Genomic DNA, 116,483 nt, shown 5'->3' with positions numbered 1-116,483 from the left:
TGCCTCCATTTCTCCTTCCAAAGTGCATAACCTCACACTTTTCCACATTGTATTCAATCTATCACTTATTTGCCCACTGTCCTAGCCTGTCCAAGTCCTTCTGAAGCCCACCTGCTTCCTCAATACTACCTATCACTCTACAGATCGTTGTATCATCTGCAAACTTAGCAACCGTGCCTTCAGTTACTTCCTCCAGATCATTAATGTATATTGTGAAAAGTTGTGGTCCCAGCACCAACCCCTGAGGTACACCACTAGTCACCGGCTGCCATCCTGAAAAAGACCCCTTTATCCACACTCTCTGCCTTCTGCCAGTCAGCTAATCCTCTATCCATGCCAGGATCTTACCCTGAACACCATGGGCTCTTATTTAACAGTCTCCTATGCGGCACTTTGTCAAAGGCCTTCTGGAAATCTAAATAAATCACGTTCACTGGTTCTCCTTTGTCTAACTTCCTTATTACTAGAATATACCTCCGTGTTAATAAAATATACTTAGATAAGCCAGGGTGGTGGAGGGTGGTTGGTGTGGAGCATGAATGCTGTCATTGGCCCACGGGTGTTTAAGATGCCCACGGGTGTTTAAGATGAAGTAGAAAGGTCAAAACCTATAGTTGCCAAACTCAGCATTGAGTCCAGAGGGCCACAACATGCCCAACTGGAAGACGAGATGCTGCTCCTTCAGCTTGCACCAGGCTTCACTGGAGCATTGCAGCAGGCCAAGGATGGACATGAGAGCAAGGTACTGACTTAAAATGGCATGCATCAGGAAGATTGCGGACTGCATGAAGGTGTTCCGCAAAGCAGTCACCCAGTTGACGTTTAGTCTCACCAATGTAGGGACCACCAGGTTGGGAGCAGTGAATACAATAATCCAAATTGAAGGAAGGGCAAGTTAAACACTGCTTAACCTGTAAGGAACGTTTGGGGCCTTGAATGGTGAGGAGGTACAGCGGCAGGCGTCCACCTTCTTACAAGAGAAGGTGCCGTGGGAAGGGCATGAGGAGTTGGGCGTGAAGGAGAAGTGGAGCAGGGGGTCACGGGGAGCAGTCCCTGCGGAATGCTGGCGGAGGTGGAGGATGTGTTTCATGGTAGCATTATGCTGGAGCTGGCAGAGGATGATCATTTGAATGCGGAGGCTGGTGGGGTGATCGATCAGTTGAGTTAAATGGCCTATTTTGGTACTGTTTCAAGTAAGAAGCGCCGGATTCAAGTAAAATTTAAAATGGATGGGCAGCATTGAAGTGTTAAAACATTCTTCAAACTGCGCATTGCTTATTTCAACTTAAATATTTTAGAGTATTATTCTGACACTTTAGTGTCATGACTATAATTTGTCTTTCAGTCTCCTGCATTAGCTAAAACCTTCCAAGCCAATCAACTGATTTTTTTCTGATAGTTTACAGGTTAAGACATTTTTGTTAGGAACACACCCACAACACTTACAGGAAATGCAAAGAATAGACCCATGCTCTTTTTTTTTAAAAAACTGGCTTTTATTTTGCTATTAGTATTGCTGGTAACTATTTACTGATACAGCCAAAAAAAACAACACACCTAGTAAACTGCAAAGAGGTACATTCAGAACCTCAGATATATCTCCAATGTTAAAAACAAATCATAAAGGCAGGCAGTACATATACTAACATATGATAAATAGAAGGCATTGAATGCATGGTGCCACTGACCATGCCAACATGAGCTGATGCTCAGTTTTACTTCTCACAAACTGAACAGCAACTCCTGTTTAAATCAGCAAGTTGTCTGAGAACCAATAGAAACTTCCCACTTTTTCCCAACTCTTAGCCCTCCCCTGATTAAAATCTCCATGCTGTACATAAGTATGCTAGAGCCTGATTTGGTTTACATCAGTTATCCATTTCAGAAAGTTACCAAGCTTTTATACAAAGGGAATTCAACTTTTATTTTTTTCAATACACTTTTAAAAATTTCAGTTGAGGCTACAGTATTAGCGTTATGAAATCCAATTATACAAAAGTTGAATTAAGCTACATCTATAAACAATTGTGGCAAATTGACATCTTGGTTTATTTCTATGTTGAGCAATACAGGCTGACAAGAGTGCTATTTCCTACCAGTAAGGCTGCTGCACCTGTTGATCATGTAAAGTAGATAGGTCAAAAGAAAACTTATAGTAATGGCTAACCGAAGTTTAGGTGCATACATGCATTGTAAAATTGACCATAGCTATACATCAGCACACCAATGAGCTAGGAAAGAAAAACCTTGATTGGCTTTTAAATATTGATAGCAAACGGAGTTGTCAGGAACGATATTACAGATAAATGAAAGGCTAGTATAATCAAGACACTATCGTGCTAAGTTTAACAAACATCAATTCAAGATTTTTTTTAAAAATCAAGTGATTGTAAATGTGTGGTAGGGTGCACTTGGCTTGCATTCTTGCTTTATAGAACACTGCAAAAAGCCTTATGCCTAGGGCGTTTAGCTTGCAAGGCAGCCCGTGTGGCCATTTCAAAGACTTCTCTCACTCCTTCTTTAGTTTTTGCTGAGCATTCCATGTACCCATATGCACAAATCTTCGTAACCATTTCTTTGCCTTCTTCGGGTTTCACAGGCTCCTGTACAAGAGAAAGAGCACATGCAAGCGCAGAGAAAGAGAGGGGCGCGCGACAGCGAGAGGGGGGCGCGCGACAGCGAGAGGGGGGCGCGCGACAGCGAGAGGGGGGCGCGCGACAGCGAGAGGGGGGGCGCGCGACAGCGAGAGGGGGGCGCGCGACAGCGAGAGGGGGGGCGCGCGACAGCGAGAGGGGGGCGCGCGACAGCGAGAGGGGGGCGCGCGACAGCGAGAGGGGGGCGCGCGACAGCGAGAGGGGGGGCGCGCGACAGCGAGAGGGGGGCGCGCGACAGCGAGAGGGGGGCGCGCGACAGCGAGAGGGGGGCGCGCGACAGCGAGAGGGGGGCGCGCGACAGCGAGAGGGGGGGCGCGCGACAGCGAGAGGGGGGCGCGCGACAGCGAGAGGGGGGGCGCGCGACAGCGAGAGGGGGGCGCGCGACAGCGAGAGGGGGGCGCGCGACAGCGAGAGGGGGGCGCGCGACAGCGAGAGGGGGGCGCGCGACAGCGAGAGGGGGGCGCGCGACAGCGAGAGGGGGGCGCGCGACAGCGAGAGGGGGGCGCGCGACAGCGAGAGAGGGGCGCGCGACAGCGAGAGAGGGGCGCGCGACAGCGAGAGAGGGGCGCGCGACAGCGAGAGAGGGGCGCGCGACAGCGAGAGAGGGGGCGCGCGACAGCGAGAGAGGGGCGCGCGACAGCGAGAGAGGGGGCGCGCGACAGCGAGAGAGGGGCGCGCGACAGCGAGAGAGGGGCGCGCGACAGCGAGAGAGGGGCGCGCGACAGCGAGAGAGGGGCGCGCGACAGCGAGAGAGGGGCGCGCGACAGCGAGAGAGGGGCGCGCGACAGCGAGAGAGGGGCGCGCGACAGCGAGAGAGGGGGCGCGCGACAGCGAGAGAGGGGCGCGCGACAGCGAGAGAGGGGCGCGCGACAGCGAGAGAGGGGCGCGCGACAGCGAGAGAGGGGCGCGCGACAGCGAGAGAGGGGGCGCGCGACAGCGAGAGAGGGGCGCGCGACAGCGAGAGAGGGGCGCGCGACAGCGAGAGAGGGGGCGCGCGACAGCGAGAGAGGGGCGCGCGACAGCGAGAGAGGGGCGCGCGACAGCGAGAGAGGGGCGCGCGACAGCGAGAGAGGGGCGCGCGACAGCGAGAGAGGGGCGCGCGACAGCGAGAGAGGGGCGCGCGACAGCGAGAGAGGGGCGCGCGACAGCGAGAGAGGGGCGCGCGACAGCGAGAGAGGGGGCGCGCGACAGCGAGAGAGGGGCGCGCGACAGCGAGAGAGGGGCGCGCGACAGCGAGAGAGGGGCGCGCGACAGCGAGAGAGGGGCGCGCGACAGCGAGAGAAGGGCGCGCGACAGCGAGAGAAGGGCGCGCGACAGCGAGAGAGGGGCGCGCGACAGCGAGAGAGGGGCGCGCGACAGCGAGAGAGGGGCGCGCGACAGCGAGAGAGGGGCGCGCGACAGCGAGAGAGGGGCGCGCGACAGCGAGAGAGGGGCGCGCGACAGCGAGAGAGGTGCGCGCGACAGCGAGAGAGGAGCGCGCGACAGCGAGAGAGGAGCGCGCGACAGCGAGAGAGGTGCACGCGACAGCGAGAGAGGTGCGCGCGACAGCGAGAGAGGAGCGCGCGACAGCGAGAGGGGAGCGCGCGACAGCGCGAGGGGAGCGCGCGACAGCGAGAGAGGAGCGACAGAGAAAATGAGAGAGAGAAAAAAAAGATTACTTCAAATATATTATACAGAAATGTCGAATTCATATCCTAATTGGCTAGCCTACAACGGAAAATTGATATTAGTTCTAGACATATCTATACATTCACAAATTACCATAGATATGGGTCACTAAATTTAGTTATTAGTAGGGTAGATTCTTATTATTTAAGACCATTTGACATAGGAGCAGAATTAGGCCACTCGGCCCATCGAGTCTGCTCTGCAATCATGGCTGATATTTTTATCATCCCCATTCTCCAGCCCTTTCCCCATAACCCCTGATCCCCTTATTAATCACGAATCTATCTATCTCTGTCTTAAAGACACTCAGTGATTTGGCCTCCACAGCCTTTTGCAACAAAGAGTTCCACAGATTCACCAGCCCCTGGAGAAATTCCTCCTCATCTCAGTTTTAGGGTCTGAGATTGTGCCCTCTCGTTCTATTTTTCTTACTGGTGGAAACATTCTCTCCACGTCCACTCTATCCAGGCCTCAAAGTATCCTGTGAGTTTCAATAAGATCCCCCCTCATCCTTCTAAACTCCAATGAGTACAGACCCAGAGTCCTCAACTGTTCCTCATACGGCAAGCTCTTCATTCCAGGGATCATTCTTGTGAACCTCCTCTGGCCCCTTTCCAAGGCCAGCACATCCTTCCTTAGATACGGGGCCCAAAACTGCTCACAATACTCCAAATGGGGTCTGACCAGAGCCGTATACAGCCTCAGAAGTACATCCCAGCTCTTGTACTCTAGCCCTCTCAACATTGTCTACCTCATACGCTGCAGGAAAGGATGTCCCGAAGCGTGGTACATTGGCGAGACCATGCAGACGCTGCGACAACGAATGAACGGACATCGCGCAACAATCACCAGGCAGGAATGTTCCCTTCCAGTCGGGGAACATTTCAGCAGTCAAGGGCATCCAGCCTCTGATCTCCGGGTAAGCGTTCTCCAATGCGGCCTTCAGGACGCGCGACAACGCAGAATCGCCGAGCAGAAACTTATAGCCAAGTTCCGTACACGAGTGCGGCCTCAACCGGGACCTGGGATTCATGTTGCATTACATTCATCCCCCACCATCTGGCCTGCAAAATCCTACCAACTGTCCTGGCTTGACACAATTCACACCTCTTTAACCTGGGGTTACCCCATCTCTGGATCTGTAAAGATTTAATCACCTGCTAATGGTCGCATTCCCAAGCATTGTTTGGCATCTTTGAATCTGGCTATATATATGTTTCTGGAACATACCTCTTCATTCACCTGAGGAAGGAGCAGCGCTCCGAAAGCTAGTGACATCGAAACAAACCTGTTGGACTTTAACCTGGTGTTGTAAGACTTCGTACTGTGCTCACCCCAGTCCAACGCCGGCATCTCCACATCATGGCCTCTCAACATTGCATTTGCCTTCCTTTTTTAAAAGAAATTTACTGCACCAAATTCATTTTTTCCAATTTTAAGGGGCAATTTAGTATGGTCAATCCACCTAACCTGCACATTTTTGGGTTGTGGGGGCGAAACCCACACAAACACGGGGAGAATGTGCAAATTCCACACGGTCAGTGACCCAGAGCCGGGATCGAACCTGGGACCTCGGCACCATGAGGCAGCAATGCTAACCACTGTGCCACCGTGCTGCCCTTGCATTTGCCTTCCTAACTGCTGACTGAACCTGCACGTTAAAAAACACTTATTCAAGTGTTCACTAGAGTTTAGTACGCTGAAAATTGTGGCGACATTCGGTCCCGCTATCACTCCAGTTCCCAGAACAATAACTGAACTAGAGTCAAACTGTTAGGTGCATCAAGATCAACTTTCCTGTAGAAAGTCCCCCGCTCTGAAAAGTAATCTTGCAAACACAACGGTGAAAATATACACTCTGGATTAACAACCTCAAAAGTGCTTTTGTTTTGTTTCAGCATCTCCCAAAATATGTATTGTGACAAACCAAATTTACAAAAAATTGCAAAAGAAAATGGGAGATCTGGATCAAAGCAGAGTGTGGGATATCAGAAGAAACTTCTGACTGAAGTAGGAAAATAAAGTTGATGCTTTGTGTGGGCATCCTTTATCAACACTAATATGACTCTCAGTCTGAAGTACTAACTCATTGTGCTAAACTTTATTGATCATGGTTAAGTTCCATCACCAGAGCGGAAAGTGGATGCCAACCACACATTGGGCAGCCATGGAACCCTAGAGCATCATATGCCTCTGCCGCCAGGGCTGCCATCCAATTAAAGATGATGGCCCACTCTCAAGAACAACCAGGCCAATCAAAAGGCCAGCAACGCAGCAGCACCACAAACAGCCAAGGCTGCATCAGTGGTGCGAAGACGCCCTCAAAGACAGGTCAGCTGGGTCAGGGGCCTGGTGGTGGGTGACTGGGGTGGGGAAAAAGCTGTGATGCACTGGCTGTGCCAATGCTACGAGTTCCAATCAAGGGTTTTCTTGCCCCCACAGAACCTGACTCCCCACGTAGCAGCAAAGCCTCCTGATGCAGGCAAAATAACTGTGGAGGAAAGCAGTGGCCTTTAATTGGCCACATGAGTTTCAACACTGACAATATGGCACGTTGACAACAAGACACAGGCTCCCATCTGTCGTCATTTGCCAGTTCTCCTGCCTTCTAACCCATCGCTAATGGGCTGGGAAGATTCAATCTATTGTTTTTAAAAGAAGATATTGACAAGCCTCGGCTCTTTAGTCCTATATTTCTCCACTAACCTGCTTCATCTTTGCCAGTTCCCTCCTTGTGTGCTCATCATTCCTCAGGTCTTTTTTGTTCCCAACAAGGATAATGGGCACGCTAGGGCAAAAATGTTTCACTTCAGGAGTCCACTTCTCTGGGATATTTTCTAATTTGGAGGGAAAGGTAATAAACAGGTACATTTTACTTCATCTCATGGAATGCCAGAGCACAGAAGGAAGCCATTTGGTTCATCAAGTCTATACCAGCTGTTTTGAAGAGCCAACCAGTTAGTTTCACTTTCACACTCTTTCCATTTAGCCTTGCAATGTTTTAGCCTTCAAGCATTCATCAAATTCCCTTCTAAAGGCTAATATTGAATCCGTATCTACACCCCTATCATCAGGCTGTGTGTTCCAAAATCTTTTTTTTTTTTTTAATTTAGAGTGCCCAATTCATTTTTTCCAAATAGGGAGCAATTTAGCGTGGCCAATCCACCTAGCCTGCACATCTTTGGGTTGTGGGGGCGAAAGCCACGCAAACACGGGGAGAATGTGCAAACTCCACACGGACAGTGACCCAGAGCCGGGATCGAACCGCGGCGCCGTGAGGCAGCAGGGCTAACCCTCTGCGGCACCGTGCTCCAAATCCTTTTTAAAAAAAAATATTTTAATTAAAGTTTTCACATTTTATGCATTGTACACTTATTCAAGATTGTGAGAACAAAAAGAAAAGTACAGCACAGGAACAGGCCCTTCGGCCCTCCAAGCCTGTGCCGACCATGCTGCCCGTCGAAACTAAAATCTTCTACACTTTCTGGGTCCGTATCCCTCTATTACCATCCTATTCATGTATTTGTCAAGATGGCCCTTAAATGTCACTATCGTATGCCCCTTAAATGTCACTATAGATGCGACGGTTACAATTTACAACTTATTTTTTGGTGTCGGCCCCACCCCCCCCCTTCGCTGTTTCAGGGCCCTTTCCTTCACCGTGAATAGTTGTCCAGTTATTATGTGTGGGCAGTGCCCTCCTTCTCCTTCCTCACCATCACTTGGCCTCCCCTGTCTTCTTCGTCCCTCATCCCTTCCTGTTATCAGCCTGTTTTTGAGGGTTCTCCTTCGTGTGGCCTTGTGTTGGGCCCTCTGGTCTTTGTGTTGTCCGTTTTCTGGCCTCTCCCTTGTTTCCTTTCTTTGGTTCCCCCCTGCCTGGTTTCCTCCCCGCCCATTTCTGTCTGCGCCCTGTGGTCCCATTGAGTCCCATGTGTCCCCTCTCCCGCTTTATTGGTTGTTGGCTTCGAACAGGCCTCACAACAAGTTAACAAATGGCCTCCATGCTTTGTGGAAGCCATCCTCGGACCGTCTGAGGGTGAACTTGATCTTCTCCAGCTAGAGAAATTCCGCCAGGTCTGCCAGCCAGTCTGCAGCTGTGGGTGGTGCTGATCGCCAGCCGAGCAGGATTCTCTGGCGGGCGATTGAGGAAGCAAAACCAAGGGCGTCAGCCCTCTTCCCCATATGTAGTTCTGTCTGGTCCGATACCCTAAAGACTGCCACTCTAGGGCATGGCTCCACCCTCACAACCTTAGACATTGCTTCGAAGATGGTTGTCCAGAACCCAACAAGTCTGAGTCAGGCCCAGAACATGTGAGCATGTTGGCCGGGACTCCCTGGCACTGTTCACATTTATCCTCCGTGAAGAACCTGCTTATTCGGGTTCTTTTGAGGTGCGCTCTGTGCACCACTTTCAGCTACATGAGGGCTTAGCCTTGCGCGGGAGGAGGTGGAGTTAGCCTTGTTCAGTGATTCGCTCAGAGTCTCCACCCTATTTCCGTCCCTAGCTCTTCCTCGCATTTTCCCTTGTTTTGTCCAGTGAGGAGCGTGTCCTTTCTAAGAGTCGTCCTTACAGGTCTCTGCAGCACCCCTTCCCTAGACGCGCATCTCAAATCCTAACCACTCATGTCGCTTCCTTGGTCAATCAACTGAAATCTGTGCCCTCTGGTTTGGAGCTAGTTTCACTGATTATCTCTATCTTAACCCTTCCTGATTTTAGTTACGGCTATCAAATCTCCTCTTAGCCTTCTCTGCTCTAAACCTCATAACCCCAGTCCTCCAGTTCATCCATTTTACTATAATCCCTCATCCCTGGAACCATTCAAGTAAATCTTTTCTGGACCTGCTTCAAAGTCTTCACTCCTTATCTTTAACTGCAGTACCCAGAATTAGATACATTACTCCAGCTGGGGATAAACTAGTGTTTTGCATAGGTTTAGCTTAACTTCCTGTCTTTTGTACTCTATGCCTCCATTCATAAAGCCCAGGATTACATTTGATTTATTAGCTGTTTATTAAGCTGTCCTGCCATCTCCAAATATATTTCCATGCACCATCCCATGTCTCTGACTTTGTGTATACTCAGAGAACTCCCCCCCTTCAAAATATCAGTAAACTCAGTTTAGACAATGTTATGGTAGTTTCCAATTCACAGACAAATTGACACACAAGAGCCTTCAATGTCAGGAAGATCCCTTGCAATGTTTCCAGAAGACGAGTGAAAAGTCATGCCAAGACTAGCTGCTCTGTTAAGTTTTTTAAAATTCAGTCATGGAGCGTGGGCATCGCAGGCTGTGGCAGCATTTATTGCCCATCCCTAATTACCCCTGAGGGGGCAGTTAAGAGTCAACTACATTGTTCTGGGGTCACATGTAGGCTAGACCAGGTAAGGATGGCTGATTTCCTTCCCTAAAGGATATTAGTGAATCAGATGGGTTTTTAAGTCAGCAATGGTCATCATTAGACTTTTAATTCCAGATTTTTATTGAATTCAGATTTCACCATCTGCAGTGATGGGATTAGAACCCAGTGTCCCAAGCATTACCCTGGGTTTCTGGTTTCTAGTCCAGTGACAATATCACTAGGCCACCGCCTTCATGATATGTAAACAGCTGAGAATAGCTATGCAGCAGTAGGATTAAAGATATGACACACTAATGGTGGTGTGACTGTAGAATAACATTTTAGCTGCACACGATCTTACAGATATTACTTTGCAAGATAATCAACAATGAAGTCTGCAAATATGTTTCTTTTAAAAAGTTGTCAGTGGTAAATTGGGCACTTTTCAATTGGAAAACCCTTATATGATTAAAATTCTGGCTATCCATCTTCTCAAAAATGTGGTACACAATTCACTCATTTAACAGGCTTTAACTTCTTTAAATATTCTCTTGTATTAACGTTAAAATGATTATTCTTCATTTGAAAGGAAATAATTCCAATTAAGCACACCTGAATTACATCTCAAAAACTACCAATAAAAACACACCAAAATATGCAACCGGTGGATAGGAAAGAGATTAAATGCTCTGATTAAACCCCATATAACAAAAGGTACACCCTTACCTAAACTGTCAGGGCTATCAATAGAAAAACACATTAGAATAACGTCTGTATCTGGATAGGAGAGAGGCCTAAGTCGATCATAGTCTTCCTGTCCTGCTGTGTCCCAAAGTGCCAGTTCAACCTGCAGAAGAAAATTAACAATCAATTTTCACAATCTGAAATGGTCAAATTCTGCCCATGCAATGTGGTAATGTATAACGGACAGAAGGTCAGCCTGGTTAAATGTCTTTTGCCCTTCAAAATAAAACTCCCCTATATTTGTGCAACCCTTTTGAAAGGGTCTGCTTGCTGAACACAGTTTTCTACAGAAGGCAAAGTGTGAATATTGTTAGGAACTCAAAAGTGCGTGAATGTTAATCAGCTACTAATTTAGTTTAGGCTGTTGAAAAATTAAGCTCAGGAAGGAGGATATCTGAAGAATAAAGCACATTTTCCTTCTGCATTGTGTCAGGATCAAGATTTCTCAAGTCAGATAGAATATGGAAAAGATAGTTTTACTTTATTTAGCGTGCCTCAACCCACCAACTTCACATTTCCATGGATAGTTCCAATGCCAAAACTGGAGGCCATAAATATAAGATGGTAACCAATACATCAAATCGGGATACAGGAGGTATAGCTTTACCAAGAGAATAGTTAGAATGTGGAACTTGCTACTAAAAAGAGAGCTGATGCAAACGGCATAGATGGATTTAAGCAGAAGGTAAGCACGAGGGACAGAGGAATAAAAGGATATGATGATAGGGTTGGATGAAGAGAGATGGGAGGAGATTTGAGTGAAGCATAAACAGATCAGTTGGGCCAGAGGTCCAGTTTCTGCGCTGAAAGTTGTTTGCAAGTCCAAGTAACATTTGGATCTTGACACCAATTCCAAAATGTCAAAAAACATTCTGTTACCCAACTCAAGCACGCAATAGGGCAAATATGTTGTGGCTACTAGTTTTTTTAAAAACTGGTGCAAAGAGAGGTTTGGTCTGCAGTATTTATTCAGCGTAGGAGCACAGGAAGATCATATGGCTTGCAGGAGTAGCTTAGATGAAAAACAACAGCCATCAATGCTCCACTCATCAGCACCTTCCTTTCCCACCCAAATCAATTTTGAGAATGAACCTATATCAATACATAGTTTATCTTTTTCTCATTTACCTAGGTTTTGGCCTTGTAGTGAATGTCAGGTAACAGAATGTGGTCATTAAAATATTGTAAATGATGCTACATCTATAATGCACCAAACAATAGTACCTCCCATCATTTACTACCAACCTGTTTTCCATCCACTTCAATATCTGCTACATAATTTTCAAAAACCGTTGGAACATACACCTCGGGAAACTGATCTTTACTGAAGACGATTAGTAGACATGTCTTCCCACAGGCACCATCACCAACTATAACCAGTTTTTTGCGAATGGCAGCCATCACTGGAAAAATACAAAATTACAATTACAAGGCCACTCAAAGGAATGTGTGTTCTCTTTTTCTGATGCGTACCATTCCAAATGCCAGGAGATTTTTCTTGGTTTTAAAAAACTGCAGCTATCAAGATCTCATTTGTTCAAATTTATTTTAAAATTTGGAAAAGTACAAAATGCAGTTGGATCTTAGTACTAGTGGGGCCTCTGGCTAGAAACATCAAGGTCTGATGTTGCTGACCAAATGACTGGAAATAACAAATTTATTATAGAACATGAACTAGGACCTTCTAGTGGCCCAGTCAGCTTATTTCTGCTCCCAGTAATGCAATTCTCTGGTTGAATACAGAATCTCTGAAAAGTATAAATAACTTTTACATGAAGCAATATTTTGGAATATAACATAAATCAGACAGTTGCCAATACATTGAAACACAAATTAGAAGTACCATTGTTCAGGCACACATTTCTTACCAATAATAAAAGTCCCGGTTTACAGGTTGAGACAATTCTCAGCAAGCACAATGGGTGCATCAGTAAGTTAACAGATGTAATGTCTTTGAAAAATGTGGGTGGCACAATAGCTCAGTGCGTCAAGAGCTCCTGCATACTGTGGTGAGCATTCAGGTTTCTGCAGATTCTCAATCGGTGAGGTTGCCCATTACGACAGTATAATTGTCTGACAATTAGTATTTGAAGGCCAGGAAGTGAGATCCTACAAGCTGACAGAAACCCAAAGGAAGTCTCCAGCTACTCCTCCCAACTAGGTAGTAAATGGAAGTATCGACAGTCAGTCCAACATTATGAAATATTCAGGCTTTTTTTTAAATGGCGGTGTGTGTGGGTGGGTGGGTGTGGGGGGGGGAGAAGAGACAGAGATATAAAACACATATGGAAACTATAGAAAGGTTACGGTGCAGAAAGAGGCCCATCGTGTATGTGCCCGCCAAAAAAAGTGAAGCAACTAGCTACTCATTTTAATCCTATTGTCCAGCACCTGGTCCATAGTCTTTAAGGTTACAGCAGATGCAGATCCAGGTACCTTCTAAATAAGTGAAGTGTTGCAGCCTCAAGCACCAACTTCGGCAATGAATTCCAGACTCCACCACCTTCTGGGTGAAAAGGTTTGCCCTCATGGATTTCTGAGCATCTGGAAAGACACTGCTTGATTAGGGATAGTCAGCACGGATTTGTGAGGGGTAGGTCTTGCCTTACAAGTCTTATTGAATTCTTTGAGGAGGTGACCAAGCATGTGGATGAAGGTAAAGCATGTGGATGAAGGTAAAGCAGTGGATGTAGTGTACATGGATTTTAGTAAGGCATTTGATAAGGTTCCCCATGGTAGGCTTCTGCAGAAAGTAAGGAGGCATGGGATAGTGGGAAATTTGGCCAGTTGGATAACGAACTGGCTAACCAATAGAAGTCAGAGAGTGGTGGTGGATGGCAAATATTCAGCCTGGATCCCAGTTACCAGTGGCGTACCGCAGGGATCAGTTCTGGGTCCTCTGCTGTTTGTGATTTTCATTAATGACTTGGATAAGGGAGTTGAAGGGTGGGTCAGTAAATTTGCAGATGATACGAAGATTGGTGGAGTTGTGGATAGTAAGGAGGGTTGTTGTCGGCTGCAAAGAGACATAGATAGGATGCAGAGCTGGGCTGAGAAGTGGCAGATGGAGTTTAACCCTGAAAAGTGTGAGGTTGTCCATTTTGGAAGGACAAATATGAATGCGGAATACAGGGTTAACGGTAGAGTTCTTGGCAATGTGGAGGAGCAGAGAGATCTTGGGGTCTATGTTCATACATCTTTGAAAGTTGCCACTCAAGTGGATAGAGCTGTGAAGAAGGCCTATGGTGTGCTCGCGTTCATTAACAGAGCAATTGAATTTAAGAGCCGTGAGGTGATGATGCAGCTGTACAAAACTTTGGTATGGCCACATTTGGAGTACTGTGTACAGTTCTGGTCGCCTCATTTTAGGAAGGATGTGGAAGCTTTGGAAAAGGTGCAAAGAAGATTTACCAGGATGTTGCCTGGAATGGAGAATAGGTCTTACGAGGAAAGGTTGAGGGTGCTAGGCCTTTTCTCATTAGAACGGAGAAGGATGAGGGGCGACTTGATAGAGGTTTATAAGATGATCAGGGGAATAGATAGAGTAGACAGTCAGAGACTTTTTCCCCGGGTGGAACAAACCATTACAAGGGGACATAAATTTAAGGTGAAAGATATAGGAGGGATATCAGAGGTAGGTTCTTCACCCAGAGAGTAGTGGGGGCATGGAATGCACTGCCTGTGGAAGTGGTTGAGTCAGAAACATTAGGGACCTTCAAGCAGCTATTGGATAGGTCCATGGATTACGGTAAAATGATATAGTGTAGATTTATTTGTTCTTAAGGGCAGCACGGTAGCATTGTGGATAGCACAATTGCTTCACAGCTCCAGGATCCCAGGTTCGATTCCGGCTTGGGTCACTGTCTGTGCGGAGTCTGCACACCCTCCGTGTCTGCGTGGGTTTCCTCCGGGTGCTCCGGTTTCCTCCCACAGTCCAAAGATGTGCAGGTTAGGTGGATTGGCCATGATAAATTGCCCTTAGTGTCCAAAATTTCCCTTGGTGTTGGGTGGAGGTGTTGGGTTTGGGTGGGGTCTCTTTCCGGGGGCCGGTGCGGGCTCGGGGGGGCCGGGTGGCCTCCTTCTGCACTGTGGATTCAATGATAATCTATGATTAATCTAGGACAAAGGTTCGGCACAACATCGTGGGCCGAAGGGCCTGTTCTGTGCTGTATTTTCTATGTTCATGTCCTCTCTAATCCTTCTACTAATCACCTTAAATCCATAGCATAGTGGTACCACAATTCCCAGATCTCAATCAATCCTTACATTCCAGAAATTTTAAACTGTGCAAATGGTCATTATATTATTATTGCGATGCTTTTTTTTTTGTAAGTCTAGTGAATTGCATTCGTGCATGTTGATTTAATAATCAGTCTGAAGACTTCTGGTTGCGGCAATGCGGAGCTAAGCCGCACAATTCGGCAGCTCCCGCTAGAACGGACTTTTGGGCTCTCCGGAGGAGCCCCAACGGAAATCTTATGACCAATTCCCATGTGGGAAGGTGAGAGCAAGGTCCCCCTTCCATCGTGTATGGAAGGGACCAGAAGTAGAGCGGCGGAAAAAGAGGCTTTGGAGCAGCGGCCAAAACGAGGCGGAAAAAACAAGATGGCGGAGGGCGGAGATCGAGCAGCATGGGGGCCGGAGCAGCAGGAGTTTCTCAGGCGCTGCGTGGAGGAGCTTAAAAAGGAGGTGCTGGCGCCAATGCTGATGGCGATCGAGGGGCTGAAGGAGACCCAGAAGGCCCAGGAGGTAGAGCTCCGAGAGGTGAGGGACAAAACCAAAAAGAACGAGGACGAGATCTTGGGCCTGGCGGTGAAGATGGAGGCGCACGAGGCGCTGCACAAGAGGTGGGCCGAGAGATTAGAGGTCCTGGAGAACAGGTCGAGGACGAAGAATCTCCGGATTCTGGGTCTCCCTGAAGGGGTGGAGGGCGCCGATGCCGGGGCGTATGTGAGCAGGATGTTCCATTCGCTGATGCGTGCGGAGGCCTCTCCGAGCCCCCTGGAGCTAGAAGGGGCTCACCGGGTCCTGGCGAGGAGACCCAAGGCCAGTGAGCCGCCAAGGGCGATAGTGGCAAGGTTCCATCGTTTTGCGGACAGAGAGAGGGCCCTGAGATGGGCCAAGAAAGAGCGGAGCAGTAGATGGGAGAATGCGGTGATCCGAGTCTACCAGGACTGGAGCGCGGAGGTGGCAAAGAGGAGAGCTGGCTTCAACCGGGCCAAGGCGGTGCTGCATAAAAAGAGGGTGAGATTCGGAATGCTGCAGACAGCGCGACTGTGGGTCACGTATCACGATCGACACCACTATTTTGAAACGCCAGAAGAGGCTTGGACCTTTATCCAAATGGAAAAATTGGACTCGAACGGAGGGTCTGTGGTTGTTGGGGAGATATTGACTGTATACAGGGTTGTAAATATGGGTAAAGAATGTTTCACGGGTGGGACGATCGATGGGGATAGGGGAAGAGTTTTGATGGGGAGACTGAGGAATGTGGGCGCCGGTGCTGGAGGGAGGTTAGATCATAGAATTTACAGTGCAGAAGGAGGCCATTCGGCCCATCGAGTCTGCACTGGCTCTTGGAAAGAGCACCCTATCCAAGGTCAACACCTCCACCCTAGCCCCATAACCCAGTAACCCCACCCAACACTAAGGGCAATTTTGGACACTAAGGGCAATTTATCATGGCCAATCCACCTAACCTGCACATCTTTGGACTGTGGGAGGAAACCGGAGCACCCGGAGGAAACCCACGCACACACGGGGAGGATGTGCAGACTCCGCACAGACAGTGACCCAACCTGGGACCCTGGAGCTGTGAAGCAATTGTACTATCCACAATGCTACCGTGCTGCCCTTAAACAGGTGAGGTGAGACCCGGGGATGGGGGAAATTTGGTTAAGGCCGCAACAGGAGCTGCGCCAAAGGGGGCGGGGCTGGCTCAGGAAAGCGCGGGATTTTTCCCGCGTTAGGGAGGGGGGGGGGAGAAGATGGAGGAGCAAGGATTTCCACCCGGGGGGTGGGTCAACGGGAAGGCAGGGGAAGCCGGGGTCAGCAGGAGTCAGCTGACTTACGGAAGTATTATGGGGGGAGCAAACGAGCTAGATTTGGATCTAGCGGGGGGGGGGGGGGGGGGGAAATAGGGTTGCTGCTGCATTGGCTGAGGGCGAACTGAAAATGGAAGAAATGGTCGGGGCGGGGGTTCCCCGTCTGGGGGACTGGAGGGTGCGGGATGCGCAGGCACGGGACTGGCCTAAAATAGGAGATGGCTAGTCGGCGGGGGGGGGGGGTAGCCCCGCAATCCGGCTGATCACGTGGAATGCGAGGGGCCTAAATGGGCCGGTTAAGAGGGCCCGAGTGTTCGCGCACTTAAAGGGACTGAAGGCAGACGTGGTCATGCTTCAGGAGACACATCTGAAGGTGGCAGATCAGGTCAGGTTAAGAAAGGGATGGGTAGGGCGGGTGCTCCATTCGGGGCTGGATGCGAAGAATAGAGGGGTGGCAATACTGGTGGGGAAGCGGGTGTCGTTTGAGGTCAAGAACATAGTAGCGGACAATGGAGGTCGATACGTGATGGTGAGCAGTAGGTTGCAGGGGACGTGGGTGGTATTGGTAAATGTATACGTCCCGAACTGGGACGATGCTGGATTCATGAAGCGTATGTTGGGGCGTATTCCGGACCTGGAGGTAGGAAGCTTGATAATGGGTGGGGATTTCAACACAGTGTTGGACCCAGCACTGGATCGCTCCAGATCCAGGACCGGAAAGAGGCCGGCTGCGGCCAAGGTGCTTAGGGGGTTTATGGACCAGACGGGGGGAGTAGATCCGTGGAGATTTGCCTGGCCTTTGGCCAGAGAATATTCTTTTTTCTCCCATGTACACAAGGCCTACTCCCGGATAGATTTTTTTGTTCTGGGCAGGGCATTGATCCCGAAAGTGGAGGGAACGGAGTATTCGGCCATTGCCATTTCAGACCACGCCCCGCACTGGGTGGCACTAGAGTTGGGGGAGGAGAGGGACCAACGCCCGCTGTGGCGGTTGGATGTGGGACTGCTGGCAGACGAGGAAGTGTGCGGGAGTGTATTGAAAGGTATTTGGAGGCCAACGACAACGGGGAAGTGCAGGTGGGAGTAGTATGGGAGGCGCTGAAGGCGGTGGTCAGGGGAGAGTTAATCTCCATCAGGGCTCATAGGGAGAAGAGAGAGGGCAGGGAAAGGGAGAGGTTAGTGGGGGAGATTTTAACAGTGGACAGGAGATATGCAGAGGCCCCTGATGAGGGACTACTCAGGGAGAGGTGAAGTCTCCAGACGGAGTTCGACCTGTTGACCACAGGGACGGCAGAGGCACAGTGGAGGAAGGCACAGGGGGCGACGTACGAGTATGGGGAGAAGGCGAGCGGATGCTGGCACATCAGCTCCGTAAGAGGATGGCAGCAAGGGAGATAGGTGGAGTCAAGGATGGAAGGGGAACTACGGTGCGGAGTGCGGTGAAAGTAAATGAGGCATTCAAGGCCTTCTAGGAGGAGCTGTACAGATCCCAGCCCCCAGTGGGAAAAGAGGGGATGCGACGATTCTTGGACCAACTGAGGTTCCCGAGGTTTCGAGGAGCAGGAGGTGGCTGGTTTGGGGGCGCCAATTGGGGTGGAGGAGCTGGTTAAAGGACTGGGGAGCATGCAGGCAGGGAAGGCCCCGGGACCGGATGGGTTCTCGGTGGAGTTCTATAGGAAATATGTAGACCTGTTAGCCCTGTTGCTGGTGAGGGCTTTCAATGAGGCAAAGGAGGGGGGGACCCTGCCCCCGACAATGTCGGAGGCGATGATCTCTTTGATCCTGAAGCGAGATAAGGACCCACTGGAATGTGGGTCGTACAGGCCGATCTCGCTCCTCAACATAGATGCTAAGTTGCTGGTAAAAGTGCTGGCTACGAGGATCGAGGACTGTGTCCCGGGGGTGATTCCCAAGGACCAGACGGGATTTGTAAAGAGCAGGCAGCTGAACACCAATGTGCGGAGGCTCCTAAATGTGATTATGATGCCATCGGTGAAGGTAGAGGCGGAGATAGTGGCAGCTATGGACACGGAGAAGGCCTTTGACCGAGTAGAGTGGGAGTGTCTCTGGGAAGTATTGCGGAGGTTTGGGTTCGGGGGAGGGTTTATTAGCTGGGTTAAGCTCCTGTATGGAGCCCCGGTGGCGAGTGTGGTTACGAATCGGCGGAGGTCGGAGTACTTCTGGCTGTATAGAGGGACGCAGGCAGGGGTGCCCTTGTCCCCCCCTGTTGTTTGCATTAGCAATTGAACCTTTGGCCATGGCATTAAGGGAGTCCAGGAAATGGAGGGGGGTGGTCCGAGGGGGAGAGGAGCATCGAGTGTCGCTATACGCAGATGACCTGTTGCTGTATGTGGCGGATCCAGTGGAGGGGATGGCGGAGGTCATGCAGATTCTAAGGGAGTTTGGGGACTTTTCGGGCTATAAGCTTAATGTAGGGAAAAGTGAGCTCTTTGTGGTGCATCCAGAGGACCAGGGAAGAGGGATAGACGACCTACCGTTGAGGAGGGCGGAAAGGAGCTTTCGATACCTGGGGATCCAGGTAGCTAGGAGCTGGGGGGCCCTGCACAAACTTAATTTGACGCGGCTGGTGGAGCAGATGGAGGAGGACTTCAAGTGATGGGACATGTTGCCACTCTCGCTAGCGGGCAGAGTACAGTCGATTAAAATGGTGGTCCTCCCGAGGTTTCTTTTTGTATTCCAGTGCCTTCCAATTGTGATCACCACGGCCTTTTTTAAGAGGGTAGGCAGGAGCATTATGGGTTTTGTGTGGGCAAGCAAGACCCCGAGGGTAAGGAGGGGGTTCCTGGAGCGTAGTAGAGATAGAGGAGGGCTGGCGTTGCCGAATCTGGGTGGCTACTACTGGGCAGCCAAGGTGGCGATGATCCGTAAGTGGGTGATGGAAGGAGAGGGGGCGGCATGGAAGAGGCTGGAGATGGCGTCCTGTACAGGAACGAGCCTGGGGGCGCTAGTAACGGCACCGCTGCCGCTCTCGCCGACAAGGTCCACCACGGGTCCGGTGGTGGCGGCAACGCTAAAGATCTGGGGGAAGTGGAGACGACACAGGGGTGCGATGGGAGCCTCAGTGTGGTCCCCGATCAGAGATAACCATCGGTTTGTGCCAGGAAGGATGGACGGGGGGTTTCAGAGCTGGCATCGGGCAGGGATTAGAAGAATGGGGGACCTGTTCATTGATGGGACGTTTGCGAGCCTAGGGGCACTGGAGGAGAAGTTTGGGTTACCCCCGGGAAACGCGTTCATGTACATGCAAGTGAAGGCGTTTGAGACGCGGCAGGTGAGGGAATTTCCGCTGCTCCCGGCACAAGGGATTCAAGACAGGGTGATTTCGGGCAAAAGGGTCGGAGAGGGCAAGGTGTCGGTGATATACCAGGAGATGAAAGAAGAGGGGGAGGCTTTGGTAGAAGAGCTGAAGGGAAAATGGGAGGAGGAGCTGGGGGAGGAGATTGAAGAGGGTCTGTGGGCTGATGTCCTGAGTAGGGTTAATTCTTCTTTCTCGTGTGCTAGGCTTAGCCTGATACAGTTTAAGGTTATTCACAGAGCGCATATGACGGGGGCGAGGCGGAGTAGGTTCTTTGGGGTGGAGGACAGATGAGAGAGATGCTCAGGAAGCCCGGCGAACCATGCCCATATGTTCTGGTCGTGCCCAGCACTGGATGGGTTCTGGAGGGGTGTTGCGAGAACTATATCTAAGGTGGTGAAAGTCCAGGTCAAGCCGAGTTGGGGGCTAGCACTGTTTGGAGTGGCGGACGAGCCGGGAGTGCAGGAGGCGAAAGTGGCCGGCATTCTGGCCTTTGCGTCCCTAGTAGCCCGGCGAAGGATCTTGTTAAGGTGGAAAGATGCGAAGCCCCCCAGTGTGGAAGCCTGAATAAATGACATGGCAGGGTTTATCAAGTTGGAGAGGATAAAGTTTGCCTTGAGAGGGTCTGTGCAGGGGTTCTCCAGGCGGTGGCAACCGTTCCTAGACTATCTTGCGGAGCGTTAGATGCAGTTCGGTCAGCAGCAGCAACCCGGGGGGGGGGGGGGGGGGGTTTCTTGGGGGCACTTGAGCAAGAAAATACATAAATGTTCAGGAAAGTTGATATGTGCGGGAGGAATCCAATGTACAAAGTTCTATATTATGTTGATTTGATATGTTTATGTCTTGCTATGCGACTTTTCTTTTCTTTTTGTTCCGGGGGGGGGGGGGGGGGGGGGGGGGGGGGGGGGGGGGGGTTTGTATGGTTGAAAATTTTGTTGAAAAATTCTTAATAAACAAATTTTTTTAAAAAAAATAATCAGTCTGAAAGTCTTACCTTGAAACACAATCTTTGGATTAAAAAGAAACTTCCAAGTTCTCAACAAGAACGGTGTGATTAGAAATGTTCATAGAATCGCTAGCAGAAGGACGGCATTCGGCCCATCGAGTCTGCATCGACCCTCTGAAAGAGCACCCTTCCGAGACCCACTCTCCCACACTATCCCTGTAACCCCACCTAACATGCACAACTCCGGGCACTCTGGGGCAATTTAGCATGCCCAATCCACCTAACCTGCACATCTTTGGACTATGGGAGGAAACCAGGACACCCGGAGGAAACCCACGCTGACACGTGGAGAAGGTGAAAAGTCTACACAGTAACCCACGGCCAGAATTGAACCTGGGTCGCTGGCGCTGTGAGGCAGCAGTGCTAACCACTGTGCCACCATGCCACCAAACCCAGATTTTAAGCCAACCCCCGATTTTAAAAATGCTTTCTCAGCACTTAATAAAAGTTAATTGATACACAAATATTTTGTATCTTACGAACAAATTTCTGATTCAAAACCTTTGCCACAATGAATTCAGATATCCAAGTATCATGCAAATATATCCTTTGCTCACTCAACGGTATTTGTAATGCAAGCCAAGTGTGGCACAAGGTTAGAAAAAAAATGTAGTAAACAAAAGTTAAATGAATGCACACACAAGGCAACATTTTCAGCTGTCGTTACTTAGAAATAGAAGCAGGAACTGCAAACAAAATGCAGACATATTATGTATAAAACGTATTGTTGAAATTCTATTAAAAATGGGACAGAGGTTATTTAATATACAGGTAATTATTTTTGTCGTAAACTTGGAACACTTCCCTCCTATTTTGCAAGATTCTGTGATTTGATTTTGGGTAACTCCAGAAATACATAGACAATACCTTCCAAAACTGATATTTTTCATTTTACCACCTTCATAACTGAGCACAAATCATCTATCCCAAGGATAACAGGGATTTCTGGCTGAGCATTCAGAAGACAAGAGAGATAGTATAGCAAACAAAGTCCTTTCTGCACCACAGATTTCCATACAAATAAGTTTACTGGAAACCTGCCAAAAATCATCTCCATCTAATCGCTGCAAACCATTCCTACCAAAAGTGTTCAAACACATTTAATCAGTTTGCAGTACTTCGGTGCTCAAACCCCCTCAACAAATCAACATCATTTTGAAGGTGAAATGCTCAAAATTGATTTCAGAACTTGATTTTTTTTTTTTTTTTTAATGCATTTCCATTTCTCTGTATAAACTAACAGTGGTTTGCACTGCAAAACGTTTGAAAACCTGCGGAATGCTGCCTATTATTTTAGCATTATCATTGGGATCTACTGTTTTTATTGGTCTGCTCAAACACAATATTTCCCCCCCCCATATGCAGCAAGAGGACCCTGTGTGCTTGCTGCCTGACCATCCTTGCAGAGGGCCCTCCTTACTGCAGGCAATCAGAGTGGGGAAACTGGTTGGTAGTTCCATTAAGAAATCTATTCAAGCCAGCAAGGGTGCTGCGAAAAAATATTTTTGTTGGCTCAAAAACAAGTTCTAACATTAAAAGACAAGAAACTGAAAAAAACCTTTAAATGGCTGAAATATACTTACTATTTATATTCTTTCACCGACCTCCAGGATACTTGTCACTGCCAAGCAACCCTGAATACCTGTTCGAATGGGTGGATTGCATGTCAGAACCAGAAGGAAATGGCATGCGGAACCAATACAGTCATAAATATTAAAAGAAAGTAGCCTCCTCCAGGCACTTCTGCTGCTTGTGGCACCACCCACTAGAGAGGTGTCTGTGCATAGGACTGAATGTAATTCATAATTTTATAATTCTCTCTAAATGACAGTTTGAACACTGCAAAATCAGCCTAATGTGTGAAATGCTTTTGAGGTGTTCTAATAACATGTCTAACTAGCTGCATAAATGCAAGGATTATTATTCATTTCCAGTTTTTAGCTCTCACTAGGCCTATACAGGTCAGAATGGATGCAGATCAATCTGGAGTTGCACTGATCCCACCTGTCCTATTAAAATAAAAACAACTCAACCTCTGGCACTCGACTCCCCAATGAAGGGTCGAAAGAATTGTCACTTAGGTCCCTGATTGCAACTCGTCACTCTCTCTTTTCTCAAGATTTTTGGTCTCCCAGGGAATCGAGGGATATGGGGAGCAGGCAGGAAAGTGGAGTCAATCAGCCATGATCATATTGGATGTGGCAGCAGGCTCGATGGGCCATATGGTTCACTCCTACGCCAATTTCTTCTTTAGTGTTGCTAATCGTGGCTGGCTCATGCCATGACCATAGAATTTAAATGCAGAATGAGGCTATTCGGCCCATCAAGTCTGCACGGGCCCTTGGAAAGATCACCCTACTCAAGCCCATACCTCCACCCTAACCCCGTAACTCCACCCAACCATTGTGGACACCAAGGGTAATTTATCATGGCCAATCCACCTAACCTGCACATCTTTGGCCTGTGGTAGGAAACCGGAGCACCCGAACGAATCTTACGCAGACACAGGGGGAACGTGCAGACTCCACACAGACAGTGACCAAGCCGGGAATCGAACCTAGGACCCTGGAGCTGTGAAGCAACAGTGCTAACCACTGTGCTACGCGCCGCCCATATCACTGTAGGGCAAAGTGAGGAGGCAGGCCCCAAAATCGTCCTCAGCCAATAAGGAAATTGAAACCCCCATTGGCTTAGCACTACACCACACTCTAGCCATCTAGTCAACTGAACTAACCAACCCCTAATCTCTATACCAAGTGGAAAGTCAAGCAATGAGGATAAAGAAAATGTAGGCTGTTAAGATCTATTGGTGGAATAAACTGACCACATGCAGTGCAAATAGGATGCTGGTTTCCAATCTTTAGGCTACGTTGGCAGACTTCTTGATAAAGGAAATCTCATCAGACTTCAGAAACATACACACAGACATCTCTTCACTTACTGAACAAAGGTGGATGAATTACAGGTGCTACCAGATAACATATCAACATGCAAATCTACAGGTTATGAAAACAAGCTAAAATCTCAGTGCATTTATTGTGAAGAAATTAATTTACATTTTGATCCAACCACTTAGGTATGCAATGGCCTTCATGGCTTCTCGTGTGTCATACATAGACTATGACGAAGGGAAGGCAGTAGTACAGTAATTGTTTGACCTGCCCAAGAACATTGTTTGCTGTGGACACCAGCAATCTTAAAACAGTTGCTACATTCCATGAAGGTATGTCAGAACAAACGCTGGCTGACAAGTCAATTTAAAAGGCCATGATGGTAGAGATTTGTAGAAATAAAGTGCATACTCGGAAAGAAAGCAGATTTTTCTTCACGAAGTATCAAAATTACAGATGGAAGGAATAATGAAAATGCTCCAGGCTTCTCTAGTGGAATTGGATTAGGCTCTAAATAACGTAACAACCATTTTGAAAGTCACCACACAGTGAGCAGCATTGCTCTCATCGAAGCATAGCAAGTTTCTTACAGATGAGTGAAAATAAAGTTGACATAGTCCCAGATGACCATAGGCTGCTTTCCTCGTTGAGGGAGAGAGCTGACTGGTGGTGATTTAACCGGAGGATCACCACACCTCAGGAGAGGGGCAAGGCTGAGAAGACAGGACCTTCATGAATAAGTAGAAAGTTATAAAGAGACACAAACAAGGTGGAACACACTGTGATAAGTGGCATTCAGTGAGGAAATCCACTTTGGATCCCAGAAATTTAGATCAGAATAATTTGTATTGTATTACGTGTATTCTTACTAGGGGAAAGCTAAACCACACACCCTGTTCTGCTAAGTTTGATACCTTACCTGTAGCAATGGAATAGCCAAGTCAAATAGACTGGTCTCCAATCCGACCATGGTTAATGGGGCATTTGAAGCGTTCTATCGGAACTTGTACGAGTCGGAACCCCCGGAGGATGAGTTCTCAGTGTCAGGGTTTGCGCAGGTCAAGGACACACAGCCTGAGAGAGAGATACAGACCGAGTGAGAATTTGGTAATTTGGTGCAGTGAGGTAACCAGGAAAGTTTTAGTGTGAGTCATCCTAAAGTCTGTATAAAAGACAGACAGAAAGCGCACATTAGTAAGCATTGCGCAGGTCAAGGAGACACAGCCTGAGTGAGAGAGATACAGACCGAGTGAGAATTTGGTAATTTGGTGCAGTGAGGTAATTCGGTGAAGAGTGGGAGAAGGTGCTTTTTCCCTACTGTTTTGTTCTCTCTCTTTCTTCGGGCCTAATTTTGGGAGCCGTTCGGAGGAGGAGGAGCAGTCTCTGTGAGTATAAAAACCTAACGGAAACTTCCTGTTTTCCAGTTTTTCCCCAAAAGTGACATCAGAGGGAAGCTGTGATCTGAGTGGTTGATAGCAAATCTGCCCCAAATTTAAAAAAAAACACAGCTAAACTCAAACTTAAATTAAACTAATTAATTAATTAGTGATGGCTGGTCAGGTGATGTGCTTGAGCTGCTTGATGTGGGAGCTGGCAGATCCCATTGCGAGCGGCAGCGACCACATCTGCAGTAAGTGTTGGCTGCTCGAAGAGCTCCGGCTCAGAGTTGATGGGAGGGGGAGACTTACCTGGACACTGTGTTTCAGGAGGCAGTCACACCTGTCAGAATAAGTAGTTTAAATCCTGCCAGTGGCCAGGGACAGCAGGGTGTGACTGCAAGTCAGGCAGGTAAAGGGAACCAGCAGTCAGGAACTCAGGAGCCTCAGCCCTTGACTCTGTCCAACAGGTATGAGGCACTTGCTCCCTGTGTGGATGGCGAACAGGGCTGCAGGAAGGATGAGTCAGCTGACCAAGGCACCATGGTTCAGCAGGCCATTCAAGGGGAGGGAGTAAATAGGCAAGTTGTAGTTGTAGGGGATTCTATTATCAGGGGGATAGATAGTATCCTTTGTGAGCAGGATAAAGAGTCCCGCATGGTATGTTGCCTGCCCGGTGCTAGGGTGCGGGACATCTCTGACCGGCTTGAAAGGATACTGGAGAGGGAGGGGGAGGATCCAGTTGTTGTCGTCCATGTCGGTACCAACAACATAGGCAAGTCTAGGAAAGAGGACCTGTTTAGAGATTATAAAGAGCTAGGATTCAAATTAAAAAACAGGTCCTCAAGGGTCATAATCTCCTGATTACTGCCCGAGCCACGTGCAAATTGGCATAGGGAGGCAAGAATAAGGGAAGTTAACACGTGGCTGAAAGAGTGGTGTGGGAAAGAGGGGTTCCTTTTCATGGGACACTGGCATCAGTTTTGGGACAGGGGGGACCTATACCGTTGGGATGGTCTCCACCTGAACCGAGCTGGGGCCAGTGTTCTGGCGAAAAGAATAAATAAGGTGGTCAATAAGACTTTAAACTAAAGATTGGGGTGGGGGGGAAAGGGAAAGTCAGGGAACCAAGAGGTGAAGTAATCAGTGGGAAGTGTAGCTGCTTAGGAATACAAAAAAACACAAAAAGACAAAACTCAGGAGAGGTTACGATAGTCCCCATCCCACAAAATATGACAGTGTATGGAAAGGCTCAGTAAACCAAGGTCCACCACACTAAGAAAACAAAAAGGGACGGTCAATAGAGAATTAAAGGTGCTATATTTAAATGCGCACAGTGTACGGAACAAGGTAGATGAGCTTGTTGCCCAGATTGTGACTGGCAGGTATGATGTGGTAGGCATCACAGAGACATAGTTGCAGGGGGTTCAGGACTGGCATTTAAACATCCAGGGATTCACAACCTATCGAAAAGACAGGGAGGTGGGCAGAGGGGGCGGGGTTGCCTTGTTAATTAGGAATGAAATTAGATCAATAGCACTAAATGACATAGGGTCAGATGATGTGGAGTCTGTGTGGGTAGAGTTGAGGAACCACAAAGGCAAAAAAACCATAATGGGAGTTATGTACAGGCCTCCTAACAGTGGTCAGGACCGGGGGCACAAAATGCACCACGAAATAGAAAGTGCATGTCAGAAAGGCAAGGTCACAGTGATCATGGGGGACTTCAATATGCAGGTGGACTGGGTAAATAATGCTGCCAGTGGACCCAAGGAAAGGGAATTCATTGAATGTTTACAGGAGGGCTTTTTGGAACAGCTTGTGATGGAGCCCACGAGGGAACAGGCCATTCTGGACTTAGTGTTATGTAATGAGCCAGACTTGATTAAAGATCTTAAAGTAAGGGAGCACTTAGGAGGCAGTGATCATAATATGGTAGAATTCAATCTCCTATTTGAAAGAAAGAAGGTAGAATCAGATGTAAAGGTGTTACAGTTAAATAAAGGTAACTACAGGGGCATGAGGGAGGAACTGACGAAAATCGACTGGGAGCAGAGCCTAGTGGGAAAGACAGTAGAACAGCAATGGCAGGAGTTTCTGGGAGTAATTGAGGACACAGTGCAGAGGTTCATCCCAAAGAAAAGAAAGGTTATCAGAGGGGGGATTAGGCAGCCATGGCTGACAAAGGAAGTTAGGGAATGCATCAAAGCAAAAGAGAAAGCCTATAATGTGGCAAAGAGTAGTGTGAAGTCAGAAGATTGGGAAGGCTACAAAAACAAACAGAGGATAACAAAGAGAGAAATAAGGAAAGAGAGGATCAAATATGAAGGTAAGCTAGCCAGTAACATTAGGAATGATAGTAAAAGTTTCTTTAAATACATTAAAAACAAACGGGAGGCAAAAGTTGACATTGGGCCGCTCCAAAATGACGCTGGTAATTTTGTGATGGGAGACAAGGAAATAGCTGAGGAACTAAATAAGTACTTTGAGTCAGTCTTCACAGTAGAAGACATGAGTAATATCCCACCAATTCCGGAGAGTCGGGGGCAGAGTTGAATATGGTAGCCATCACAAAGGAGAAAGTGCTAGAGAAACTAAGAGGTCTAAAAATTGATAAATCTCCGGGCCCAGATGGACTACATCCTAGAGTTCTAAAGGAGATAGCTGAAGAAATAGTGGAGGCGTTAGTTATGATCTTTCAAAAGTCACTGGAGTCCGGGAAAGTCCCAGAGGATTGGAAAATCGCTGTTGTAACCCCCCTGTTCAAGAAGGGAACAAGGAAAAAGATGGAAAATTATAGGCCAATTAGCCTAACCTCGGTTGTTGGCAAGATTCTAGAATCCATTGTTAAGGATGAGATTTCTAAATTCTTGGAAGTGCAGGGTCAGATTAGGACAAGTCAGCATGGATTTAGTAAGGGGAGGTCGTGCCTGACAAACCTGTTAGAGTTCTTTGAAGAGATAACAAATAGGTTAGACCAAGGAGAGCCAATGGATGTTATCTATCTTGACTTCCAAAAGGCCTTTGATAAGGTGCCTCACGGGAGACTGCTGAGTAAAATAAGGGCCCATGGTATTCGAGGCAAGGTACTAACATGGATTAACGATTGGCTGTCAGGCAGAAGGCAGAGAGTTGGGATAAAAGGTTCTTTTTCGGAATGGCAACCGGTGACGAGTGGTGTCCCGCAGGGTTCAGTGTTGGGGCCACAGCTGTTCTCTTTATATATTAACGATCTAGATGACGGGACTGGGGGCATTCTGGCTAAGTTTGCCGATGATACAAAGATAGGTGGAGGGGCAGGTAGTATGGAGGAGGTGGGGAGGCTGCAGAAAGATTTAGACAGTTTAGGAGAGTGGTCCAAGAAATGGCTGATGAAATTCAACGTGGGCAAGTGCGAGGTCTTGCACTTTGGAAAAAAGAATAGAGGCATGGACTATTTTCTAAACGGTGACAAAATTCATAATGCTGAAGTGCAAAGGGACTTGGGAGTCCTAGTCCAGGATTCTCTAAAGATAAACTTGCAGGTTGAGTCCGTAATTAAGAAAGCAAATGCAATGTTGTCATTCATCTCAAGAGGCTTGGAATATAAAAGCAGGGATGTACTTCTGAAGCTTTATAAAGCATTAGTTAGGCCCCATTTAGAATACTGTGAGCAATTTTGGGCCCCACACCTCAGGAAGGACATACTGGCACTGCAGCGGGTCCAGCGGAGATTCACACGGATGATCCCAGGAATGGTAGACCTAACATACGATGAACGTCTGAGGATCCTGGGATTATATTCATTGGAGTTTAGGAGGTTGAGGGGAGATCTAATAGAAACTTACAAGATAATGAATGGCATAGATAGGGTGGATGTAGGGAAGTTGTTTCCATTAGCAGGGGAGACTAGGACCGGGGGCACAGCCTTAGAATAAAAGGGAGTCATTTTAGAACAGAGATGAGGAGAAATTTCTTCAGCCAGAGAGTGGTGGGTCTGTGGAATTCATTGCCACAGAGGGCGGTGGAGGCCGGGACGTTGAGTGTCTTTAAGACAGAAGTTGATAAATTCTTGATTTCTCGAGGAATTAAGGGCTATGGAGAGAGAGCGGGTAAATGGAGTTGAAATCAGCCATGATTGAATGGCGGAGTGGACTCGATGGGCCGAATGGCCTTACTTCCGCTCCTATGTCTTATGGTTTTATCGGGTTTGTAGACGGTTTGGCCTTCCCGATAGCAAGCAAGAGGACAGGGAGGAATTGGTAGCTCCTCTGGAGATTAAGGAGGGTTTGATGCAGTTGGGGAAGGCGCCAGGACTGGACAGGTTCCCAACTGACTTTTACAATAAGTTTGCCAGATTGCTGACCACAGTGCTGCTGGAGGACTCTCTAACTTGAGGGACGTTGCCAGCCTCTTTGGTACAGGCGACTATCTCCTTGATATTGAAGAAGGATAAAGACCCAGTGGAATGTGGGCCGTACCGTTCGATCTCTTTGTTGAATACAGATGCAAAGTTGCTAGCGAAGGTATTGGGAAGGCGCATGGAGTCCCACCTCCCAGGGATCATTTTGGAGGAGCAGACAGGATTTATCAAGGGAGACAATGATCAGCCAATGTCCAGAGTTTGCTCAAGGTGGTACTGTTCCCCTCTCCATCCCCTGAAATGGAGGTGATTATTTCTCTGGATGCAGAGAAGGCATTCGATAGGATGGAATGGAATTATTTATTTGAGGTCTTGGGTAGGTTTGGCTTTAGACCTAGGTTTATATTCTGGATCTGGCTTTTTGCATAGAGCCTCTACTGCAGGAGTCCAAACAAATGATTTAAACTCAAAATACCTCCGACTGGAAAGAGGCACGAGACAGGGATGTCCATTGTCTCCTCTTGGTTTGCCCTGGCTATTAATCCTCTGGCTATCTCATTGAGGTCATCCACAGGGAATAAATGGGGGGGGGGGGGGGGGGGGGGGGAAAGAAGGAGGAAGGAAGCATAGAGTGTCCTTACATGTGGACGACCTGTTACTGTATATGACGGACCCTCTCTCCAGAGGAGATAATGGATGTGATATAATAGAAAAGTGTCATTTGTGGCGGGTTTTGCTGTGAGTTTCCCGCTGGCTGTGTCGGCGAGTTCCCCACTACTATCTAACTACACAGTCACTCTTTTGGGCCCAGGGGATGTTTTCACCGGTTTAGCCCACACTTAGGATTATTTTCATCACTGGAGAGCCACACTCACGGGCCAGACAAGTTCCTCAGAGATTGAGCCACCATTTTGAAAGGGTGCCCCTATCTCCAAGTGAGCTTGCAGGTCTCTCTCCCCCTCCCCCCGCAACTCACCCATGGTCAATGTCACCCCACATATATGGGCATCACCCCACAGCACCGCCTCTTCGCCCCCCCCCCCCACTCCCAAGTGATGACACCCCACTATGGGGTCACTGAGTGTGTCCCCTTCTTTGGCCTTCTCACGCTTCTTTCTTTCGCCCCCCCCCCCCCCTTCTAGGACCCCCACCCTTCACACCCCCAACCTTCCAGAGGCATCTTCATACCCGTCCTGCACCCCCACCACTCTCCTTTCATGGGCGTGGGCCCCTTCAGACCCTGAATCGTGGCATTTCCACCCTGGCACTGATGCACTGGTACCATGGCAGTGCTTCTGCCGACTTTGCAGTGCCACATGGGCAGTGCCTCGAAAATATGGGGACAATTTAGATGGCACTTCAAACTGGGGCTATGTCGATGTTGGCCCCAAACTGTGGAAACCATTGTTTTTGTGGCTGAAGTTTTGGATTCATCCTTTGGGCTAGGAAAGAGGATGGTTGGAGAGGTTTGGTGATTGGTTTGTTGATGGTATGTTCCTGAACTTTGAGGAGTGGCTGGGGAAGTGCAAGTTCTCAGGAGCTAGCCAGTTTTGATATTACCAAGTAAGAAACTTGGCGCACAAGGAGATTGTTTCTTTCAGCAGCAAGTGTAGAGGAGGGAGGGATGCTGGAGATCAGCTGATATCGACGGATCAGGTCCTGTTGGACAAAATGAAAAGTGGGAGGAGGAGTTGGGCCAGTAACGTGAGGATGGGGAGTGGAGCAAGACCCTGTATAGAGTAAATTCTACCTCTTTGTGCACTCGGCTCAGCCTGATATATACAATTCAAGGTGGTGCATAGGGCGCATTTGACTAGGGCTGAATAAGTAGGTTTTTTGCAGACATAGAGGATAGGTGCTAGCGGTGCTCTGGGGGCCCTACCCATCAACACACTTGTTGTGATCCTGCCCTGGGCTCATGAACCTTTGTTCAGCATCATGTTGGGAATTCTTGGTGTTGGCTTGAAGACATGCCCTTTGGTGGCTTTTTTGGGATCTCAACTTGACAGAGTTACAGACAGGGGCGAAGGCAGATGGCCTTTGCTTCCTTGATAGCCTGTAGGCGAATCTCGTTTCGCTGGTGGTCCCCATTCCCACCCACTGCAGCAGGCTTGGCTCAGAGACCTGATGGAATTTTTACAGTTAGAAAAAAATTATCTAATGAGGGGTTCAGTTGATAGGTTCCACAACAGATGTCAGCAATAGCCATTTATTTATTTTCAAAGAGTTCATTACCATCAGATACTTTGGGGGGGGGGGGGAAAGAGAGAAAGAGATTGGGGATTGTTGTCATTTCTTTTGGGTTTGGGGGGGTATGAAAAGTTGGAATACTGTTAACTATTGTGCATAAATGATTGAAATGGTGGTATTCTGAAAATGTAACAATTTTTTATTAAATGGAAATGGCGTGGAAGGGGGTTTGTACATTGTATGAATCTGGTTCAATATTTTGTATGTTGGTAAGATTAAAACTATATATTTTTTTTAAAAAGGCAAACGCGCAGACTGTACAGTTAAATGGCAAATGAGTTAACAAGATATGAGAGGTAATTCAACTGGACAGCAAAAAATGGAAACCTCACTTACATCTTAGCAAATGAGAAACTAAAAGAGCACAGGGATCTAGGGATACTGGTAAACACAGAAATGAGAATGTCGAAGTTTCCGCTATAGGAGGTGGTCAAGATAAATAGGTTGCGTGTTTTAAAAAGAAAACTACAAAAGTACAAGGGGATAGAAAGATATGACAAAAGATTGAGATGGGGCGAATGGAATGAGACGCATGAGGAACATAAAACACTTTTTTAAAAATTCATTTATAGAATGTTGGTGTTGTTGGTTGGGCCAGCATTTATTGCCCATCCCTAACTATTCTTCATTTTGGAGGGCATTGGAGAGTCAACCATATTGCTGTTGGTCTGTCACATGTAGGCCAGACCAGGTAAAGATGACAGATTTCCTTCCATAAAAGGACATTAGTGAACCAGATGGGTTTTACGATAACATATTCATCGTTAAGATTTTTAATTGCAGTTTATTTTATTGAATCAGATTTCACCATCTGCCATGGTGGACTTGAACTCGGGTCCCCAGGTCTTCCCTGGGTCTCTGGACTATTTTTTTGTGCAAAATTCTTTGGGCTAAATCGTCCAGTTCCGTGCTGTATGTTCTATGAAACTTCATTCAATACTGACTACAGTTCATATACAATAGAACGTGCAGGATGCAGAGGTAAAATAATCTACACGTCAGAAAATGAATTAAAAATTTGAATTGATGGAAAGATGATGGGGGGGGAAGGGGGGGCAGTAGTGCGAAATGACAGCCAATGTTTTCCACCACGCAACTTTTTTATTTTCCATTGACCTGGAAAATCTTGCCACCATTTTCCATTTCAAAGCAAGTAAAAACAACTATGAAACAAAGTCTCCAGAGTTTAAACTTCAGTGGGATGTAGATTGGGTACAACTGATAACTGATTCACTGAGCAGGTTTCCCATTGCTGGCATAGGCCACTTTCACCAGGGTCTTTATAGGTATTAACCTTTATTGCCAATATATATTCTGCTTGAAGATCATAAACTATTCCTCTAACTTGATTTAAGCATGCACAGTAATGTTTAGACAATAATCCGTGTTCAAGACAGGGTACTGTACAAATTTCATCCCAGTATTTACCATATGCCGTAACTGGTAGAGTGCATCAGCAATAAGTGACAGCAGGATACCCAGAACATCCAGGCTTGCTGGTTCACATCATCTCCAATACAGCTTTTAGGTTTGCGTCCTACTCCGGAGACTCTAGACTGCAATAGTGAGGGAGCACTGCACAATATGTTAAACCAAGGCCCTATTTATTCTCTCAGGGGGACGCAGAAGGTTGAGTGATACAATCAGTCTGTGCCCATTAACAGCAAGACCTGGGCAACATTTAGGCTTGGGCTGATAAATGGCAAGTAACAGTCACGCCACGCAAGTGGTGGGCAATAAAAATTCAACCATCTCCCCATGACATTCAATGGCATTACTATGACATTCAACCGCATCTACTATCTCTGAACCCCCCCCCCCCAACTGAACTGGACTAGCCACATAAATACTGCGGCTAAAACAGGTCAGAGGCTGGGAATTCTGTGAAGCGTAACTCACCTCATGACTCCCTGAAGTCTGTCCACCATCTACAAGGCAAATCAGGACTGTGCTAGAATACTCTCCAATTGCCATGTCGAGTGCAGCTTCAACAATGCAGATTATCTGGTTGTAGAATCTAATTGTCTATAAATTGCCTGTCGTGTTTCCTTGCAGTGACGGTAGTTTAAAAGTACTTTGTTAGCTGTGAAGATGTTGTGAAGTCATGAAAGGTGATATACAAATAAGTTGTTTCCTTCTGCTGCCATTTTGACTGGGACATGTTGGCTCTAGCTAGTTTGTGGAAGTTGACAACTTGTGGGTTTTTTTTAAATATGAGAAATGAGAGTCGGCAATGACACAAAGGCATCGCCAATCCTGTATTAACAATCAGGGGCCATGCATTCACACTGTCTGATTATCCCAGTCAAGAAAGGCCTCCTGCATCATTTCCTAAACAAGTTCAGTAGCTTTAGTTTGGGGTTTAGCAGGTCGTGAGAGATGGATGTTTTCGCAGCTGGCTGCAAAAGTGCAGCTAAAGTAGGAAAAAGCTGAAAATCAGCACCTGGCTAAAAATAATTACAACACCAAACCAGAGAGTAGAATTGGCCATCCAAATATGCAGGGTTGATATGGAGTTATTAATTCACATTAGCTGCTGATTTAGGTGCAACACATTGAGATATTCCTATGTCAACTATCACATGAAGAACATTTCTTCTATACGGAATTTTCAACAAAAAAAAACCTTTGCTTAAACAACAAAACTACACTAATATTGACCTAACATGATATATTAAGACATAACTTGCCTAGTTCTGATGTTGACTTTGCCAAGCGAAAATTCTACTTTATGGCTAAACTAGAATAGAAAGTCACTGACCACAACAGAACTGCTAGCACCATTTTGTTTTAACAAATTCTAATTTTACAAATTCCTATGTTACTTCTGGCTATAGTTCCCTCGAGGCTGAGGAGCAAGCACAAGTCCTGTTAATGCAAATTAACGGGTGCCCCAGAATGCTAAATCTCTTATGCTCAAAAGCCACACCATCTGGAACTGCTGAGAACCAAATTTCAGCAACAAATTTAAATGTTGAATGAACATTTAGTCATTTCAAGTATGAGCTGGAAAGCAACATTGGATCTGGCAAATGGCAGGACATACAAGTGAGGAAACTCATGGATCAACTCATCATAGCTAACTTCTATACCTAGCAACTAACTTCACTGTCGCATTTTTAGAAAGAACGGCTTGCATTTAATGACCTCACAACATTTCAAACCATAATATAGGAAGCATAGGAGCCAATTTGCACAAAGTAGAAACCAACAAACAGGAATCTGATAATATCCAGATAATTCATTTTAAGTGATGTTGGTCGAAGGATCTATTATTTCTGGCCAGGACACTACGGTGGTGGCAAAGGTGGGGAGCATTCCCCTGTCTTTCATCAAAATAATTCCACAAATCTTTTATGTTCATCTGAGAAGGCAGATATAGACTCAGTTTAAGGGTGGCACCTCCAACAGTGCAGCACTCCCTTAGTAGTGCACTGGAATGTCAGCAGAACTGGCAGCAGGTTTCTGGTCAGTGGAGGTTGAGAAAAACATCCGCATAAACAGAAAATGCTGCACAATCTCAGCAGGTCTGACAGCATCTGTGGATGCACTGTAAATTCTATGTAAAAAGATAATGGGATGTAACTTGCACACAAATTAATCGGCTCAACAGGAACTCTGGCACAGCTCTGAAAGAAGATTGCCATTACTTGACCTCAGTGTGCATTCGGAGAGAAAACAAACTGAAAGTTTAAATGTGTGTATTTATTGTATTGTAAAGTTACCTTCTAAATAAATATATTTTCCAACCACAGATTAAAAATAGAAACGCTTACTTTGTAACAGCAATTATTACTAGTCTATTTTAGCACAAATTAACTCAACAAATTATTGAAGTGTATCACATTTCAGAGGTTAGACTCTGATAAATATTTTAAGAATCTTTACAGTAAACAAACTGAAATCCTTGCCATAATTCAAACGGAACATTCTTTGGCTTCAAAAGATAAATACCAGTCAAGCTGCATTAATTCACAGGATGTTCCAACTTCTTGTTGTCTGACCCCAGTTTCTAGAAAAAATGAAAGCTTACAAGCAAACCCAATTCTCAGATTCCAATATCCAAGTTCCAGTTCCTATCCCAGATCAAGCCCAAGGGAATCAAACAGACTCCAGCCTACTTTAATCTCCCCACTCATGCGTGAGTTCTTCTCCCAAAAAATAGGAAATCTGCCATGTAAAAAAAATATATGAATTGCTACTTTAATTCAGCATCCAAAAGAAATGCATGTTTTTCAATATTTGCAACAAATACTCAAAGCATTGCCTGAAAACAAAATTGTTCCATAGAATCCCTACAGTTCAGAAGGAGGCCATTCGACCCATGGAGTCTGCACTAGCCCTCTGAAAGAGCAACCTACCTAGGCCCAATCCCCCACCCTATCCTCATAACCCCACCTAACATGCACCATCTTTGAACACTAAGGAGCAATTTTAGCATGACTAATTCACCTATCCTGCGCATCTTTGGATTGTGGGAGGAAACCGGAGCACCCAGAGGAAATCCCTGCAGACACGGGAAGAACGCGCAAACTCCACAGTCACCCAAGGCCAGAATTGAACCTGGCTCCCTGGCGTTGTGAGGCATCAGAGGCATCGGGCAGCACGGTAGCACAGTGGTTAGCATAGTTGCTTTGCAGCTCCAGGGTCCCAGGTTTGTTTCCCGGCTTGGGTCACGGTCTGTGCGGAGTCTGCACGTTCTCCTCGTGTCTGCATGGGTTCCCTCTGGGTGCTCGGGTTTCCTCCCACAGTCCAAAGATGTGCGGGTTAGGTGGATTGGCCATGTTAAATTGCCCTTAGTGTCCAAGAAGATTGGGTGGGGTTACTGGGTTACGGGGATAGGGTGCGGGTAGAATGCTCTTTCCAAGAGCCGATGCAGACTTGATGGGCCGAATGGCTTCCTTCTGCACTGTAAATTCTATGATTCTATGAACTACCATGCCGCAAGTTATTCCAATTTCAGTTATGTGGCATAAAAGTTCTTACATTGGATTTATCCATATTTTTGGCGAAGTTGAATATGCTGCATTCAGTGAATCCAATGTGCAAACTTAAAGTCAAGCTATTAATATTTTGCCTAAAAAGTAATTTCTAATGTGTAATAAAAATAATCACTAATCCTACTGAAAGATTACAAATGGAGCAACATACCTACAAGCCTCTGCATTTCTCATTCCATTCCTTGCTTTAAGGGTGTAGTGATCTTTACATGGGTATGTACATAATGGGTTAATGGGAAATTGAAAGATCACTAGGGGGCAGCAGTGACGGCTAGAAAAGCCAGACGCAAGGGGCTTTCTGCCTCTCGGTGATTAGACTGTGACGAGAGCAGGAGCATAGATCGAGCTCAGGGCTACTAGTGTGATCAGACTTAGCTACTGTATATAAACATTGTAACCTTTCTACTGGTATTGATCTTAAAGTTAGAACTCACGCAGTTGTTCAATTCTGTTCCTCAATAAACCTTTCAATACCTCTGGACGACTTTGAGCCTTCTTCATCAAGGTGCAGAAAGCCTGTGCCGCAACTGGATTGAGTAACGCATGTTACATACAGTAGTGCTACCAAACACACTACAGTAAGGTAACAAAAGATGGTACCAGGCTGGCTTTAAACGAACAATACTAGCTAGATTAGATTAGAGAAAAGGAAGAAAAAGAACAGAAATTAAAGTACCGACTGCTCAACTGTGGAAGACTTTGCAGCATTTGGGTCCTAGACAACGAACCGATGCGATGGAACACGTGCAAGCTCCACGGCAGCTGAAAACTACCGGTAACTTCAATAGTAACTGGAAAATGTTTAAACAACAGTTCCAGATATACATGGCAACTACTGACTTAAACACAGCTTCCGACGAGAGAACGATTGCGCTGCTACTCGCAAGGGCAGGCCAGCAAGCTATAGACATTTATAACTCTTTCACTTACGTTGAAAATGAAGACAAAACTAAATTTCAAGTGATACTCACAAAATTTGAAGAACACTGTAAAATACAGTCCCAATGAAATCCTGGAAAGATTTAACCTACGCAACAGGTTCCAAAAAACAGCGAGACAATCTCTAATTTTGGCACAGATCTCAGATTAATAGCACAAGGCTGTAACTATACTGATTTAATAGATTCCATCATCAGAGATCAATTCATCTATGGACTCTCCGATGAACACTAAGGGAATCACTAATGCAACAAATGATCCAACTCTAAAAACCACCATAGCAAAGTGCACAGCGCAAGAACAAAAGAAAAAGCAGTATCTGGAGTTTCTTCAGAAAAAAAACGGGGAAAATTCCTCCACGAGGTGGAAGAAGTTAAAATGATGTCCTCTCCTCACAGGCATCTTCTTCCGGTCGCCGGATCCAATTCAAGTATGTACGTGCATGCGCACAATCAAGAGAGACGTGACCCGGCGAGATCCCATTCGGCGCATGTGCACTACGCAAAATACTGCACTCAGCCAGGGGAGCGATTCGCACATGCGCAAACGCTTCCTACGCATGACGTGCTACCGCTGTGGCAACGCCCACTTAAAAGGGAAATGTCCTGCACAAGGGAAAAGATGTTTAAAGTGCTCCAAACTGAATCATTTCGCCTCCCAGTGTTAAGTCAACAGCAAAATATCACTCTCCAACACAGAAACATGCAAACTTCAAGGTTCGCACAGTGGATACAATGGAATATCAAACACCTGAAGAAAATGTTTCCGACCACGAAGATTTCCACTCCTGGGAGAACACATACTTCGTCGGAATAATAAATTTGGCAGAGGAACTTCAAGCGCCGACCACAAATCCTCAATACGTTAATGCCATTGACTCCAAAAGTGAATGGAACACCACGGTGCAAGTGAACAACTTCCCAATTACGTTCAAGCTCGACATGGGAGCTTCCGCAAACTTGATGACAAGCAAAGATCTCGCATCCATCCCAGGGACACACGAGATGATACCTGCTGCATGCAAGTTAAAAGGCTACAATGGCAACCAGATCACCTCAAGAGGTTCATGCCACCTACAAGTAGTCAATAAGAGGGTCACAAAGGACTACGCTTCGAGACCATGGACGACAAAAAGACATCGCTGTTCGGTGCTCAAGCCTGCAAGGATTTGCGGCTGGTCCAGAGAATATTCATTCACACGAATGACTCATCACTATGACATCCAGCTGTCTTTCGTGGCATGGGTACGTTACCTTAAAAATACAAAATCCTGCTCAAGGAAGATGCAAAACCTGTCATTCATCCACCTAGGAGGGTACCAGCTCCCTTGTGGGGCAGGCTAAAATCAGAGCTCCTACGCCTACAATCTCAAAAGCATAAAATCAAAGGTCACACAGCCGACTGACTGGGTCAGCTCGCTGGTGTGTGACAAGAAGCCATCAGGTGACCTCAGAATCGGTTTAGATCCCAAAGATCTGAACAGAAACATTCGCAGGGAACACTACCCCATCCCCAAGTGAGAGGAGATAACATGTGAAATGGCAAACACTCGCATATTCACCAAACTTTATGCTTCCCAAGGCTTCTGGCAGATGCAACTCGACGATTCCAGCAGACTGTTGTGTACATTCAACACGCCGTTTGGACGATACTGCTATAATCGAATGCCTTTCGGGATCATCTCCGCATCCAAAATCTTTCACAGAGTCATGGAGCAGATGACGGAGGGCATTGAAGGTTTCAGAGTATATGTCGATGACATCATCATATGGTCAACGGCAGAAGAAGACTACATTAGGTGGATTGGCCATGCTAAAAATTGTCCTTGGTGTTCAAAAAGGTTGGGTGGGGTTACGGGGATAGGGTGGAGGTGTGGGCTTGGGTAGGGTGCTCTTTCGAAGGGCTGGTGCAGACTCGATGGGCTGAATGGCCTCCTTCTGCACTGTTGATTCTATGATTCTACATTGCTCGATCAAGACAAGTCTTCAAAAGAATTCACCAATTTAGGTTGAAACTCAACCAATCCAAGTGCACCTTCACACGCTCATCTCTGACCTTCCTGGGTGACACTATATCAGAGCAAGGGTTGGGGCCGGATAATGAAAAGATCGCGGCAATCCAGAACATGCAGCAGCCAAGAGACAAGAAAGCTGTGCTCAGGTTTCTTGGATTCATCAACTTCCTAGGCAAGTTTATACCGAACTTATCAACAAGGACTTCAGCATTACGAAACGTGATGAGGAAGGACACAGAGTTTGACTGGACTCCACGCCACCAAGAAGAGTGGGTGGATCTAAAGCACCAATTGATGGCAGCTCCAACTCTGACATTCTTCGACCCAACAAAACCCACAAAGATCTCCACCGACGCCAGTCAACATGGAATTGGTGCGGTACTCCTCCAACAGGATGACCAATCGGACTGGGTCCCAGTTGCATACGCGTCTAGAGCGATGACCGCCACAGAGTGCTGGTATGCACAGATAGAAAAAGGAGTGCCTGGGGCTTATCACAGGTATAACAAAATTTCACCACTATGTGTATGGCCTTCCCACGTTCCTAGTTGAGACTGATCATAGGCCGCTGGTCAACATAATTGAAAAAAATCTCAATGATATGACGCCGCGCCTACAACGCATGATGATGAAGCTGAGGAGGTATGACTTCACACTGGTCTACACTCCTGGGCAGGACTTCACCATAGCTGACACACTGTCCCGAGCCATTGACACTGACAGCTCACCTCCTGCGTCCATTGACGATGTAGAGGCTCAAGCACAGTTGTGCAGACTCTCCCGGCATCTGACAAGAAGCTGCAGCAAATTTGTCTGGTGACACGAGAAGATGCGACCTTGCTCCAGGTCATGCACAACCTTCAGCATGGCTGGCCAAAAGGACGGTGCCGGCAGTTCCAAAACATCAAAACTGAACTGTCAGTAGTGGACGGATTAATATTGAGAAATGACAGAATCGTCATTCCACTAACGCTCAGATCAGACATGCTCCCCTGGATTCACGAGGGACGTCTCGGAATCGAAAAATGCAAAAGAAGAGCAAGGCAATCCGTGTACTGGCCTGGGATAAATGAGGACATTACAAACATGATACTCACATGTGACACGTGTCAAAAACATCAACCGGCACAATGCAAGGAGCCACTCCAGCAGCATGAGATGGCTACGTCACTGTGGAACAAAGTTGGCATAGATTGTTTCACTCCATGTGTCGGAACTATGTTCTTATCATTGACTATTATTCCAACTTTCCGGAAGTAATGAAACTCCCAGATCTCACGTCCGCATCAGTTATCAAAGCCTGCAAGGAAACATTCTTAAAGGCATGGTATTCCACAAACAGTCATGTCCGATAATGGTCCTTGCTTTGCGAGCTGGGTGTGGACGGAATTCTCCAAGCAATAGAACTTTAAACACGTGACATCAAGTCCACACTTTCCGCAATCCAACGGCAAAGTAGAGAAAGGTGTACACATTATCAAACAACTCATAAGCAAGGCCACTGACTCGAATTCCGACATACACTTGGCTCTATTATCATACAGATCATCACCGTTGAGCTCAGGGCTATCACCAGCTCAAATGCTCTTCAATCGAGATGTGAGAACAACGCTACCAGCGTTACACTTCAGCAATCTGGATCACTCACAAGTGCTGGACAAGATACGACACCAACGTCACAAACAAAAGCAGCACTATGACTGGCATGCAAAATCGCTGCAACCATTAGCGGTCAATGACGTGGTTCGACTGCGACACCCAGGTGGAGGATGGTCCAACACGGCAACAGTGCTACGACAAGCAGCGCCACGATCATACATTGTAAAGTCCGACGAAGGTGTGCTGTTCAGACCCAATCGACGAGACCTGCTAAAGGTTCCACTTCCTGAACCTGTCTTTCCGACGTTAAATCTACAGGACCCGCTCACTCGACAACACTTGACACCATCAGCCGGTGAACAGACAGACATTAAAACCTGTGTCTCCATTCCCACTTAGGAGATCAATTCGAATCAGACGCACACCAAACCGTCTGAACCTGTGAACATTGGACTGGTGCAATCATTGATTTCTGTAATGTATTTGCACATGATACCAATTATGTTTGTTCCATTCTAGTAACAACACTGAAACTATGTAAAAAAAAAAAGAAAGGGGGGGGCGGGTGTAGTGATCTTTACATGGGTATGTATATAAGGGGTTAATGGGAAATTGAAAGATCACTAGGGGGCAGCACTGGCGGCTAGAAAAGCCAGGCGCAAGGGGCTCTCTGCCTCGCTTGGTGATTAGACTGTGACGAGAGCAGGAGCATAGATCTAGCTGTGGTCAGACGTAGCTACTGTATATAAACGTTATAACCTTTCTTCTGGTATTGATCTTAAAGTAAGAACTCACGCAGTTGTTAAATTCTGTTACTCAATAAACCTTTCAATAACTCTGGACGACTTTGAGCTTTCTTCATCAAGGTGCAGAAAGCCTCTGCCGCAACTGGATTGAGTAACACGTTACATACAGTAGTGCTACCAAACACACTACAGTAAGGTGTGTTTCATGAATACATTTAAAGCATTATACAGTATGAAGGTAACTGAGAAACTGTGCTGGTAGACAGGTTTATACACAAAATTAAAGATATGTAATAATTCAATAAAATTCCTCTTTACGATGTTTAAAGATTTAAATTTGCATTATACTCATTTGTCGCTGGATCTCTCTGCTAAATTTCATTTTGCCCACATACAGATCAGATGCGCAGAGACAGATTTCCACTCTTCACATCTGTTGAAGCGGCTTTAGCTCGAGAAAGGTTTGATATTTGTTCTTTTATATTCTCTTCTGTATGTTTTAAAATTTCATCTGGTGCCATGGGACGTTCAAGTTCCACAAAAACACATTAAAAGAAAGGATTGCAGCAGCTTAAAATTGCAATTGATTCCTCCGAAAAACTCAAGGACAAAGAGCTTTAAAATCCTAGTCTAAATTATCATGTAGAGTCCCCTACCCCATATGGTTAGCAGGATGATTGAGTTGACACTTTTTTCTTGTAGGAGGAGCAATGTGAAGAGAATGGCTTGCATTTATATAGCACCTTTCACAATCTCAGGATGTCGCAAAGCTCTTTACAGTCAATTAGATACTTTTGCAGAGTAATCACTGGTCTAATTGTTTGGGAGTGAGGTGTAGCGGGAAGCATTTCTATTCCACTTTATTATGCCTTGTTGCAAACGTGTTTACAAAATGGAGATGGATGTGACGGGCCCAATAATCAAGGCAGCAGTCAAATTGCGCACAGCAAGTTCCCACAAAATGACAATTGATGACCAGTTATCCTGTTTTAGGTGTTGGTTGAGGAATAGACCAAGGGGAGAGAAATAAAGCAGCAAAACAAGATTTGTGGAACTGATGCTAACTAAATTCACTAATATCGAGTGTCTCTCTCCCTTCAACCCACTATTGGCAATGATGTCTTCAGCCACCTTGACCCACATTCTGGAATTCTGTCCTGAATCATATGGCCTGTTCAACTTACCCATCTTCCTTTACTTTCCTCTATAAAGTTTCAAGTTCTTCTAACAAGCTTTTGGTCACACATCCCAAGATCTCCTTTTGGCTTGGCATCCATTTGCTTCCTGGCATCTAGTGAAACATCTTGGGGTATTTTCATCCATTCAAAGCCCTATTTAAATTTGTTGTTTTGAAATTCTATTTCAAACAACCATAGAAAGAAAATGCTTGCATTTACATAGTGCTTTTGAGCCAAATAAGTATTTTTGGAAGTGTATGTTGTAATGGAGGAAGTGTGGCAGCTGGTTTGCACACAGCAAATTCCTATTTCCGGCAATCAGTTAATGACCAGATAATTTGTTTTTGTAATAATAATAATAATCTTTGTCACAAGTAGGCTGACATTAACACTGCAATGAAGTTACTGTGAAAAGCCCCTAGTCGCCACACCATGACTCCTGTTCAGGGACACTGGAGGAGAATTCAGAATGCCCAATTCACCTAACAGCACATCTTTCGGGGCTTGTGGGAGGAAACCAGAGCATCCAGAAGCCACGCAGACACGGGGAGAACGTGCAGACTCCGCACAGACAGTGACCCAAGCCGGGAATCGATCCTGGGACCCTGGCCCCATGAAACAACGGTGCTAACCACTGTGCTACCATGTTTTTGTTTTGTAAATCGTGCAAATTTACAACAAAGCATTCCGATAGCATTCCCATGACAAGCAATACAGTATAGTCATAAAATAAAATAAAACCGAACAGGGTGTTGTAATTTTTATATCAATCGTCACAGACTATAATTAGAATTGGACATGAACCCAAAAGTACAACCATCGTTACACATGTTGGCTTTTATATACTGACAGATGTGCAAAATGTAGCACTTTTCTTTTAGCTCATTATAATTTCCAGCTATTTTAATTCATTTAGAGACAGCAGTGAACATATTTCATCATATATTCCAGCCCAGCTTTTACAAAAAAACTATAAAAAGAATTTATGTCTTTCAAATTGATTTTGACCCCAGACCAAATGATTTGGGGGTGCAGCAGGGAAGCATTTCTATTCCAGTTCATCAAACCTTGCTGGAAATGTGCATGTACTCATTGCGTGAGGACAAAATTGAGATTGGATGTGATGGGCTCAATAACCAAGTACTTGGCTAACATATATAGCCCAAGTTCACACACAGGAAAAACCCTGCTTGGTTGGAATATCAGAGAGATATTCTACACCCTAGTAAAAGCTACAGTCGTCAGGAGAGGAGAGAAATTGAAAAGTTAAACAGCCTCATTTTTCAAAGAAAATTATACCCAACTCCAAAGACAATTAGTAACATCACTTCTTGTGGGGTCAGAGTATTTCATGCAATCGATAATGGAAAAACATAGCATGACTGAAAACTAAGCCACCGATTTTAAATGGGCTTCTGTAAAACTATTAAAAATTTGTCATGCTGACTTCCGGTAGCGGCCATGACCTGCTAGGTCACGCGAACGGCAGCTCCCGCCAGGATCGGTGTTTCGGGCCGCTAAAAGGAGCGGCGGCGGCAGTTAACAGGAGGGACCGGCGCGGGAACAGATGTGGGAGAGAGAGAGCCCCCCTCCCGCCCCCGGTGGATGGAGAGGACCAGCAGCGGAGCCGGCAGACGCACAACCCGGGGAAGAATGTCGAGAAGGTCCGGGAGGACAAAATGGCTGCCGGAGAGGATCGGAAGGTGTGGGCCCAGTGGGCCAGAGAACAGGAGCTCCTTAAAAACTGCTTCATGGAGCTGAAAATGGAGATGCTGGCCTCCATGGAGAGAATTGTGGTGACCCAGAAGGCGCAGGAGAAGGCGATCAAGGAGGTGAGGAGGAAGGTGGCGGTGAAAGTGGAGGCGCACGAGGCGCTCCATAAGAGATGGCAGGAGAGGTTGGATGACCTTGAGTGCAGATCTCGGAGCCACAATCTGCGGATCCTGGGCCTTCCTGAAGGAGCGGAGGGGGCGGACGCGAGCACGTACGTGGTCACAATGTGGGGACGCTGATGGACGCCTTCCCACGGCCCTTGGAGCTGGATGGGGCGCACAGGGTTCTCGCCAGAAAGCCGAGGGTAAACGAGCCACCGAGGGCGATGGTGATACGGTTTCAGCGCTTGGCAGACCGCGAGCGAGTCCTGTGGTGGGCGAAGAAAGAGCGGAGCAGTAAGTAGAATGGCGAGATCCGAATTTACCAGGACCTGGGAGCTGAGCTGGCGAGGAGGCGTGCAGATTTTAACCGGGCAAAGGCGATCCTCCACGGGAAAGGGGCGAGGTTTGGGCTCCTGCACCCGGCGAGACTGTGAGTAACATACCAGGACAGGCACCACTATTTTCATACCCCAGACGAGGCGTGGTCGTTCATCAGGCAGGAGAAACTGGACCTGAATGAAGGGACTGTTGTATGGGGGTGAAATGTGCGGGTGGGGAGGGACCGAGGGGAGGACGGCGGGTAAAGCATATGTTTATGGGCATGTCTGCCCTAGTTTGGTTGGGGGTTTTGTTGTTTGTTTTGCTTGTTTTCCAGGTGTTTTGTTTGCCAGGTGTTCAGTGTTAGGGGGTGGGAAACGCCCGGGACGGGCTGTCCGGCGCACGGGGAGGTCCCAGATTCAGCTTGCCCCTCTACCCTGCGGGGCGGGGCGGGGGGGGGGGGGGGGGGTAGGGCGGCCCGAAGGAGGCAACAATGTTAAGGGTTGGTATATAGAGGCGGGAGCGGCCGGGGTCAGCATGGGTGACTCACAGAAGCACAATGGGGGGGAACCAGAGCTAAGTGGATGCATGGCGGGGGCAGAGGATGGGTGAGGGGTGAGGGGTGCTGCTTTGCTGGGGGCACGCGGTTGGCCGAAAAAGGGAGATGGGGGGGGGGGGGGGGTTACACCCCCCCCCCCCCCCCCCCCCCCCCGGACCAGGCTGATCACGTGGAACGTGAGGGGCCTGAATGGGCCGGTCAAGCGGTCACGTGTGTTCTCGCATTTAAAGGGGTTGAAGGCGGACGTGGCCATGTTGCAAGAGACGCACTTAAAGCTCACGGACCAGACGAGGTTACGGAAAGGATGGGTGGGACAAGTGTTTCACTCGGGGTTAGACTCAAGGACCAGAGGAGTGGCTATCTTGGTCAGTAAACGAGTGGCATTTGAGGAGGGGAGCATCGGGGCGGATAAGGGGGGCAGGTATATAATGGTGAGTGGCAAGCTGCAGGGGGCCCGTGTGGGGTTAGTGAATGCACATGCCCCGAACTGGGATGATGCAGACTTTATGAGGAGTGTGTTGGGTGGGATCCCGGACTTAGAGATAAGTCACCTGATTATGGGAGGGGACTTTAATATGGTCTTGGATCCGAGCTTGGATCGTTCCAGGTCCAGAACGGGAAAGAGGCCGGCGGCGGCCAGGGCCTTGTGGGAGTTCATGGGCCAGATGGGGGGAGTGGACCCCTGGAGGTTTACGCGGCCAAGGATGAAGGAGTTTTCCTTTTTCTCCCATGTCCATAAAGTCTATTCGCGAATAGACTTCTTTGTGTTGAGTAGGGCGTTAATCCCGAGGGTAGAGGGGGTAGAATACTCGGCCATTGCGGTCTCGGACCATGCCCCGCACTGGGTGGACCTGCAACTGGGGGCGGAACGGGATCAGCGCCCTCTCTGGCAACTGGATGTGGGGCTGCTGGCGGACTTAGAGGTGTGCGGGCGGATAAGGAGGAGTATTGAGAATTATGTGGGAGCGAATGACACAGGAGAGGTGACGGTGGCAGTGGTTTGGGAGGCTCTGAAGGCGGTCATTAGGGGAGAGTTAATCTCCATTAGGTAACATAGAGAGAAGAAGGAGAGGGCGGAGAGGGAGAGACACTCAGGGTAGATAGGAGGTACACGGAGGCCCCAGAGGGGGAGGCTGTTGAACGAGCGCCGGAAATTACAGGCGGAGTTTGACCTGCTGTCCATGGGGAAGGCGGAGGCGCAGTTGAAGAAAGCGAAGGGGGCAGTGTATGAGTATGGGGAGAAGGCGAGTAGGATGCTGGCGCACCAGTTGAGCAGGAGGGAGGCGGCCAGAGAGACTGGGGGAGTGCGGTATAGGGAAGGCAACATGGTGCTGAGCCCAGAGAGGGTCAATGAAGTCTTCAGGGAGTTCTACGGAAGGTTAGACGAGTCAGAACCCCCCGGGGAGGGGGAGGGATGAGGCGGTTCATGGACCAGTTGAGGTTCTCAAGGGTGGAAGCAGAGCGGGTGCAGGGACTGGGGGCCCCGATTGGGTTGGAGGAGGTAGTCAGGAGGCTGGCAAGCATGCAGACGGGCAAGGCCCCGGGCCCGGATGGCTTCCCCGTAGAATTTTATAAGAAGTTCTCGGAGCTGTTGAGCCCGCTCCTGATGAGAACCTTCAATGAGGCAAAGGAGAAAGGGACCCTCCCTCCGACAATGTCACAGGCATTGATCTCGCTTATCCTGAAGAAGGAGAAGGATCCGCTTCTGTGTGAGTCCTACAGGCCGATATCGCTCCTGAACATGGATGCCAAGCTCTTGGCAAAAATTCTGGTTTGGATTTGGGGAGGGATTTATAGGGTGGGTCAAGCTGCTCTATCAGGCCCCTGTAGCGAGTGTGTCCACAAACCGGCTAAGGTCGGAATATTTCAGGCTGCATCGGGGGACGAGACAGGGGTGTCCCCTGTCCCCGTTGTGGTTTGCCCTGGGAATGGAGCCGTTGGCCATTGCGCTCAGGACTTCGGGGGATTGGAGGGGACTGGTGCGCCGAGGGGAGGAGCACCAGGTCTCCCTCTACGCAGATGAGCTGCTGTTGTATATTTCGGACCCGTTAGAGAGGATGGGGGCGGTCATGCGGATCCTGGGGGACTTCGGGAGGTTCTCGGGGTATAAGTTGAACGTGGGGAAGAGTGAGCTGATCGTGGTCCACGGTAGGGGCCAGGAGGAGAGACTGAGGGAGCTCCCGCTCAGGACAGTGGAGAGGAGCGTTCGGTACTTGGGGATACAAGTAGCCAGGAACTGGGCTGCCCTGCACAGGCTCAACTTAACCCGGCTAGTGGAGCAGATGGAGGGAGAGTTTAAAAGGTGGGATATGCTCCCGCTTTCCTTGGCGGGACAGGTGCAGACTGTGAAGATCCCCAGGTTCCTCTTCGTATTTCAGTGCCTCCCCATTTTCATCCCCAAGTCCTTCTTTAAGCGGGTGAATAGGATTGTGACGGGATTTGTGTGGGCGAATAAAACCCCGCGAGTCAAAAGGGTATTCTTGGAGCGGAGCCGGGGGGGGGGCTCTGCCAAACTTCTGCAGTTATTACTGGACGGCCAATGTGGCCATGATCAGGAAATGGATGATGGAGGAGGGGGCGGCGTGGGGGCGGTTGGAGGCGGCGGCGTGTAGAGGCACCAGTCTAGGGGCACTTGTTACGGCTCCGCTGTCGTTCTCGCCGGCGCGATACACCACTAGTCTGGTGGTGACGGCGGCACTGAGGATCTGGGGGCAGTGGAGGAGACACAGGGGAGAGGAGGGGGTCTCGGTGTGGACCCCGATACAGAATAAACACAGATTTGCTCCGAGTAGGTTGGATGGGGGATATCAAGGCTGGTATAGGGCAGGTATTAGGAGGATGGGGGACCTGTTTATAGACAGGACTTTCCCTAGCATGCAGGCGCTGGAGGAGAAGTTCGGCCTACCCCCGGGGAATGCGTTCAGGTACCTCCAGGTTCGGGACTTTCTTAGAAAACAGGTGGGGACATTTCCGCTGCTGCCCCCGCGTAGGATCCAGGACAGGGTGGTGTCTGGCATCTGGGTAAGGGAGGGGAAGGTGCCGGACATATATCAGGAGCTGCAGGAGGTGGAGGAAGCCTCAGTGGAGGAGTTGAAGGGCAAGTGGGAGGAGCTGGGTGAGGAGCTGGATGAGGACCTGTGGGCCGACGCCCTGGGCAGGGTGAACTCCTCCTCATCATTTGTCAGGCTCAGTTTAATTCAGTTTAAGGTGGTGCATTGGGCGCATATAACGGCAGTAAGAATGAGTATGTTTTTCGGGGTGGAGGACAGGTGCCCGACATGTGTAGGGAGTCCGGCAAACCATGCCCATATGTTTTGGGCATGCCCGGCGCTGAAAGAATTCTGGCAGGGGTTTGCAAGGGTGATGTCAAGGATTTTGGACACTCGGATGAAGGTGAGCCCAACAGTAGCGATTTGGGGTGTCGGAGGATCCGGGAGTGCACGAAGCGAAAGAGGCCGAGGTACAGGCCTTTGCCTCCCTGGTAGCCCGGAGATGGATCTTGCTAATGTGGAGGGACTCAAAACCCCCGGGTGTGGAGACCTGGGTTAGCGATATGGCGGGGTTCCTCAGCCTGGAGTGAATAAAGTTTGCCTTGAGGGGGTCCTTGATGGGGTTCTCCCGGCGGTGGCAACCTTTCCTTGACTTTCTATGGGAGCAGTAAGTGTCGTCAGCAGCAGCATCCTTGGGGAGAGGGGGCGGGGGTTCAGGTGGGGGACTGTGGATATAATGCGAGTTGGGCATGGAGACAAAACCCACCTGGTTCTGTTTTTTTTAAATATTCTGTTGTGTAAGTAGTTTCACTGTAAGCTTTGGGATTTGTTGATTGTTATTTTGTATTATCTGTATTTCTATTTTTGTTATTTAAAAATGCTCATTGGAAAAACTTTAATAAAACATTTATTTATTTTTAAAAATTTGTCATGCTGGCTGCAGGAAGAAAAACAATAAATTATACTGAATCTATACTGTGCCATTTGTTTTGCCCAAAGTGCTTCAACGCTACTTTTAATTTGTGGACAATATTGTTACACAGAGGGTTAGCTCAGTTGGCTGGTTTGTGATGCGGAGCGATGCCAACAGCGCGGGTTCAATTCCCATATCAATCAAAATTATTCATGAAGGGCCCCGCCTTCTCAACCTTGCACCTCGCCCAAGATGTTAACCCTCCGGCTAAATCCCCACCAGTCAGCTCTCGCCTGCTCTCAAAAGCCTATGGTCCCCTGGAACTATGGCGACTTTCATTCATTCACTGTTACACTGACAACCAACACATACACAGCAAGATCCCACAACAGCAAATGAGGTGAATGACTAGATAATCTGTTACAGGACGTTCTTCTTTAAAAAGTGGCAGGGGGTATTTTACATTCAAACGATAGCTTTGACCATGCAACACCACTTAGCAATACCTCAATGTGGACTTGAGCCCACAACCTTCTGGCTCAGAGGGGAGATGCTGACAATGAAGTCAAGCAGACACCAGATACTATCACTACTGGTGGGTATTCACTCCAGAATTTGCGTGGAAAAAAATCTTGAATCCAAGAGTTACAGTGAAATTACATTATTGGCCATGTTTACAGGCCATCTACCTCTCAATTCAATCTTCAGAGGTTTGCAATGTACAGGTAAATATTTGCCTTTAAAAATTGACCACAATTAGTTTTGGCAGTAGCTGTTGTGCTTAACAAAATACTCACCAGCAAGTTGAAAACAAAGGTCCACCTATACCAAATAGAAATAACAGATGATTCTCTAGCTACAACTGGATAGATAAGGACCAGGCACTCCCAACCAGCTGGATGGTGGTGGAAAGTAATTGCAGGAGAAAGGTGCATGGTCAATTGTGCAAAAGGCTGAAGACTGGTTGATAAAGACTAGGAGCTTACCTTTGTCAGTCAGATAGGATGTGACTTGTGATTTAATCTATTAGATACATTTCAGTACTTATGCAGGATTGGAAACCTGTTTGGAGGGAGTCAAGCAAAAGAGTTCTGGGGCACTAACTTGAGAGGCGACAGCACTTTCAAGAACTTGAGAGGAAACAGTGGGTGGAGATGGGGCAGTCGTTTGCAAGGATGGAGGGGCCAAGAGTTTTTTTTTAAGGTGGATGATAGCAGATATAATAATAATCTTTATTATTGTCACAAGTAGGCTTACATTAACACTGCAATGAAGTTACTGTGAAAAAGGGCAGCACGGTGATGCAGTGGGTTAGTCCTGCAGCCTCACAGTGCCGAGGTCCCAGGTTCGATCCCGGCTCTGGGTCATTGTCTGTGTGGAGTTTGCATGTTCTCCCCGTGTTTGCGTGGGTTTCGCCCCCACAACCCAAAGATGTGCAGGCTAGGTGGATTGGCCACGCTAAATTGGAAAAAATGAATTGGGTACTCTAAATTTATGTTTTTAATGTTACTGTGAAAAGCCCCTTGTTGCCACATTCCGGCGCCTGTTCGGGTACACAGGGAGAATTCAGAATGTCCACATTACCTAACAGCACGTCTTTCGGGACTTGTGGGAAGAAACCGGAGCACATGGGGAGAACGTGCAGACTGCACAGACAGTGACCCAAGCCGGAACCGCACCTGGGACTCTGGAGCTGTGAAGCAACACTGCTAACCACTCTGCTACCGGGATATGAAGGAAAGATGGACAGTACCAGAGGAGGAAGAATCATTAATGACATCAGCTAACCAGGGAGTCAAGAAAAGAATAAAAGCAAATTATTGCAGATGCTGCAAATCTGACATTTAAACAAAGTGCTGGAAAAACATTGCAGGTCTAGCAGCATCTTTGAGATTCTTCAAGTCTCTTCTTCCAAACAGGAAAGAAGGTTGGGCAATCAGCAGCGTAATGAGAGTGGGGTTGAGGGCACAGGAGGTGGGGAGGATGGTATGGTACAGGCAAGAAGGTGGAGTTGGGACCACAACCAAATTAGCCATGATCTTATTGAATTGTGAAGCATGCTCAAAAGAGGGAGCAGGAGGTGGGTTTTGTGGGAGTCAAGGATTATGGAGGGGGAGGGGTTGTATCGGCAGCACGGTGGAACTGAGACTACAACCAAATCTGCCATGATCTTACTGAATTGTGAAGCATGCTCAAAAGACCAAACGGCCAATGACTGCTCATAAGTCCTATGCTCCTATAATAATGACAGTAACCTCTACCATCCCAGAATGTGTAGTATGTTGCTAACAGGTTCCAGAGTTCTAAAGGGCTTTCCAATCAGCAAATGGACATAAATGAAAAAATATTTTACCTCAGAATAATAATGGGCAAGTAATTCACATTCATAAGCACGTCTATTGAAAAGTTGTGCCAGGAACTATGCACTCACCTTGTACAAAATTTCAGTGACCATGAAATTCAAAGTATTCTTTCAAAGTATTGAGTCAGCAATGAGGTTAAGACTGGGGCAGCATTCTGAAAACTGGTCAGCCATTCAAAATCAAATTTTTCAGAAAAATGGTAATAGTGCACATAGCAGAATCTTAATGAATATGGTTCCACAGCAGACTTTTACGCACTTTTGATGCACAACACTGTCATGCTCCACGTTAACAATAGCACCCTCTGTACATGCTTCAGAATTAAGTTTGAGCATTAACTCAAGTGATTATCACATTTGCACTGGGTGTAAATTAAATCCATTCACTTCGATGGATGTTATCTGGCAATGGAAGACATTATTCAATGGTATTAACAACACTTCATCTGTTTAATAAACTGAATAACCCCTCATGTCAAAAGAGTCAACAGTTCTCAACTAATTAAATGCTTATGTTTATGGCATTTGCCATTGGCGATCCAGTACCGCAGTTATGAGGCTTTTAAAAAGCGGTTTACATGAAACATCTGTATGCCTTTTGATGAGGTGAAGGCTGCTCAAATATGGCCGCCTACAGATAGTCCCACATATGGGTCTTAGGGCGAGATCAGAGAAAATAACCATGAACTATAAATACCTACAATTGCAACTCTCCCTAAATGAGGACACTTTGTAACTAGTTTGCTTTCAACTTCAAACATGGAGTTAGTAGGTTTCCTTCGCTGGCACCCAGCACCTTTTTTCAGTGTTTATACTGGCCTCATTTTAAAGCCGTCTTCTGTATTATATATTAAATACTTACATATTAATGTGTTAATAGATCTGATAAATAGACACAGAAATGAACTCATGGTTTTGTTTATTCCTTCACAGGATGTGAGCGTCCCTGCCTAGGCCAGCATTTGTTGCCCATCCCTAATTGTCCTGAATCAGGTGGTGGTGAGCTACCTTCCTCAAACGTTGCAGTCCACGTGGTGTCGCTACACCCACAGTGCCGTTGGGGAGCTGGTCCCAGGATTTTGACCCAGAGACATTGAAGGAACAACAATCTAGTTCCAAGTCAGGGTGGTGCGTGGCTTGGATGGGAACTTTCCGGGATTGGTGTTCCTCATGCATTTGCTGCCCTTCTGCTTCTCGGTGAAATTTAGGGCTAGACAGGTTCATTGTACTTGCCATGAACGAGCTGCGGGTGTACCAGGACCTGCGAAGAGGGGGGCTGGTTTAACCGGGTGAAGGCTGCCCTCTTTAAGAAGGGGTGCAGTTTGGGATGCTGTACCCGGCCCTTTAACAACCGAGAACAATATTTTGGAACGCCAGAGGAGGCGATAGAATTAGGGACAATTGACTGGCAGAAAGAGGACACTGAACTTTGGAGGAGGTGTGAGGAGATGTTTGTTTTTCTCGTCTTCGGTGAGTGCACCTTTTTTATGTTTCTTTGTTGTTTGTTACATGGAGGAGTGCGAGCGCGGGGGGGCGTCAGTGGAGGGTAGGAGGCTCAGAGGCCTTGGGCAGGGGCTGCCAGGCTAACTGGGCGGGCTAGCTAACGAAAGCGTAGTGGGGGATGGCCAGGTGGTTAGCGTTGGGGAGGGGAATGGAGTTATGATGTTTGGGGGAGGAGGGGCTGCTGACAAAGGTGTGGCTGCTGTGGTGCAGCAAGAAAAGGAATGATGATGGTGGGCATCCGAGGGTGGGCCTGGAGGGTCCCGTGACACGGACCGGGAGTTGGCCCGAGGACGATATGGTTGATCGGCCGAGGGGTCCCACGACCACACTGGTCATGTGGAATGTAAGAGGGCTGAATGAATGGGCTACTGAAACGGCCACGTGTGTTCGCGCACTTGAGGAGTTTGAAGACATGTGGCTTTTTTACAAGAGACGCATCTAAAGATCGGAGACTAGATTAGGCTAAACAAAAAAAAAAAGGATGAGTAGGGCAGGTCTTTCACTCGGGGTTGGCAGGTGGTAGTGATGCTAGCAAACAAGCGGGTGGCATTCGTGGTGGGGAACATTGTGACAGATTCAGGGGGGGTTAATAGTAAGTGGGAAACTGGCGGGGATGCCGGTGGTTTTGGTTAATGTTTATGCCCCAAACTGGGACGACGTGGAGTTTATTAGATGTTGGGGAAGATCCCAGATCCTGGACCTGGCAGCTAATATAACTATGGTTAAGAAGTGGTGGGGTGGGGTGGATGGAGGAGACCTCTTGCAGGGGAACGGATTTAGGTGCACTGTTGACAGGGCCTCTGCCATTCTCACGGCCAGGTACTCCACAAACTCAGTGGTGGTGGCGGTCTTGAGGGTGGGGGGAGAGAGAGGAGTGGCGCAGGCAGGGATCGAGCCGTTCGGGGATCTGTTCGTGGGGGGCAACTTTGCGAGCTTAGAGGACCAAGAGGAGGAATACGAGCTGCCCAGCTGGAATGGGTTTAGATACTTACAGATTCAGGACTTTGTGAGGAAGCAGGTGCCGTCCTTTCCCGGTTTGCCGCCCCTGGAATTACAGGATATGGTGCTAGCGAGGGAGGGGAGTGGGAGAGGGTAAAGTGTCCAAAGATTCATAAGGAGCTAATAGACTGGGAGGGCCACCCCTCTATGGAGTCACTGCAGGTCCCTCCTACGCCGCTTTGGGCCTCTCTCATTCCAGGACCCCCACCCTTCACCACCCCAACCTTCCAGAGACCCCTTCATATCTGCCCTTCACATCCCCCCCACCCTCCTTTCATGGGCATGGCCCCCCTCAGGCCCTGGCACCTGGGCATGACCACCCTGGCACTGTTCTTGTCAGCTTTGCAGTGCCATGCAGCATCTTGACAGTGCCAGGAAGGCAGTGCCAAGGAGCCCACATTCAAGGGAGAGTCAAGGGGCCACACTGCCCTGTCCCTGACCACCCAGTTGCCTCCAATGACCCGGGAGACCCTGAAGATGCCAGAAATCTCGCAAGGTCAGGGTAGATCTTGCAAGACAACTGGCTTGAAACCCGCAGGAGGCATCTACTGCCACACTTCCTTTCGGGCGCAACGCAGCAAGTAGATCGTGCCCTTCGCGCAAGGCTTTTCCCTCTGCTCTACCGTCCTCCCGGGTGAAGAGGATTTGGTCTTTGTCCGTGTCTGGTGGGGGAGTATTTCGGGTATTTATAACCAGATCCTATCAGTGGAGTTGGCACGGTGGCGCAGGAGTTAGCACAGCGATGAGGACCCAGGTTCAATACCGGCCCCAGGTCACTGACCATGTGGAGTTTGCACATTTCTCACTGTGTCTGCATGGGTTTCACCCCCACAACCTAAAGATGTGCAGGGTAGGTGAATTAGCCACGCAAAATTGCCCCTTAATTGGAGAAAAAAATAATTGGTTACTCTAAAGTAAAAAATAAAGAATCAGTGGAGTTGGTGCCGTTAAATGAGGTAAAGAGGGTGAATTCGGTCCTCTTCTAGATGATGAGGTGTGGAGCGAAGCTGTTCATGGGGTCAACTCCATGTCCCCCAATCCATCAAGATGAACATCTTACCGAGGTTCGTGGTCTTATTTCAGTGTCTTCTCAGACTTTTCTACAAGTCGGGTAAATTTTCGGGGGATTGTGCGGCTTATATCGGGTTTCATATGGGTGGGGGAAACCACAGGGGATTCGGAGGGGGGTCCTACAGAGGAATAGACAGTCTGGGGGGCTTGCACTGCCAAATTTGATGTTTTACTACCGAGTATTGGAGTGGTGTGGAGACCCCGGGTCTACTGGGTGCGGGTGGAGGCTGGGTCATACAGAGGGTCGCATTTGGGGGTGCTGGTGATAACATCTCTGCCTTTTGCTCCCACAAAGTACTCTTCAATCCCGGTGGTCGTTTCCACTTTTATGGAGACAACTCCGTCAGCACTTCAAGCTGGGGTCAGTGTTAAGGTGGGACTCTATTTGCATGAACCACTTGTTTGAACCGGCAAAGTTGGATGCTACATTTGGGGGGTGGGAGAGGCTGGAGAGAGAGATAGAGAGCGGATTGAGGATAGGTGTGACTGCTGTTCGCGAGGGCCTGCCAGCACCATAACGACAATCCTGAATATTGAGTTGGAGCCGTGTCCTTCTAGTGGCTATATTTGGGGTACCGGACCTGCCGGGGCAGCGGACGGGACAGATGCCCTGGCATTCATCTCGTTGTTTGCACAGAGGCAAATCCTTTGGAGTTGGAGACCAGTATTGCCACCTAGCACCTCGGCGCGGCGAGGTGACTTAATGAAGTTTTGCACCTTGAGAAGGTCAAATATACCGTGAGCGGGTTAATTGCAGTGTCCTACTGTTGATGGCAGCAGTTCATATTGTACTTTAAGGAATTGGACAATGTTAGATGTTATGGGGGCGGGGGTAACTAGGTTACTGTTCTTATTATTTGGTTTACTGTTGTTGTTCGGAATTTTTGTTCTTTTTGTAATTTGGGGTATAAAATGATAAAAGTATTTTCAAAATAAAACTCCACGTCCTTTGTCGGCCTCGTCTGATCCAGTTCAAGGTGGTGCACAGGGCTCATCTGACCAGACAAAGTGTTTTTTTTCTGGGGGTGAGGACAGATGTGAGTGGTGTTCTTGGGGACGTGCTAACCATACTGATGCTCTGATTTTGTCCCAAGTTATTAAAGTTTTGGGTCTCTTTTTTTTTTAAAACACCATGACAGAGATACTGAATCTCGAGCAGTGTCCGCTGGTGGCCATTTTCAGAGTATCGGACTCGCCGGTGCTGCAGACGGGGGAGAAGACGAATACCCTCGACTTTGCCTCGTTAATAGCCAGGAGAATTTTGCTTGGTTGGAGGTCTCCTACTGACCCAGTGCCAGCCTGGCTGGGTGACCTCATGAAATTCCTACATTTAGAAGAGGTCAAGTACACCATTCGGGGGTCGGGAAAAGGGTTCTACCTAAGATGGCAGCCATTCATTTCCTTTTTCAAAGAGCTAGTCACTGTCAGTTGTTAAGGGGGTTTTAGTTTCAGTTTGGGGGGGGGGGGGGGGGGGGAAGGTTTACGATTGGGTGTGTTCCCGATTGATGACTGAGTTCGTTTTACATTGTAACTCGAAGAACCTGTAAACTATTATGTTATTCTGTTTATAATGAAAAGGTTTTCAATAATGATATATATTTTTTATACAAATTTAAAGTACCCAATTCATTTTTTTTCCAATTAAGGAGCAATTTAGCGTGGCCAATCCACCTACCCTGCACGTATGTGGGTTGTGAGGGTGAGACCCATGCAGACACGGGACGAATGTGCAAACTCCACATGGACAGTGATCCAGGGCCAGGATCGAACTCGGGTCCTCAGCGCCGTGAGGCAGCAGTGCTAACCACTGTGCCGCCCTCAATAAAAATATTTTTTAAAGATCTTGAAATTGCTATATAATTGCAAGTCTTTTACCTTTCTCAAGATTCCTCAAATCAGTGGGACCCATTTGCTCCTTCCCTCATTCCATACACATCAAACAATCTGCTGGCCTCTATATTGTGAATGTTATTCATTTGAACCCATCTCCATTTATTCAATCATACTGCACATCAGTTACAGCCAGTCGATGCTGTTGAGGTTTTACATGCCTCAATCCACAGGCAGGTGGATGATCTTTGCCGTGCTGAAATCATTCAAGAGTTTGAGATTAGTCAGAGAATTTTCTATGATTACAGTCACCTTTCTCTTTTGCCTTCCCTGGTGATGTGCCACTTCCGTGCTGAAAAAGGTTGTGACAAATCATTTTGTTACTGGTGTAGTTGCCTGGTGCATGTATATATTCAAACAACAGATGTTGCACATTTGCAGATTGACATTGGAGAACATGTCCCGTCACTGATACAAGCTTTTCCCTTATACTGCCACAAAGCAGAAAGGTGCTGTTTTTCCCCAGTAAACATTCCACCCCATTCTGCAAGCTAACCAATTATGGCATTTCAGATCTGAAAGCCTTGCGACTTCATTGTGCCAGTTTAAACTGTGTAGCCACAAAACTGCTGTGGAAAGATTCAGCAAACCGCCTTGAGTTTTCCACAAGAAAAATTAGATAGATCTGTTTGCATTACTTTACCTGTCCTATTTCCAGTGTAGAAAATAACTGCTGCTTTTTTATGCTTGAACTTAACATCGACTTTGTATTCTGGCACAGTTTCGCCTAATTATGCTGTCGTGTCAACAGCGCACACATATGGCAGCACACAATAGGTTTGAGCAATTTACATTTTTTGAGGATACTGCTCTGAACCATGCCCATGGCCGTTAATTTTGTTTAAATTTTCATCCACTTGCTTTGCTATGCGTTACATGCTCACAAGAGACTCACAGCACCAGTGAAGCAATCCAAATTAGACTGGCTGTAGGTCACACTGGCTGTACACAACCTTAGCAGCAAGGTTTGTAATAGAACGCTTCAAGGAACTGAAGGATGTTGCGAAATATAATGGCTGAAGAATGAAGCAAAAGAAACATTGCTAGGATGCAACTGTAAACACCATGTTAAATGCATAAACGTTGATCTGGCCTTCCTGTGATAGATTAATAATAAAAAGCCTGCAAAACCAGAAAAAACATTGATGCATCAAGATTTTACATAATATATATGCAAGTAATATATATGCAGGGAAAGGGGTCATACCAGAACTGTAACACATCCAAGCTTTATATATTGAGAATCAATTAAGGATGGCATGGTGGTACAGTGGTTAGCACAGCTGCCTCACAGCACCCAGGCCCTGGGTTTGATTCTGACCTTGTGTGATTGTGTGGAGTTTGCACCTTCTCACAGTATCTGCATGGGTTTCCTCCGGGTGCTCCTGTTTCCTTCCGCAGTCCTAGCACAGTGGTTAGCACTGTTGCTTCACAGCGCCAGGTTCCCAGGTTCGATTCCCGGCTTGGGTCACTGGCTGTGCAGAGTCTGCACGTTCTCCCAGAGTCTGCGTGGGTTTCCTCCGGGTGCTCCGGTTTCCTCCCACAAGTCCCGAAAGACGTGCTGATAGGTAATTCTCTCTCTCTGTACCTGAACATCTGCCAGAATGTGGCGACTAGGGGCTTTTCACAGTAACTTCATTGCAGTGGTAATGTAAGCCTACTTGTGACAATAAAGATTATTATAAATATCTGCAGGTTAGGTGGATTAGCCATACTAAATTGCCCCATAGTTTTCAGTTAGGTGGCGTTACAGGGTTACGGGGATAGGGTGGGGGAGTGGGCCTAGGTAGGGTGCTCTTTCAGAAGGTCAGTGCAGACTCGATGGGCCTAATGGCCTCCTTCTGCACTGTAGGTGTTCTACGATTCCATGAATTGTATATCTTTTTTCAAAAATTACAAATAAAAAACCCATGTTGCTCACCCAAAAGTTGACACTAGTGAAAATTTAAGCTTGCTAAGAAAATATCTGACATTGTAATAATGTCAGATTACACCACTACCACCAGTGAACACGTTAACAGCTCAGGTTTTTGAACTTCCGGGTGCGGCTATGCAGAGCTAGGTCGCATATTCGGTAGCTCCCGCTTGGAACGGACTTTTGGGCTCTTTTGCAAGGCCCCCACGGCATTTGTTTGACATTTCCCGGTGTGGGAAGAAGACTGCAGCATTCCCCTGACAGTGTCCCCCAGGAATGTTATGTCTTTTGGCTGCCAGACCCGGCAGAAACAGTAAAGGATTTGGCTTTGGCTGCAGGTTTAGACAAGGGCCTCTTCCAGCATGCAGGCGGGGGAAGGGCAAGCTTAAAGCTGCAATCTGACTTGACTCTATCAAAGGTGAATTCTAGCAGCAGAGGGAACAACTGTGAAAGGATCTACCAGGGCCATTGAAGAAGCAGGGACGAGGCTTCCGGTGGCGGCCATGGAGGAGTAGGTCGCGCATTCGGCAGCTCCAGTCTGGAACTGACTCTCAGACCTTTTTCAGGAGTTTCCATAGACTTTTTAAACGGACCAGAAGTGTAACGGCCAAAGGAGCGGCACTGGAGCAACGGGAGAAGCGAGGGAAAGAAAACAAAATGGCGGTGGCCAGGGACAAAGGGGAGCTGCAGGAGTTCATCAAGCGCTGCTTCGAGGAGCAGCGCGAGGAGATGCGCAAGGAGATGGTGGCGCCTATGCTTATCGGCAATTGAAGGACTCGGGATCACCCAGAAGGTCCACGAAGCTAAGATCCAGGAGGTACAGAAAAGAGTCAGTCAGAACGAGGACAAGCTCGTGGGCCTGGCGGTGAGAGTGGAGCAGAACGAGGCGCTACACAAGAGTAGGGCGGGAAGACTCGAAGACCTGGAGAACAGGTCGAGGAGAAAGAATCTGCGAATCCTGGGTCTCCCTGAGGGAGTGGAGGGGGCTGATGCCGGGGCATATGCGAGCACGATGCTCGAGGCGACGATGGGCACGAAGGCCCCTTCGAGGCCGCTGGAGTTGGACGGGGCACATCAGGTGCTGGCGAAGAAGCCCTAGGCAAATGAGCCACCAAGGGCGATGGTGGTGAGGTTCCACCGGTTCACGGACAGAGAGTGGGTCCTGAGATGGGCCAAGAAGGAGCGGAGCAGTAAATGGGACAATGCAGAGATCCGAATATACCCGGACTGGAGCACGGAGGTTGCAAAGCGGAGAGCGGGTTTCAACCGGGCCAAAGCGGCGTTGTACTGGAAAGAAGTGAAATTCGGAATGCTGCAGCCAGCGCGACTGTGGGTCACATACAAGGGCCAACACTATTACTTCGAAACGCCTGAAGAGGCGTGGACCTTTGTACAAGCCGAAAAGTTGGACTCTGAGGGTTTGTGAGGGTAGGGGGGATGTTTGAGGTTTGATGTGAGATGGTTGTTGTATATAGGGGGTCAATCACGCGCAGGAAATGTTACATGGGCTGGGGGAGAGACACAAGGACGCGACAGGAGCAGCGCCAGAGGAGGCGGAGCGGGCTTTGGAAAGCGTGGGGTGTTTTCCCGCGCGCGGGAAGAAAGGCGGGAAGGGGAACGAAGGAATGCATATGGATTGGGAGACTCCCACGCGGGGAGGTCAATGGGACAGCGGGAGAAGCCGGGGTCAGCAGGCGTCAGCTGACTTACGGGAGTGACATGGGGGGAGCAAAAAAAAACTAGACAGGGGTCTAGCGGGGGGGGTTGCTGCTGCACTGGCCGAAAGGGAATGGGACACAGAAGGGGTGGTCGGGACGGGGATCCCCCCCTCTGGGGGACTGGACGGTGAGGGAGGCGTGGACACGGGACTGGCCCAGAAAAGGAGATGGCTAGTCGGCGGGGCGTTGGGGGGGGGGGGGTGAGAGCCCCTCCAATCCGGCTGATAACGTGGAATGTGAGGGGCCTGAATGGGCCGGTGAAGAGGGCTAGAGTGTTCGCGTACTTAAAGGGACTGAAGGCGGACGTGGCCATGCTCCAAGAGACACACCTGAAGGTGGCAGACCAGGTCAGGCTAAGAAAGAGATGGGTAGGACAGGTATTCCACTCGGGACTGGACGCGAAGAATAGAGGGGTGGCAATATTGGTGGGAAAGCGGGTGTCATTTGAGGCCAAGACTATTGTAGCGGACGATGGAGGGCGATATGTAATGGTGAGCGGTAGGCTGCAAGGGATGTGGGTGGTGTTGGTAAACGTATACGCCCCGAACTGGGATGATGCAGGATTCATGAAGCGCATGTTGGGGTGCATTCCGGACCTGGAGATAGGAGGCCTGATAATGGGAGGGGACTTCAATATAGTGTTGGATCCAGCACTAGACCGCTCTAAATCAAGGACTGGAAAGAGGCCGGCGGTGGCCAAGGTACTTAGGGGGTTTATGGATCAGATGGGAAGAGTGGACCCATGGCGGTTTGCAAGGCCGCAGGCCAGGGAATTTTCTTTCTTCTCCCATGTACACAAAGCCTACTCCCGGATAGATTTCTTTGTTCTGGGTAGGGCGCTCATCCCGAGGGTGGAGGGGACAGAGTATTCGGCTATAGCCGTTTCGGACCATGCCCCACACTGGGTGGAACTGGAGCTGGGAGAGGAGAGGGACCAACGCCCGTTGTGGCGGCTGGATGTGGGACTGCTGGCGGACGAGGTGGTGTGTGGGAAGGTGAGGGGGTGTATTGAAAGGTACTTGGAGGCCAACGACAATGGGGAGGTGCGGGTGGGGGTGGTATGGGAGGCGTTGAAGGCGGTGATCAGGGGAGAGCTAAGTTCCATTAGGGCTCATAGGGAGAAGACAGAGGGTGTGGAAAGGGAGAGGTTAGTGGGGGAGATTTTGAGAGTGGACAGGAGATACGCAGAGGCCCCGGAGGAAAGATTACTTGGGGAAAGACGACGGCTCCAGACGGAGTTTGACCTGTTGACCACAGGGAAGGCGGAGGCACAGTGGAGGAAAGCGCAGGGGGCGACCTACGAGTATGGGGAAAAGGCTAGTCGGATGCTGGCACACCAGCTCCGTAAGAGGATGGCAGCGAGGGAAATAGGGGGAGTCAAAGATGGAAGGGGAGCCACAGTTCGGAGTGCGACGAAAATAAACGAGGTACTCAATGCCTTTTATGAAGAGCTGTACAGATCCAAGCCCCCAGCAGGGGAAGAGGGGATGAGACGATTCCTAGATCAGCTGAGATTCCCGAGGGTGGAGGAGCAAGAGGTGGCTGGTTTGGGGGCACCAATTGGGTTGGAGGAGCTGAACAAGGGTTTGGGGAGCATGCAGGCGGGGAAGGCCCCGGGACCGGACGGATTCCCGGTGGAGTTCTACAGGAAGTACGCAGACCTGTTGGCCCCGCTACTGGTGAGGACCTTTAATGAGGCAAGAGAGGAGGGGACCCTGCCCCCGACAATGTCGGAAGCGACAATTTCTTTGATCCTAAAGCGGGACAAGGACCCACTGCAATGTGGATCGTACAGGCCGATCTCGCTCCTCAATGTGGATGCAAAGTTGCTGGCAAAAGTGCTGGCCACGAGGATCGAGGACTGTGTCCCGGGGGTAATCCACGAGGACCAGACGGGATTTGTAAAGGGCAGGCAACTAAACACCAATGTGCGGCGGCTCTTAAACGTGATAATGATGCCATCGGAGGAGGGAGAGGCGGAGATAGTGGCAGCTATGGACACGGAGAAGGCCTTTGACCGAGTAGAGTGGGAGTACCTGTGGGAGGTGCTGCGCAGGTTTGGGTTCAGGGTAGGGTTTATCAATTGGGTTAAGCTCCTTTACAGAGCCCCGATGGCAAGTGTAGTGACGAACCGGCGGAGGTCAGAGTACTTTCGACTGTACCGAGGGACGAGGCAGGGGTGCCCCCTGTCCCCCGTTGTTCGCATTGGCGATTGAACCATTGGCCATGTCATTGAGGGAGTCTAATAAATGGAAGGGGGTGGTCCGAGGGGGGAGAAGAGTATCGGGTGTCGCTATATGCGGATGACCTGTTGCTGTACGTGGCGGATCCAATGGAGGGGATGGTGGAGGTCATGCAGACTCTAAGGGAGTTTGGGGAGTTTTCGGGCTATAAGCTCAATGTAGGGAAGAGTGAGCTCTTTGTATTACAGGCGGGGGACCAAGAAAGAGGGATAGGGGATCTACCGCTGAGGAGGGCGGAGGGATCTGGGGATCCAGATAGCCAGGAGTTGGGGGACCCTACATAAACTGAATCTGACGAGGTTGGTGGAGCAAATGGAGGAGGATTTCAAAAGATGGGACATGTTACCGCTCTCGCTGGCGGGTAGCGTGCAGTCGGTCAAAATGATGGTCCTTCCGAGGTTTCTGTTTGTGTTTCAGTGCCTTCCCATCGTGATCACGAAGGCCTTTTTTAAGAGAGTAGGCAGGAGTATTATGGGGTTTGTGTGGGCGAATAAGACCCAGAGAGTAAGGAGAGGGTTCCTGGAACGCAGTAGGGACCGAGGAGGGTTGGCGCTGCCAAACCTGGGGAGCTACTACTGGGCAGCAAATGTGGCGATGATCCGCAAGTGGGTTATGGAGGGAGAGGGGGCGGCATGGAAGAGGATGGAGATGGCGTCCTGTAAAGGAACGAGCCTGGGGGCGTTGGTGACGGCACCGCTGCCGCTCTCGCCGACAAAGTATACCACGAGCCCGGTGGTGGCCGCAACGCTAAGGATCTGGGGCCAGTGGAGACGGCACCGGGGTGCAATGGGAGCATCGGTGTGGTCCCCGATCAGGGGTAACCACCGGTTTGTCCCGGGGAAGATGGACGGGGGATTCCAGAGCTGGCATCGGGCGGGGATTGGAAGAACGGGGGACCTGTTCATCGACGGGACGTTTGCGAGCCTAGGGGCACTAGAGGAGAAGTTCGAGTTATCCCCGGGAAATGCCTTCAGATATATGCAGGTGAGGGCTTTTGTGAGGCGACAGGTGAGGGAATTCCCGTTGCTCCCGGCACAAGTAGTTCAAGATAGGGTGATCTCGGGTGTATGGGTCGGGGAGGGCAAGGTGTCGGAAATACACCAGGAGTTGAAAGAAGAGGGGGAAGCGGTGGTAGAAGAGTTGAAGGGTAAATGGGAGGAGGAGCTGGGGGAGGAGATCGAGAAAGGTCTGTGGGCTGATGCCCTAGGTAGGGTTAATTCCTCCTCCTCGTGTGCCAGGCTCAGCCTGATACAATTTAAGGTGGTCCACAGAGCGCACTTGACGGGGACGAGGTTGAGTAGGTTCTTTGGGGTAGAGGACAGATGTGGAAGGTGCTCAGGGAGCCTGGCGAACCATGGCCATATGTTTTGGTCATGCCCGGCACTGGAGGGGTTCTGGAGAGGAGTGGCGGGAGCAATATCTCAGGTAGTGAAAGTCCGGGTCAAGCCAAGCTGGGGGCTAGCAACATTTGGAGTAGTGGACGAACCGGGAGTGCAGGAGGCGAAAGAGGCCGGCATTCTGGCCTTTGCATCCCTAGTAGCCCGGCGAAGGATCTTGCTACTGTGGAAGGAGGCGAAGCCCCCCAGCCTGGAGGCCTGGATAAATGATATGGCTGGGTTCATAAAGTTGGAGAGGATTAAGCTTGCCTTGAGAGGGTCTGTGCAGGGGTTCTACAGGCGGTGGCAACCGTTCCTAGACTATCTCGTGGAGCGCCGGATGTCCTGGGAGGGGGCGGGGAAAGGGGGGACTGCCTGGGAGGGTGGATGAGCAAGAGATAACATGAAGGGTTGGGGAAACTGGCACGTACGGGTGAGGGCCAGTGTACAAAGCTGTGTAAATATATCATTTGCCATGTATATATCTTGCTCTGCGCGATTTCTCGTTTTGTTTTGTTACGGGGGGGGGGGTTATTGTTTGTATGTTTGTAAGGGAGAAAAATTGTGTTAAAAAACTTTAATAAATATATATATATTTTTAAAAAACATCTCCGGTTTTTCCACAGAAACAGTGAAGCAATAAAACACTTGAGATTTAGACACACCTTTTTTTTTAAATGCATCATCTCAGGAAACATTCATAGCTGCATTTCAAAAGGTGTGATTATTGGTACTATAAAGCACAGCAGGATCGTCAACAAGATAAAACTTGTGATGGGTGCATCACACCTGTGTTTTTTTAAAGGTCATAATCCATCTTTTTATCTGCACTGCTAGACAAACATAAAAGGTAAATGTAATGGATTGTCCAACACTAATCAATTTTGGACATCTGTGCATTCCAATGACAATCAGGTATGTGAAACATCACTAATACCACAGCCTTGGGTTCTACTGATATCACAAAGTTCTAACCTCAAAATGCCTCACCAACTAAAGTACTTCAAAACATTATATACAACTGTTTTTTAGACTCTTTTAGTATAATCTGCACAATGCAGTAATGTTCCTGTTGAAATTTTAATTTATTTTTTATTAATAAATTGAGAGTACCCAATTCTTTTTTTTCCCGAATTAAGGGGCAATTTAGCGTGGCCAATTCACCTACCCTGCACATCTTTGGGTTGTGGGGGTGAGACACACGTAGACACAGGCAGAATGTGCAAACTCCACATGGACAGTGACTCGGGGCCGGGATCGAACCCAGGTTTTCGGCGCCGTGAGGCAGCAGTGTTAACCACTGCGCCACTGCACATTGCATCAGTGATTTATGGCTAAATTTAATCATTTACCTCCCTTTGTATGCCTGGGAATAACATTTATTGTTTTCAATAGAGTTTAATCCATCATATGAACATTAAAGTGTTTATTTTACTTTCATTAGTTGCTCAACAAAAACAGAATATAATTTCTAATTATCAGAGCTAAATATATAGGTACAACAGCAATGTAGAGATGCCTATGAGCCATTAGACAGATGACACTAGATATGCACTACTACATTCAATACATTTTTGAATTCCACATCTAAGTCATTTGGCCAAAAAATGGCCAGTGCTATCTTTGCGCAGTCAATAATAGTTCAACTAGGGGAGGAGGAAATTACATCATCATCAGTTGCAAATAAACACTAAACACCTTAAGTCATTAACTGATCTGTAATAATGGGTGCTTACATAGCACCTTTGATGCAGAAAATGCCCCAAAATGCATCAAGATGGTGCCTGAGGACCTTGAGAAAATTATATCAGTTTATCTGAAGTTTGGTCAAAGGGATAGGTTTAAAAGAATGCCTTTATACAAGGAGGAATGGGCGGAGAGAGCAGGCAGGGCTTTTAAGGAGAAAATACCAAAAGGTGTGGGTCCCAGGCAGTTAAAGCAGAGCCGCTAATGATGGGCAAAACAGAAGGGAGGAAGAACAGAAGACTGACTCGGATGAATGATGAATTTGCAGGAGGGAGGGCTTGTACCTCTAGCATAGAACATACAGTGCAGAAGGAGGCCATTCGGCCCATCGAGTCTGCACCGACCCACTTAAGCCCTCACTTCCACCCTTTTCCCGTAACCCAATAACCCCTCCTAACCTTTTTGGTCACTGAGGGAAATTATCATGGCCAATCCATCTAACCTGCACGTCTTTGGACTGTGGGAGGAAACCGGAGCACCCGGAGGAAACCCACGCAGACATGGGGAGAAGGTGCAGACTCCGCACAGGCAGTGACCCAGCGGGAATCGAACCTGGGACCCTGGTGTTGTGAAGCCACAGTGCTATCCACTTGTGCTACCATGCTGCCCATAGGTTAGGGATAGAGAAGATGAGGCAATACACAGATTCAAACACCAGGATGAGAATGAGTGTTTCAAATTTGAGGCACAAGAAAACAGGAATGGGTGGATCGGAAGAGGAGTGATATTAGAAGAAAGAGTGCAGGGTACAGGACTCACCACAGGACGTATATGGGCAGTAGAATTTTATATTAACTAAATCTTAGAGGGCGAGGATGGGACGTCAGTCAGAAGAGAATATGGGTGAAGGAGGAACAAAAGAACTAGGAGGGGTAGACAATTCAGCCCCTTGAGCCTGCTCTGTCATTCAATATGATCAAGACCGATCTCATCTTGGCCTCATCTCCAGCTTCTTACCCACTCCCCATAACCCTTCATCTCACTACTAATGAAAAACTTTTCTATCTCCTTTTTGTTTAGTGCTCTGGCGCCTTGAAGCTGGTGTCAGAGGTGGAATTAGATGATCTTCCTTGAGGTGAGAATAGAGTTCAGAAGCTTAGTTCCGGTATGTATACCAAGATTAGGAACAGCTTGGTTCAGATTGAGTAAGAGCTGGAGACCAGAGAGTTGTTGATGGCAAAGGTTGAAGATGACGGATTCAAACTTACTGGCCTTACTTCCGCTCCTATGTCTTATGGTCTTATTAAGACAGAAGTTGAAACTTCATGGAAGTTTAGCTGGAGAAAATTGAAGTTCATCCAAACTGAATGTTGAACATGTCACCTAACACCATAAAAGGTGGGGAAGAGGTTGAGAAAAATGATCTTGAGCGTTATTTCTCCAACACTGTTGGCAAACAAATGGAAGCTGGCCATATGTTTATGGATAATATTTGAAGAGGAGGGCAGCAGGATTGGGCAGTTGTCTGCAAGGACAGAAGCATCAAGAGAGTGAGGTGGGGATAACAATTTGCAATTATATACTACATGCAAAATATTCCATGGACAGTAGTTAGCACAGTTGTTTCACAACTACAGGGTCCCAGGTTTGATTCCTGGCTTGGGTCACTGTCGGAGTCTGCACGTTCGCCCCGTGTCTGCGTGGGTTTCCTCCCGGTGCTCCGGTTTCCTCCCACAAGTCCCAAAACGTGAATTGGACATTCTGAATTCTCCCTCAGTGTACCTAAACTGGCGTCGGAGTGTGGCGATGAGAGTTAGAGTTGACAACAACAGGGAGAGGGCTTTATGGGGGCAGGTGATAGTGGAGGAAAGAACCCAGGGCTCTCTTTGCTCTACATGTTGATTCTACATTAACTAGCGAGTGCTATTGACCGAGAGAATCACAAGACCAGAATTTTTTTAATTTTTTAAATTTAGAGTATCCAATTCACTTTTTCCCAATTAAGGGGCAATTCTTTGTGGGGACGAAACCAACGCAAACATGGGGAGAATGTGCAAGCTCCACACGGACAGTGAACCAGAGCCGGGATTGAACCTGGGACCTCAGCTCCGTGAGGCAGCACTGCTAACCACTGTACCACCATGTTGCCCACAAGGCCAGAACTTAATGTGATCCAGTCAGTTCTGGTGAGGGACACCTGAACAAGATGTTTGCTGGATATGCTCAAGGCATAGCTCCATGGACTTCACGAGAGCAAAGATTTGTACTGTACATTGAATATATAATTAAGGAAAACAAGACTACATAAATAATCAAAACTATCTAATTTCTTGCTTAATTGCATCCAAATAAAATATATTCCACTTCCATGAAGGTCACCTTACATACTCAGAATAACCAAGCCAAGACTGTGCCAACATACAACTCTTATCCATTCGGATTTTGAAAACAGTCAGCACAGTAGTTGTTGGGGCATGCATCTCCAATACAGAGCAGTGCACTGAGAACCTGTATTTGACAGCCTTTTTAATTACGCATTCCCTGTCCCTATAGCCAGCAAATCATTATTTATTTCGCTTTTTCTAAAAAAAAAAAAATACTTGCTCTTCTTGCACCATCACGCAAACACCAGCCCATCTATTCCCCACACTGAAGTTTAAAAGTATATTTTTACCACTTTGCACTTCACTATTTTATTTTTTTGCTGCATAGATTCTGTGGCGTAAAGGGCAGCACGGTGGCGCAGTGGGTTAGCCCTGCTGCCTCACGGCGCCGTGGTCCCAGGTTCAATCCCGGCTCTGGGTCACTGTCCGTGTGTGGTTTGCACATTCTCCCCGTGTTTTCGTGGGTTTCGCCCCCACAACCCAAAGATGTGCAGGCTAGGTGAATTGGCCACGCTAAATTGCCCCTTAATTGGAAAAAAAAAATGAATTGGGTACTCTTAAATTTAAAAAAGATTCTGTGGTAAAACAAGCAGATCCAGGGTTCATTTTTATGCTCATCAAAACTGCATTTTGACCAATTTCCTTTCAACTTTTCTTTTTAAAACGCTGCTCTTCAGTATGAATAGTTTGCATTTCTCTCACTCAGACTGTTTTCTTGCCTTCCCCAGCCTACACAGACCCACTATGTTGACATCAGATCTCTCGAGCAACAACCTAAGAACTCAAATGGCACAATAAAACTTCTAATATATTGCATTCTTCTGAAAAACAATCACAACGTTGTTCAGGGATGGAAATTATCCCAGAAATGTGATAATCAAAAAACAATTATTCAGTTTTGAAATGTTGAACAGATCTAGTTTATGAGAAAAAAGTTTAATTTTTGGCTTTTACAAAATGATTTCTATTGCAGTTGCAAGTAAGCCTACCAAGTTTCAGACTTTGCTAAAACCAAGCATGATTTTTTTTTTTGGGGGGGGGGGTACATGGGTGAGTTTTAAATTCTAGCAGAAAGAAAAGTTTAAAGCATACAGATTACTATTGATGTTTTGGGGGTTGATTATATGAATATGAATGGAGCTGTAGACTTTTGTTTAAGTTCACATGCAACCTACAGATAGCGGTGAGTTACAGTTCATTCAGCAAGTCCATGTCTGTGACAACACATACTTTTCACAATGCTATAGATAGTGTCACCAACCTGCTATGGATAGTGATGATAAGCGTCTCCAACTTTTTTTCCATCACATGACTGAACTGGAATCTGTCCCACTCTTACCGCCTACCATCGGTATATGTTGGAAAGATTTGCAGGTCAATATTCAACCTGTTTGGCCATATTAACAATCCACCTTCCAGGACCATCAAGTCCCAGGGTGAATCTTAAACCCGCAGCTTCTGGCTCCGAGGCAGGGACACTACCCACTGCATCACATGACCCTTCAGAAAACACATTTTGGTAAACAGCAACAATAACCTGATTAAACTCACATTAGCAAAAAAGCTAATGATAAAGATGATTGATTGGAAACTAGCTGATTTGATGAGGAGATCCATGACAGATTAACTAATTGAAAATTGGCAAATGAAATAGATCAAGTGGGAGATACTTAAATTTTGAATGAAAGTAGTAAAGATTAAATACATATATAGGAGTAAAAGGAAGTTGTCAAAGACTGGACTTCTATTGTCCAAAATAAGTTATTTTTCAAACGGAGGCATGAAAAAAGCATTAAATTAGTTCAAAGGGCCAGCAGATTCAATGAAGCAGTATATATCACGTAAAAACAATGGAAAATACTAAATGGTACAATTCATAACAGAAGAACAAAGGGGTTTAGGGATGGAGACATTGTCCCGAGATTATCATAGATTATCATAGAATTTACAGTGCAGAAGGATCTTTTTTTATTTTTTTTTAATTTAGAGTATCCAATTCATTTTTTCCAATTAAGGGGCAATTTAGCATGGTCAATCCACCTAACCTGCACATCTTTGGGTTGTGGGGGCGAAACCCACGCAAACATGGGGAGAATGTGCAAACTCCACATGGACATTGACCCAGAACCGGGATCGAACCTGGGACCCCGGTGCACTGAGGCAGCAGTGCTATCCACTGCTCCACCATGCTGCCCCTCTCCCGAGATCTTTAAAGGTTTGAATGCAAGTAAAAGAGGCCACTAGGAAAGGCAAATGGAATTGTTTTTTTATTATACACAGGGGCACTCAATAGGAAAGTAATATTGAGATGGTACAACATATTGGTTAGGCCACTGTTGGAATACTGCATGCATGGGAGCCTGGGAAAGGCTTAATACATTGTAATTAGAATGATTAGATAAAGAAAGATCATTATTCTGAAGAACCCCTTGGAATGTGGGCTTACTTAATATAAAGTTTAAGAAGTGACCTCATTGTGATTTCCAAAATTATGAAACATTTTGACTGGGTAAACGGTGAACGGTTGTTCTGCTGGTTAATAAATTGGAATGAGGGCGCAGCGGGTTAGCCCTGCTGCCTCACGGCGCCGAGATCCCAGGTTCGATCCCGGCTCTGGGTCACTGTCCGTGTGGAGTTTGCACATTCTCCCCATGTCTGCATGGGTTTCACCCCCACAACCCAAAGATGTGCAGGGTAGGTGGATTGGCCACGCTAAATTGCCCCTTAATTGGAAAAAATGAATTGGGTACTCTAAAAAAAAATTTTTTTTTAATAATTAAAAAAAAATTTTAAAAAAATAAAAATTGGAATGAGGGACATAAATCTGAGGACTTTCGTTACAAGAATGAGAAGTTATAATTAACTCACCCCTACCATGAGCCCAAGAGGGGCATTCAAACTTGGAATGCTTCATCACAACGCGGAGGCTGACATTGAAAATGAAACTGAATTACAGAATTATTAAGAGTGCAGATGGAGGTCATTTGGCTCATCATGCTGCACCGCGGTGCTCTCCAAATGAGCAATTCATTTAATGCCATTCTCACACCACCTCCCCAGAACCCTTCCTTTTCAGGTGACAGTCTATGTCCATTTTGAATGCTTGAATCACTTCATTGTGATTTCCAAAATTATGAAACATTTTGACTGGGTAAACGGTGAACAGTTGTTCTGCTGGTTAATAAATTGTCATTCAATTAAAGTGTTATTCAAGTTCAATGTAATATCCTTGCCTTTGTACTCGTTGTCCCTATTAATTAAAACTAAGATATGGCGTGTTTTAATAACTGCGCTCTCAGCTTGTCCTGCCACCTGCAATAACTTATGCACAAATACACCCAGGTCCCTCTGCTCCTGCATCCCCCTTTATTTTATATTGTTCTTCCAACTAAAATGAATCATTTCAAATTTCTCCACATTAAACTTCATCTGCCACTTGTCTGCTCATCCCACCAACTTGTCCAAATCCTTTTGAAATTCTACACTACCCTCCTCACAATTCAGATTGTTTCCCATCATGCGCAAATTTTGAATTTGTGCTCTGTATACCAAGGGTCCCAGCACTGTTACCTGGGGAACTCCATTACAAACATTTCTCCAGCCTGATAAACATCCATTAACCATTACTCTTCATTTCCCATCACTCAGCCAGTTTCATATCCATGTTGTTACTGTCCCTTTTAATCCACAAGTTAGCTCACAAGTCTGTTGTTTGGCACTGTATCAAATGCCTTCTGGAGGTCCATGTACATCACATCAACAACATTGCCCACATCAACCCTCTGTTACCTATTCAAAAACTCCAGCAAGTTAAACACGGTTTTCCCTTTGGAAATCATGTTGGCTGAATTAACTAGCATTTTGTCCATTTTTTAAAAGTCGTTCATGAGATGTGGGCACCGCTGGCTGGGCCAGCATTTATTGCCCAACCCAGAGGGCATTTAAGAGTCAACCACATAGCAGTGGATCTGGAGTCATATGTAGGCCAGACCAGGTAAGGACAACGGATTTCCTTCCCTAAAGGACATTAGTGAACCATATAGGCTTTTGCGACAAGCAATAATGGTTTCATGGTCATCTTTAGACTTTTAATTCCAGATTTTGTTTATTAAATTCAAACTTCACCATCTGCAAGATTCAAACCCAGGTCCCCAGAGAATGACTCTGGTCTCTAGATTACTAGTCCAGCGATAAAACCACTATCCCACTGCCTCCCCAGTTATTATGACTATTAATTTTGTCCCGAATAATTGTTTCTAGAAGTTTCCCCACCACCAAAGTTAAACTGACTTGGTCTGTAGTTGCTGCGTTTATCTTTACAGCCTTGTTTGAACATGTGTGTAACATTTGCAAGCTCTCGTTCTCTGGCACTTCCGGAGTCTAAGAAACATTGAAAAATTATGGCCATGTCTTTATAATTTCCACTCGATTCCTTCAGTATCCTTGGACGTATTTCATTTGGTGCTGGTGTCTTATCAACTTTAAATACATTTGAACATACGAATTGGGAGCAGGAGTAGGCCTTTTGGCCACTCAAGCCTGCTCAGCCATTCAATAAAATTATGGCTGATTTGATTGCAATCCCCACTCTACAATCCTGCCTACCTCTATAACTTTTCACCGCCCTTGTTAATCAAGAATCTATTTAGCTCTGCCTGAAAAACATTCAAAGACCCTGCTTCCGCCATCTTTTGAGGAAGAGAGTTCCAAAGACACTGGACCTTCAAGAGAAAAGAATTCACTTCACCTCTGTATGAACGACCCCTTTTAAAAAATAAATTTAGAGTACTCAATTATTTTTTTTCCAATTAATGAGGGAATTTATTGTGGCCAATCCATCTAACCTGCACATCTTTGATTTGTGGGTTTAACCCACGCAGACTAACGGGGAGAATGTGAAAACTCCATGTGCAAACTCCACACAGACAGTGACCCGGGGCCAGGGTCTAGCCTAATCTGTCCAACCTTTCCTCATAGGGCAACCCACCCATTCCTGGTATTAGTCTGGTTAAACCTTCTCTGAACTGCTTCCTCAAATAAGGAAACCAGTACTGTACACATTCCAGTGTCCTGTGCAACTGAAGCATTACCTTCCTACTTTTGTAATCAATTCCCCCCACAATACACAATAATATTGTTAGTTTTTCTAATTAGTTCCTGCACCTGCATTCTAGTCTTTTGTGATCCATGCACTAGGACACGCAGATCCTTCGGAATCTCAAGAGCTCTGCAATCTCTCATTATTTATGGACAATTACAAATTTGCCCATATTATACTCCACAAGCTCGTTCTTTGCCCACTCACTTCGCCTATGTTATTTTGTAGCTTCCTTATCCTCTGCACAACTTACTTTCCTACCCATCGTTGTGTCATCATCAAATTTAGCAACAATACCATCTGTCCCTTCATCCAAGTAATTTATATGAATTCTAAAAAGTTGAGTCCCTAGCACTGATTGTTGTGGCGCACCACTCATTACATCCTGACAACCAGAAAAAGGCCCATTTATGCCACCTCTGTTTCCTGTTGGCTAGCCAATCTTTTATTCATGCCAGTGTGTTACCCTCTACTGCATGAGCTTTTACTTTCCCAATAACCTTTTGTGTGGCACCTTACCAAATGCCTTCTGGAAATCTAAATACAGTACATCCACCGCTTCCTCGTTATCCAGAGCAGGTGACTCCTTCACAGAGCACCTATAAATTGGTTAAACATGATTTCATTTCACAAAAAAATAGGTTTAAACCCAAATACCGTGCTATAACATAGTTAATAATAGCTTCTTACATTTCCCCATGACAATTGTTAAGTTAATTGGTCTGTAGTTTCCTTTCGGAATAAATTTTTGCTATTTTTGGAGTCTTCCCCGAATCAAGGGAGTTTTTGAAAATGAAAACCAATGCAGCAACTATTTCACTAAAAAACTTCTTTCAAGACCCTAGAATGAATTCTATCAGGACCCCAGGATTTGCTCCATACCACTTCTCTGGTGATTGCAACTTTCCACAGTTCCTTCCTTCCACTTTCTGATTTACAGCTATTTCCGGACGTTATTTGCCACCTCTATAGTGAAGATCAATGCAAAATACCTATTCAATTCATCTGCACAGACAGCCTATCCAACACCTCTTTATCAATGCTAAACCCCTCTGTAGGTATTTGAAACAAAAAAAATGTAAAACAACGCAGGGAAATGGGATTAGAGTGATGTTAAATACCAAAGAGAGGCACAATGGGATATGTTCTGCCCTATTTGTATAGTTCTAGATCATCGGCATCCTTTAAAAATAACTTTGCTTACATTTCTTTAAAACAAATTAGGGGCATCCATTCCAACTGGGACACCTGGCCTGCTTAAAATAGTTACCCTGTTTTTTTGGAGTATTTCAGTATAAACAGTACAGAAATAGATGCATACCCAGAGACCAGGGAGTTACAACAGATTAGCACAGTGGTGTTAACAAAGGAAGTTGCTGCATGACTGCTTCGCCGTTACCTACTACCGGAGTAGAATTTGTGTTTAAACTATTCACAAAACGCTCACAACTACAACAGCAAGGTCCTTCTAACTGCTGCTCCTGTTGATTTTAAGCACAGTGGTCTTATCTAACTTACTCAGTTGTCTGTAGGACTTCAATAAGCAGAATTATTCATTTGCACACTATACTTGAACTGTGAAAAACAGTATAATTACAGATTATGTACCTCCAAAGTTGAGCTATGCTTTAAACTTTACAACTCTAGGGTAAAGTACAGGTCTGTGGGAACAATACGCAATGCCTAGTGAGAATTCGATTTTCATATACAAATCCTTCCACGGGATGTGGGTGTCACAGGCAAGGCCAATATTTATTGCCCATCCTCACTGTAGCACAGTGGTTAGCACGGTTGCTTCACAGCGGCAGGGCCCGGGTTTGATTCCCGGCTTGGATGTGTGCAGTCTGCACGTCCTCCCATTTTCTGCATGGGTTTCCTCCCGGTGCTCCGGTTTCCTCCCACAAGTCCTGAAAAACGTGCTTGTTGGGTGAAATGAACATTCTGAATTCTCCCTCAGTGTACCCGAATAGGCAATGGAGTGTGGGGACTAGGGGATTGTCACAATAACTTCATTGCAGTGTTAACGTAAGCCTACTTATGACACTTTTATTATTATATAACTGAGTGACTTCATTCATTCATGGGATGTAGATATTGCAGGCTGGGCCAGCATATATTGCTCATTCCTAATTGCCCTTCAACTGAGTATCCTGATAGGCCATTTCAGAGTCAAACACATTGCAGAGTCATATGTAGGCCAGACTAGGTAAGGATGGCAGATTTCTTTCCCTCAGGGGCTTTAGTGAACCAGATGGGTTTTTATGACAATCGACAATGGTTTCATGGTCATCATTATACTTTTAACTCCAGATTATTTTCACTGAATTCAATTTTCCCCACTTGCCATGGTGGCATTCAAACCAGGTCCCTGGAGAATTACACTGGGTCTCTGGATTACTAGTCCAGTGACAATATCACTATGTCACTGCCTCCCCACCAGGCCAAGAGCACCAACTATATTACTGTGGGTCTAAAGTCAAATATAGACCTGATCCAGTCAGATGTGTGTTTTTTTGTCTGAAGGGCATTAGTGAGCTAGATGTTTTTTTTCCTGACAATTCGATAGTTTCATGGTCATTATTAATTGAGATTTTGTTTTTTTAATTCCAGACTAATCCAATTAGCAGCAGCTGTACTATGATGAGATTTTAACTCGTCTCTGGATCCAAGCCTCTGGATGGCTAGTCCAGTAACATAACTACTATGCTACTGTAACCCAGAATCTACCACACAGATTTGTCGATGGTTTTGTGCATTTTCCAGGACAAAGGCACAATAATGAGGGCCCTTTCGCATAAGAACTGTATTTCTCCAGGGTGCTGGTTAAACAGTAGCTTCAGCCAAGTTAATGTCTGAAACCAGAAAGCTGTACGTGTGGGCGCACCAGAATTCCACATTTGGATTATATACTTGTTATCTGCATAGAATATAAGAGCAGGGCGGTTATGATGGTGCCGTATAAAATGCTCATTAGGCCACAGCAAGAGTACTGTGTGAAGTTCTGGTTGCCGCAAAATAGGAAGGAAGTGATTTCACTAGGAAGGACGCAGAGGAGATTCACCACCATGTTGCCTGGGTTGGAGTGTTTCAGCTATGAAGAGAGGCTGGGGTTGTTTTCCTTAGAGCAGAGAAGGCTAAAGAAGGGGTCTCATCGAGGTGTACAAAATTATGAGGGATATAGATAAGGTAGCTAGGAAAAAAACTTTTCCCCTTAGTAGAGGGGTCAATAACCGGGGGGCATTGATTTAAGGCAAAGAGCAGGATTTTGAGAGGGGATTTGTGGGAAAGCTTTTTCACTCAAACGTTGGTGGGAATTAGGGGCAGCACGGTGGCGTAGTGGTTAACACTGCTGCCTCGCGGCGCCGAGAACCCGGGTTCGATCCCGACCCCGGGTCACTGTCCGTGTGGAGTTTGCATTCTCCCAGTGTCTGCGTGGGTCTCACTCCTACAACCCAAAGATGTGCCTTAGGTGAATTTGCCACGCTAAATTGCCCCTTATTTTGGAAAAAAGAAATCAGGTACTCTAAAAATTTGGGAATCTGAAATTCACTACCCGAAAGGGTGGTAAAGACAGGAACCCTCACAACATTTAAGTACCATTTAGATGAGCACTTGAAACGCCATAGCATGTAAGGCTATAAACCAAATGCTGGAAAACGGGATTAGAATATGATGGCCGACACAAGTACAATGGGCCGAAGGGCCTCTTTCTGTACTGCAAAACTGTTTGACTTTATAAAATAATTTTATATTGCACTTTTAATATAGATAAATCTTCAAAGGAACTTCACAGAAGTGCAACCTGCAAGGCACAAGTCAACAGTTTGATGGAATACTCTTCAGGATGAGTGCAGCTCTAACCCTAAAGAAGCTCACCAGCAACCAGGTCAAGCAGCCCACTTGATATTATACCCACATCAAACATTCACCGGCACACAATAGTCGCAATCTGCCTGTACCATCTCCAAGGTGCACAGCAGCTCCTTCAACAGCACTTACTAAACTTACGGCATCTACTACCTGGAGGAACAAGAACAGCAGACACACGAGATCACAGCTACCTCCCTAATTTGGCTATATAGCACTGTTCCTTTATCATCACTTGGACGTAACTCCCTACCGAATTGCCTGGGCACACCACCACCATCTCCAGGGAAATAAATACTAGTCTTGTCAAAGATACCAACATTCATGAAAGAATTGAGAAAAAAAAGTGACCAACTGTCGCGAAGCCAAAAGAGGAGATATTAGAAGGGATGACTAAAAGCTTGCTCATACATTTTTGTATCATTAGAACGATCAATCATTTCCTTATTATACTGACCATTTGGCTTCTCTAGTCTGTCCATCATTTTCTTCACCAAAACAACCATTTGATATATTCACATCCCACTAACGTTCGACAGGAAACTGTCTCAGACCTCTGGCCTCCCTGCAGTAAACCGTTTTTACCATTTCTCCCATTACTACAGGCAATGGCTTCTCACCATGGGTACCGGTACCGTTGTATATCACCAGATGCGATCAAAACACCTCAAATGGCCAGTATTCATTCAAGTGTGGACCTTTAGCAGGTTATCCAACTATGGAAGGCATCACAGCCAAGCTCACCATGTACACCTAGCAGGATTCTTTGCACGACAATGAGGTGCGAGAACCATGGCCAATTCTCCCTTCCCTAACCCAGATACAGAGCAGCCAATTGTACACATGCTGCTATCTCAGCTGAGATTAGCTAATTTGCTGAATACAAACCAAAAATGTTCTTGGTCTCAAGACGATTGCCATCTCTGAGCAATCAGGGAGCCTCCCACCACCCCAACAATAAAATTGGTTTATGTCAGATACTGATTTACAGGTCAGGTTCAAAATCTTGCCACACAAATAGTTTTTGTGAAATTCACTGCAACTCACTATCATGCCAAATGTCAGGGTACAATATAGCACAATAGATTTTGCAATGGTAGAGGACATTGTACATTTTAATTTACTAATTTTTTTTTTAATGAATTATTAATCCAGTCCAAATAAAACTGAAAACATTTAAGGGAAGACATTTCTGTTTTTTTTGCTGTCTCAATAGGATCAGAGGCAGTTCCCTTTTTTTCCACTTATGGGAAACAATAAAAGCTTCCTTCATTGATAAAATGTCATCATCCCCTGAGATGTGGCGTTAGCCAAGACTGTTTGGGTTGCATCTCACGGACTTTATTTTGTTTTCTTGCTTCTGTTGATATATAAACTATAAAAAAAATCTACCTATCTGTGTGATGAAAAAGAGTAAACGTGGCTTGAAAACAGAAAAGCCACCACAGCCATTTCAAAACAAGAACGAATATGCAGACTGCTGCTCTAAAAGAGCATTAACAGTTACTCAAAACGGAGAGGGAAGGGGAAAAACAGATTAAAGCAAAACTGTCGAGGGAATTTGGGAATGACACCACGTCCGAGTGACTTAACATTTCACTTTTATTGGGGACATTTACGTGAATTTGTTCTGGAGGAAACCTGTGAAAACAACACAGACCAATAACATCAAATGATAGGCTTCTTGTTTTTAAAAAAAGCTATCCTACTCTGGGCAATATTTTGACACAAAAAAGACAGGGGAAAAAAACAAAGAAAACTTTCTCCCCCCCGCCCTTTTTAAAAAGTCGAAAAGTCTTAACAAAAATATGACCAGTGTGCCAAAAGAACAGAGAGACACTGAAGCCAAAGAAAATCTAAATTTAGGGCGGTTGCCATTTTAAAATAGATTACCTCATTTTAGATGTCCTGATATTTCCGTTTTGTTGAAATATATTTTTTAAAACGTTGATTATACTTCAGATTCGCAACCAAACACCAAATGCATGCCAGACTCAAAAGCATTTCGAAAGACACCTCCCAGTAACGCTTATACCATTTCAAAAAAATAAAAACCCTCCCGAAGCTGACTGGGACAAAAAAAAAAGACAAGTCTCCTTCGGAAACACACAAAAAAGGCCTCCATTTATATTGTTTCCTCTTCGAAAGAAAAAGAAAACCACGTTATGCCTTTGGCCTCAACTGGCATTTGAGACTCAGCAGAGTCTGACTTGAAAAGTTCAGGAATCGATTTGACGGGAGGCAAAAAAAATTATCCAGCAAAAACAGTCAACGACAAACACAACTGGGGGGTGGGGGGGGGGGGGGGGGGGTGAGAAAGTTAAAAAGAAACTTCTCCCTCCACAAACGAGAAAAAGCAATACTGACCTGCAAAGGGAACAACAACTTTGTACTGGAGTGAGTGAGTGGGTGGGGGAAGGGGTACGAAGGAACTATTGTGAATTAACCTGCGTGTTTTCTAAAATCTCCCACGGTTTATATGTATAAAATTTATTTACATGTACACACACGAGGGATCCCTCGCCACCCTCATAAAAGATGCTCACATTTTCCTTGGGTCGACCCCCCCCCCCCCCGAAAACTCCTCCAAACACAAGATGGCGGCCGCCAGCAACAGATGATTAAAAAGAGGGAGAAAATCAGGCAAAATAACCCATCGAAATCCAACCTAAGACACCGAGAGGCACGCTCGTCAGGTCACTCGTAAGAATCTATGACACGTTTATTTTGTAAAACTGCTTCCCCCCCTCCTTAAAATCGTGTCAAAGGGACAAAAAAAACATGTCCTGTCAGAACCAATTCCTGTTTGAACAGAAAAAAGATACCCCCCCCCCAAAAAAAAAAGACTTGGGGGGGGGGGGGGGGGGGGTGAAATAGATCACTCTTTTGGGATTAATTCCTTTTAAGAAAAATAAGGTCTAAGGGTCTTCCCGGTTAGAGGTAAGATTGAAGGAAGGTGACTTACCGACAGGGTTTTTCTTTATCTTTTATAGGTTTTGTTGTCCTTTTCTCTTTCTCTCTCTCTCTGTGGCGCCGCTTCCTTTTTTTCTTCTCTCTCGATTCGCAACCAGCCCAGTCTCAGACAAACGCGCCCTCCAGATCAACGTGGCCACGCCTGAGGGGGGGTGGCAGCCACAATTCAAAGCAATGCAGGCAGACCTTCCTCAGCACACTGGAAATGGATCATGTGAAGGACCCTGCAGAGAGAGTGAAATAATTCAGATTAGGGTGGTGGGGGGTTATTTTTGTGCGCGCCCTCCCTCAAATTATGATTGTTCTTGATAAAGGCTCTGTCTGGCACTGCACCGGTTTACAGAGAAAAGTCCTCTGTGCCTGGTTGCCATAAATCACAAAAGCAATTCTATGCCGACACATTATTCACCAATATGCTACCAGAGGAAATTAACCCCCCATTCCCCGGTGGCAAAATGCATACAAACTGAATCATAGACACTTGTAAAGTTTCGGAATCAATCCCTGGTCCATCCCACTCAGGGCACGAAAATTAAATTCAACTCAGTGAGTGCTCCAAGTACTATTTCAAATACTCCACTAGAGTGACTGTGCCAACCCAGTACCAACAAGCTAGAATATGCACTTGAAATGTGCTCTCAAGAGGACAGGACCACTAATATGAGTTGTCTATCTGAACTAAAATTGTAGGCAGTTAAATTAAAGTAGATTCTCCTGGCCAAACAGTATCCTGCATTGTTCAATGGCTCCAGGAGAGTTTGATGGCCACGGTGTGATCTCCTTCCAGGGCCACCTGGGCTTGCATAAGGCCAGAGAAAAGTGGCAAACTGTCAGCGTGACCTTCCCAGTGGACCTGGCAGGACTAATGGATGGTTATTTTAGCCAGACTGAGGACCAGGCCTGTTTGGCCCTCTGCATACCAGGTGATTGCAGATGAGTGTGAGGTTGAAATTCAGCCCAAAGAGCAGCTCTTCAAGATAAATGAAGAGGAGCTGTAACTTCTGTCACTGCATATATGTGAGGAAGATAGTCTCATACAAGCTGCAAAATGCACAGATGGCATTTGTGTCTGCAATATCGGTCAAATGGTTATTGGAGGCCAACAAAACATGCAACACTTTTGACCTTAGGTCCTGTGATTCAAGGGAGGATCCTTCACCAGGTGATGCTCACCTTTGTTGTCCAGCAAATTATTACACGAGGCATGTCCAGATGGAAGACTAGGCAAGGAAATAGACAATGTGCATTTTACACAGACAGGTGTTGCATGTTTTGGCTCACTTGGCAAGACAGCTGGTTTGTAATATAAAACAAGGCCAGCAGTGGGGGTTTAATTCCCATACTGGCTGAGGGTATTCATGAGGTCCCGTCATCTTAACCCTATCCCTTGCCTGAGGTGTGGTGATCCTCAGGTTAAATCACTACTAGTCAGCTCTCGCCCTCAAAAGAGAAAGCAGCCTTAGGTCATCTGGGAATTCCAGGGCCTCTCCACTAATATTCAGCTGGGTGGGACAGCCATCATTGTACTTTCATTCTTATCTCTAATTGTAGCCAGAGAATCACCGGTAATGGCTCTACCTCACCAGCCCCTTTGTCGTCCTTCAACTGCTTGCTTGACAATTCAGCACTGGATGAACAGGAATTTCTTCCAACTAAACATTAGGAAGACTTGAGCCATTCCCTATCCATTGACTTCATCCCTCTTCCTAGCAACTGTTTGAGGCTGAATTGGATTGTTTGCAACTTTGGTGTGTCATGTCCGTAAGTGTTACACAAGGGAGATATTAGGAACTTGGCTCCAGAAATGAGATCCAAGATATAGGAGGCAATTTAGGGGTTAAACAGACTGAGGGGGAAAACCTCAGAAGGATATGCCTACACCTGGCATGAGTTACATGAGGGGCTGGTTTAGCACACTGGGCTAAATCGCTGGCTTTGAAAGCAGACCAAGGCAGGCCAGCAGCACGGTTCGATTCCCGTACCAGCCTCCCCGAACAGGCGCTGGAATGTGGCGACTAGGGGCTTTTCACAGTAACTTCATTTGAAGCCTACTTGTGACAATAAGCGATTTTCATTTCATTTCATTTCATTTTTCATTTCATTTCACATTGTCCCATTCAGAGTAAATGGATTACTGGGAATACACAGGATGCCCCAGATCTATTGTCCGTCGGGACACTCCTGTCTGACTAGTCATTAGCCCATTATAGAGTGTGGCAATGGGAGGTTAGTTGCAAATCTTAGGTTAGCGGCTGGTTTAGCACACTGGGCTAAATCGCTGGCTTTTAAAGCAGACTAATGTGCTAAATTAGGGGAAGGCTAATTATAACAATATTAGACGGGAACTGAAGAACATAGATTGGGGGCGGATGTTTGAGGGCAAATCAACATCTGACATGTGGGAGGCTTTCAAGTGTCAGTTGAAAGGAATTCAGGACCGGCATGTTCCTGTGAGGAAGAAAGATAAATACGGCAATTTTCGGGAACCTTGGATAACGAGAGATATTGTAGGCCTTGTCAAAAAGAAAAAGGAGGCATTTGTCAGGGCTAAAAGGCTGGGAACAGACGAAGCCTGCGTGGAATATAAGGAAAGTAGGAAGGAACTTAAGCAAGGAGTCAGGAGGGCTAGAAGGGGTCACGAAAAGTAATTGGCAAATAGGGTTAAGGAAAATCCCAAGGCTTTTTACACGTACATAAAAAGCAAGAGGGTAGCCAGGGAAAGGGTTGGCCAACTGAAGGATAGGCAAGGGAATCTATGTGTGGAGCCAGAGGAAATGGGCGAGGTACTAAACGAATACTTTGCATCAGTATTGACCAAAGAGAAGAAATTGGTAGATGTTGAGTCTGGAGAAGGGTGTGTAGATAGCCTGGGTCACATTGAGATCCAAAAAAGACGAGGTGTTGGGTGTCTTAAAAAATATTAAGATAGATAAGTCCCCAGGGCCTGATGGGATCTACCCCAGAATACTGAAGGAGGCTGGAGAGGAAATTGCTGAGGCCTTGACAGAAATCTTTGGATCCTCACTGTCTTCAGGGGATGTCCCGGAGGACTGGAGAATAGCCAATGTTGTTCCTCTGTTTAAGAAGGGTAGCAAGGATAATCCAGGGAACTACAGGCCGGTGAGCCTTACTTCAGTGGTAGGGAAATTACTGGAGAGAATTCTTCGAGACAGGATCTACTCCCATTTGGAAGCAAATGGACGTATTAGTGAGAGGCAGCATGGTTTTGTGAAGGGGAGGTCGTGTCTCACTAACTTGATAGAGTTTTTCGAGGAGGTCACTAAGATGATTGATGCAGGTAGGGCAGTGAATGTTGTCTATATGGACTTCAGTAAGGCCTTTGACAAGGTCCCTCATGGTAGATTAGTACAAAAGGTGAAGTCACACGGGATCAGGGGTGAGCTGGCAAGGTGGATACAGAACTGGCTAGGTCATAGAAGGCAGAGAGTAGCAATGGAAGGATGCTTTTCTAATTGGAGGGCTGTGACCAGTGGTGTTCCACAGGGATCAGCGCTGGGACCTTTGCTGTTTGTAGTATATATAAATGATTTGGAGGAAAATGTAACTGGTCTGATTAGTAAGTTTGCAGACGGCACAAAGGTTGGTGGAATTGTGGATAGCGATGAGGACTGTCCGAGGATACAGCAGGATTTAGATTGTTTGGAGACTTGGGCAGAGAGATGGCAGATGGAGTTTAATCCGGACAAATGTGAGGTAATGCATTTTGGAAGGTCTAATGCAGGTAGGGAATATACAGTGAATGGTAGAACCCTCAAGATTATTGAAAGTCAAAGAGTTCTAGGAGTACAGGTCCACAGGTCATTGAAAGGGGCAACACAGGTGGAGAAGGTAGTCAAGAAGGCATACGGCATGCTTGCCTTCATTGGCCGGTGCATTGAGTATAAGAATTGGCAAGTCATGTTGCAGCTGTATAGAACCTTAGTTAGGCCACACTTGGAGTATAGTGTTCAATTGTGGTCGCCACACTACCAGAAGGATGTGGAGGCTTTAGAGAGGGTGCAGAAGAGATTTACCAGAATGTTGCCTGGTATGGAGGGCATTAGCTATGAGGAGCGGTTGAATAAACTCGGTTTGTTCTCACTGGAACGAAGGAGGTGGAGGGGAGACCTGATAGAGGTCTACAAAATTATGAGGGGCATAGACAGAGTGGATAGTCAGAGGCTTTCCCCAGGGTAGAGGGGTCAATTACTAGGGGGCATAGGTTTAAGGTGAGAGGGGCAAGGTTTAGAGTAGATGTACGAGGCAAGTTTTTTACGCAGAGGGTAGTGGGTGCCTGGAACTCGCTACCGGAGGAGGTGGTGGAAGCAGGGACGATAGTGACATTTAAGAGGCATCTTGACAAATACATGAATAGGATGGGAATAGAGGGATACGGACCCAGGAAGTGTAGAAGATTGTAGTTTAGTCGGGCAGCATGGTCGGCATGGGCTTGGAGGGCCGAAGGGCCTGTTCCTGTGCTGTACATTTCTTTGTTCTTTGTTCAGACCAAGGCAGGCCAGCAGCACGGTTCGATTCCCGTACTAGCCTCCCCGAACAGGCGCTGGAATGTGGCGACTAGGGGCTTTTCACAGTAACTTCATTGAAGCCTACTCGTGACAATAAGCAATTTTCATTTCATTTCAAATCAATAGTATGGCTCTGTTCTTTTGTATAAACGGGAGTGGGCTATCAAACAGCCAAGATAACGATGATAGATTCAAGTCTGGAAACCCCAGAGAACCTTTGTTTGAGGGGCTGGGAAGACCCCAGAGAGAGAAAAATAATCCCCTTTTGATCAGGTAGCGAGAAGGCTTTGGAAATCAACCAAGAGAGGTCATGAAAGTTGCCCCCGAGGCAGACTTTGGAAATGGGTTCTGAACAAGTGTCCCTAACAGAAGAAAACTTGCTTTGTAAATGCAAGTATTGTCTTTCTCTGACTGTGTAATTGCCATGAGAGCTGCATGTTGTGTTAAAGTGCTGTTTAATGGGAATTAGTGTGTTAAGGTTAAGAAACTATATGTAATCTGTTAATGTTAGAGTTGAAGTTTAAAAGTTTAAATATTGTTTTCTTTTTTGTTTTAATAAAGTTTGTTTATAAAATAACCAAGCTCTATTTCTTATATTATCACTCCTGGAATGAATCAATTTTTCCACACCATCTTAAATCTTTAAAAAGTTCTGGTTCTGGTCTAGTCTCTTAGCCACTGTTGAGAGCTGACCAAGCTCCGTAACACAAAGACGTGAAAGAGATTATAAATTGTTAAATCAGTCCATACCACTGTCTGTGTGGAGTTTGCACATTCTCCCCATGTCTGCGTGGGTCTCACCCCACAACCCAAAGATGTGCAGGGTAGATGGATTGGCCATGCTCAATTGCCCCTTAATTGGAAAAATTAAAAGAAAATCAAACCTTACATTTTTACTATTTAAAAAGTGGACTTTGCTGAATCAAAAATTGATTGCCATAGTTTACAGAAATTTCCATCAGCAGTTATAGGATCATACAAGCATAGATTTACAGTGCAGAATGAGGCCATTCGACCCATCGAGTCTGCACCGGTCCTTGGAAAGAGTGCCCTATTTAAGCCCACACCTACACCATATCCCCTAAACCCAGTAACCCCACCTATCCTTTTTGGACACTAAGGGCAATTTATCATGGCCAATTCACCTAACCTGCACATCTTTGGACTGTGGGAGGAAACCGGAGCACCCGGAGGAAACCCACGAAGACATGGGAAGAACGTGCAGACTCCGCACAGACAGTGACTCAAGCCGGGAATTGAACCTGGGGCCCTGGAGCTGTGAAGCAACAGTGCTAACCACTGTGTTACCATGCCGCCCTTGAAAGCTGTTATCATTATTTTGGGATCTTACATCTCTCATTGTGAGGACACATTACAATCAGCGAAACCAGGGGCCAGCAGATGATCCGTCCCCCCAGATCTATCCAAAGGGAAAGCTATCAAAATTTGTTATACCTGAAGAGATACTAAAAGCCACCATTTTCTCAGAAGGCAACAATGGATTTTGACATAGAATTGTCTTGTTAGCTTCCAACTGACTCATTAATGGGCAACATTACATAGCCTAAGCTTCTAGCCTTCGGAAAGTTTTAAAATTACATATCTAGACTCGCAACTTAGTTTTCTATTTAAACTCCAACCTTAAAACAGGACTAAACTCTGATCAACAGGCTGCATCAAGTCTAGCCCTTTCGAACCCTGTTTCTCTGAAAGATTCCTACCAAGCAGACCAAGTCTATGTACAGCAACCATATGTTGTGTTTCCATCAACTTAAAAGGAATACTTCAAAATACTGCTTCAGCTAACTGAACTATACCTCCTCTGTGAAGTAACACTCACTAAACTCTGACTTTTTGGACTCTGGCAATCACGTGAACTGATATCCACATCTGTGGTGCTTTTTCTTCAAGTTATTCTTGGTTGTAAAACTCCTTTTTCCTATTTTCTTATTATTTTCTTGTGTGTATGTTTATGTGTGTGCACGAACGTGCAACCATACCCCAGGTTTGAATGTGTGAATAAACTATACTTCTGATTTAACCCCAAAGAGTTTGCTGAGGGTCACTTTAAAAATGGACCTCACAAACAGAGGATTTAGGGAAACACGCCACAACCTATTTCAAAAATTAAGACACCTCTATTTTCAGACAGTTGGCAAAAAAAATAAAGTTCAGTTTTGCCTCCCTTCCCTGTCCATTACAGGTATCTGTTTGACAGAGGATGAACTTTCAAACATATCCATACCAGCAATAAGACCACCTGTTTCCATCGCCACAGCATCACTTGTCTCCGCTTTGCTTCAGCTCATCTGCTGCTGAAACCCTCATCAATGCCTTGGTTACACTAAACTCAATGTCATCCAAAATTCTACTGCTCATGTCTTAACTTGCATCAAGTCCCATTCAACCATCATCCCTGTGCTCATTAAGCTCCTTTGGCTCTTTGTTAGGCAACACCTCCACAATCCTCCGAGATATTGGCATTCCTTTAATTCTGTCCTTTTAAGCATCTGCAATTTTAATTGATCCACCATTGCTGGTCGTGTTTCAGCTGCCAAGGCCCGAAGCCCTGGAATCCCCTTCCTTCATTTCTCTGCCTCTATCTTCCCTCATTAAGACACTCCTTAAAACAAAGCTTTTGGTAATCTGCCCCAGATCTTTTTAAATGGCTTAGTTTTTAGCATGATGCTGTGAATCTCCTTGATTAAAGGTATTAAATAAATACAAATTGTTGTTGAGAGAAAGCTCAAGTTGTGAGACATAGATTCCTGAGAGATGTTTCAGGGTCTGAGTGCCCCTAGACTAAAGAAGGAAAGTTAGCCAGGGCGACTTCCTGTGGCGGCCATGGTGTGAGTAGTCGCACGTTTGGTAGCTCCTGCTCGTGCTGGTGTTTTTGCACCTTTCCCCCGGCTAATGGGTGGACATGTTGAGGGGAAAAGGTGCAGGAGTGGTGGAAGAAGAGGGTGTCCCACCGGTGGATTGATTTGTGGACCTTGAGTGGTTTTAAAAGAGAGGAGCAGTTGGAGCGAGAAGATGTACCTGCGACACAGAGGAAGATGGCGGAGGGCAATGGACTAGCCCTAGCGTCTCAGTGGTCAATAGAGCAGCTGGTCGACTTCTTGAATGAGAAGGTCACTCAGCAGAGGAAGGAGATTCTGGAGGACCTGGCAAGGACAGTGATCCGATTATGGGGGATCGACTGCCAGGAAACGCGGCTGGAGGCTCAGAACCAGGTGATCCAGAGAGAAGCGGAGAGGTGGAGGAGCACAAGGAGCAGCTCACATCGATGGCGGTCAAGTTGGGGCTGATGGGAGGCTACCGGTGAAGGCGGGCGGGAGGCAGCCGCACAATGGAGAGCTCCCGTTCGGGAACGGCATTTTCGGGCCTTTAAGCCCGGTCCCAGGATCCACGGAGGCGGCAAAAGGTGGGAGAAGGCGCAGAGGAGGCACAGTGAAGGCACAGTAAAGACAAATGTCGAGGGTGAGCAAAAAAATGGCCGCAAAAAAAATAGCTGAAGGTCCGTCGGGGAGTGGAAAGGTCACCACGGGCTCACCAAGGAAATTGGAGGCTGGAGCACTAGGGGAGGCCGCATTGCTTACGGCTGAAGAAATAACTAAGGTGATGGCTGCGGAATTCGAAAGGCAGTTTACAAAATACATGGAGACAATGAGGAAAGAGATGAGGGAGGTTTTGAGTGTGTTGGTGGAGGAGGCGATTGCCCCGGTGACGACGGCGGTGGCGAGCGCAGTAGCGGAGGTGCGGGAGCAAGGGGAGGCGCTGAAGGAAGTGGAGGAGACATTATTGCAGCACGGTGATCAACTTACCTCGATGGGGAAGGAGATGCAGAAGTTGATGGAGATTAACGAGGATCTGCGAGGAAAAATGGAAGACCTGGAAAATAGATCCAGGTAACAGAATTTGAGGATTGTGGGGCTGCCCGAAGGAGTTGAAGGACCGAGGCCGACTGAGTATTTTTCCGCGCTGCTGGCGAAACTATTGGGGGAGGGGGAGGATCCCTCCCGATATGAACTGGATCGGGCTCACCGGTAGTGGAGGCCTGTACCAAAGGCGAGTGAGCCGCCAAGGGTAGTGACTCTGTGCTTCCGGATGCAGTGCGGAGGAGAAGGTCCTGTGCTGGGCCAAGCAGAAGCGGGTGGTGCAGTGGGCTGGAGCTGATATCAGTGTATACCAGGACTTTACGGTGGAGCTGGCTAGGAGGCAGGCTGCCTTCAACCGGGTGAAGAGGGCACTGTACATTAGCAAGGTGCAGTGCGGCATTGTATATCCAGCGAAGCTGAGGATGACTTACAAGCTCAAGGACTTTTATTTTGGAACGGTGGAAGCAGTGGAGGAGTTTGCGAAGGCAGAAGGACTGTAGCAGAACTGAGAAATTGAGAAATGGCCATGTGCCGATGTAACCTCATGACTGTATTTTCTTCTTTTTTGTTTCACTGCGTGCGGGTGTATGGACTAAAGGAGCCAATGTTGTATATATTTGGACAAGGGAAGTGATGGGACTTTCACTCGAAATGAGGGCTCTTTGGGGTGTAGGTGGATATGCGGGGTTTGTATGCTAAAAGGGGATTCCTGGGCTTTCCTAGAGCCAGGCAAGGGGGAAAGGGACCCAGGCAGGGGCCTCCACGCTGGCCGGTTTAAGCCGGCCAGTGAACGGGAGTGAGGTGGGGGGAGGGGCTGCGGCCATCGGAGCCTCGCAGAACAGGGTCCGAGTGGTCTAGCCGGGGTGGAAAGTTGGAGGGAAGGCAACGAGGTTGGGGGGAGGAGTTTTACAGGAGGTAGGGGACGGGAGGAGTTGGAGAGGGGGGGGCGTGTTTACAACTCTTGGGTATCATGTACGGTACTCTTTCAGAGGTTGGATGGCGTTGAGTGTGGGGGGGGGGGGGGGTGGACTCTATAGGTTAATGGTGACTGTTATAACCTGCCTACTGACGATTGGCTGGGGACTAATGACTATCCCACAATCCTACGGGAGTATGAACTTCCCCAATGAGGGGGCAGAGAAACTCCTACTATAAATAAGCTGGCCAGTCCAGGAACCAGGAGGAAGGAGAAGGTAGCAAGGGAAGTTACTGCTACTGTTATGTATATATTGTTATAGTAAATAAACGTTATTATTTTGTATCCTTGAAACTCGTGCTGGATTCTTCGGGGCCCTTACAAAAGTGACCATGGGCGGTCCCGGACTCCTTTTTCTTTTTCTCCTTTGTTTTTTGTTTTCACCGTGGGAGGGTTTGTTTTATTGGATGCATATATTGACAGGTGGGCCGTTGTTTGGGGTGGTGGGAGGATGGGATCGTTGTTATTGTTAAGGGGATTGATTTTGTTACCATTTACTGTCTGTGGGTGGGGTGTAGATTTTGAAGGAAAATGTGAAAATGGAGAATAAAAACATTTATTTTTTTTTAAAGTTGGGGGTGATGTGGGATACTCCGAGACGGCTGCAGGAGAAGGTGGAGGACCGGTCCCGGAGGCAGAACCTGAGGATCGTGGGGCTGCCGGAGGGCAGCGAGGGAGCGGATGCTCATACGTGGCTCGGATGTTCGAGAAGCTGATGAGGGGAACTGTGAGCGATCCTTGGAGGTGGACCGGGCGCATAGAGCGCTGATGAGGAAGCTGCCTATGGAGGAGGTGTTTGTTTTCTGTTCCTATTGGTTTGTTTTCTCTGGGGGCCATTGTCCTTTGTTCGTTCGTGGGGGATGGAGGGTTGCTCTTTTCTTTGTTTTTGGATTGGTGTTGTTTGCACTGGGACAGTGTTTGAGTGGGGGGGGCAGGGGAATCAGTTGGGGGGGTGTAATGTTAGGCGCCATGGGCGGAGGCTACCAGGCTAGCTAGGTGGGCTAATTCACGAGCCCCCCCCCAGACTGATCACATGCAATGTGAGAGGGTTGAATGGGCCAGTCAAGTGGGCTCTTGCATTCGCACAGCTGAGGAGTTTAAAGGTGGACGTGGCTTTTCTGCAAGAAATGCATTTGAAGATTGGGGATGAATTAGTCTTAGGAAAGGGTGGGTAAGGCAGGTATTTCATTCGGGATTAAATGAAATGAAATGTAAATCGCTTATTGTCACAAGTAGGCTTCAAATGAAGTTACTGTGAAAAGCCCCTTGTCGCCACATTCCGGCGCCTGTTCGGGGAGGCTGTTACGGGAATTGAACCGTGCTTCTGGCCTGCCTTGGTCTGCTCTCAAAGCCAGCGATTTAGCTCTGTGCTAAACAGCCCCTGTTAGAGCCCGGATTAGACTCAAAGACGAGGGGGGATAGCAATAATGATTAATAAATGGGTAGCCTTTGAAGTGGGGAGCATAGTGGTAGATTCGGGTGGGTGTAATGCTATGGTGAGTGGGAAATTGGAGGGATGCCGGTGGTGTTGGGGAATGTTTATCCCCCGAACTGGGACAATGTAGAGGCGAGTGTTGGGGAAGTTCCAGGACCTGGACTCGTAATGGTTGATAATGAGGGGGGACTTCAATACAGTTTTGGATCCAAGGTTGGATTGGTCGAGTCCGAGGTCGTGGAGAGTAACGGCGGTAGCGAAGGAGCTGAGGGGGTTTATGGAGCGCATGGGGGGGTGCGTGGATCTGTGGAGGTTTGATAGGCCAAAGGCAAAGGAATTTTTGTTTATCACCCATGTGCACAGGGTGTACTCCCTTTTCCGTGATGGATAGGACGTTTTGGCGGGGGTGGTCGGTGCGGAGTATTCGGAAATTTTAGTGTTGGACCATGCACCGGACTGGATGGACGTGCAGGTAAACCGGGGGCGGGGGGGGACGGCAGCGATCACAGTGGAGGTCAGATGTGGGGCACCTAGCGGATGAGGAGGTTTGTGAGCGGGTGAGGCCTGCTATTTGGGGATATGTGGTGCTGAACGACACGGGGGAGGTATTGGTGGCCATGTTGTTGGAGGCATTGAAGGCAGTAGTGAGGCCGGGGGGGGGTTATCTCAATACGGGCACACAGGGATCTAGCGGAGCGGGCGAATATGACGATGTTAGTGGAGGAGATCTTGCAGGTGGACAGGAGGTATTCGGAGGCTCCGGAGGCGGGGCTGATGAGAGAACGGCAGAATCTACAGATGGAGTTCAGGTTGTTATCCACGCGAAAGTCGGCAGGGCAGTTGAGGAGGGCAAAGGGGGCGGTCTATGAATATGAGGAAAAGGCAAGTAGGATGTTGGCGCATCAATTGAGGAAACAGGAGGCAGCGAGGGAGATCGAAAAAGTGAAGGATGGGGGGGAACAGGGGATGTGAATGGGGCGTTTGGGGATTTTGACAGGAGGCTGTATGAGTCAAACCTCCAGCTGGGGCGGAGGGAATGAGCGATTTTTGGAGGAGTTGGAGTTCCCGAGGATGGAGGAGGACCTGGTGGAGGGGCAGGGAGCTCCCATTGGGCTGGTGGAGGGGCTGGAGGCGATGCTGTTGGGCAAGGCCCCGGGCTTCCCAGCGGAATTTTACAAAACATTCTCGGGGGTCCTGGGGCCTCTGCTTGTGAGGGTGTTTAACGAGGCGAGGGAGTGGGGAGTGCTTCCCCTGACGTTATCACGGGCCTCGATCTCCTTAATTTTAATGAAGGACAAGGATCCGGAGCAGTGTGGATCCTATGGGCCGATTTCGCTACTAAATATCGACGCCAAGTTATTGACCAAGATCTTGGCCTCGAGGAGCGAGGACTGTGTACCGGGAGTGATAGGGGAGGACCAGATGGAGTTCGTCATGGGGAGGCATCTGTCAGCCAACATTAGGAGATTACTGAATGTGATAATGATGCCCCCGAAGGACGGGATGTGGAGGTGGTGGTCGCCATGGACGCGGGAAGGCCTTTGATTGGGTGGAGTGGGACTATTTGTGGGAGGTTCTGGGGTGGTTTGGGTTTGGGCAGGGTTTTATGATTACCAGGCATCGTTGGGTGAGCTCGGATTATTTCAGGTTGCATCGGGAGGCAGGGATGTCCACTCTCCCCATTGCTCTTTGCCTTGACGATAGAGCCATTGGCAATGGCGCTGAGAGCGTCAAGAAACTGGCAGGGGATAGTATGGGGGTTGGAGCATAGGGTCTTGCTATATGCGGATAACTTACTGTTCCATATTTCGGACTACTTGGAAGGTATTAGGCGGATTATGGGGATTTTGGATGAATTCGGTGGTTCTCGGGGTATAAACTGAATATGGGGAAGAGCAAGGTCTTTCCGATCCAGACGAGGAGGCAGGAGAAGAGGGTGGAGTTGCCGTTTAGGGTGGTGGGGGGAGCTTTCTGTACTTGGGCATTCAGGTGGCGTGTGGGTGGGAGAAGCTGCACAAGTTGAATTTGGCTCGGTTGGTGGGACAGATGAAGGGGGACTTTAGGATGTGGGATGTGCTCCCGCTGTCATTGGCGGGTAGGGTGCAAAACGGTGACGATGACGGTCCTCCCGAGGTTCTGGTTTGTGTTCCAGAACCTCCCTGTTTTTATTCCCACGGTTTCTTTTTAGGGGGGGGGGGGTCAACATGGTGATTTCAGGGTTTGTTTGGGTGGGCAAAGCCCCGCGGGTGAAGAAGGTGCAGGGTCGAGGGGGGTGCTGGCTCTCCAGATCTTCATGAATGATTATTGGGCGGTGAACATAGCGATGGTCAGGAAGTGGGTAATGGGGGAGGGGTCGGTATGGGAGCGGATGGAGATAGCCTCATGTAAAGACCCGAGTTTGGGGGCCTCTGCCGTTCTCGCCGGCCAGGTATTTCACAAGCCCGGTGGTGGCGACAGCTCTCGGTGTGGGGACAGTGGCGGCAACACATGGGGCTGGAGGGGGCCTTGGTTTGGGCACCGATTTGTGTGAATCCTCGCTTTGCTCCCGGGGGGCTGGATGGGAGTGTCGGGGGTGGCAGCGGTGGAGTTTTAACCGGTTTGGGGATTTGTTCATCGATGGCGGCTTTCCGAGCTTGGAGGAGTTGGAGGAGGAATTTGAGTTGCATGTCGGGAATGGGTTCCGGTATTTGCAGGTGAGGGACTTTGTTCGGAGGCAGGTATCGTCCTTTCCTCATCCCAGGGTGAGCGGATAAGGTGGTGTCAGGAACAGAGGGAGGGGAGGGGAAGGTGTCGTAAATTTATATGGAACTGATGGACTGGGAGAGAGCCCCGATAGGGGTAGTGAAGCGTAAGTGGGAGGAAAGGTTGGGTAGGGAGTTGGAGACTGGGTTGTGGGATGATGTCCTGAGGAGAGTTTGTTTTTAATTTAGAGTACCCAATTCATTTTTTTCCAATTAAGGGGCAACTTAGCGTGGCCAATCCACCTAGCCTGCACATCTTTTGGGTTGTGGGGGTGAACCCCACGCAAACACGGGGAGAATGTGCAAACTCCACACAGACAGTGACCCAGAGCCAGGATCGAACCTGGGACCCCTTCCCCGCTCCATTCCCACAACCCGATAATCCCACCTAACCTGCAATTTAGCACGACCAATCCGTCTAACCTGCACTTCTTTAGACTATGGGAGGAAACCGGAGCACTCGGAGGAAACCCACAGGGAGAAAGTACAAAACTCCACACAGTCACCAAAAGGGGTATTGAACCCAGGACCCTGGTGCTGTGAGGCAGCAGTGCTAACCACTGTGCCACATGTAGAAGGTCAGCTCTGCCTTAAGAAACACATCAGATATTGGCTGCTCACAAATCTCTTTGAAGTATCCATGTATTGATGGCCATGTTTAATTTTCACATGCTGTTATTTTCAGTTACACTAAAATTTTATCCACTCATGCCAAGCCTTGTCACTTTGAGCCTGGAGCTTAGCAAAAGATAACGGGCGGGATTCTCCATTGCCCAACACCGACACTGATATTGTAATCGACGATCGGGCGGAGAATCCCTGCTTACGACCGAATCAGGGGCGGCGGCTGTTTTTGGATGCTCCGCCCCTTCCAAAACAGCATCATCGAGGAGTACGCCACAAGCCGTTGGGATGGCCCAGGACATTACCTGAATGCCCTCCCCCAATGGGCCGAGTTCCCAACGGCGGGGTGCTTGTGTGCTCTTAGTCTTCGTGAAGCCGGTGTGGCGGCTGCAGACTGTGTCCAGCACCGCCACAATCGGCGGCGAGCCGTGCCACTGGCCGGGGAGGGGCTTCGGCGAGGGCTGGGGACTGGTGAGGGGTGGACTGGGGGTGGCGAGAGGGTGTCCAGGGGGGCACTATCTGGCCATGTTCTAAGGCGCGACCGCTACAGGTTGTCGCCATACGCATGCGCGGCCATGGACCCGGCAATTCTCCGGCCGTTCATTTTGTGAAGGCCATGGGTTTTATGTGGTGCGGCTACTAGCCCCTTACCAGTCGGAAGATCGGTGCTGGGGCCTCGCCGATTTTCTTGTTGTAAAACTAGACACTTCCGCAGGACATAGCCTCAAAATCGGGGAATCCAGCCCAACAGCTCTGATGATGATGTGATGCTCGTAGAGTTGTCATGTGCAACTGAGTGAGGGCCAAGGGATAGCAAGTAGAAGAAATTATGTCAAGACTTATGCCTACACAATGAATGAGGAGCAAAATAAAAGAAACAGAAATAATATTGTCAGCAGACCCAGCAAATAATACATTTCAGAAGTGAATTTGGATTAATTTAGGTTTAAAAGTGCTACTCCTGTGCACCAATGATCTCAATTTCCCAAATATGCCGTACCCCACTAGTCACCGCCTGCCCCTCTGAAAAAGACCCATTTATTCCTACTCTCTGTTGCCTGTCTGCGAACCAATTCCTAAATCATGCCAATATATTACCCGCAATCCCATGTGCTTTAGTTTTGTCCACTAACTCTTAAGTGGGACTTTATCAAAAGCCTTCTGAAAATCCAAATACACCTCACCCACAGGTTCTTCTATGAGTTATGTCCTCAAAAAACTCCAGCAGGTTTGTCAATTATGATTTCTCTTTCATAAATCCATGCTGAATGCTCCGTAGGTACAACATTTCTCGTTTGGTGGGGAGAGTGAAAGCTGATCTGGCAAGGTGGGATGGTCTCCCTCTGTCATTGGCGGGTCGGGTACAGGCGGTTAAAATGAATGTCCTTTCGCGATTCCTGTTTATTTTTCAATGCCTGCCGATTTTCCTGCCAAAGGCATTTTTTAGAGAGAGTGATGGGATAATTACCTCGTTCATATGGGGAAGGAGGTGGCCAGAATTAAAAAGGTGCTACTACAGAGAGGAAGGCAGGCAGGGGGTTTGGGTCTTCCGAACCTGATGTATTATTACTGGGCGGCGAATGTGGAGAAGGTACGGAGCTGGGTCAGAGGGGTTGACTCCCAATGGGTCAGAGTGGAGGAGAGTTTGTGTAGGGGGTCGGGATTGAAGGCGCTAGCGACAGCGCCGCTCCCGAGGGCCCCGGGGAGATACTCAGGGAGTCCGGTAGTAATAGCTTTGTTGAGAATTTGGAGGCAGTTTCGACAGCACTTCGGGTTGGGGGCAGGGTCAAGGGAAATGTCAATTCGGGGGAACCATAGATTTGAGCCAGGGAAGTGGGATGGAAATTTTCGGAGATGGGAGGAAAAAGGAATTAGAACACTAAAAGATTTATTTCTTGGGGGTCGTTTTGTGGGATTGAAGGAATTGGGAGCGAAGTATGGGCTGGAGCAGGGGGAAATATTTAGATACATGCAGGTTCGAGACTTTGCCAGAAAGGAGATACAGAGCTTCCCAGTAGAGCCGGCTTCCACATTGCTGGAGGAGGTGCTGACGACAGGGAGACTGGAGAAGGGGATAGTATCGGCAGTTTACGGGGCTATTTTGGAAGAGGAGAAGGCGCCACTGGAAGGGATCAGGGCAAAGTGGGAGGAAGAGTTGGGAAAGAGTATGGAGGAGGGGTTCTGGTGTGAGGTGCTCCGGAGGGTGAACGCCACCACCTCGTGTGCGAGGTTGGGGCTGATACAGCTGAAGGTGGTGTATAGAGCGCACCTTACAAGGGCGAGGATGAGCCGGCACTTTGAGGGGGTAGAAGATGTGTGTGAACGTTGCGGGGGAGGCCCACAAACCACGTTCATATGTTTTGGTCCTGTCCAAAGCTGGAGGATTACTGGAAGGAGGTGTTTAGGTAATTTCTAAAGTGGTACATGTGAAACTGGACCCGGGCCCTCGGGAGGCCATATTCAGGGTGTCGGACCAGCTGGGGTTGGAAACGGGCCCGGAGGCAGATGTTGTAGCCTTCGCCTCGTTGATCGCCCGAAGGCGGATCCTGTTAGGGTGGAGATCAACCTCTCCACCCTGTACCCTGGCGTGGCGGGGGGCCTGCTGGAATCCTGAACACTTGAAAAGGTCAAATTTGAACTGAGGGGAAGGATGGAGGGGTTCTACAATTCATGGGCGTTATTCATTATGCACTTTCGAGAAGTGGATCACATCGAATATTCGGGGGGTTGGGGGCGGGAGGGTTGGGGGGAGGGGGACTGTATGTGTTAATGGTGACTATGGGTGATTCCTGATTCCTTTTAGTCATTTGTTTATGGTTTTTTAAAAATATGTTTATTCAAATTTTCCAACAGAATTTTTAACAAACCCCCCCCCCATAACAAAAAGAAAGAAACACAAACACAACAGTCAAAAATTATACAAAACTTATACATTGGGTTTCCCCCATATACAGTAACCCCCCCCATATGACATTCAAGGGTACCCATAGGGAAGCCCCCCCACCCACCCAAATTCCCTCCCGAAAGAGACCCCCCCCCCCCAAACCCTTGTGTTGCTGCTGCTGTTGACCTCCTCCTAACGCTCCGCGAGATAGTCCAGGAACGGTTGCCACCGCCTGAAGAACCCCTGCACAGACCCTCGTAAGGCAAACTTTATCCTCTCTAGCTTAATGAACCCTGCCATGTCATTTATCCAGGCTTCCACACTGGGGGGCTTCGCGTCCTTCCATAATAGCAAGATCCTCCGCCGGGCTACCAGGGACGCAAAGGCCAGGATACCGGCATCTTTCACCTCCTGCACTCCCGGCTCGTCCGTTACCCCAAATAGTGCCAACCCCCAACTCGGCTTGACCTGGACTTTCACCACCTTGGACATAGTCCTTGCGAAACCCCTCCAAACCCCATCCAGTGCCAGGCACGACCAGAACATGTGGACGTGATTCTCCGGGCTTCCCGAGCACCTCCCACATCTGTCCTCCACCCCAGAGAACCTACTGAACCTCGCCCCTGTCATATGCGCTCTGTGAGTAACCTTGAATTGTATTAGGCTGAGCTTGGCGCAAGAGGAGGAAGAATTAACCCTACTCAGGGCATCAGCCCACAGACCCTCATCTACCTCCTCCCCAAGCTCCTCCTCCCACTTGCCCTTTAACTCTTCTACTGAGGCCTCCTCCTCTTCTTTGAGCTCTTGGTAGATCGCCGAAACCTTGCCTTCTCCAACCCATACACCCGAAATCACCCTGTCCTGAATCCCCTGTGCCGGGAGCAGCAGGAATTCCCTCACCTGCCGCCTCACAAACGCCCTCACTTGCATATACCTGAAAGCATTTCCCGGGGGTAACCCAAACTTCTCCTCTAGCGCCCCTAGGCTCGCTAACGTCCCATCTATAAACAGGTCCCCCATTCTTCTAATCCCTGCCCGATGCCAGCTCCGAAACCCCCCATCCATCCTTCCCGGGACGAACCGATGGTTCTCCCGAATCGTGGATCAAACCGAGGCTCCCACCTCACCCCTGTGTCGTCTCCACAGCCCCCAGATCTTCAACGTCGCCGCCACCACCGGACTCGTGGTGTACCTTGTTGGCGAGAGCGGCAGCGGTGCCGTCGCCAGCGCCCTCAGGCTCGTGCCCACACAGGACGCCATCTCCAACCTCTTCCACGCCGCCCCCTCTCCCTCCATTACCCACTTACGGATCATCGCCACATTGGCAGCCCAATAATAGCCGCACAGATTCGGCAGTGCCAGCCCTCCCCTGTCCCTACTACGCTCAGAAACACCCTTTTTACCCTTGGGGTCTTATTTGCCCACACAAAACCCATGATGCTCCTACCTACCCATTTAAAAAAGGCCTTGGGAATCATAATGGGAAGGCACTGGAACACAAAGAGAAACCTCGGGAGGACCATCATTTTAACCGACTGCACCCTGCCCGCTAGCGAGAGTGGCAGCACATCCCATCTTTTGAAATCCTCCTCCATCAGCTCCACTAACCGCATCAAATTGAGCTTGTGCAGGGCCCCCCAACTCCCAGCCACTTGGATCCCTAAGTACCGAAAGCTCCTTTCCGCCCTCTTCAACGGTAGGTCGTCTATCCCCTTTCCCTGGTCCCCTGGATGCACCACAAAGAGCTCACTTTTCCCTACATTGAGCTTATACCCCGAGAAGTCCCCAAACTCCCTTAGGATCCGCCATCCCCTCCATTGGATCTGCCACATACAGCAACAGGTCGTCCGCATACAGCGACACCCGATGTTCCTCTCCCCCTCGGACCAGTCCCCTCCATTTCCTGGACTCCCTTAGTGCCATGGCCAGAGGCTCAATTGCCAATGCAAACAACAAGGGGGACAGGGGGCACCCCTGCCTCGTCCCTCGGTACAGCCGAAAGTACTCCGACCTCCGCCGATTCGTAGCCACACTCTCCACCGGGGCTCTATATAGCAACCTGACCCAGCTGATGAACCCCTCCCCGAACCCAAACCTCCGCAGCACTTCCCAAAGATACTCCCACTCCACCTGGTCGAAGGCCTTCTCCGCGTCCATAGCTGCCACTACCTCCGCTTCTCCCTCCACTGAGGGCATCAATTTGTTTATGTTAACATGCAGGCTAATGTCTGGGGTTTGATGGGAGGATGGGATCGTTGTTATTGATATGGGGATTGACATTACATTCATTACTGATTATTATTTATTGTTGGGTGTAAATTTGGGAGAAAATGTGAAAAAGGAGAATAAAATAATATTTAAAAAAAAATAAATCCATGCTTAATTTGTCTAATCCCGTCAATAGCGTTGTGTTGTCACATCCTTTATTTTTAATTTTTATAAATTTAGAATGCCCAATTCATTTTTTCCAATTAAGGGTCAATTTAGCGTGGTCAACCCACCTACCCTGCACATCTTTGGGTTATGGGGGTGTGACCCACGCAGACACGGGGGGAATGTGCAAACTCCACACGGACAGTGACCCAGAGCAGGGATCAAACCTGGGACCTCGGCGCCGTGAGGCTGCAGTGAGACAGAGACTGCGCCACCGTGCTGCCCCCGTCACATCCTTTATAATAGACTCCAGCACGTTCCTTATACTGATATTCGGCTAACTGCTCTGTAATTCCCTGTTTTTTTGCCTTTCTCATTATTTAAATAGTGGGGTTACATTTGCCGTCCTCAATCTGTCGGGAAAGTTCCAGAATCTGTAGAATTTTGGAAGATGACAGCGAACACATCCACTATTTCCTTGGCCCTAGGATGTAGATTATCAGACCCTGGGGATTTATCGGCTTTCAGTCCCGTTTATTTCTCTAGTACAATTGTTTTTAATGTAGCCACTTAAAATGGCTAACTCCCGATTTAAAATGGCGAACGGCAAAGGCTGATGGGAAAGTCAGCCAACAGGACAAAAACGAGCAGCTGCAGGTTGACTGTGTATTTACCTCTGGAAAGGCCAGACAAGATCAATACCAGCAACCATCAGCATAACAAAACACCAGCCATCTGCATACTAATGAGCAATCCCCGGGAACAATGAGCAACATTTAGACACATAAAGCAAAACCAGACTCTTCGGCGCCAGCCGAAGCCTACACAAAAGGAGGTGAACGACCACCTCAAGACCGCCCATCGATCAGGGAACCGCTCCAGCATTGGAGAAAATCGAACCAAGTGATTGGGACAAAGATTGGAACCAGGCACAGGGTCCGCCCCGAAAGGCGGGATGCCCCTGGGGACTATAAGAATTGAGTCCCAAGTTCAAGGCCCTCTCTTCCAGCTCTTCCACCTCTCTTCAACCGCTTGCAGCTTTCTTCACTCTTCAACAGCCGCTCAAAAGTGTAAGTCTTACTTCAACGCTCGCTACGAGATAGGCGCTCCTAGTTACCAATCTGTACCAACTTCGAATCCCGCAGGCTCAGAACCCGAACGAAAGGCCATTCGTTTCCCTGACCTGGTGGGCCAGTTTCAAGTTAAGTATAGGCCTGTTAGTTGTAAGAAGTAGCTTAGACGTAGAATTTGTACATGAGTAGTGATTACTGTGTATAATAAATGTGCTTTGATTTAAATCTTACTGAGCGGTGTATTGGATTATTGATCATTACTCGGACTTGAACCACGTGGCGGTATCATAAAGATACCTGGCGACTCAAGAGCAAAGGTGATAAAACAGAGCAATTAAACTAATGCAAAGTTAGCAACATTACTAATACCAATTTCCTTCAATTCCTTCTTCTCACAAGATCCTTGGTTCCCTCGTTATTTGTGTCCTCTTCCATGAAGACAGTTATTAGTTATTCTGCCATTTCCTTGTTCTCCATTGTAAATTCTCCCCGTTTTGGACTGTGAGGGACATACATTTGTTTTCACGAATCTTTTTCATTTTGGTGGGATCGCCTTGTCTTCATGGAAGAGGCCCAGCAACGGCTTCTGATCCATGATAAAGAAATGGTGGCCATAGATGTACTCATGAAACTGCTCTGCACCAAATACGGCCGCCAGACCTTCTTTTCCGATTTGGGCATATTTTCTCCCAGCCGCAGCCAATGGCCGGAGGAGGCAAAGGTTGATCAGACAGTCACGGCCATCGCTCATCCGATGAGACAGGACTTCCCCAATCCTGTAAGGCAATGCATCGCACTTTTTGAAAAATGTTTTCAAAGGGTCAAAATATGTCAATACCCAAGAAGAAGACAACCACCGTTTCACCTTCTTAAAATGCCTCATCCTTGGCCTTGCTCTATTCCCAAGGCTGGTGCTTCTTGAGGAGCAGGTGAAGGGACCAGGATGGTTGCCAAACTTGGGATGAACCTGCCATAATAATTGACCATTCCAAAAAAAGAGCAAAGCTCAGTGGCACATTGTAGGGCGGGGGCCGTTTTGATGGCGCTCACTTTCTTGGCAACCGGATCTTGATCCACCCGATACCCCAAATATACAACTTCTTTCACGTGAAACACGCACTTCGCGCGGCGCAGATGGACCCCATTCTCTGAAAAACATTTCAGCCCCACCTCGAGGTTTTGCAAATGTCCTTGTTCCATGGTCCCTGTGACTAGCACGCCGTCTCAGTAAACCGCAACGCATGGCAATCCGCGCAGGATATTCCCCATGACGCGCTGAAAGACTGCGCACGCCGAGGATACTCCAAATGGGAGCCTGGTGTACTCATAGAGACCCTGTGTGTATTGACCGTGACGTACTTCCATGACGATTTATTGAGCTCCAGTTGTAGATCAGCGTTACTTGTCCAATTTTGTAAATGTACAGCCCACCGACCAATGTATTTAAAAAAAATAAATTTAAAGTACCTAATTAAGGGGCAATTTAGTGTGGCCAATCCACCTACCCTGCACATCTTTGGGTTGTGGGGGGTGAGACCCACGCAGACATGGGGAGAATGTGCAAACTCCACACGGACAGTGACCCGGGGCTAGGATTGAACCCGGGTCCTCAGCACCGTGAGGCAGCAGTGCTAACCACTGCGCCACTGTGCCGCTTGTTGCCAATGTAGCATAAAGATCCTTGATGCATGGCAAAGGATAACGGTCTAATCTCAAAGCTGTGTTCACTGTCAAATTATAGTCTCTGCCGGGGCGGTCTGTCTTATCCGGCTTCATGATGGGAGCCACTGACATTGCCCAATCAGCGAAGCGCACAGGCCTAATGATGCCCAATTTCTCCAAGCGACGAAGTTCAGTCTTGACTTCCTCCACTAAAGCATAGGAAACTGGGCAAGCACGAAAATATCGGGGCTGGGCCCCTGCCCGGGTCCACCTGGATCTTGGCCACGGCCCCTTTAATTGTACCCAAGCCAGACTGGAAAACCTCAGCGAACTTGCTCAGTACCACACACAGACCACCACATCCCACTTGGACCATCTGTTGCCAATGCAGCAGGTGTAGCCAATTGCGCCCAGCAGAGTGGGGCCACTTCCTTGCACGTCAATGAGGAGAAGGCAAACTGGTTGGCGCCCATAAAATACCAGAATATGGGTGGACCCCAGAATATTCAGTCGTTCCCCCATATAAGTAGTCAAACGAGCCGGCGTGTCAGCCAAAGCCAAAGTACGCACACCCCGATCAAAGATGCTCTGGGCCATCAGAAATGGCAGCTCCTGTATCCAACTCCATTTGGAGCATATTGCCATTTGCCTGTATTGGGACATGAATAGGGGCCACCTGGGCACTGCCAAACAGTTCAGCTGCATCTCAGCCTCATTTTTGGCCTCCTATGGGTCATCTAGATGCAAGACCAGGCCCGGGGCGACGCCAACTCGACTGGGGCGCCAGGTGCGCTGGCCCTCCAGTTGCCTGTGAGTACGTCTAAACTGGCGCCCACCCGTCACACACGGGCCGGAATAGCCATCAACCAAGTCCGGGGTTAGCCCATGTCTCAGCAGCCAGCTCTTTGCCCAGAGGCTGGAGTCGCCGTGGCCCTGGGTCCGGGCCACGGGGATACCACGTGAGGGGCGACACCCAAAAATGTTCACCTCCAGCCCTTGCATCTCTTGGATGCCGCAATGAGCACTTTCTCATGACAAGGAAATCTGTAGCACCTGTTGAAAAGTCAGGTGGTTTCGCCCCAAAGTTTTTTTTTGTGTTTCCATATTATTTATACCGCAGACCAACCGATCACGGAGAATATCCGACAAAGCAATTACATACTCATAAAACCTGGCTATCTTGGTTATAATAAAACACAAAATGTGGATAAACTCATCAGGTCTGGCAATGACCCCGAACTCATGGTGTTAGTACGCAGACTCGTAGACAGAGCTTCGTATAACAGCTGCACCCACGACACAAACCCAGGACCCAGCCCAAACGTCCCTAAAACCGCAAATAGATAGCTCCTCTCAACCCTATGAAATGCTTTTTCTGCATCCAGAGACTAGATTATCCCCTGCTCCGACCCCACCCCCACTGTAAATACTACATTAAGTAGCCACCCCACGTTGGACAACACTTTTCTTTTCCGTTTTAAACATTTGACCAGTGAACATAGGAAGTTCACTGCAAGATAGGACATCCTCTCGAGTTATTTGGGTTGAGACAGTAATCCGAGAATCATAGAATCCCTACAGTATAGAAAGAGGCCATTCGGCCCATTGAGTCTGCACTCACTCTGAAAGAGCACCCTACCTAGATCCCACCTTATCCCTGTAACCCACCTAACCTTTTGGACACTAAAAGGCAATTTAACATGGCCAATCCACCCAATCTGCACATCTTTGGACTGGGGGGGGAAACCGTAGGACCCAGTGGAAACCAACGCAGACATGGAGAGAAAGTGCAAACTCCACACAGACACCCAAGATCAGAATTGAACCTGGGTTCCTGACGCTGTGAGGCAGCAGTGCAAACCACTGTGCCAGAGTGCTGCCTTTTTTCCCCTAAATCTAGAGTACCCAATCAATTTTTTCCATTAATTAAGGGGCAATTTAGTGTGGCCAATCCACCTACCATGCACATCTTTGGATTGTGGGGGTGAAACCCACGCAAACATGGGGAGAATGTGCTAACTCCACATGGACAGTAACCCAGAGCCGGGATCGAACCTGGGACCTCGGCGTCGTGAGGCAGCAGGGCTATTCACTGCGCCACCGTGATGCCCTCATAGTGCTGCCCTGAATGACAGTTTACTGCCCTTCACAAAACCTGTCTGATTTTCCCCCACTACCTCCGGGAGACAGGGCTCCAACCTCAACGCTAGGATATTAGCCAAAAGCTTTGCATCTTCACTGTCCATGTGGAGTTTGCACATTCTTCCCATGACTGCGTGGGTCTCAACACCATAACCCACAGATGTGCAGGGTAGCTGAATTGGCCATGATAAATTGCCCCTTAATACGAATAAGGGTAGGGAAACTAACAAAGGGAAAACCGTGAGAGGGAGTGGTTACATGGGCCATGATAGTTAAGGTTAGGCTTGTGGAGAAATGGTAATGTTATTGTGGGTTTTTTGTTTGTTGGATCTCTTTGTTTAAAATGTTAAAATTATAAATGCCTTAATAAAATATTTTCTCAAAAAACAATTTGTCCCTTAATTTAAAAAAAAGCTTTGCATCCACATTGAACAGCAAAATCAGGCGGTACAACCCACACTCTGTGGGGATTTTATCCTTCTTCAGGAGGAGGGACATGGGCCTATCCCAGAGGACATTTAAGAGTCAACCACATTACTGTTGAACTGGAGTCACATGTAGGCCAGACCAGGGAAGAACGACAGATTTCCTTCCCTGAAGGACATTATGGACGGCACGGCCGCACAGTGGTTAGCAATGTTACTTCACAGCGCCAGGATCCCGGGTTCGATTCCCAGCTTGGGTCACTGTCTGTGCGGAGTCTGCATGTTCTCCCTGTGTCTGCGTCGGTCTCCTCCGGGTGCTCCGGTTTCCTCCCACGTGTCTCAAAAGACGTGCTTGTTAGGCGAATTGGACATTCTGAATCCTCCCTCTGTGTACCCGAACAGGCGCCGGAATGTGACGATCAGGGCATTTTCACAGTAACTTCATTGCAGTGTTAATGTAAGCCTACTTGTGACAATAATAAAGATTATTATTAGTAATCTAGATGGGTTTTTACGACAATCGACAATGGGTTCATAGTCACCTTTTAGATTGAATTCTAATTTCACCAACCGCCACGGCGGGATTCGAACCCGGGTCCCCAGAGCATGATTCTGGGTCTCTGCATTACTACTCGAGTACCACTATGCCACTGCCTGCCCCAACGTATATGGAAGAGAGACCCCCCCCCCCTGCTGGTGAATCGTTAATTCCCAACACCAATGGTGCCAACTGATGCGGGAACTTCTTTTCCGGGAACCGGTCTGGCCCTGGTGCTACTTCCCTCAAGCTGTTCGGACCGCCTCCAACCCCAGAGCCACCTCCAATTTCTCCCACAATTCCTGCCCCATCTGTGGGAACTGCAAACCCTCGAAGAACTCTGCCATTCCCTGCTCGTCCTCTGGAGACTCCGACGTATAAAGCCCCTCATAGAAGGTCCGAAACGCCCTGTTCATTTTTCTGGGGTGGAGACCAACCTTCCCCCCTCCTGCTCCCTCACCTGCACAATCTCCCTAGCAGCCTCATGTCGCCATAACTGGTGAACAAACAGGCGACTAGACTTCTCCGCATATTCATACACCACCCCCTTTAAGTGCCGCAGCTGGTGCACCGCCCAGCTCGTGGACAGGTTCACGAACTGCAATTGTAGCTTCTTCCTGTGTGCCATAACATCAACGTTGGGTCACTCACATACTCATGATCTACACCCAGAATCTCATCCACCAGCTCCTTGCATTTCTTCCCGGCCTCCCTATCTATGTATGCTTTGTACAAGATGATCACCCGCCCTAATCACTTCCTTTAACGCCTCTTAACGTAGAGGACGAGACTGCCCTGTTCTCATTCAATTCAACGTACTCCTTTATGGCCCGAGAAATCTTCTCACAAAATCCGCTGTCCAATAACAGTCCCATATCCAGCCTCCATCCCATGCGCTACGCCCAACCCACCTCCAACATCAAGTCATAAATAACTCCTGCCAAACATTCAATGTTTTTCACCCCAGGCAGCAGGTTCCTACCCATGACAAAAAAGTGAATCTTTGTGTACCGGGACAAAAATGAAAACTCTTTACCCCGCGGCTGTGTAAACCATCACAGGTCCACCCCTCCTGTCTCCTCCATGAATGCAGCTAACACCTTCACCATCCCCAAAGGAGCCAGCGATCTCGGCCTGGAGAGTTCCAATTTTGGATCCAACACACAATTAAATTCCACCCCTAGGTGGCACGGTGGCGCAGTGATTAGCACTGCTGCCTCACGTCACCAAAGATCTACATTCAATCCCTGCCCCGGGTCTCTGTCCATGTGGAGTTTGCACATTCTCCCCATGTCTGCGTGGGTCTTACCCCCCACAACCCAAAGTTGTGCAGGGTAGGTGGATTGGCTACACTAAATTGCCCCTTAATTGGAAAAAATAATACCCCCTAAAATCAATTGGTGTGTATCTAATTCCGGAATTGCAGCCAGCAACGTCCCATAAACTTAACATCGTCCCAATTTCGGGCGTACACATTCACCAGCACCATGGCCTTCCCCTCCAGTGTATCTGTAACCATCACGTAAAGACCGCCCTGATCAGCCAGAACCGTCCCCGCCTGAAAGCAAACCTATTGCTGCCCAGAATCACCAAGCCCCTCTCACCCTCCCCCGGGCCCTACTGTTAAGTCCTGAGTGGAAAACTGTCTCACCCAGGCCTTCTGCAGCCTGGTGCGGCCCCGCACCCGCAGGTGCCTTTCTTGTAGGAACAGCACATCGGCCCCCAAACCCTTTAATTGGGAAAAAAAACCTCTTGCCCTCTTCACAAGCCCGTCCAGGCCCCACACATTCCAGGTGACTAACTTTGTTGGTAGTCTCTCACCCCATCTCCTCCTCGACTCAGCCATCCCCACCATGATACAATACTCGTACACAAATTCCTGGGTCCCAGGCCCACCTAAGATGGCTTCCAGTCCCACCCCTAGGGGTGAGACAAAGGGAATCCCCTGATCACTGTTAGTTCCAATCCCTCCCCCACCTCGCCCACCCCCTCCCCAAGCTCGCAGACTGCCTGGCGCCACAACCTTTTTCTTCATTATAGTGCCACAAAGTTGTTTAGATCCACCTGTGAGTACAGAAGGGGCCACTGTTTAACTTTGTATCTAAAAGACAGCACTTCAGACAGTATCAATCCATAATAAAAACAGAAAATGCTGGGTAAACTCAGCAGGTCTGGCAGCATCTGTTGAGAGAAACAGAGGTCGGGATTCTCCGATAATGGGGCTAAGTGTTGACGCCGTCGTAAACGCCGGAGCCTTTTACGATGGCGTCATCTGGCCCCTAGGAGCAGCGAACCAGCGCCGCACAGGGGGCCAGCACGGCACTGGAGCGCTTCACGCAGCTCCAGCTGCCGATACGGCCAGCATGGGTCCGCGCATGCGCGCCATGGCCGGGCGCAAGTTCACGCATGCGCGCCATGGCCGGCGCGAATTTGCATATGTGTGTGGGTTGCCTTCTCCACGCCGGCCCCCCATGCAACATCGGCGGCGCCCTACAGGGGGCCCGGCGTGGAGGACCATAGCCACCCCCCCCCCCCCCCCCCGAGATAAGCCCGCCTGCCAATTGGTAGGCCCCGATCGCAGGCCTGGCCACTGTGGAGGGCCCCCCTGGAGTCAGATCCCCCCCCCCTCCCCCACACCAGCACACCCACGCAGCATGAACGCGGAGGTCCTGCCGGGGTAGGACCACACGCGAACGGCGCCGGCGGGACTCGGCCGAACTCGGCAGGCATTTGGTCCGTTGAGTGCGGAGAATCGGCAGGTGGGCAGAATGGTGCAGAATGGCGCCGACGGCGATCACAGCAGTGCCACTGGCACCTATTCTCCAGTAGGCAGAGAATCGGCGGACCGGCGGACCGTGATTCGCGCCCCCCCCCCCACCCCCCCCCCGGCGCGGAGGTCGATCATCCCATCCTGAATTAACATTGTGCATCTATAAATCCTTCTCCAGAGTCTCAATCCATATTTTTGTGCTCAGGTCCCTGGAGTGGGATTGGAGCTCTCAACCTTTTGACTCAGTCTAGAGCTTAGTCACGGCCGACAGATCAATGAACGGTGTTTAACTGACTCTGGGCGAAACTGAAAGAAATATGAGAATGATTGTAGCGTCAATATTTAATATATCCAGTCACTACAGAGCAGTGACAGCAAATGGGGAGATGGTGGCATAGTGGTATCGTTACTGGAACAGCAATCCAAAGACACTGGGTAGTGCTCTGGGTCACCGGGTTGAAATCCCACCACTGCAGATGGTGAAATGTGAATTCAGTAAGAATCTGGAATCAATGGTCTAACGATGACCCATTAAACCATTGTCGATTGTCGTAAAACCCCACCTGGTTCACTAATGTCCCTTTAGGTAAGGGAATCTACCATCCTTACCTAGTCAGGCCTACACGTGAGTCCAGACCCACAGCAATGTGGATGTCCTCTGAAATAGGAAACCATTCAGTTCAAGGGCAATTATGGTTGGGCAATAAACGGTGCCCACATCCCCATGAATGAATCTTTAAAAATCGAACAGAATGCTGAGTCATCTTACCAAATAAATAACAATTCTCAGGTTACCACATGTAGACCTCTGTCAAGCCACAACTTGAGTGTTCAGTTCTGGTCATTGAAGTACAAAGGGAACAGTTAAAACATAACAATAAAGCAAAATACTGCGGATGCTGGAAACCTGAAATTAAAACAGAAAATACTGCACAAACGCAGTCGCATTTGTGGAGGAGAAACAAAGTTAACATTTCAAGTCTAACTTGACTTTAAGCTCTGGATTCAGTGCAAAGAATGGGTCACATAACTTTAGTTCAAGGAAGCACAAGTACAAACAAGCAGAGGCTAAATTCTCGGATTAATGTAAGGAAGCACTCATTTACACTTCGAATATACTTCTGGGTATGAAGGGGGCGATTCTCTGATATGGAGCCCAAGGGTTCGCTCCATCGTGAACGCCGTCGCGTTTCACGACGGCGTGAACCGGGCCCTGGTACGACCGATTCTGGCCCCTACAGTTGGGGCCGCGCCAACCTGCGCATGCACGGGGGACTTCTTTAGTGCGCCGGACCCGACTCAACAGGGCGCCAGTGTTCAGGGGCCGGCGCACCAGGAAGTAGGCCTGGGGAGGGGGAGAGGCCAGCCCGCAGAACGGTGTGCCCTGATGGTGGGCCAGACCCCCATCGGAGACCCCCCCCCCCCCCCCCCCCCCCCCCCCCCGGTGAAGGAGCCCCCCTCCACAGGCCGCTCCCCGAGCCGTTCCCGCAGAGTTCCCGCTGGCAGCGACCAGGGGCGTGAACGGCTCCGGCGGAACTCTGTCGTGTCTGCACGGCTGCTCGGTGCCCATTCGGGCCGGAGAATCGGCGGCCAGCGGGCCGATCCCAGCGGCCGGCGCCGCGCCAAAAGCGCAGACGCAAATGCCGCCGATTCGCCGCATCTCGGAGAATCGTGCGCCGGCGGCGGGGGCGCGGTTGCGGCGATTCTCCTGCCCAGAGAATCGCCCCCGAAAGGAGCAGCAAAACCTTTGGGCTCGATCAAGAGACACCTGGATCTTGTAATCCAATTTTTAATTATTAATTATGTATATGTGCATGTGTGCATTGCGTGCATGAATACTTCACACCGCCAGGGTCCCAGGTTTGATTCCTGGCTTGGGTCACTGTCTGCGTGGAGCCTGCATGTTCTCCCCATGTCTGCGTGGATTTCCTCCGGGTGCTCCGGTTTCCTCCCACAGGTCCCGAAAGACGTGCTTGTTAGGTCATTTGGACATTCTGAATTGGAACAGGCGCCGGAGTGTTACGACTCGGGGATTTTCACAGTAACTTTATTGCAGTGTTAATGTAAGCCTACTTGTGACAATATTAATCGTCAGCATGGTATCAACAAGAACTGCTTGCATTTGTAGAACATCAAAACCACAAAGAATAATTTAAAGACACCTCACAAAGTAGGTGTCAATGAAACAGATCACAGGAAGTTATAGAAAACAAGCAGAAAGGGAAGTGGTATGTTAACCTTTATTTCAAGGGGTTTGGAATAGAGCAGTAAGGAAGCAAGGACTAAAACATAGATCTACTGGAGGAGACAGGAGGCATGGCTGAGATACAAAGTGAGTACTTTGCATTCGTGTCTACCAAGGAAGAGGACTTTGCTGAAGGAAATCGCCAGAAAACTAACAGAGATGTTTTTTAAAGTAGATAAAGAGGAGGTACTCCAGAGTCTGGCAGTCTCCAAATACAGGTCACCCTGCCTGGATAGAATGTATTTTAGATTGCTGGAGGGAGTTAGTGTAGCTACTAGCCACAATCTTCCAGTCCTCCTTAGACACAGGAGTCATGCCAGAGGACTGGAAGATTGTAAATATTATACTCTTTTTTTTAAACAAAAGCAGAAGCATACCTGGCAATTAATGACCATTTTGTTTAAAATTGGTGGGGGGGGGGGGGGGGGGGGGGGGGCAGCACGGCGGCGCAGTGGGTGAGCCCTGATGCCTCACGGCGCCGAGATCCCAGGTTCGATCCCGGCCCTGGGTCAATATCCGTGTGGAGTTTGCACATGTTCCCCGTGTTTGCATGTGTTTCGCCCCCACAACTCAAAGATATGCAGACTAGGTGGATTGGCCACGCCAATTGGGCACTCTAAATTTATTTTTAAAAATAAAATAAATAAATAAAAATCGGTGGGGGAAAACATTCAGAAACCATCATCTGGGAGGTAACGAACAGCCGCTTGGATAAACATGAACTAAAAGAGGCTGCCTGGATCTTTAAAGGGCAAATCATGTTTGATTGACTGAATTGTTAACTCATCAAAAAGGGTGTTTACTATATATTAGGCTTGTTCGCAAAATTGAAGCCATTGGAAAAATGGGGCAGTAGCATCATTAATGAATTGGCTAAGGGACTGAATGACTGTTTTTCAGACAGGATGTGGGTATACAGTGGAGTTTCCCAGGTTAATTACCAGTGTTCCAATAGCCAGGCAGTGAAGGGTAGAACCAGAACTTAATCTTTACACACATTTGTTTCCCTCGACCTCCAAGTTTAATAACGACAGTTTCAATGTGTTCCCCAACACCTGAATACAATTAATCACTCAATTAACAACTAGGACCAATGCTGTGTTTTGATATGTGTTACTTTTAAAAAATAAATTTAGAGTACCCAATTCATTTTTTCCAATTAAAGGGCAATTTAGCGTGGCCAATCCCTGCACATCTTTGGGTTGTGGGGGCGAAACCCACGCAAACACAGGAAGAATGTGCAAACTCCACACAGACAGTGACCCAGAGCCATGATTGAACCTGGGACCTCGGCACCGTGAAGCAGCAGTGCTAACCACTGCGCCGCCATGCTGTCCTTTGATATGCATTACTACTGACTTGTATTACAAATATATAGTTTACAAGTTTATGTTTTGGGACTGCACCTTTGATTTAGGGTGAAATGGAAAAATGAAAGGGGGCTCATGTGACCTATTTTGAATTCTGTTGACAGTAAACCAGGCTGGTTTGGTTGTTAAATATTAAAGGGCAGGTAAATTGTTTAACTGGGACGAACGTGCAAGGTTTTCACACTTGTACACAATGGCAGAAGATTTGTGCTGACGGCGGATACACTGTTAGTCTGTAAAGTCCCAGGAAAGTGTTAATAATAATAATAATAATAATCTTTATTGCAACAAATAGGCTTACATTAACACTGCAATGAAGTTACCGTGAAAAGCCCCTAGTCGCTACATTCAGGTACATGGAGGGAGAATTCAGAATGTCCAAATTACCTAACAGCACGTTTTTCGGGACTTGTAGGAGGAAACCGGAGCACCCAGAGGAAACCCATGCAGATACGGGAGGACGTTTAGACTCCGCACTGACAGTAACCCAAGCTGAGAATCGAACATGGGACTCTGACGCTGTGAAGCAACAGTGCTAACCACTGTGCTACCTTGCCATGTTAGGAATGCCAGGTTTAGGGTAGAGCGGTGGTGCAGTGGTTACCACTGCTGCCTCACGACACCGAGGACCTGGGTTCGACCCCGGTCACAGGTCACTGTCTGTGTGAAGTTTGCACATTCTCCCTGTGTCTGTGTGGGTCTCACCCCCACAACCCAAAAAGATGTGCAGGGTAGATGAATTGGCCACGCTAAATTGCCCCTTAATTGGAAAAAAAGAATTGGGTACTCTAAATTTAAAAAAAATAATGTCAGGTTTTGTAAATAGTTATACTTTAACTGTTTATTAGTTTTAAGATAGAATGGAGTTGGGAGTAATAAAGCTAATTAGCAATTCTACCTGAGTACAAAACATATATGATTCATGCTATGATAGAGATGGGCTTTGAAAGGGGAAGAGTTCATAGGAAACTATTTGAAGGATCAGGTTACAGATTTTCCAAAAGATATTGCTGGAATTCACAAACAAGTCAGTGTGTCAGGATCAGAGAGAGCTATAGGCAGCCAGTCTCTGTGGAAATCCATTGTGCAGGAATGTGGATGGGAACTTGCGTTCAGATTGAAAAGATCAAATTTGTGGGGATGAGAATAAGGCTGGAAGATTCACCTAACTTGAGCTAGAGGAAGAATCTCTTGGAAAAATCCTCTCTGTGTAAGTAAACTCTCAGGAGTTGAGAGTCGCTTTGGACTGGTTCCAGGAGAATTGAATGCCCATTCAAGAGACAGCATAAAAATAATTGTGGAGTGAGATTTCCCGGTTGTGTTAAAAATAAAAAGGGACAGTTCTGTTCTGCAGTTAAAGTATAAGTTTCCTACTGAAATAGTGTATAGTCGTGGTACTTTTAGTTTGTTTGTTACATAGTGTAAAATCTTGTCTCATCCTTGGGAAATGGGACCAACTGGATTCTTTTATGAAAGAGCCATGGCAGGCTTGATGCATTGGATAGCATCATTCAGCACTGCTATACTCTAGGGCATTCCAATTATATAGGATTTTGCTGAGGCCAGTACTGTGTACAGTTATGGTCTCCATGTCAAAGTTCCAGAGAAGTTATATTGGACTTGAAACATTAACTATGTTTCTCCACAAATGTTGCCAGACCTGCTGAGATTTTCCAACACCTTCTGTTTTTATTTCAGATCACCATCATCTGCATCATTTTTCTTTTATTGTTAAGGAAGAATATACTTGCCTTAGAATGGGTAGACATGCAGAAGACGAAATTCTACACAGAAAAGTGTGATACATTTTTGTAGGGAGGGTAAGGCTTATGAACAGATTTGAACACCATGATTGGAATTTCAAAATTGAGGCATTGGTCTACCAGGAGCCAGTGTACATCAACGAACACAGGGCGATAATGTGAAGAAAATTTTATTTTTTACTGTGACTCTGTAAAACAGGCTTGTGGGGCTGTGTATGTGTGACTAATTTTATTAAGCTCGGGACTGAGTGTCTACAGAATTGAGACCATCAAATGAGCTAGGTGGGAAAAACAGAAGTGAATAGGGTCAAGTTGAATGTTCTACAGCGAACACAATCTGAGGAGAAATTTGCAGTAGGAGATACGCAAAGATTGAATTTTTAGCTCTTGAAGTTCAAAGAGGGGTAAGAAAATGTTTACAACTTAAGGAAAAGTAATAAATAAACTTGGGAAAGGTTTGTTGCTCTTTTATCTGTATTAATAATAACCACAAGACGCGAGTACGTTCCATGTATTGGACAAATGACTACACAACCAGTATATTAGTTCAATTATTGTTTATTATTAAACACATTGGCAAAATATGCGTAATAATCTACACGTGGCTACACATTAAACTATACCTAACAGCTTAAATAACCTTTACTTAACTTTCAAGTGACCGACTCTGTGCAGGTTAGACAAGGCCTTTGTCTCAGTCCCCACTTGTGGCGGCTGGAAGTTGTCAGGTACGTCTAGGCTGCGGCTCGTCCTTCAGGTAGCGATCGCGGGTCCTTGATCTTGGCTGATCGATGTGCTGCAGTTGGTGGGGCAGAGGCCGGTCCCAAAAGAAAAAGAATGTTGGTCGGGCAGTTCTTCTTATCCTCCGATCTTTCGCGCTCTTTTAGGCGGTCCCAACTCGGGATCCAATGAATTGATAGGATTTTAATCACCCCTAATCGATTCTGGCCAATTAGGGGCGGGTACCTTGATAGCTGGGCAGGTCCTAGTTGTTATTGTCCAAGGCACGTAGGCACTCCCAAATAAGGTAAATAGGTGCTCCCGAGTCTCTTACTGCTGCTATGTTTCAATCTGTGTCTCATTGTCCTGGGGAAATTGGTGATTGAACTTTAGCAGGTGCAGGTTTCTGTGTAGGTCTGGTTTCCCCTGCACAATACACAGCCCCTGTGTATTGTCTGTGTCCCAACCTGACCACAATTCCCATTATCCTTTGCAGGTGGCCATTTTAGATGGCCACAGGTTATTATGTTTCATTTGATCCAAGAGTTAGATCAATAGAGAACATGAAAGATTTTATAGTTCAAAGACAGTAAAGTTCAGAGAGACATTTTCTAAAGATGAAAGAGAAAAAATATATTTTAAGGAAAGGCTGGGAAATATGTTGACAGGTGTGGTCATGTAAAACCCTGAAGTATGCGCTGGAACAGATCTGTGATGAGGTATAATGAACAGCCTTCAGCCACCTCAGAGAAATGTCTGTTTATCCGGAAAGCAGAGTTTTGTTTTAAAGCCTTGGATTTCCACAGTCAAGTGCGAGAGAGAGAGATAGCGAGAGGCCCTATGAAATACCTCCTCTCCAGCAAAAGTGGGTTGTGTCTTGTGATCATTTCCTGAAATTTTATAGATTAAATACCGACAGTGACTGTTGCCTAAAGAGGTGTCTAAGTATGAGTCTAACAAGTAAGAATCTTTCGGGGAAATGTTCTGTAGGACTAATTTTAACCGTGTAAATATAATCTTGTCTGTTTAAGTTTTATTTTCTTTCAATAATAATTGTTTTAATTTAAGTATTTAAAAATCGGCAACAGTATTATTAGAATTTGTGACTCCTGACTTCAGCACACATATCTTTTTGTAGTACAATACAAATTTCAAAAATTGTAATAGCTTAGAACATAGAAAACATAGAACATAGAAAATACGGCACAGAACAGGCCCTTCGGCCCACGATGTTGTGCCGAACCTTTGTCCTAGATTAATCATAGATTATCATTGAATTTACAGTGCAGAAGGAGGCCATTCGGCCCTTTGAGTCTGCACCGGCTCTTGGAAAGAGCACCCTACCCAAACTCAACACCTCCACCCAACACCAAGGGCAATTTGGACATTAAGGGCAATTTATCATTGGCCAATTCACCTAACCCGCACATCTTTGGACTGTGGGAGGAAACCGGAGCACCCGGAGGAAACCCACGCAGACACGGGGAGGACG

At 47.5% G+C, this 116,483-nt stretch overlaps 1 protein-coding gene across 4 annotated transcripts; it reads right to left on the bottom strand.

Moving 5' to 3' along the window:
• Positions 1-1,474: 1,474 nt before the first annotated feature.
• Positions 1,475-81,099, bottom strand: LOC140388562 (transforming protein RhoA-like). Of its 4 annotated transcripts, XM_072472963.1 has the most exons (6): positions 80,839-81,099; positions 24,583-24,737; positions 11,652-11,809; positions 10,389-10,509; positions 7,029-7,159; positions 1,475-2,603 (listed from the first exon to the last, which is right to left on the bottom strand). In XM_072472963.1, the coding sequence occupies exons 3-6, from the start codon at positions 11,805-11,807 to the stop codon at positions 2,430-2,432; spliced, it is 582 nt and encodes a 193-aa protein (XP_072329064.1). In that variant the 5' UTR covers positions 11,808-11,809; positions 24,583-24,737; positions 80,839-81,099; the 3' UTR covers positions 1,475-2,429. The 4 variants fall into 4 exon arrangements, with proteins under 4 accessions (XP_072329064.1, XP_072329062.1, XP_072329065.1 ...); XM_072472961.1 differs by lacking the exon at positions 24,583-24,737 and having other exon boundaries at positions 80,839-81,090; XM_072472964.1 differs by lacking the exons at positions 24,583-24,737; positions 80,839-81,099 and adding an exon at positions 80,241-80,404.
• Between the last annotated feature and the right edge of the window lie 35,384 nt (positions 81,100-116,483).

This window comes from Scyliorhinus torazame, chromosome 13 (genome assembly GCF_047496885.1).
Source record: "Scyliorhinus torazame isolate Kashiwa2021f chromosome 13, sScyTor2.1, whole genome shotgun sequence".
NCBI classification, from domain to species: domain Eukaryota; kingdom Metazoa; phylum Chordata; class Chondrichthyes; order Carcharhiniformes; family Scyliorhinidae; genus Scyliorhinus; species Scyliorhinus torazame.
This window is presented reverse-complemented; position numbering and strand designations above follow the sequence as displayed.

Coding starts and splice junctions, on each gene's coding strand:
- LOC140388562 (XM_072472960.1), bottom strand. Junction 10,510..11,651: donor TTGAAGTGGATGGAAAACAG/GTTGGTAGTAAA, acceptor TTTCTTCTGCAG/GTTGAACTGGCACTTTGGGA. Junction 2,604..7,028: donor AACTGGCAAAGATGAAGCAG/GTTAGTGGAGAA, acceptor TCTCTTGTACAG/GAGCCTGTGAAACCCGAAGA.